We start from the raw sequence: 114,568 nt of genomic DNA, 5'->3' as shown, positions 1-114,568 counted from the left end.
ACCTTGCCTAAGAAAAATACGGAACAGTTAGCACTAGCCTACAAGGCCCTACATGATGCCCTACTTGCTCCATCTATGATTTCACCTCTTACCAGCTGCCCATGCTCTCACTCTGCTCCAGCTACCTTACCTTCTCCACAGTTCTATACTAGCCTATTCCAGCTTCAGGGCCTTGCACCTATTTGCCCTGACCGGAAATGCTCCATTTCCCAGTTATCCACATGGCTTGTTTCTTCCCTTCAGATCTTTGTTCACTATCACCTTCTCGGAGAGACCTTCTGTCTGGCCCCTCCCGCAACCCTGCAGTCCCATATCTGGCTTTTTCTCTGCAGCTTTTTATCACAGCCTGATTTCTATTCTTCGGGATCTCAACAGAACATAAACTCCATGAGGGCAGTGATTTGTCTATTTATTCGCTGCTCTATTCACGCCCAACAACGGGATTTCAGCAGCTGCTCGATAAATAGTTGCTGAATTAATAGCGCCATAAACGAGCATTTGGGTAGCGGCGGTCTCCAGAACAAGATACCGCGCCATCTTGAAGGTAGTTTTGGTTGGAGCCCGGTCACGTGACTGGCAGTCCCTGCCGGCCCGCCTTTGAGGCTGGGGAGGTCCACGTGGTCCCGGGTTCTAGGGGCGGGCCGGGCGACGGAGGAGGTCCTGCGCAGGCGCGGGCCCGCGCGCAGGCGCAGATGCGGCCCGGGCGCGCGGCCGGCGGCGGTTGGCGGCGCGTGGGGCCGGCGGGCGGTCGCCGTGGGCAGGACCCGAGTGCAGGCAACTAGAGCCGGCGCCATGGTGGAGAAGGAGGAGGCTGGCGGCGGCATCAGCGAGGAGGAGGCGGCGCAGTATGACCGGCAGATCCGCCTGTGGGGATTGGAGGCCCAGAAACGGTCAGGGCCAGGGCGCTTGTGGGGCTGAGGGTCTGGTGGGGGGCGTCTGCCCTGAGGCTTTCGCGGCCCTCACGGAGCCGGAGGGTCTCATTTGAGGCGAGGAGGCGGGAATTATGTGCCGGGGGATGGTGGCGTTCTTGAGAGTCCCCGAGGGGTTGGTTAGGGTGTTTCTGGAAGATGTGGGAAGCGGCGACCTCCGGGGGTGGTACGGAGGGTCGTTCCGAGGGAGGCCTCTGGAAAGGGACGGTGGGCGAGCCTTGAGGGATGAGGAGGACTCAAACTCCAGGCCGCGGCCGCCCGGAGGGAATGGTGGTGGGCGCTTAGGGGTAGGAGGGCGCAGGGGAAGGGTGAAGTGGGAGCGTAGTTCATTCATTCCTAGGTAGTGGGAACCCCTTCCCTGCTGGACGCTGAGGGGACTGGCGAACCCAACAGGGGCGAGCTTGCCTACCTGTGGCCCCTAAAGGGTGGACCAGTATGAAAGGAGGAGGGTTTGGGGGAGTTTGGGAGCAAGTTATTTCAAGTGAGACTCTAGAGAGTCCTGGAGAGCCTAGGGGCTGGAGCTACTCAAGAGGTTGCTTATGCCTAGATACGGGGGTGTGTCTAGAGAGAGGACTGCACACTGGGGTTGGGCATACCTGGGTAATGAATAGATATCGGAGGGGATGAGGACTTTGAAAGAGGTGATTGATTGATCAAATATATATATTTTAAATATGTTATTTATTTATTCATGAGAGACCGAGGCAGTGACATAGGCAGAGGAAGAAGCAGGCTCCCTGCGGGGAGCCCAATGTGGGACTCCATCCCAGGACCCCGGGATCACGCCCTGAGCCAAAGGCAGACGCTCAGCCACTGAGCCACCAGGCACCTGGATTTGATCAAACATTTATTGAGCACCTGCCACAAGCACTGTTTGAGGCACAGAGCATATGTTAATGAACTAGAAGGACTCCTTGCCCGCATGTAATGTACATTCTGGTGAGGGAAACAAAAAACATAAATAATGTATTAAGTAATGCAAGTGCCAGAGAGAGAAATATAGCAAGGTAAGAGGATCAATAAAGGATACTGAGGTGGGAGTGCTATTTTGATAGGGAGGCCAGGGAAGGCCTCTGAAGAGGTAACATTGAGCCTCAGACCTGTATAAAGGAAGAGAGTAATGTGGAAGAATCTTGCTAGCAGAGACAAAACAGTGTAAATAAAATCCTGGAGGCCAGGGCATGCTTGCCAAATGAGAGAAAGAAGGTGATTGGAACCAAATGAGGAGTTGCTTTTTTATTCCAAGTATTCTGGGAAACTCACTGGAGAGTTTTGAGCTTAGGGAATAACACAACCAGATTTGCATTTCAGAAGGTTCACTCTTGGCTGTGGGGAGAATAGGTTGAAGTGGACAGAAGTGAAGATGAGGATTCTGGTTAGGAGATCTGTAATAATCCCCTTGGGACCTAAGTAGTGGTAGCTTGAAACTCTAGAGAAGGGGACAAATGTACTGAATATATTTTCAAGGTGAGGAGGAGGCAGGATTTGTTGAAGGATACAGTTTGCGGGGTATGAGAGGCAGAACTCAAGGATAATTTTATTTATTTATTTTAAATATTTTATTTATTTGTTCATAGAGACAGAGAGAGAGAGAGGCAGAGGCAGAGGCAGGCTCCATGCAGGGAGCCCGACGTGGGACTCGATCCCAGGTCTCCAGGATCACGCCCTGGGCTGCAGGCGGCACTAAACCGCTGAGCCACCGGCGCTGCCCTCAAGGATGATTTTAAAGTTTTGGTTTGAGCAGCTGGAAAGATAGAATTGCTATTTATTGACTGAGATGGTGGAGTGAGTGAGGAATCAAGAGTTCCCTTTTGGACTTAGGTTTTAGATGTTTATTTACATCTAAAAAACATACGAGTGGTTGAGTTGAGGGGTGAGATTTGGTTGGGGGAGTTATGTGATGTGAATCTAGAGTACAGAAGGAATTGATTTTTTTTTTTTTTAGAGAGATTTTATTTATCTCTTTGAGAGAGAGAGAGAGAGAGAGACAGAGACACAGGTAGAGGGAGAAGCAGGCTCCATGCAGGGAGCCCGAAGTGGGACTCGATCCCAGGACGGGATCATGACCTGAGACAAAGGCAGACGCTCAACCACTGAGCCATCCAGGCATCCCAGAATTAATTTATTTAAGGGTTAAAGTGGCAGGCAGGCCAAGAGAATTTAGTTTGAAAGGTGGGAGTTTCTAGAATTTTTTGGTGAGAAAGTGTATGTGGTAAGGTGGGGTGAATCTGAGTTTTCAGTCTCCTTTCAGGTATGTAGGGTTTTATGAGGTTGAGGGAGGGGGCATTGTGTGAGGCAAGCATTGGTCTGAGGATTGAAGAAGCCATCTGAAGTGGAAAATTGGGAACTAAATGGTGAAAATAGGTCTGAGGACATAGGTGGAGCTGATTGATTTTAGGGACTGCTATTTGAAGGATTGAGTGTTAAAAGGTCCTAAAGGGTTGGGAAAGGGACCCTAAGCGGGGGAGCTCGAAGTTTTGTTTGTGGTAAGGCAAAGCTGGTGAAGGTTAAGCTGGAATGTAGTGGGAGAACTGTCAAAGGGGTAGTAATGATTCCTCTGAGGAGCAGTAAAGAATGGACGGGGGCTGCTGAGGAGGAAATGATGTAAGAGACCAAAGTCAGGGTATGGAATTCTTGGAAGAGATGAGAGTTATTCTCAGGCAGTGGAGAGCCACTGAACTTGGTAGAGAACCTGAAAAGGATTGAGGGTCCTGGGAGGTAAGAAAGGGGTTATATATATATACCTTTATAAATTGAATCTCTGGGATCCCTGGGTGGCGCAGTGGTTTAGCGCCTGCCTTTGGCCCGGGGCGCGATCCTGGAGACCCGGGATCGAATCCCACATCGGGCTCCTGGTGCATGGAGCCTGCTTCTCCCTCTGCCTGTGTCTCTAGAGCCTCTCTCCCTCTCTCTGTGACTATCATAAATAAATAAAAATTAAAAAAAAAGATTATAAATTGAATCTCTGTAGACAGTCTTGCAGAATTTGTTATAGTACCTTCATGTCCATTTTAATTTTTTTTTTATTTATTTATGATAGTCACATAGAATGAGAGAGAGGCAGAGACACAGGCAGAGGGAGAAGCAGGCTCCATGCAACGGGAGCCCGACGTGGGATTCGATCCCGGGTCTCCAGGATCGCGCCCTGGGCCAAAGGCAGGCGCAAAACCGCTGCGCCACCCAGGGATCCCTCCATTTTTCAACTGAGTCTCATAGCAGCTCTCTGAAGTAGGAAGGACAGTGATTTCCCCTGTACAGGCAGGAAGGAGGCTCCGCAAAGCAAATTGACTTGGCTCTAAGGAAACTCCAAGTGGAATAGGGTAATTCTGGAGCCTCGGGTTCTTTTGTGGAATGGAAAATGGCCTAGGAATTGGCAGGCTGCATTCTGGCAGAATTTTATTACTACTTCTATGTGATGTTGGACCAAGGTTATCTGAGAACTGGAAAGGAGAGTAATAATAAAAAAGTGCCTTAAAAAAAAAGTGCCTTCAAGGGAACTCACATCGTCTAGAAGTTAAAAACTGGGCTATATCTTTCATGTGGTGTTTTAAATTGTTTGAAATTAGTTGCCAGCATTAAAGAATTTAGAGAACTTAGGACACCTGGGTGCCTCAGTGGTTGAACATCAGCCTTTGGCCCAGGGCATAATCCTGGAGACCCGGGATCCGGTCGCATTGGGCTCCCTGCATGGAGCCTGCTTCTCCCTCCTCCTGTGTCTCTGCCTCTCTCTCTCTCTCTCTCTCTCTCTCTCTCTCTCTCTCTCTCATGAATAAATAAATAAAATCTTTAATAATAATAATAAAAAAGAATAGAAAGGTCAGACATTCCACATTGGTTGACGCTAGGTAGAGGCTGCCTCCGACATGGCACATGGGTTCCTAGTGGTCGTCTCCTATCAGTTCAGCTTCATTTGTTGATATAATTGTCTGGACCTTGTCAGCATGTGACTTTGCATTTCTTGCTATGGTACGTAGCCCATTTTATGGATGAGGTTCAAGGCATAGAGCAGATTCCCAAGGTCACACACCAAATAAATAGAAATAGAGGAGTTGATTCTAAGTCATTTGCTTCAGGTTCACCACCCCCCACCAAAGCTCATTTTCTGTGAGGCTTATTCCTACAGTCAAATTAACATAAAAGAGGGTGTTAGAAGCTAGCTTCTTGGGCAGCCCTGGTGGTGCAGTGGTTTAGCGCCACCTGCAGCCCAGGGTGTGATCCTGGAGACTCGGGAATCGAGTCCCGCGTCAGGCTCCCTGCATGGAGTCAGCTTCTCCCTCTGCCTGTGTCTCTGACTCTTTCTCTTTGTGTCTCTCGTGAATAAATAAATAAAATCTTAAAAAGAAAAAAAAGCTAGCTGCTTTGTTAGTTTTCAGAATGTATGCTTCAGTTTTTGCATTTCCTTTCACAACATAGGCCTGTCTGATTTTTCTTGCACTCAACAGTAGTTTATTCCATATCTAAATGTGAGGAAGGGAGAGAGGTGACTGGAAAGATGAAGTAGATGATGAGTTCCATGAGGACAAGTTTATTTATTTATTTATTTATTTATTTATTTACTTATTATTTATTTATTTATTTATGAGAGACACAGAGAGAGGCAGAGACACAGGCAGAGGGAGAAGCAGGCTCCATGCAGGGAGCCTGACGGACTTGATCCAGGGTCTCCAAGATCACGCCCTGGGCCGAAGGCGGCACTAAACCGCTGAGCCACCAGGGCTGCCCAGGACCAATTTATTGTAGTGTTGATAGTGGTTGATAGTTGAATTTGAATCTCAGCTGCAGAAATTCTTATTTAACCTTGGATACATTTCTTCTCTGTGCTTTAGTTTTCTCATTTGTCAAATGGAGATAATAGAATCTATATTACAAGATTGTTGAGAATTACTATTATTTTTAAAGATTTTATTTATTTATTCATGAGAGGCGCAGAGAGAGAAGCAGGCTCCATGCAGGGAGTCCCATATGGGACTCGATAGTAGGTCTCCAGGATCACGCACCCGGCTGAAGGCAGGTGCCAGACCGCTCAGCCACCCAGGCGTCCCAGATTGTTGAGAATTAAATGAGATAATGCACGGAGCCTGGCTCGCTCAGTCAGATGAGGATGTCACACTTGGTCTTGGGGTCGTGAGTTCAAGCCCCATGTTGGGTGGGGCTTAAACGAATAAAAGCTTTAAAAAATAAATGAGATAATGCATGAATACTGCCTATGCTCGGAATGCGTAGGTAAACTGTAGCTACAATTATTTGACAAGTATAAATCATGAGTAACAAGAAGCTACATAGGAGATTGAGGTAAATAAGGCAAATGTAAAGTAAAAGTAGGGACATCTGTGTGGCTTAGCCATTTGAGCGACTGCCTTCAGCTCAGGGCTCCATCTTGGGAGTTATGGGATCAGGATCCCAGGATCGAGTCCCACATCAGGCTTCCTGCAGAGAGTCTCCCTTTGCCTCTGTCTCTCTCTCTGTGTCTCTCATGAATAAATAAATAAAATCTTAAAAAAAAAAAAGTAAAAGTTAGTAGGATGAGTAGAGACTCTTTTTAAAACCTTTTCTTCTGGGGCACCCCGGGTGGCTCAGCAGTCCCAGGGCCTGATCCTGGAGACCCTGGATCGAGTCCCGCTTCAGGCTTGCTAGGGCATGGAGCCTGCTTCTCCCTCTGCCTGTGTCTGCCTCTCTCTCTCTCTGTCTCTCATGAATAAAATAATTGAAATCTTATTAAAAAACAAAACAAGACCTTTTCTTCTGTTATACTAGTCCAAGCCTTCATTCTCTCTCGCCTTAACTGTGACACTCTTCCTCCTCCAAGAATCTCCTCCCCACCTCCTACCAGCTTTCTGTTGCGCTTAGAATAAAATTCAGCCCTTACAGTGCCTCTAAGAGCCTTCATGATGTAGCCCCTTCTGTGACCCACCTCCTACTATTCTTCCCTTTGTTCACTGTTCTTCAGTCACTCTGTCCTTCCAGTCCCTGAAATGCCAAGCACTCCTCTGCTTCAGGGCTTTTGTATTTGCTGTTTCTGTACTTGTTCTTCTCCCAAATATCTGTATTTTTCTTTCTTTTCTTTTTCTTTCTTTCTTTCTTTCTTTCTTTCTTTCTTTCTTTCTTTCTTTCTTTCTTTCTTTCTTTCTTTCTTCTTTCTTTCTCTTTCAGATTTTATTTATTTGTTCATGAGAGACACAGGAAGAGAGGCAGAGACACAGGTGCAGGGAGGAGAGAACCAAGCTCCATGGATCCAGGATCATGCCTTGAGCCAAAGGCAGATGCCCAACCGTTGAGCCACCCAGGTGTCCGTCCCTCTTTTTCTTTCTTTCTTTCTTTCTTTCTTTCTTTCTTTCTTTCTTTTCTTTTCTTTTCTTTTCTTTTCTTTCTTTTCTTTTCTTTTCTTTTCTTTTCTTTTCTTTTCTTTCTGTGTTCCTCTTTCATTTCGTATTTTTTTCCTCTTTCATTTCATTTTGGTTTTTGCTCAGCACCTTATCAGAAAGGTCTAGATGTCCAGTCTGAGTAAAATAGCATCCTCCATCATTCTTGATCTATATCCTGCTTGACTTTTATCACTTATTTTTTTTAAAGTAGGTTTTACACCCAACGTGGATCTTAAACTCAGTGCCCTGAGATTGAGTCGCTCTACTGAGTAAGTCAGCCAGGTGTCCCTGATTTTCATCACTTTTTGACATATCCTATCTCTTCCATAAAATAAAAGCTCCAGGAGGGCAAGGATTATGTCTGTCTTGTTCACTCCTATATGTATATTTTAGAGGGGTGCTTGGCATAGTAGATGCTCAATAAATATTTGTTGAATGAATCATTCTTTGCAGGATGGATTACAGCCTGTTTCTTAGATTTGAGGCCATCATGTTTCCGTGCATTTAATGAAAACCAGAATTACTTCACTGTTATTTTGACTTGTTTTGGTTTTCAGTGATTTGGTGAAGTTTCCACTACTCTCTTATCTGCTTAACAGTGTCTGCTTTCTAGGCTGCGGGCCTCCCGGGTGCTGCTTGTTGGGATGAAAGGACTTGGGGCTGAAATTGCCAAGAATCTCATTCTGGCAGGAGTGAAAGGACTGACCATGTTGGATCCTGAACAGGTAAGATATTTGGCCACCTTATCACTCTTCCTTCATGGTCTCCCCTCTTTAGTATAAACACTTAGAGATTTTGTGAATTCCTATGTGCCCCCAGCAGGCCTCTGAAAGGAGGGCTGGCATTAGTGGAGCTGTGGCCTTTGGCCTTCATGGCATTGGCATGTCCTACATGGTGATTTGGTGAGACTCCTTGCTCTTCCTGGAGCTTGCCTGTCTGTAGTTGATCACTCCCTTGGAGGATGACAGTGAGGAGCAGAAGGGTGGTTTTTCACTTTGTACCTCTAAACCACCTGCACGACTAAAATTGCAGAATTGCCTTGGGACTTTGTTAAGGTATAGCTAGCCTTCACCCTTATCACCCGTGATTCTGCTTTAGAATGTCTGATGTGAGGCTCAAGAATATACACATTTGAAAAGTATCTCAGAGCTTCATGTAGACAGTTCACAGTTTGGAAAGCAGTGGATCAGAAAGAATAGATGCAGACTGCTTAGCATGGTGCTTGCACATAATGAACATCTGATAATAATTATATGACTTACCATTTAGTTGATAATAATCATTGCCAGCTCCTATCTAGCATTCTCTAACCAGTTTCTCCAAGGTGAAAATAACTTCTTTCTCTACATTCTCATGCTTCAACATTTTTTCTTTCATAGAAAATTTCAAATACATACAAAAGTAGAATGACAGTTGACACCCCATCTATGTGGCTTCTACAGAGACCAGTCTTTTTTTGGTCTGTATTTTTTGGGACAGTATTATTTTTTTAAGGTTTTATTTATTTATTCATGAGAGACAAAGACTGAAGGCAGAAACATAGGGAGAGGGAGAAGCAGGCTCCTCCCAGGGAGCCCAGTGTGGGACTTGATCCCAGAACTCGGGGATCAATGCCCTGAGCTGAAGGCAGACGCTCAACTGCTGAGCCACCCAAGCATCCCTAGGACAGTATTTTAAAGCAAATTCTAGAAATCGGATTTTTTTAAGGTAAAATAATTTAAAGATTGTGTTATCACATGATACTATTTGTGTCTTTATTTTTTGTTTTTAAAGATTTTACTTATCCATTTGAGAGAGGAGCAAGTGCATGTGCTCACACATGAATGAACATGAGCAGGGGGACAGGCAGAGGGAGAAGCAGACTCCACACTGAACAGGGAGCCCTATGTGCGTTTTTTTTTTTTTTTCCCTATGTGGGTCTTGATCCCAGGACCTAGGATCATGACCCAAGCTGAAGGCAAACACCTAACCAACTGAGCCACCCAGGCACCCCTGTGTCTTTCCTTGTAGGCTTTGAACATGCTAAGTAACTAGTACACACAGGTGAGGTATAAGCTTTGTGGAAGACAGTAAATGTTAATGAAATTTTTTAAAGCTCATCTTCTTTGGGTTTCAGGAAAAAAGTAATACAAGGATTTTTAAAACATTCTTCTGCAATGGAAAGAAATATGGGTTAGTTAATATCACAGTCACAAATTGATTTTTTTTTTTTAAGATTTTATTTATTTATGCATGAGAGACATAGAGAGGCAGAGACACAGGCAGAGGGAGAAGCAGGCTCCACTCTATGCAGGGAGCCTGACATGGGACTCGATCCCGGGTCTCCAGGATCCCACCCTGGGCTGAAGGCGGCGCTAAACCGCTGAGCCACCAGGGCTGCCCACAAATTGATTTTTGACTTGAATTCAAAACCTAAGGAAAGAAAATTCCTGCAAGCAAGCTGCCAGATAATTAACTGGCTGAGCACTTTCAGTTTTTGACATCTCCCCAACCACAGTGCCCCCTAGAGGCATTTGGAGGGAGAATTTGTTTGTACTGTAGAGGTTAGAGCAGAGATAGGGAAGGGTGGTTCCTCAACATCAAGGCTCTCAGTGTGGGAAAATGAAACCAGGTGGGGATGATGACTTCTTCGTCTGGTTGGGAGAGTCTGAGAATGGGAAACAATGATAGAATACTGAGGCGTGTGTGATGGGGGTTCTGTCCTTGCATCAGGACAGTGATGGGTGCCACCTAGTTGTGGAGTGCACAGGCGGACTGTTATTCCTTCCCTCTTCACTTTGAGGACTTACAGTATCTTACCTACTTTCCACTGCAAAGCCTAACTCCTCTGAGTGGTTCTCAATCCCCTCTGTCCTTTGAATATTTGAGAGAGTTGTTAAAAAGTTCTCCAGGTGAGTCTAAAAGTCAGAGAGGGGCACCTGGGTGGCTCAGTGGTTTGAGCGTCTGCCTTCGGCTCAGGTCGTGATCCTGGAGTCCTGGAAATGAGTCCCACATTGGGTTCCCTGCAGGGAGCCTGCTTCTCCCTCTGCCTATGTCTCTGCCTCTCTGTCTATGTCTCTCATGAATTAGTAAAAAAATCTTTAAAAAATAGAGTAAAAGTCAAGGAGGGTTGAGAACCACTGGCTTCATGTAACCTGGGCCCAGTCACCTTACTCAGCCTGACTCCCACCTCATAAATTCATGGACACTCTTTGGTTGGTCTACCTTTCACAGTTTGCTTGTGCTTTCTTTCCCTGACCAGGAACATCGTAGGGAGACTGTGCCACTTAGTGCAAAAGCTCTGGAATTTTGCATACTTGGACTCAAATCCTACCTCTTCAAGCTGGGCAAGAGACTTAACCTCTCAGGGATTCAGTTTTCTCATCTTTTTTTTTTTCCTTTATTATTATTATTTTTTAGTAACCTCTACACCCAGTGTGGGGCTCAAACTCAAAATGCTGGGATTAAGAGTTGCATGCTCTACCAATTGAATAGAACCAGCCAGGCAACCAACCCTCTTTGTTCATCTATAAATCAAGGATGTTAATTCTTGCTCTTCAGAGTGTTTTATTTTGTTTACATCAAATATCCTAGAGTACTTGCTGGCTGCCCCATCTAGATAACTCGTGATACAAAGATGCACAAGATTTGGTTCCCATTCTCAAGGTTTTTTCAGAAACCAGAGCAGGCTACCTAACTCAGGTTGTGGTAGGGGGACACGAAAGGCTTCCTGGAGCTGTGATCTTGGCTGAGACTTAAAGAAAAAGTAGAGATTTCTCAAGTTGAGGGGTTGTATTTTAGGCAGGAAACTTAGCAGTGTCATAGAACAGCATGGTAGAAATAGAATATAGCAAGCAGTGCTATTTGGTGTTTTTAGAATGGGAAGCCCAGAGTGGTGGGGGGTGGAAGCAGGTTGTAGGTAAGGTCAAAATCATGAAGCCCTGCCTTACAGTAAGCTTGTACTCAATCTTCTAGGTGGTCATAATTCATTAGAGTTTCAAATCTGGGGTGGGTTACCTGGTCCATTTCAGGCTTTCTGTAGCTCACTAGTTACTGTATATGATTGCCCAAGATACAGAGCAGAAGACCACTTAGATGGCTGCTTTAATAGTTTAGATGAGAGATGAAAAGGGTCTAAGTAATAGCACTGGTGGTAGAAGAGGCAGGAAGCACACAGAGCTGAAAAATACTAAGTGGTAGAATCAGTAGTATTAGATACAGGAGCATAGGGAAAGCAAGGAATCACTGTAGCAGCAGATAGTTCCTGAAGGTCCTGGACACTGTTCTAAGAGTTGTAGTTGCGTTTCATTTAGTCCTCACAACAACTCTGAGATGTAAGGATTGTCATCCCTATCTTACAGATAAGAAAACTGAGGAAAGGGAATTGACTTGCTGGCCCATCCAAGGTCGCAGTAGTTGGTATGACCAGGACCCAGGGAATCTGCTTCTTGGTAAAAGCCCATGAGCTTAGCCACCTCAGCAGGTGGCTGCTATCAAGGAAATAACAAGGATATAGACTGAGGTTTCTCACTCTGGTGATTGGATGGGTGGTTGGTAGGCTCATCAATAGATTAAAAAAAAAAAAAGTCGAATATGAAGACCCAGGAGAAAATAATCTGGTGGGCAGTTTAATATAAGACTCTGATAAATCAGGGCAGCCCTGGTGGCACAGCGGTTTAGCGCCACCTGCAGCCTGGGGTGTGATCCTGGGGACCCTGGATCGAATCCCACGTCAGGCTCCCTGCATGGAGCCTGCTTCTTCCTCTGCCTGTGCCTCTGCCCCTCTCTGTTTCTATGAATAAATAAATAAAATCTTTGAAAACAAAAGCAAAACAACAAAAAAAGCAAAACAATCTTAAAAAAAAAAAGACTCCGATAGATCAGGAAGCAATCTGTACAAATAGGAACAATTTGAGAAGTACCAGCAGAAACTAAAAGTAGTGAGTTTATGGGGCTATGCAGAGCAAAAAGAGAAGTGATTCTGAGAATCCTGGGGATACCACACCCAAGAGTCTACGTAGAGACTGGGTGTTCAGTGAGGGAAGAGCAGAGCAGCACTAATAGAGTGATTAGTAAGTATACTGTTTTTATTAACTTCCTCACTTTGCTTGTGATTCCTATATACTTGGTCAAGGTCGCACAGTTAAGTAAGTGGTTGAGCCAGGATTTGAATCAAAGATTTGAATCCAACCTAAATTATTCCAGAGCCTTACTCTTTTTTTAATTTTTAAAAAAAAATTTTTTTTTTAATTTATTTATGATAGTCACAGAGAGAGAAAGAGAGAGGGAGGCAGAGACACAGGCAGAGGGAGAAGCAGGCTCCATGCACCGGTAGCCCGACGTGGGATTCGATCCCGGGTCTCCAGGATCGCGCCCTGGGCCAAAGGCAGGCGCCAAACCGCTGCGCCACCCAGGGATCCCCCAGAGCCTTACTCTTAAGCACTATGAAGTATAGTCTCTCAGTATGTAATGAGATCCCTGAAGAAGCAGGACAGGATGGGTCAAGGATACTATTAGAGGGCTGGCCTTGAATAGGAGGAAGACAGGCTAATTTTCTTGGAGGAAAGGTAGTAAGGGAAAGAATGTGCTGTGGGTAGTTGCCTGGAGAAGAGGAGGGAGATTACTTGTGTTGAACTCAGTCTTGGTGAAGGTAGCAAGGTCATACTGAAGATTAATGGTTAAATTAGATGTTTGATGTGTGAAGAAGTGCTCTATGAACAGAATGGAATCTGTAAGCCTACTGGCAGCTGTCAGATGATTTTATTCTGTCTTAGAGGCTTTCCTCTGCTGACATCCAGCCTTGTATTTAGGTGAAATCCTCTCTTTGCTCCAGTCCCACTCATCTCTCCTTTGTGAATTTTAATTGAATTTAAGAGTTCATTTTAGGCATTTTTTTTTTAGATTTTATTTATTTATTTATTCATGAGAAACACAGAGAGAGAGAGAGAGAGAGAGAGGCAGAGACCTAGGCAGAGGATGAAGCAGGTGCCATGCAAGGAGCCTGATGTGGGACTCGATCCAGGATCCCAGGATCACACCCCGAGCCAAAGGCAGGTGTCCCAATTTCAGGTGTTCCCCCCCCCTTTTTTTAAGATTTTATTTATTTATTTGAGACAGAGAGAGAGAGGCACAGACACAGGCAGAGGGAGAAACAGGCTCCATGAAGGGAGCCCGATGTGGGACTCAATCCCAGGTCTCTGAAGGTGGCGCTAAACCACTAAGCCACCGGGGCTGCCCTTCACTTATCTTTAATTTTTTTTTTTTTTTTTTTTAGTAATCTCTATACACCCAACATGGGGCTTAAACTCACAACCCCAAGATCAAGGGGATCCCTGGGTGGCGCAGCGGTTTAGCGCCTGCCTTTGGCCCAGGGCACGATCCTGGAGACCTGGGATCGAATCCCACGTCGGGTTCCCGGTGCACGGAACCTGCTTCTCCCTCTGCCTATGTCTCTGCCTTTCTCTCTCTCTCTCTGTGTGTGTGATTATCATAAAACAAAACAAAACAAAAAAAAAAAACCCCAAGATCAAGAGCCATACACTCTAGACTGAGCCAGCCAGGTGTCCTTCACTGGTCTGATTTTAAACCAGTTGTAGGCAGGGACTATACCCTTTAAACTACTATTGTTTGTTTTCAGATGCTTAAAATTGGGAACATAGTAGATACTTAGTAAATTCTTACCACTGATAATTATGTTATTGGCAGTTAGAAATTTATTAGAAGAAGAAAGCGTGGACTTTTCTGTTTGTTTGTTTATTTATTTAAGATTTTATTTATTCATGAGAGATGTAGAGAGAGAACCAGGCTCCATGCAGGGAGCCTGATGTGGGACTGGATCCTGGGACTAGAGAATCACGCCCTGGGCTGAAGGCAGGCTCTAAAGGCAGGCTCTAAACGGCTGAGCCACCCAGGCTGCCTGACTTTTCTGTTTAGAGTGAAGTTTCCTTGTAAACACAAGGGGGTGCTCTTTAACTATCAATGCGAAGTTAAAAAAGTTAAATATCTGTAAAGCCTCTGAAGGAATGAGTCTAGGGAGTCTGCATTAGGCAAATTCTCGCAGGAATGATAATACAATTAGATGGTAGATATTTTAGTTGTTCTTTAAAATCAGAAGGTTTGTTGTGTTCAAGAATTTGTTTTCTCCCCAAAATTCAAGTATTAAAAAAAAATGTTACTCCTAGGTATCTCCAGAAGACCCCGGAGCTCAGTTCTTGGTCCGTACTGGATCTGTTGGCCGTAACAGGGCTGAAGCCTCTTTGGAGCGAGCCCAGAATCTCAACCCCATGGTGGATGTGAAGGTGGACATTGAGAATATAGAAAAGAAGCCAGAATCATTTTTCACTCAGTTTGATGCTGTAAGTTTCATTGAATGTAAAATCTTTAGGCTCAGTACACTGCCTTCATAGTTTCAAGTCTGACATTGCCTTAGCATATATGCCTTACTAGCACATTGCCTTGCCATGTTGAATGTGTTGGTAGTAGATCCAGTCTGTTGGATCTGCTGTAGCTGTTTGTGGCTTGCTGTCTGCTGGTTTCTTCTTTGGGCATATGTTCCCTTAGACCAGGTTTCATCATTGGTGTTTTGTATTCCTTCCAGAATCTTTCCACATAGCTTCGATACATTTTACTGCAAATGTTTTCTCCAGAAAACAAGTTGGTGGTTAATTTCTGTAGCAGAGGCTTTTTTTTTTTTTGTTAGAAATATCAAACTACAGCTTGTGTTTTGTCTTAAAAAAGAGCACACCTGATCTTGGTCTATGTCTGTCTCTTTCACACAGCCACTTTGACCATGTTGCCATGGATAACTAGACAAATTCATGTAGTCATAAGCCAAATGAGGCATATCCACCCTCATTTGGTTTCACTGCCAGATCTATGCAGAGGTGAAAGGATAAGTTAAATTCTGTTTCAGCATCTGTGACCTTTTCAGACATGGTTCCCTGTACCCCGGAAAAGCTAAACAAATGTTGGATAACCATGAAATAGTCACAGATGATCTACTTGTTTTTTAAATGAAAGGCCCATTACACGAGAGGTTAGAATTTGGGTTGGGTAGTTTGTTTTTCCACACTGTTATATTTCATATGTGCATCTGTTCAAATGTGTGCTTGGAATGATGGATCATCTGTGCATTTTGTCTTTTTTTTAATTTAATTCATTCTATTTTGTAACTCCCAAGTATTGGAACATTTTCTGTTTGGACATAAGTCTTCTTTTCATTTCTTTATCCATAGTAACCACATTTGGTTAATTCTAGGTGTCCCTTGCATTTCTAGCACTTACAGAGAGGGTTTGTTAGAATTGAAGCACTAGGCCAGTTGGTTGTATAAAGTATCCACATGGGGCGAGGATATATGCCTCATGGGCCATGTGTGTGACTGGGCCTTGTAGGTTTCACCCTCGCTCTTGACTCTGCAGGGTTCCATTTGGTCAGTTGATTGCATGTTCAGCTGTGGCTGTCTTGCCTTTTAGATTAGATTTTTTTTTTTTTCCTTGGGTAGCTGCATCCTTTGAGTGATACCAGAGACCCTTATTTCTCTGGGTTGTTTCGGTATTCAGGCTGCCAGACAGCAGCAAAGAGGTTCTGTCAAATGAAAATAGCTTTTTGCGATGACTTCTCCAACTTTCTATGTTCAAAAGAAATGTGCAATTTTTTAATTTATTTTTAAAAAAGATTTTATTTATTTATTCATGAGAGACAGAGAGAGAGGGAGAGAGACACAGAGACACAGGCAGAGGGAGAAGCAGGCCCCATGCAGCAAGCCTGAAGTGGGACTGGATCCTGGGACTCCAGGATCATGCCCCAGGCCAAAGGCAGGTGCTAAACCGCTGAGCCACCCAGGGATCCCCCAACATGTGCAGTTTAGAAGTTGTCTTCGTGACCCTTATCAAAAATGTTTTCCTAAAAAGATTATGTTTTTGGACACCTATAAAAATAAAAAAAAGATGGTGTTTTATGCAGTAAATCTTAGCTATTTCCAGTATCTCAACTTTTTGGAACACAATTTAGAGGCCTCAGAGCAACATTGATAATTCCATTGAGTGAATCACCGGTTCATTGTCTACGTCTGAATGGAAGGTCATTTGATGTGTAACCTCTTCTTTTGTCCTTAAATTCAGATAAAGTTTCACGTTGAAAACTGTGGAAAACTAATCTCAACAGGACTTGTTTATCGTCTTTATCTTAACATATCAATCGAAAGAAGAGGGGAAAAAATGCCCTTATAATTAAAAGTGACCCTTGGGTCACTTAAAACTGGTTTTGCTTCTCATGATAGCTTATTCAGATTTTAATAGCTTAAATAATTTAGAAATAATTTACAGTAAATTATTACTTCTTCCTTTTCATGAAAGCTATGATATATGGCTTGTATATGTTCATAGCATAGGGGAAAGAAATTCATGAAATGGCTTTTACTTTCTAGCTAAACCTGTTTTGGTTTGATTGCAGAAAGTGGAGGTCTTGCAATTTACATTTCTAGTGAAACCTGCAACTTTTCTTTTGTCTTCTAACCATAGGATCCAAAGAACCTGTTATACCAGTTCAAAACTGGCTTTAGACATGCCCAGAGAGAGACTGTTCATTAAGATTTATTTAGACATCAGGGCAGTGATTCACAGTTTGCAAAACTTAAACCCAGCTAATTCTTTCTTTCTGCAGGTTTGTCTGACTTGCTGCTCCAGGGATGTCATAGTCAAAGTTGACCAGATCTGTCACAAAAATAGCATCAAGTTTTTTACAGGAGATGTTTTTGGCTACCATGGATATACATTTGCCAATCTTGGAGAGCATGAATTCGTAGAGTAAGTTTTGGGAGAGAAGGGGAGAATGTAACATTTCCAGAAAAAAAGTAGTTTTATTCACCAGTTGGAAACAGCCTATCTAAGGAAAGTATACTTAGAACATTTGGAAACTGGTTCATTAACAGTTTACTGTTTGGGGAGCCTGGGTAGCTCAATTGGGTAAGCATCTGCCTTTGGCTTATTAGATCATGATCCTGGAATCGAGCCCCCTGTTGTCGGGCTCCCTGCTCAAGTGGGGAACCCATTTCTTCCTCTCCCTCTGCCCTTCTCCCCCACTCATAGGTTCTCTCTCTCCCTCTGCTCTCTTTCTTAAATAAATAAATCTTAAAAAAAAAAAAAACGCACAAAAACCAGCTTACTGATTATAAAGGTTGTGTGTTCAGAATTATAGATGTGCCCCTGTCTTCCAAAATAATGGTCTGATCTAAAGAGTAAAGAAAGTGAAAAAAAAAAAAAAAAGAATAAAGAAAGTGAAGAGTTAAGGCAATCAAATATACCAGGTGTGTGTTTCATCAATCAGCCTGGACTTTAGGGCATGAAACCACATATAGGAGGAGGATTCTATATAGGAGAGGCTTGCTTGGATTGTAAACATGTGTTCCTCAGTTTTGGCCTCTGTTTTCAGGTTGATAATAAAATGAGTATGAAACAGTTAGATGGGTAACTCTGGAGGCACAGTCAGCCAAAGTCTGTCTTGGAAAAGCTCCAAAGTCCAGAGATTGCTCTGGTGTAACAAATAGACCGTATCCTCTCACTTTGAATATCAAGGCTACAGACTGTGGTGATTCTCACATGATGGGATCTGCAGTGTTTTGAACTTGTAGCTTCTAGATGAAACATGGCAGATGATACCAGTATTGTAAAGCTATGTGCATTGGGTTTTGGCGGTTATTTCTGACTACCTCAGTTGCTAATAAGATGTAAGGAAAGACCCGTGTGGTAGGTGAAGCTTCCTACCAACAGTAATTACTTTCTTTTGTTTGGCTTCTTAGATCACTGAAATTTTTCTAGTCTGCACATTTCTTCTTTGTAAAATTGAGATGGGAGAAAGACACGTTCAAGATCTCTTAAAATTTTGGCCTTTTATGGCTTTCAGAAACACTAGTTTTGTGGGCACACTATAAATGGATAGAGAAGTCAATACTACAGAGAAGCAGGCCAGACTATTTTAATGTGATTTTCCTATGGCAGGGGGGAGAAATTAAATTTGGAAAGCTTGTTGAGCACCTTTTTTTTTTTTTTTTTTGCTTGTTGAGCACTTACTTTACACTAGGCAGTGTGTGCTAAACGATACATTATTTCTTTTTTTTAATTTTTTAATTTTTTTTATTTTATTTATTTTTTTATGATAGTCACACACACACAGAGAGAGAGAGAGAGAGGCAGAGACACAGGCAGAGGGAGAAGCAGGCTCCATGCACCGGGAGCCCGACGTGGGATTCGATCCCGGGTCTCCAGGATCGCGCCCTGGGCCAAAGGCAGGTGCCAAACCGCTGCGCCACCCAGGGATCCCGATTCATTATTTCTTAAGATAATTCTGTCGGGGGCGCTTCAGTGGCTTAGTGCTTAAGCGTCTGCCTTTGGCCCGGGGTGTGATCCCGTGATCTGGGATCCAGTCCCACGTCGGGCTTGGAGTTTGCTTCTCCCTCTGCCTGTCTCTCTGCCTCTCTCTCTCTCTTTGTCTCATGAATACAGTCTTTGAAAAAAAAAAAAAGTAACCATTTGCCACCCAGATCTGCCTAACTATAAAGCTTTTGCCTTTTTTTTTAAAGATTTATTTATTTTTGAAAAAGAGAGAGTGAAAAGAAAAAAAGAGAGAGAGTGCGCACTGAGTGGGGAGGGGCAGAGGGAGAGGGAGAGAATCTCAAACAGACTCCCTGCTGAGCATGGCCCTCAACTCAGGATTTGATCCCACAACCCTGAAATTAGGACCTGAGATTAGGACCTGAGCCAAAACCAAGAGTCAAACACTTAACCCACTGAACCATCCAAGCATCCCAAGATTTTGCTTTTCTCTCTTTTTTTTTTTTTTAAATTTATTTATGATAGTCACACACACAGAGAGAGAGAGGCAGAGACACCGGCAGAGGGAGAAGCAGGCTCCATGCACCAGGAGCCCGACGTGGGATTTGATCTCGGGTCTCCAGGATTGCACCCTGGGCCAAAGGCAGGCGCTAAACCGCTGCGCCACCCAGGGATCCCCCCAAGATTTTGCTTTTAACCACCATCCTATTCTGTGAGCTGGTGATGCTCTTTTTTTTTTTTTTTTTTTTTTTTTACGATTTTATTTATTTATGAGAGACACACAGAGGCAGAGACATAGGCAGAGGGAGAAGCAGGCTCCATGCAGGGAGCCCATGTGGGTCTTGATCCTGGGACCAGGGTCACGCCCTTAGCCAAAGGCAGACGCCCGACTGCTGAGCCATTCCAGCAGGTGATGCTCTTTTTGTTTTAATGGCATGATTCTGAGAGTAATGATCCAATTCCCTTCCCTTTTCACCCTATAGGGAGAAAACCAAAGTTGCCAAAGTTAGCCAAGGAGTAGAAGATGGACCTGATACCAAGAGAGCAAAACTTGATTCATCTGAAACAACTATGGTCAAAAAGGTATGTGTACTATGGGGAGGTCAGAGATCAGAAACCTTGGAGCCTTTTCAGGGACAAGCAGTCACAATTGCAGGCAGAGAAAGCAAGCATGTATTTTTGAAGGGAAGGGTCTAGACAAGTTTGGCCAGTGCTTGTCCCACTTAAGGAGGGTGGCCTCTGCTTAGTGCCAGCCAGCTGTTGCCGTGAAGGAATACGGACCCAGTGATGCCACGTGTGAATTTTAACAATCAGAAATAAAGTTTTTTTTTTTCCCCTAAAGGTTTTATTCCTCTATTCATGAGAGAGAGAGAGAGAGGCAGAGACACAAGCTGAGGGAGAAGCAGGCTCTGCAAGGAGCCCAATGTGGGATTCAATCCCGGGTCTCCAGGATCACACCCTGGGCTGAAGGTGGCGCTAAACCTCTGAGCCACCCAGGGATCCCCAGAAATACAGATTTTTTTTTATAGGCTCTGTCCTAAACTTTTTAATACCTACTCCCTTTGGTTTGAATGCTGTTCTTTTCACTCCATGGAGGCTAAAGAGAACATGCCTGCAGGACTTATTTGTTGTGTGTGCCTATCGGGGCCTCTAGTATCTGGACTAGCATCAGAACCGCTTACTTTAGAGCAAAGACTATCTCTCTTACAATAAAGACAGTTTTTTGGATTGGCAATTTAGAGAGGTCCTGCCTAAGTGGGCAGGAAGACAGTTTAAGCCTGAATTGCTTATGCTTTGCTTCCTTAAAATGAAGTGTTCGGGCAGCCCCGGTGGCCCAGTGGTTTAGCACCGCCTTCAGCCCAGGGTGTGATCTTGGAGACCCGGGATCGAGTCCCACGTCGGGCTCCCTGCATGGAGCCTGCTTCTCCCTCTGCCTGTGTCTCTGCCTCACACACACACACTCTCTCTCTCTCTCTCTCTCTCTCTCTCTCTCTCCCCCTCTTTCTCTCTCTCTGTGTCTCTCATGAATAAATAAATAAAAATCTTAAAAAGAAAATAAAATGAAGTGTTCGGGGATGTCTTTCCATCAGTTAACCTTTAAGAAGAAAGGGCTCAGTGATGAGAAATGTTATTATCCAGCGTGTATTTTTTTTAACATAGTTTATGTTATGGGCTTTGGCTCTACTGGAATGGCGCAGTGATTTAAATTCATTTTACAGAGAAGAAGAGGGGCAAGGACTTGGAAGGAGATGATCTCTGCAGCTAGTGTTGGAATCTGAGAAGGGAGTCATGCGATGGGGGAAAAAAGATGAAGGGGCCAGAATTGGTTTTATCCCACTGAGAAAAGACATGACTTAACCCATATTTACTCTTTGCTTTGTAGATTTAAATGTTAAGAAAGAAAAACAGCTGGTCAGAGCTTCGAGCTAAAATTGCTCTAAAGGGGGGATTCTAAGAGTGCAGAAACCACAAGAGAGACTGAAGAAACCACAAAAGTGGAACTCGTTGAGTTTCCAGCAAGGCTGTGCCGGAGATTGTCGTTTTCTTGCTCTTGATGTTTGTATTGGAAGAGTTTGATTGCTGTGAGTGTGATATAGGGGAATTATTAAGCCCTAATTTTAGTGTCTATTTACAGGACCATAATTACCCCGAGTGAACATTGGTGTTTTGGCCAAAACTTGGGTCCTTTTCTTTCTCCCTTCTTTTCTTTCTTTTAGAGGCCCAGTCAAGCTTTATCTGAATAGCTCCCTGAGTTTGGTGGGGGGAGATAAATTGTTAACTAACACAGGAGTACAAAAGCAGCTTTGTGGGTGCTGTCAATGTATAAATCACCCCCTCTTACAAGTGTGACACTTGGCCTTGGTGTGAAGGGTTTTATGGCTTAAGGGCCTTCTCTGATAGAGGCAGGTCTTTCACATTCAAATGGGGAGATTGCCTAGCTTTGTCAGCCCTTCACAGCTGGACATGTCCGGGAGTCCATACTGATGGTGCCCACAGGGGCGGATCTGGAAACCGCTCTGGGGAGCCACTTTCTCTAGCTATGAGGAGAATGTGGGCAGCCCTGGCAGGCACCCGGTGGCCTTCGCGTACCATTCCTCGGCTCTTTGAGCAGCCTCTTCCTCCAGGGGCCCAATTTGAAGGTATCAAAATATTCCCCAGCTGCCATTGTTAGTCAGCTGTTTCACTTGGACAATTCAGGCTTGGATTCCAACCCCAGAGCCCTTAAGGTTGTGAGGCATTCGGTGCATTCCTGAATGACAATCCCTGGGATTCCAAACCTTGTCTTTGTGTGGCCTCCGCCAGGGTGCTGTGGAAGGCCAGGCTTGAGCTGAGTTGGGGCTCTGGCTTTGCCACCTTAGAGTATAACAGGCATCATCCATTTTGGCAGAGACTGCTCCATGATTTCGAAGTTTTTCTTCCAACCCAAAAGTTCCTTGATTGAGATTATGCCCTTTCGCCTGAATTGTACAGAATAAATAGTTGGGTTATGCTCAAAGTGCAGGATGGGGGTGGGGAGGCAACCACTTCCTGTTTCCTGCGAAAGGTTTTTGGTTAGGGTTCCCTCCCCCCCTCCTTTTCCTTAGGTTCAACCAAATGTTGTATAGCCACTTTTGCTTCAAGGTACACATTGTGCTCCTAAATTAGAAACATTAAAAAACAAAGAGGAAAAATAGAGCTTGTGGTTTTCACACCACTTAGGAGGATACTGGGCCTTTCTAGCACATGTCATCATGATAAATAGAAGAGTGGGAAAATGTGTAGCCTAGAGGTAGGTGCTCGGTAGTTGGCTTCCTGCGGGCCCAGGAAAAGTTGAGACCGATTTCATCAGAATTGGGTCTTGGGCACAATCCTGAAAGAGATATCAGCACAAAGTAGATAAAGGAGAGGGCAGTCATTTCGTGATGAGGAACTGTCTAGAAAGGTTTTCTAGACGAAGAGTTGTTAGAGTTGGTGCACGAAGGAGAGTTTGCCAAGCACTGAAGCCAGGACTAGCATTTAGTCACAGGAAATGGGATCACCTGAAAGCACAGGCGTAGGAACAGAACGACTTTGGCTTCCCTCACCCCAAAATGGCCAGCTCTTTCTGTATCTGTGAATTTCAAAATGCCTATTGTGTGCAAGGCATTCTGTTGGGTGCAAGGAAGTGCATCTAGTCCTGTTGTCTCCATTTACAGCTGCCACCAAAGCTAAGGGAAGTTCTTTGACTTGCCTGAGATTACGCAGCTCTGTGAGAGGGAGTGGAGGAGAGAGGACATATACGGTGGCAAGGGCACAGCTTGCCTTTCCACCTAAAAGGTGAATCCCCTTGGAGTTTCTAGGATAATTTGAAATTTTATGGGGATGGTGGAATCAAATATGTGAAAATTTGGAGCTTTCTGGAAAAGCCTTTAGGGTAAAAGGCCAACTTCATGAGGGTAAAAGGCCAACTTCATGCTCTCATACCTGCTGCTCATGTTTCTTTATTGTGAGGGGCAGCCAGACAGGAGTAGATGCCTGGTGGTGGTTACTCTCCATCACAGCTCTTTAAAAATTAAATATAAGATTCGTTTGTGACATGCTAAGAAATACAGATTTAATTTTACTTCTGTTTCTGAAATAGTAAGGGACTAATTTGGGCACTGTTAATACTCTTGTCATGAATCAGTTGTGAAATTCCACAGTTGAGTAGTGATTCATTATTTCGATCCCTGTTTCTGAGCAGTTTATGGACAACTCATCTCTCACCCCCATCCTGAATGGAACATTCCAGGGACTGCCTGGTTTCATTCTTCCCCTTTGGGGTGGCACCTTGGTTTGTGGTGCTGAGCGAAGCTTGTCAGGGTTTCTCCTATTAGAGTTCAGGCTCTGTAAGGACTGGGTGCTCTTGTCCGCTACTGTGTTCCTGGTGTGTTCCCTGGCAGTTTGAGCCAGGAAGCGTCTGTTCAATGTGTTGTGGCTTCTCCTGCGATATAATAGGACACATTTGGAGGTCATTGTCATTTTATTTTTTTTTATTTTATTTTTTTAAAGAAGCATTGTACCTTTTATTTATTTTAATTTTTATTTATTTATGATAGTCACTCAGAATGAGAGAGAGAGAGGCAGAGACACAGGCAGAGGGAGAAGCAGGCTCCATGCACCGGGAGCCCGATGTGGGATTCGATCCCCGGTCTCCAGGATCGCGCCCTGGGCCAAAGGCAGGCGCTAAACCGCTGCGCCACCCAGGGATCCCGGTCATTGTCATTTTAAAAAAGAAGTACTGAAAGTATTTTCTTTGTGATCAACCAAATGGATTAACTTCATACCACAGGGCAGCCCAGGTGGCTCAGTGGTTTAGCGCTGCCTTCAGCCCAGGGCGTGACCCTGGAGACCCGGATCGAGTCCCATGTCGGGCTCCCTGCATGGAGCCTGTTTCTCTCTCTGCCTGTGTCTCTGCCTCTCTCTCTGTCTCTCATGAATTAAAAAAAAACAAAACAAAAAAATCTTCATACCACATTAGCTGTCGTGGTTTAGTTATTTGAGCTGGGCTGAGAGAACAAAATTCCAAAGACGACAAGGGACTCTTGGCCAGGAATATTTAGAAGTAAGTTATTGGGTTGCCTAGACCAGGACCTTTAGGCCAGAGGTGTTCAAAACCCTGCTAATTGTCAGAATCCCTTGATTTGAGGGGCAGGCAGCAGGAGATGCAGGGTGCATGTTGCAGAGTTGAATGTTGGCAGCAAGTATTCCAGGTAGGACAGGTGTGAGTGGGGAGTGAGTTGCAGGGGGGTTTGGCGCTCTGTGAGCGAGGGAAGGGGGGTGTCTTCCAGCATCACACACAATCCAATGTGTTTTTTATTGTGATATTTGTTACCCCCCAAAATAATGTGACATTAATACAAATTACAGAACATAACAAAACACTGTCCAACTTAAATACCTAAATATTTCCAGTTCTCTTGTACCAATCTGTGTGTTTCTTCTCTATCTTCTCCCCAGGTCAGGTACATTTGCATGGATTTTTATTTTATTTTATTTTATTTTATTTTATTTTATTTTATTTTATTTTATTTATTTTATTTTTTAATTTTAATTTTAATTTTAAGATTTTATGTATTTATTCATGAGAAACAGAGAAAGGCAGAGGCACAGGCAGAGGGAGAAGCAGGCTCCATGCAGGGAGCGATGTGGGACTTGATCCCGGCATTCCAGGATCACGCCCTGGGCCTAAGGCGGCGCTAAACTGCTGAGGCACCCTGGCTGCCCTGCGTGGATTTTAAAAAGAACCCGGGAGCTGGGGCCCCAAGGTAGCTCAGCGGGTTGAGCCTCCGACTCTTGATTTCCGTTCAGGTCACAATCTCAGTGTTGTGGGATTGAGCCTTGCATTGGAGTTTGCTTGTCCCTCACCCTCTGCTCCTCCATGTGCTTGTACACTGTCCTTCTCTCAGTATTTATCTCTCTCTAAAAATAAATAACAGGTACCCAGAAGGGGCGGTTTAGACCTGCTTGACATGGTGTTTTACCACGTCTGTGAGTCTAAACAATAGAATGTGATGAAGGTGTAAATTAAGAATGATAGAGGTAACTACCATGGACCCACCACCTAATTTAAAGCGTAAAATTTTACCAGCATGGTCAAGGTCCTCTATCCCTCCCCAACATAAGTAACCGCTGTCCTCAATTGTGATTCTCATTCCCACCCATTTCTTCTTACTACATATACATTTCCAAGCGATTTAGAATTGTTTATGCTTTTTAACTGCTTAAAAATCAGGTTTAATATTATATGCATGCTGCCACCTGCTTTTTAAAAGCAGCATTATATTTATGAGGCCATCTGTGTTTGTATGCAGTTCTAGGACTTTGCTGTCCATTGTGGTTAGCCACTAGCCACATATAGCTATTTAAATTAAAATTAACTGAAATTAAATAAAATGAAAAATTTACTTCTTCAGTCTCCCCAGCCCTGTTTCAAATGCTCACCAAACGTGTAGCTATTGGCATCTGTATTGCGAAGCACAGATACAGAACATTTCCATCATCATAGTAAGTTCTCTAGGATAGCACTGCAGGACATTTTTTTCTTGTGGGTCCCCCCTCCCCCCGAGTATTTGTTGTGTGAATGCCTTACTCTTTATTTTTCCAGTCTCCTATTGATGGGCTTGTGGGTGTGTAAGTGCCTTAGAGAGAGAGAGAGAGAGAAAGTGAGTGTGTGTGTGTGTATGTAGGTAATCTCCCTGGGTAAATGTGTGATAATCTGGGGTGTATACTTAGGAGGGAAATTTGGGTATATACAGTTTAAACTTCATGAGACCTGCTAAATTACTCTTGAGTAGTTTTATCAATTCACATTCCAGAATCAGCGGCATGTAGCAGTAACATTTGGTGACTTAAGGCTCTTTTGCCATTTTGCTGAATGGATGTCTGCTGCATGTGACAGCTTTGTCTCAGATTGTGGTTGTCATTTGTTAGAATGCTTTTGAAAACTATAGACTCCTGTGAGTAGGTGTGGAAATCCAACCTAGAAATCTGGAGTTATCAAAGTTGTTTCAATTCTGATTTACATTAAGATTTATTTATTAATTTATGATTTCATGTATTTATCTATGAGAGACACAGAGAGAGAGAGAGGCAGACACACAGGCAGAGGGAGAAGCAGGCTCCATGCAGGGACCCTGACATGGGACTAGATCCTGGGTCTCCAAGGTCACGCCCTGGGCGAAGGTGGTGCTAAACCTCTGAGCCACCGGGCTGCCCTACATTCAGCTTTATAGCCAGAGCTGTATTCCTTGTTATAGATGTTCAGGCTGCTCTTTAAAAGTAAAATGTGTGTATAGTCCCAAATGTGGAAAATACAGAACTAGTTGAAAACACGTGGACCCTGCTCCCCAATAATGACTGTCATGTTACTTTTAGTGTTCTTTCTTTCTTTTTTTTTTTTTTTTTTAAAGATTTTCTGTGTTTATTCATGATACACAGAGAGAGAGGCAGAGACACAGGCAGAGGGAGAAGTAGGCTCCATGCAGGGAGCCTGATGTGGGACTCGATCCTGGGACCGCAGGATCACGACCTGTTCCAAAGGCAGGCACTTAACCACTGAGCCACCCAGGGATCCCTTTCTTTTTTCTTTCTTTTCTTTTCTTTTCTTTTTTTTTTTTTTTTAATTTATTTATGATAGTCACACAGAGAGAGAGAGAGAGGCAGAGACACAGGCAGAGGGAGAAGCAGGCTCCATGCACCAGGAGCCCGACGTGGGACTCGATCCCGGGTCTCCAGGATCGCGCCCTGGGCCAAAGGCAGGCGCCAAACCGCTGCGCCACCCAGGGATCCCCTCTTTTCTTTTCTTTTCTTTTCTTTTCTTTTCTTTTCTTTTCTTTTCTTTTCTTTTCTTTTCTTTTCTTTCTTTTCTCTCTCTTTCTTTCTTTCTTTCTTTCTTTCTTTCTTTCTTTCTTTCTTTCTTTCTTTCTTTCTTTCTTTCTTTCTTTCTTTCTTTCTTTCTTTCGACTTATTTATTCATAGAGAGGCAGAGACACAGGCAGAGAGAGAAGCAGGCTTCTTGCAGGGAGCCCTATATGGGACTTGATCCACGGACCTGGTATCACACCATGAGCCAAAGGCAAGATGCTCAACTGCTGAGCCACCCAGATGTCCCATGTTCTTTCTACTCCTCTACATATGGTAAAATTGGAGTGTTAATGAACGTACATGAACACATATGATATATATATATAATTTACTTCATATGATATATACACATACTGTATTTTGCTTTCTTTGCTCAACATATTTTCCATAAGCATGGGAGCAGATAGTCTACTTTGGAGAGAGTGGTTTTAAGAGGCTGTGTTGGTTCTCTGCCTTGCCTCAATGCGTTGAACTAGGCTCCTGTTGCATTGATGATTTTGCACTTGCCCACTGTTCTGAGTGGCTCAGCATAGTCTTGCTATTTGATGGCTGTCAGACTGTGTGGGAGCATTCATCTTTTATATTTACTGTTGGGCTTTTTGGAAAATGAAAAGTAGGTTGGATTCTGTCAGCTCACAGATATTTATTGACAATCTCTTCTCTGTAGTGCTATGCCTTTCACTGTGGTCCCTGCCTCAGGAAGCTGATACCCATCTGGCGAGAGGTGTGAGAGGGCTTGTTATTAGTCTTAATGAGACTATCAGATTGAAGTCTTTAAAGCTCAGAATTGCTAGGAAAGGAAATGGATAGTGGAGAGAAGTCAGGCATTCTACCTGGAGGGATCCATGGGCTGAGGGCAGGGATACATGGGAGGGCCGAGTGAGGTGCGAAAGTTACCTGTTTTAGTGTTTGTTCTGGTGGTTGTGGCTCCCTGGCCGATAATCCTGGGGGCTTCATCTGAAAGACACTTAATTTTCTGCAGGTGCTGTTAAGCGTATTTTTCTCATTGTAAATCCAGTATCAGTGAGGTGGGTAAGACAGGTACCACTGTTTCTATTTGTTGCACTATAGATTTAGGTGACATGTTTTGTTTTGTTTTTTTATTCTTTTTTTTTTTTAAATAATCTCTACCCATCTATAATGGAGCTTGAATTCACAGCCCCAAGATCAAGAGTCGTGTGCCCTACCAACTGAGCGAGCAACCCTGACAATAATAGACCTTAGGTTGAACCCCAAAAATGAGGCATTAATTAGAGGCAGGCTTTTGTAGCACAAGAAGCACCGAGTAACTATTCTGACCTGAAAAGGGCAAAGACCAGGCCAGCTGGGAAGACTTGGAGGTAGTAGAAATTTAGCTATTCTCCAAAGAGCCCTTCTAGCAATTAATGTGTTTCTCTTTCTAACTTTTAAATTCTCAATTCCCAGGAGAAAGAATCTGATTAGTATGGCTTAGGCCATGTGTCCACCTCTGGCTCTGTCACCTGTGGCTGGAGGGGAGGTAACATGTTTCAGACGAGGCTACTGGGGTCTTCCTCCTCAAATATCAAAAACTTACCTAAAAGTTGTCTGCCATAGACAGGCCTAAGAGAGGTAAATTCATTTGTCTGAGTTCACAAGTTACTGGCAAAATTACCAGTAGTTCTGCCCTTAGACTTGGTGAGGTAAGAGGGCCTCTAGAGCCCTAGTGCTCTGCAAGGTCCCACTCTGGTTTCCTTTCAGCCATTCCCCTAGTAGGGTGAGGATTCCATGGGATTAAGGAGATATATTCACCTGGACCCATCTCCCTCACCACTCCCCCTTCAGGTTCTGGACCACATTGTGGATACATGGGACCCCTGGAATCTCTTACCCATACAACCCCACGCTGATTTCCTAGGCTTCTGTGGGCATCTTCCCTGATTTGCCTCTGGAGTGCAAACCATGCAACAATGTGTGCATGCCTAGGCCGGAAGGGTAGTTGTTTTAGTGGGGAAGGATGGCCTGAGTGGCCACACTCAAGTGCAAAAGCCTCTTGCATTGTGGGACAGAGCCAGAGGTGTGAAGAGAGGGGGAAAGTGAGGACCACCTTTCCCAGTGTATTTCATTCTGGCACAGAACTCCTGAGGAATGTGAGAATTCCAAATTTGAACCCAGCCTTCCAGGTGGTAATGAAGAAAGTATATTTGTTAAGGCAGGAGAAGACAATATACTTTATTTTTTTAATAGCTTGTTCATATGATTAATACCTTAAAATGTAGATGTGATATAAGAATTTCCATTTGTACTTCTGCCCCAGGCCCTGAAAGTTCAGAGGTAGGCCTATGTGAGACTGAGACTCTGAAACATGACTTTTTTCCTCATTTGTTATAGAGTGCCTACACATCAGTGGATTCTAAGCAAGGCAAACTACAAAAATCCTGAATTAAAATTTTGGTAGTTTGTGAAACCTTGTGAGTTTGTTTCATCATTGTGAGGCATTCCCAGATCATACTGCTGATGGCTTGATCAGTGTTGTAAGACTTCTTAAAAAGGGCCTGGCAGTCTGTATTAGGCAATAAATGTCATTCAGCTAGCTGTTTGACTTGACTTTTTAATTTTTAATTTTTTTAATTTTTTGACTTGACTTTTGAGGCCAAACAGACTCGGGGTGGGGGTGAATGGGTGACGGGCACTGAGGGGGGGCACTTGACGGGATGAGCACTGGGTGTTATTCTGTAAGTTGGCAAATTGAACACCAATAAAAAAATAAATTTATTATAAAAAACAAAACAAAACAAACTCATTGACCAAAAGGTTTGAACGTAGTACAAACATATTGTCTACTAACTTTTATAGTGGATTTGAAACCCAAAGGAGTGATTATGGGGAAGCAGAAAGCCACCTTAAAACCTATATGATTGTTTCATCTTCACTAGTTATTTGAACTTTCATCTGTCCATTCCATTTTGATCCTTACCAAGCAGTGTCAACTGCCTGAGAGCTGATAGATCTTGGTTCACTTAGTTTCCTAAATTATACTGTTATCGCTTCTTTTTTAAATATCTGGGGCATGTGTGGGGAGAGTAAGGTGGGTATGTGGTGTGTATATGTAGTGAGAGAAGGGAGGAGAAAAAGAGACCCTGTATCTCTGGAAGTTTGAAATTATTTATGCATACGCATATATATCTCAAACTTCATAAAAGTAGCTAGTACTGAGAACCATTTTTTTTCTGAGCCATTTGAGAGTAAGGTGTCAAAATGATGCTCCTATGTATCACACCCAAACATTTCAGTCTCTATTTTCTCAAACAAGGCATTCTCCATAATCACAAATCAAACTTCAAAATCAAAATTCAGTGGATGTGTCACTATGATCCAATCTGCAGGCTCCATTCAGATTTTATCAATTGTTCCAATCGTGTCCTTAATGATAAAAGGATTCAGTTTGGGATTATGCATGCATCTAGATTTTCATGATGCTTTTGAAGATTATAAGCCAGTTTTTTTTTTTTTTTAAAGATTTTATTTATATATTCATGAGAGACACACACAGAGAGAGGCAAAGATACAGGCAGAGGGAGAAGCAGGCTCCATACAGGGAGCCCAACGTGGGACTCGATCCCGGGTCTCCAGGATCACGCCCTGGGCTGAAGGCAGCACTAAACTGCTGAGCCACCAGGGCTGCCCAAGCCAGTCATTTGTAAAATGTTCCTTAGTCTGAGTTTGTCTGATGTTCCCTCATGATTAGATTCCAGCTTCACACCTTTGGCAGAAATGCCACAGCAAGAGTGCTGCTCATCCCATTCTGGTTTCCACATGCTCCTTTACTGGCAAAGCTAATTTTGATTGTTTGATTAGAATTATGTCTGCCAAATTTCTCCTTTGAAAACAATTCCTCTTTTCTCTATAATTCTCCAATTATTTTTGGAGAGATATTTTGAAAATATGTAAATACCTCATTATTCATCAGACTTTATTAATTAGTTGATTTTAGATCTGTGACTAATGGATTCTAGTTTATTTAAAGTGTTATAATCTGTTGCTATTTATTTTTTTCCCACAAATTGTTCCAACTTGACCAGTGGGAACTCCTTCATGTTGGCTCCTGTTTCCTCTGGACACAGCCCTGTGATTCTTTGCGCATTTCCTTGTTTCAGGCAAAGTAAGATGTTTTGGGCTCCTGTCATACTCTCTCTGCTCTATCGTCATAATCAGCCATTTCTCCAAATAGAAATTTGTCTCTCTGTGGAGTTTAGAAACCAAGATCTGAGTGTTAGGTGTGCTTGCTGCTACCAGGGCATTGTTGCTTTGATGATTTGTCTGTGGATGTAGCTCTTCAATATTTGTATGATCATACACATGTGGTGGAATCTACATTTATTTCCTTGTGTATGTATATTGAAAATGAGTTCACACTAATAACCCACCACAGGCTTTTTTTTTTTTTTTAAGATTTTATTTATTCATGAGAGACAGAGAGAGGCAGAGACATAGGCAGGAGAAGCAGGCTCCCTGCAAGGAGCCTGATGTGGAACTCGATCCTGGACCCCGGGATCATGCCCTAAGCAAAAGGTAGACGCCTGCAGCCCCACAGCCCAGAATTTTTGTCCCATAGCCCTTGCTTATGTTTCTTGCTGTTATTTATTGCTATTGTTATCAGCAGACTATGTTTCTAATCAGACACATTTATTTTTTTTGTTGACTGTTACGAAGAATGTTTTATTGAATATCATTAGATGTACACTTGTGCAAGAATTTCTGTGCCATTAAAGCCAGAGTGGAACTGGCTTTGCTATGACTCCTTCCAGTATAGGGAGTATGTGTCTTTCATCGTTGTGTCCTCAGCGCCCAGAGGGGCACACAGTAAGTGCTCAATAAACATTTATTGGATTTGTGTGGTCCTCAGCTTCTTTTAATGAACAGTAAGCCTTAAATAATGACATTTCTGCTAGATGGTGAGGAGCTACTGCCTCGCGATTTAAAGCCAACATTTTTTCTTGCTAAGCAGTTCTGCCTTTTTTTTTTTTTTTTTTTCAACAGAAGGTGGTCTTTTGCTCCATTAAGGAAGCTCTGGAAGTGGACTGGAGCAGTGATAAGGCAAAGGCAGCTCTGAAGCGAACAACTTCGGATTACTTTCTCCTTCAAGGTGAGGACTCAGCATAGCTTACCAGAGAGCGCTTTGTGCTGTGATTGTTGCAACTGTGGCTGCAGAGTGCAGGGGGTTTCTTGATGTTTGTCCTTAGTCGAGTTCCTACTGAACTGGTTCTCAGTGGCCATGAGCTGGTTCTCAGTGGCCACTTGAGAACATCCATACAGATGGTGATGAGGTCCCTCATTGAGTTCTGCATAACCCTCACCCTTCCACAGGGAGATTGAGTTAGAGATACTGTTTTTATTTGTCAAATTTGCAAAGCACTTTTGGTTGCATTTGGATAGTCTTCAGCCTTCCTTTCTCCAGGGCTGGGTCTGTGCAGACTCCTAGAACACCCCCTACCCCAAGTCAGGACAGATGGTGGCTATGTATAATAGCCACACAAAATTCCTCCCTCCCCAAGCACTATGTATATTGATTCAAAGGGAAATATGTAAAACTATATAAAATTTTTTAATAAATTGGAAACGAGACAAGGCTAATTAGCTAGGAATGAGGCTTTCTCCCTATTAGTGGTGTTAACTAGGCTGGGGTTGGGGAGAGTTGGGAAAAGCTAGAGTACTTAATACCCCATTGATAAAGAAATCATCCAGCGGGTGGGAAATCATCCAGTCGGTTAGGTAGGAAGGAATCTTAGGCATGTGACTCTGCTAGGACTCAGAAAATACCTCCTTCTCTGGACTGGGAAGGGCAGCAAGGCAGTGCCATCTCTAGTCCAGCCTGAGCATGGGGCCTGGGCCATTGGGAGAAGCTAATCCCTCAGTGTCTGGCATATTGAGAGCCCTCAGTAAACCATAAGCCATTAATTGGCAAAGGCTTGGGGTATAACCTGAGTGGTTCTTATTGCTGCTATAAAAGGAGAGTCAGCTGGTATTTGAGTTTACCAAAATCTGGTGATTTCTCAATGAGGGCAGTTTTGCTAACTGGGCGCATTAGTGATGTCAAAACATTTTTAGTTGTTCAGGCTGGGAGCAAGTAGGGTGCAGAGGGGTGGGCATGTTGCTAAATATCCATGGCACAGGCCCCATGCTCAGGCACATTGTCTTTTCTTTTTCTTTCTTTCTTTTTTTTTTTTTTTAAAGATTTTATTTATTCATGAGAGAGACACAAAGAGAGAGAGAATGGCAGAGGGAGAAGCAGGCTCCATGCAGGGAGCCTGATGTGGGACTCGATTCCGGGTCTCCAGGATCAGGCCCTGGGCTGAAGGCAGTGCTAAATCACTGAGCCACCCAGGCTGGCCCCGCCCCCCCTTGCAGTTTCTAAAATATTTTCTTCTTCCAGCTCATCAACATAGTAACCTTGTGAGGTAGTCAGGATAGGAATTCTCCCCAGTTTGGTTTCTTGAGGTGAGGAAACCCAGAGGAGACCCAGAGAGGTTCAGTGCTTTACCTAAGAGAACACAGACAAGCAACTGCAAATGAGCTAGGGCCCTGATCCACTCAGGTCTTTGAAGCCTAATGCCATGTGAGACACCTGGAAACAGCAGCCTTGCTCCATTCTAAGTGCTCTGTAGGTGTTAGCTTATGAGATCTTCACCACACTCATGTGAGGTAGCTGCTATTCCTCTATCATAGGTGTTTTAAAAGATACAGATCAATGAAGACTGAGGTCTGTGGCCATCCCTGACCTCAGGAGCCCATCAGTAAGATGGGGGGGGGGGGCAACAGTGTTGGAGGAGGTGTATATTTAATTCAGACACTGTGGGCCAGCACCAGCAGAAGTTACAAAGGGTTGGGGAAGTAGGTCCTGGGGAAGAAGTGGTAGCCTTAATTGTGACACATTTAGCAGGCAGTGGTGCACGGTTGTTCAGAACAGGAGCTTTGGAATCAAAACATCTGGTTTTTCAGTCCTGGTTCTGTTATTTTTTAAGGTGGGTGATGTTGAGCCACATAGTTAAATTCCCAGAGGCTCACTCAAATTCCCCTCTGACTGGGGGTGTTAATAGCACTTGGGTTTTTGTAAGGCTAGATCCTATACATACAAAGGGCTCAGCACAGAGCAAGGAAGTCCTAGAAACCTGTGTTATCTGTGAAGGAGGACTTTTGTATTTTGGGTTTTTGTTTTTTGGCATGAGTACTTGGCAACTGTGTGGAAATTTTGAGATTGACTTGATTTCCCTTAATTCCATGCTTGAGTAGGTATTATCATGGCAGCAATCCTAGAAGATTTTAATTTTCTGCCTGTGACACTTTGTTGGATAATACATCCCATATTTTTACTTCTCTTTTCTAAATGGTACTTGTTACCTTTTCAGTTTCAATTTCAGGGCTTTAGATTTGGTGATTAAAACGATGTTTATTAGTTAATAGTGATAGAAATTTTTTTATAGTAAGAAATACATACCATAAAGTTGACTATCTTAACCATTTTTACATGTACAGTTCTATAACTGTCGTTAGAGTTACAAAAGGAGGCAGGCCCACATATCCTCTAGGCCAGATATGGCAGGAATGGGCTTTCCACTCCTTCCTCTACCCCCATCACCTGTGGCATGTGTGGCTGAAGGACCCTAGTCACTGGCTGGCAAGTACAGATCCTCAGGCCACTTTGCCTAAGCCTTAGAACCCATTCAGGGGCACAGGAGAAGTGACTCGCCATTGTCTTAGAACAAATTAGTGGTCTCCTGATTCTTCCAGGGGCTTGTTCCTTCACCCCACACTCAGTGCTCTTCCTGTTTGTAGATAACCATCACAACCTTTCCTGGCCTCTCTCTTCTGCAGCAGATGACTAACCTTTCTTGTGTGGTGTCATACACACATTCTTCGTGATTTTTTTATTCTTTTAATCTATCCAAGCTCTGCTGTATCTTTCCAGAGGGGCTGCAACTAGAGCTGTGGGGAGTGCTCCAAATGCAGTGAGCACAAGGGCCTGCATTGGCTCTTGGGAGATTCTTTACGAAAGCATGCTTAATTAACGACCTCTGTTGCCTGCTGGACTAAAGTTCTGGAAGTAGAGGGAAATGCTTCTTGTGATCTCTTTCCTTGGTTACACCAGCAGCTTAGGAACCCTCTGCTTATAGATATGAAGGTGGCTCTCTATGGGTGTATCATCTCGATCTTATATCCAGAGAAATACTCCTTTCGATTTTCTGTTCAGCCACTTGTGGAGCTATCAGATTCTCCTGTAATTTGACCTCACTGGATTTATGCAGCAGAGCATAGCAGCTTCCACATGTGAAGTTGCCTTCTGCCATATATGCTTGCCATCAACTGTCTTTGTGACCTTGGGCAAATAACTTGCCTTTCTAGGATTTTGTTTCCTCACTTATTAAATAAGACTAAGCCAGCCTGTTTTGAAAATCTTTCACAGCCTGAACAATCAGTGAATATCCTTCTTGTATTTTTCTACCTTTCTACTTTTAATTAGCAACTTTATTGAACTATAACTTATACTAGGGAATTTACTTATTTTAAGTGTATTTCTTTCAAAAAACTCTAGGATTTTTTAATTTTTTTTATTTTTGGGGTTTTGTTTTGTGTTTCTATTAAGAAATAAACTAATTCAGGGATCCCTGGGTGCCTCAGTGGTTTGGCGCCTGCCTTTGGCCCTGGGCGTGATCTTGGAGTCCCGGGATCAACTCCCGCATCAGGCTTCCTGCATGGAGCCTGCTTCTCCCTCTGACTGTGTCTCTGCCTCTCTCTTTTCTCTCTCTCTGTCTCTCTCTCTCTCTGCCTTTCATGAATAAATAAATAAATCTTAAAAAAATTAATTCAAACAGAATATCCTCGATGTAGTCCTGAAGTTTGATTTTTTTTTCCTTTTAAAGACTTTATTCATGAGAGACACTGAAAGAGACAGACAGACAGACAGACACACATAGGCAGAGGGAGAAGCAGACTCCCCCACAGGACCTTGTGATCAAGCCCTGAGTCAAAGGCAGATGCTCAACAGCTGAACCACCCAGGTGTCCCTCCTGAAGTTTGATTTTTTTATTATTATTATTATTATTTTTTTGAAGTTTGATTTTTTTTAAAGATTTTATTTTATTCATGAGATACACACACACACAAAGAGAGGGGGGGGGCAGAGACATAGGCAGAGGGAGAAGCAGGCTCCATGCAAGGAGCCTGATGTGGGACTCGATCCTGGGTCTCCAGGATCACACCCTGAGCTGCAGGCGGCACTAAACCGCTGCACCACCTGGGCTGCCCTGAAGTTTGATTTTAACTAGAACCATTCTTGGGGCACCTGGGTGACTCAGTTGGTTAAGCATCTGACTTCAGTTTCATTTTCATTTTTTTCTTCTTTTTTCTTTTTGTTAAACTGGATGGCCTTACATGATATAGAACATCTTGGAGCACATACAGAGTGACCTAATATGTCTTGTTGGCTGCATGATGTATTTCTATGGGTATCTGTTGTTTGTGAACAGTTTCATTTTTTTTTTAAATTTATTTATTCATAGAGACACAGCTAGAGAGAGAGGCAGAGACACAGGCAGAGGGAGAATCAGGCACCATGCAGGGAGCCCGAAGTGGGACTTGATCCCTGGTCTCCAGGATCACGCCCTGGGCTGCAGGCGGCGTTAAACAGCTGCGCCACCTGGGCTGCCCTCAGTTTCATTTTGAAAGGCATATAAGGGACGCCTGGGTGGCTCAGCAGTTGAGCATCTGTGTTTGGCTCAGGGTGTGATCCTGGGGCCTGGGATCGAGACCCACATTGGGCTCCTTACAGGGAGCCTGCTTCTCTCTCTGCCTATCTCTCTGTGTCTCTCATGAATAAATAAATAAAATGTTTATTTAAAAAAATTTTTTTTGGTGTATTTTTTTATTGACGTTCAACCTGCCAACATATAGTATAACACTCAGTGCTTGGGTCCCTGACCATGGCTCAGCGGTTTAGTGCCTGCTTTTGGCCCGGGGCGTGATCCTGGAGTCCTGGGATTGAGTCCCACATCGGACTCCCTGCATGGAGCCTGCTTCTCTCTCTGCCTGTATCTCTGCCTCTCTCTGTATGTCTCTCATGAATACATAAAATCTTTAAACAAAACAGAACAAAAAAACACCCAGTGCTCATCCTGTCAAGTGAAAAATATGGAACATTTCACAAATTTGTGTGTCATCCTTGCGTAGGGGCCATGCTAATCTTCCCTGTATTGTTCCAATTTTAGTATATGTGCTGCCGAAGCGAGCACTAAATAAATAAAATCTTAAAAAAAAAAAGGCATGTAAGCGATTTTCGGTTTTTCCTGGTCCTTGGAATTTGTTCCCAAGAACCTTTCTAGGAAGGTGACTTAATATACCTCTAACAATACCTTATGAATTCCTAGTGAGGACAGAGCGCTTTTTTTAAAGCATTTATTTATTTATTTATTTATTTATTTATTTATTTATTTATTTATCCATCCATCCATCCATCCATCCATCCATCCATCCATCCGAGAGAGAGAGAGAGAGAGAGAGAGAGGAGAGAGAGAGAGAGACAGACAGAGACAGAGACACAGGCAGAGGGAGGAGCAGGCTCCATGCAGGGAGCCTAACATGGGACTCCCGGGTATCCAGGATCACGCCCTGGCCTGAAGGCGGCTCTAAACCACTGAGCCTCCAGGGCTGCCCCAGAGTGCTTGTTTGGTGGTGATGTATACCTGAGATGACCTCATAGGGTCTGTTTAATTATTGCCCAGTGGAGCACATAGTAGCTATTCCATAAGTAAATATTTTTTGCCTGAGTGACTGGCTTTTGCTTGTCTGGTCATTTGCCCCACTGTAGAGGGAGAGCAGCCTGTCCACTGGTGTCCCTGCAGGATTTTCTTGCTTGCCTGCTTCTCTAGGTACCTTTCAGGCTCTTGATTTCAACATCGCTCTCCCCTGCCCCTCACATGTGTTTCTTAGTGCCCCATTCACAATTCAGCCTCTGGTGGAGCAGCTGCCCTGTGGTGTGTGTGTGTATGTGTTTGCCTTGTTTGGGTGTTGAGTGTTTTTCCAGTTTACTTAATAAGATAGTGGCCAGACTGCATGCTTCCTGCTGCATTTTTCCACTATCTTGAGAGTTGGCCTCACCATCTGTGAGCAAAAGGTCTCATCTTTTTATTATTCTCCCATGGCATGTTGCAAAACATTAAGCGTGAGCTGGTTTCCTGTGGCAAAAAGTTGACTTTGATTTGTTCTTTTTGAGGTTACTGTGAGTTTATCATAACAGGAGTGCTAAAAATACCAAGTCTAGTATGGAAACAGCATTCACTTAACAAGCATGAACAATAACACGCAGGTTTAGCCCAGAGCAGGAAGAAATGGGCTTCATCACAAGATGAGAATTTCTTAGAGAATCCTTGGCAATCTGAACTTTCTCAGTCCCTGTTCTAATGAGTTGTGGAAAAGTACTTAGGCTGCTTTTGAGCCACAGAATTAAAGCTAAAAATAATCTTAACCAAACTTACTTGAACACCTGTATGTGCCAGATCCTGTGCCTGGGAATCCTCATCAGATTCTTGTCAGTGGAAAAGAGAAATGCAAATCATTCTCCTACTTGAGAGAATAGCTGTAATAGGGCTCTGGAGAAGGCTGTTATGTTACGCTGTTCTGTCTTTAGCGTGTGTGAATTACTTCATAATAAACTACTGTATTGCTCAGGGAACCGGGGGTCTGGCCATCTTTGGGGAGCCGAGAAGTCTTCACAGAGGACAAGACAACTGAGCTGGCTTTTTTTTTTTAATTTATTTTTTATTGGTGTTCAATTTACCAACATACAGAATAACCCCAGTGCCTGTCACCCATTCACTCCCATCCCCACCCTCCTCCCCTTCTACCACCCCTAGTTCGTTTCCCAGAGTTAGGAGTCTTTATGTTCTGTCTCCCTTTCTGATATTTCCCACACATTTCTTCTCCCTTCCCTTATATTCCCTTTCACTATTATTTATATTCCCCAAATGAATGAGAACATACACTGTTTGTCCTTCTCCGATTGACTTACTTCACTCAGCATAATACCCTCCAGTACCATCCACGTTGAAGCAAATGGTGGGTATTTGTCGTTTCTAATGGCTGAGTAATATTCCATTGTATACATAAACCACATCTTCTATATCCATTCATCTTTCGATGGACACCGAGGCTCCTTCCACAGTTTGGCTATTGTGGACATTGCTGCTAGAAACATCAGGGTGCAGGTGTCCCGGCATTTCATTGCATCTGTATCTTTGGGGTAAATCCCCAACAGTGTAATTGCTGGGTCGTAGGGCAGGTCTATTTTTAACTCTTTGAGGAACCTCCACACAGTTTTCCAGAGTGGCTGTACCAGTTCACATTCCCACCAACAGTGTAAGAGGGTTCCCTTTTCTCCGCATCCTGTCCAACATTTGTGGTTTCCTGCCTTGTTAATTTTCCCCATTCTCACTGGCATTTTTTTTTTTTAAGATTTTATTTATTAATGAGAGAGAGAGAGAGAGGCAGAGTCACAGGCAGAGGGAGAAGCAGGCTCCATGCAGGGACCCGATGTGGGACTCCATCCCAGGTCTTCAGGATCAGGCCCTGGGCTGATGGCGGTGCTAAACCGCTGAGCCACCCGTGCTGCTCCTGAGCTGGCTTTTAAAGAAGAGGGGTTTGCTAGGGGCTGAAGAGAAGTGAGAATATTGCAGATAGAAGAGCAAGCAATCCCTGCACAGGGCTAGAGGCGCCAAGACCATGGCACAGCGAGGCTGGAGCTCTCTGGTCACTGGCTGGAGAGAAGATCATTGGGGCCCTGCTTTTTTAGCCATTGATTGATTGATTGATTGATCAATTGATCGATCTTATTTTTAAGTGATCTCTACACCCAACGTGCGACAACTCTGAGATCAAGAGTTATGTGCTCTGGATCCCTGGGTGGCGCAGCGGTTTGGCGCCTGCCTTTGGCCCAGGGCGCGATCCTGGAGACCCGGGATCGAATCCCATATCGGGCTCCCGGTGCATGGAGCCTGCTTCTCCCTCTGCCTGTGTCTCTGCCTCTCTCTCTCTCTCTCTCTCTCTCTGTCTCTATCATAAATAAATAAATTAAAAAAAAAAAGAGTTATGTGCTCAACAACAACAACAAAAAGAGTTACATGCTCTTTTGAGCCAATCAGGCGCCCTGGACTTTTATTCTTTTTTAAAAGATTTTATTTATTTATTCATGAGAGACAGAGAGAGGGAGGCAGAGACATAGGCAGAGAGAGAGAGAGAAGCAGGCTCCATGCTGGGAGCCTGATGTGGGGCTCAATCTGGGGACTCCAGGATCACGCCCTGGGCTGACGGCAGGTGCTCAACCTCTGAGCCACCCAGGCATTCCTAGGCTTTTATTTTTATATAGCTAGTCATTCCCCAGCTGATAGGATATTAGAATCACTCAGGGAACATTTGAAAAATACAGATTCCCTGGTTCTAACTCAGATTTATTGGATCAAAATAACTAGGGGAGTCTGGTGTATCTGTATGTTCATAAAACTCCACAGTTTCTTAAGGCTGAGCCAATTAGAGGGAAACTGCCATGGGAGAGGGGTACCTGTGTTCTGTGTCACAGCTTTAAGTTACTTGTGGTCTTTGCAGCATATTATTTATTTCGAATGAGACCATTATTACACTGAGGCAGGAAAAAGGAACTAACCCATGTAGCTTTTGAATTTATACCCTCAGACTAAAGAAGAAAGAACTATAAACAAATACTGAACTCTAGTTAGTAGGTTTGTTTTTCACAGTGGTATATGGGTTAGCAATTCTGAAACTAGTTATTGTTTGCTCTAGAACTGAGCAAATAGATAAATATATTGTGGATAATGAGAATCAGATTTTTTTTTTATTGCCAGAAAACAGAGTTCCTATAAGTATGGAAAATAGGAAAGTCTACAAGGAACCCTGTGGGATCAGATGGGAATTGGAATCACCAGATGAACTCACAGGTTTTCAATGTAGGTACAGAAATACATGTATGTATGTTTGTTTTTAAAGATTTTACTTATTTATTTATTCATGAGAGACCCAGAGAGAGAGAGGCAGACATAGGCAGAGGGAGAAGCAGGCTCCCCACAGGGAGCCTGATCCGGGACTCAATCCTGGATCCTGGGATCACACCCTGAGGTGAAGGCAGACGTTCAGCCTCTGAGTCACCCAGGCATCCCCCTAAATAAATAAAATCTTTTTTTTTAAAATTTTTATTTATTTATGATAGTCACAGAGAGAGAGAGAGAGAGAGAGAGGCAGAGACACCGGCAGAGGGAGAAGCAGGCTCCATGCACTGGGAGCCCGATGTGGGACTTGATCCCAGGTCTCCAGGATCGCGCCTGGGCCAAAGGCAGGCACCAAACCGCTGTGCCACCCAGGGTTCCCCAATAAAATCTTAAAAAAAAAAAAAAAAAAAAAAAGCGAGGACCTCTCATTCCAGATTAAAGAGAATAAGACATTGATCACTAAGGGGAATGGAGAATTCTAGATTGGGTTCAAGAATAGGGGAAGATTTTTTTTTCTTTTGCTCTCAAGGACATTATTGGGACCGTTGATAAAATTTGAAAAAGGTCTGTAGGTTAGATAATACTCTTATCAATTTTAATTTCATGGTTTGCATAATTGTTTTGTGGTTATGTAAGAGAATGTTCTTGTTTTTAGGAAATACACTCTGAAGTATTTACGGGCAAATGTCAGATCATTCAGGAAAAAATGAATACATGTAGATATAACGATAAATGTGGCATAATTTTTTTTTTAAGATTTTATTTATTTATTCATGAGAGACACAGAGAGAGGGGCAAAGACATAGGCAGGAGGAGAAGCAGGCTCCCCACAAGGAGCCTGGTGTGGGACTCAATCCCGGACCCCGGGATCACGCCCTGAGCCGAAGGCAGACGCTCAACTGCTGAGCCACCCAGGCGTCCCAAATGTGGTAGAATGTTAACATTTGGGAAATCTTTTTTTTTTTTTTTTAAGATTTTATTTATTTATTCATGAGAGTCACAGAGAGGTAGAGACATAGGCAGGCAGAGGGAGAAGCAGGCCTCCTGTGGTGAGCCCAGTGCAGGACTTGATCCCGGACACCGGGATCACAACCTGAGCAAAAGGCAGGTGCTCACTGAGCCACCCAGGCGCCCAACATTTGGGAAATCTAGATGAAGTTATACAGGAATTCTGTATACGGTTTTCCTGTATGTCTAAAATTATACATACATAGCATCTGGTTGGCTCAGCTGGTTAAGCATCTGTTTTCGGATCAGGTCAGAATCCCAGGGTCCTGGGTTTGAGCCCTACATTGAGCTCCCTGCTCAGTGGGGAGTCTGCTTCTCCTCCCTTTCTTTCTCTTGCAATCCCCCTTGCTGCTTCTTCCTCCACACATGCTCTCTCTCTCTCAAAAATAAAATCTCTAAAAATTAAAATAAACAGAAACAATCTCCAAAAGAACCAATTCTCAGCACCTGGAAAATTCTGATATTTGATAGCTGATGAGTAATACTTGCAAAGGGCTTTTCGGTCTGTGCAGGGTCCATAGCATGGTGTATTTTAAGAGCACCTGCTCATCATCTCTTCAGATAGTGGGGAGATCTGAATCTCTTATTCTCTCTGTGCAGTTCCTCCAGAAGAGAGCCATATAGGTTTCCTAGCTTTTCAAGGCTGCCTAGAGACCCTTGCTGTTAAAGAAATACTATATGTCATCAGTGAGAACAGCAAAGCCTTGATGAATCAGGAGATGAAGAGCATGTCTCTGTTAGTGTGGTTCTGACCTATTTGCCATTTTTTCTTCTGTAGAGCATTCGTCCAGTTCAGACACTTGATTGGCATCTCCTTTCACCTAGAGCCCTAGCCTACCTAGCACTCTACATGGTGCTCTGTGGGACCAGAGTTCGGTCTGAGAGACCTCCTGATCTCCCCCTCTCTGTCACCCTCTCTCCTGTTCAGATGACCACGAGTTCTCTCCTAGGACTGCCTCTCACCCGCAGCCTTCATTAGTGCCATAGTCCCTTTACCAGCCTCTGAATTCAGAGTTCCTTCTAATGCATATTCAGTCACCAGACTGATCTATCTAGACACTGAAACCATTCCATGAATCTTTCTTGCCATTAGGATACAGTTTAAACTTAGTGGCTTGGGATCCCTGGGTGGCACAGCGGTTTGGCGCCTGCCTTTGGCCCAGGGCGCGATCCTGGACACCCGGGATCGAATCCCGTATCGGGCTCCTGGTGCATGGAGCCTGCTTCTCCCTCTGCCTGTGTCTCTGCCTCTCTCTCTCTGTGACTATCATAAAATAAAAATAAAATTTAAAAAAAAAATAAAAAAAATAAACTTAGTGGCTTGTATTTCTAGTCCTGGGACCTATTGACCTCTTTTCAAATCCTTTGCATTCCCTAGTGCCCTCCCTGGACCTCACTCTTTCTACTTGCTGTCACCCCCTTCATTTTTAGACAAATTTCCATTCCTTTGGAAGGGGCTTCAGTCCTTCCCACTTACCCTCATTGCTCAGCTCCTGTGCTACCTCTAGGAACCTAACGCCCCTTATCTGAGTTGGGTTTCTTTCCTCTGTAGTCCACATACCACCCCCCAGATAATAGAGCTGACTGGAGGGTTGTCTTGTGGGCTCCCTCATCCCTTGACTGTCCAGCAGAGGTCTGACTCAGAATAGGGGCTTGGTAAATGTGGGTTGATTGATTGCTTAGGCCATCAGTCCCATGTTTGGAGAACTTTGTTAAAAAATTTTTTTTAAGATTTTATTTATTTAAGAGAGAGAGCACACAAGTGGGGGAGGAGGACGGGAGGGGCAGAGGGAAAGGGAGAAACCGACTGCTTGCTGAGCAGGGAGCCTGATGCAAGGCTCAATCCCAGTACTCTGGGCAGACGCTTAACCAACTGAACCACTCAGGTTCCCCAGAATTTTGCTAATTCTTAGTCTGTGGATTCATTGATTTATTTTAGGCTTATGTAAAGCGCCTAGATGTGCTAATTTGCCTGCATTCTTTTCCCCACTGCTACAAGACTGGAAGTATGTAAGCCCCAGACTTGGGTACATGATATAAGCCATAAGCATCTAAAGGATTGAAGTGTTTCCACTCTGCTTTAACTCCCCATGTCCAGGGAGCAAGGACCTCTTAGTAACCAGCAACTCCTGTCTCTGCTAGGAGTTGGTGAGGTCAGGGCCCTCCACTCAGGGATTAGGCTCTTTTCTAGAGTGACTAATTGTTCTGGGTTCGTAAATCTAGCCAGACAAGTTTGGGGTTCACATCTCCTTTCTCCTGCCAGTAGCATCTTCTCAGTCACCTGAGAAGGCTGCCTTGAAGCCTGCAGAGTTAGATCTGGAAAGGAGTGTAGGCCCAGCTCTGCTATGTATTTCTTGGCCTTAAGCAAGTCCCTTTACTTCGTGGCCTTTTTGGCAATGGAGATTTTGAAGATTTTCTACTTGAGATGATTATGTACAGGAGAGCCTTTGAAGTAGTTCTGTTTTCTCCTTTATTAAATTATAAAAGTGAGGCATATTAGTAAAATATAAAGCTATCTCAGAGGAAACTGCTGCTTCTTGTGTATTCTTCTAGAACTAACTTTCTTGCTTGCTTTCTTGGTTTCTTTCTTTCTTTCTTGGTTTATTTATTTATTTGTAACAGATGCCCAACCTGGGGCTTGAACTTGCAACCTTGAGATCAGGAGTCACATGCTCTCCTGAATAAGCCAGCCAGGCACCTGTAGAGCTTTCTGGTATTTTATACTTCATTGTTCATCATTTCTGCATGGATTTTTTTTTTAAGATTTATTTATTTATTCATGAGAGATACAGAGAGAGGCAGAGTCACAGGCAGAGGGAGAAGCAGGCTCTTCACAAGGAACCGGACGCGGGACTCGGGACTTGATCTCATCACGCTCTAAACCGAAGGCAGACGCTCAACCATTGAGCCAACCAGGTGTCCCAGCCACCCAGGCGTCCCATCTGCATGGATTCTTTTGCAAGATGTCTTGATGATGAACACTTTATAATTATTATTATTTTTTTATTATTACCTTTTTTTTTTAATGTTGGAGACTTGAGAAAACTTTCTTTGATGCCTCCTCCTTCTACTTGCCCTGCCCCCACACATTCCTTACTTACCTCCCAGTTTTTATGATTTATAATTGTCTTTGTTTCTAGGCCTCAGCTTGATTTGGTGATGAGTTTTGTTCAGAAGGAACTTCTTATTTTAGAACTTATAACCTTTGTGGACCAGGTCAGGGGCAACCGTCACTGTTCGCCTGGCATTCCCCGTTGGGTGTTTTGGTTTCCAGCAATGACAAGGACCACTGAGGAGACGGCCACAGGGAAGTGGGTTCTGATAAGAGGGGTGGCAGTCAAGTACTTGTTGATTCATTGCCGTCATGACCACAGAGGTTTAAAAATAATTTGTAGGAAGGGTGAAAGAAAAGAAGCAGTGGTTTTTTGGTTGTTGTTCTGTTTGGGTTTTTTGGTGCCACTGCCTTATCAGTGGTAGAGAACCCAGACCGCAGTCATTCAGAAAGGAAGGCAGTGCCATGTGAGAAAATAGAGGTGAAGGGAAGGACAGAGGTGACCCATAAGTGCAGTCTAGTGCCTTATAGCCGTCAAGAAAACCCACCCTGGAAGAGTGGAGCATCTGCTCCACTCTTCAGTCTGACAAATGGGCATAATCCTAAGTGTCTCGTCAGCCCACAAGGATCAAATTAAGGCCCGGTACATGTTGTGCATTCATAATTGTTGATTAAGCTCTTTACATGCATCACAATCACATTAAATCTTCATAACACCCTCGTGAGAGCAGATCTTATTATGATCGTTCATTTCCATATCAGGATATTGAGTGTTGGACAGGCCAAGTCATTTGTCCAAACCTAGTTAAGTGTTTAAGCATTGCCCAACACAGTCAAAAAATTTCAAATTATTTATTTATTTAATTTATTTGAGACAGAACAAGTGGGAAGTAGGGGCAGAAGGAGAAGGAGAGGGAAAAGCAAACTGCCTGCTGAGCAGGGAGCCCAAAGTTGGGCTCCATCCCAGGATCCCAGGATCATGACCGGAGCTGAAGGCAGACTCTTAAATGATTGAGCTACCCAGATGCCCCCCCCCCCCAAGCTGTCACGTTTTAATTGCAGCTAACCCTTGAACAACACAGATTTGAAATGTGCAGGTCCACTTTGTCCACTTACACATAAATTTTTTAAATAAAAATATAGTGCAGTACTGTAAAGTGTATTTCCTTTTCTCTTTGATTTTTCATAACATTTCCTTTAGTGTAATATAGTATACAATAGATAATATATGAATATTTGTTAATCAACTGCTTTTGTTATCACTAAGGCTTCCTTCCAGTTAGCAGTAGGTTATTAGTAGGGAAGTTTTTGGAGAATCAAAGTTATATGTGGATTTTTGAGTTAATGGGGGATCAGTGCCCCTAAACTCCTGGGTTGTTGTTCAAGGGTTGGCTAATGGCATTATGTCCTTTTTAAAAATCTGAACTTCACAAAAGCCCTGTGACATTTCCTTCATCTACTTTGGCAGATGGGAACCTGAGGCCCCTGAGAGCAGATTGTAATAATGGGCAGCATTGTCAGCGAGACCTGCCTGGTTGTTTGCTTTGCAGCCCTACATCCCCCACCCCCGACATGAGCCTGTGTTTGAGCTGCTCCTGGGCCCCCAGCCCAGCTGCAGTTCTTGTTTAGCACCTCCCATCTTTTCTCTGACTGTCAGACAACAGTCACGGGAATGTCCTGTGCCATCTTCCCTCGGTGAGAGTGGTTGGCAGAGAGCAGCAGATGCCCAGAGTCAAGGTCATGTGCCACTCAAGTGCTGGGCTAGAGAAAAGCCCCTGTCTCCCTGCTGCTTGTGACCAGGCAGGGTGAGTGTGAATGCAGAGGGCTCTGTCAGAACTGCTCTGTGAGTAGAGGGTGCGCTTGGCAAAACTGATAGAGACTGGGCCGTGCAGCAGTGGGCCGTGGATCTCTCTGCCCTTTGCAAAATTGTCTCTGAATTTTAGAATTTCTTTGTCTTTTTCTTTTTAAGTTACAGTCTTTGCATACTAGTCAAAATGTTCTACTTCAAAGGTGGGAGTCAAGCTCAGGAATCACTTGGCATTTTTTAGAGGAGAAATAGTCTTTGGCTGGGCTGGAGTGTGACCCAGTGGCTTGCATCATTCTAAACTGGTAGGCTCTGGAGTGGGGAGCCAAATCCTTTCAAAGTGATGTTTAGGGCAGCCCCAGTGGCTCAGCGGTTTAGTGCCGCCTTCAGCCCAGGGCATGATCCTGTAGACCCGGGGTCAAGTCCCATGTCGTGCTCCCTGCGTGGAGCTTGCTTCTCCCTCTGCCTGTGTGTCTCTGCCTCTCTCTCTCTCTCTCTCTCTCTCTCTCTCTCTCTCTCTCTCTCTCTCTCTCATAAATAAATAAAATATTTATTTTTTTTTAATTTTTATTTATTTATGATAGTCACAGAGAGAGAGAGGCAGAGACATAGGCAGAGGGAGAACCAGGCTCCATGCACCGGGAGCCTGACGTGGGATTCGATCCCGGGTCTCCAGGATCACGCCCTGGGCCAAAGGCAGGCGCTAAACCGCTGCGCCACCCAGGGATCCCAAATAAAATCTTTAAAAGGAAAAAAGAAAGTGATTTTTATTTTTGGGGCAGCCCGGGTGGCCCAGTGGTTTAGTGCTGCCTTCACCCCAGGGTTTGACCCTGGAGACCTGGGATCGAGTCCCATGTTGGGCTCTTTGCATGGAGCCTGCTTCTTCCTCTGCCTGTGTCTCTGCCCCACCTCACCCCCATCTCTGTGTGTTTCTCATGAATAAGTAAATTTTTTTTAAAATAAATAAAATCTTAAAAAACAAACAAACAGTGATTTTTATTTTGTGAACTAGCATGTGTCCTATCTTGTCTCCGTTCCTAGGGAAGCAGTATAGGATTGAGGTTACAGGTGTGATGATCTCTGAGTCCACTGTGACCCAGAACCTCTCCTTTTTTTTTTTTAATTTTTATTTATTTATTTATGATAGTCACAGAGAGAGAGAGAGAGGCAGAGACACAGGCAGAGGGAGAAGCAGGCTCCATGCACCGGGAGCCCAATGTGGGATTCGATCCCGGGTGTCCAGGATCGCGCCCTGGGCCAAAGGCAGGCGCCAAACCGCTGCGCCACCCAGGGATCCCGCCAGAACCTCTCCTAAGTCTGTTTCCCACCTCTAGAGTGGGGTGCTAACAATTGTACCTTCTCTCATTCTATTTTATTTTTACATAGTGGAGTGCATTCTAAATATAGGATACTATAGGACTTCTTTTTTAAGGTTTTCTTTTTTAAGTATTTATTTATTTGAGAGAGAGTGAGTGAGCAAGCAAGAGAGAACATAAGCAGCAAGGAGAGGTAGAGGGAGAAGCAGACTCCTCACTGAGCAGGGAGCCCAACACAGGGCTTGACCCCGGGACTCCAGGATCATGACTCAAGCCAACTGACTGAGCCACCTAGGCACCCCTAAAGTTTTATTTTTAAGTAGTCTCCACACCCAACAACGTGGGGCTCAAACTCAACCCCAAGATCAAGAGTTGCATGCTCCACTGACTGAGCCAGCCAGGTGCCCCCGTAGGAGTTTTTCTGCTTTTTTTTTTTAACCTAAATTAGGATTTTTTTTTTTACCTAAATGTTGCAAAAAATATGACTAAAACCTGCCTTTAAAAAAAATATATTTATTTATCTTTAGAGAGAGAGAGCAGGGGGAAGGGCAGAGGGAAAGAATCTTTCAGGCAGACACTCCCTACCAAGCAAGGAGCATGAGGCAGGGCTCTATCCTCCAACCCATCAGATCATGACTTGAGCTGAAACTGAGTCAGATGCCTAACCAACTGAGCCACCCAGGTGCCCCTGACTAAAACCTGCTTAAACATAATTTTAATACTTGAATAATATTCCAACCTGTTCGTATATTTCATGTAACTATCCGATCGTCTAATGTGAGATTATTTCCTGATTTTCTGTGGTATAAACAGTATGACAGTGACTGTTTATACGTAATTCAGTCACTGGCCAAGGGGCATGACCCTTTGTAAAGATCTTCTGTACCCCATTTTCTCATGGTTTACAGAGTATTTACACTCCCGCCAGAGCTCTGAGTGACAGAGAGGTCCCTCTGCCTTCTTGCTTAGGTTGAGTAATCTTGGCCTTTAATTTGGTAGGCAAAAAATGGCATCTTGTTTTCAGGTCATTTCTGAGAAATAGTACTCCCTTGTCCCCCCCCAACAACAATTTCCATGCGGCTGCTTCAAATTCTTTTCAGAAGAGAGTGAGATGTTAATAACAAGACATAGCTCTCTTTCCGTTTTGAGTTGGTATGTGATGAGGTCCTGCGGCAGGTTTCACTACAGAGGTGAAAGGGTGGCAAGGACTTGGAGCTCAGAAAGGGCATTTGAAAGCAAGTCTTTAGGGAAGGCCGCTCCAGCGGTGAGACTCTCTGGAGAGCAAGATCAAAGTGCTGTGTGGCCATGGGGACATTTGTGACAGTCAGGACTTCATGAGTATGCCCTCTGTGCATTGCTGGACCTGGGGCTATCTAGATTGCTTCTGGGTACCCAGCACAGCACAGGTTGTGGGGGTGGTGTGCAGGTGCTCAGGAAATGTTTGTGGATGAAAAAAATGAATGAATGAATACATGCACACTCCTTGTAAGTTGCTGGGTTAAAGAGTGAGGTGAAAGCAAGAGGAAGTCCTCTGGTGGAACTGAGCTGAGCAGATTACTGGGCACCTCGAAGGGTAGGAAGCTGAGAGAACCAGACCTATGATGACTTCCCTGAAACGTCCCTGCCTTCTCCAATCCAAGTCTGTCCCTCTTCTGAGCTTCATGCCCATGGGCTGCCTTTTCTACATTGTTAGCCCTCGGATATGGCCTTGAAAGCCAGACTTCTTGTTTTCCTCTTGAGGGTACATGTGATGCACCGTGTATCTTTTTTTGTTTCTTGCTGGACTTTCCAGAGCTACCATGTTTGTAAATATACATGATAAGGAACAGATCCATACTGGGTATCCTGAAAACTGTATTTGAATCCATTAGTAGAGGAGCAGGCTTGGTAAAGATATGTGAGGACTTTGTGTCAGTTGTCATGAGACCTCCTCTTCCCTCACATGTGACTATTTTCCTTCCTTCACGAAACATCGAGGCTTCCCACAGAGCAGAGATTTTTCTCAGAAAAATGTCTACTATGGGGCATGCCCTGTGCTAGGCGTCAAGTAGAGAATAGTGAACAAAGCAGATATGGTTTGTGTGTCCCATGGGCACAAAAGTTCAGCAGAGGAGACAGATTGATTCTTGTACGAGTGAATTTACACAAATGACTAAAAATCACATACTAAAGATCTGAGCGTTGGAGGAAAAGAGTGGGGTGTGGAAAGGATCAGGATTATTCAGAGCCGAGTCACTAGTCTCCAGAGCTCACAGCTGAATTATTGATGGTAATAGAGTTAAGTGAGGAATTTCAGCATGAAGTATGTCAGTTTTTTTTATTTTTTTTTTTTAATTTTTTTAATTTTTATTTATTTATGATAGTCACATAGAATGAGAGAGAGAGAGGCAGAGACACAGGCAGAGGGAGAAGCAGGCTCCATGCACCGGGAGCCCGACGTGGGATTCGATCCCGGGTCTCCAGGATCACGCCCTGGGCCAAAGGCAGGCGCCAAACCGCTGCGCCACCCAGGAATCCCATGTCAGTTTTTTTTAAAAAACGTATTTATTTGAGAGAATGCGCATGTACGTGCATGCATGAGTCGGGAGAAGGCAGAGGGAGATGCAGACTCCTTGCTGAGCAGGGAGCTGGATGCAGGGCTCCATCCCAGGACCCTGGGATCATGACTTGAGCTGAAGGCAGATGCTAAACCCACTGAGCCATCCAGGGGCCCCTGTAAGTTTCTCTAAGGGTGTATAAGCTGGGTTTATGGACGTCGTAGAAGAGCAGCAGTTCTGGATACTGTCATTTACCTGGTACTTACTCTGTACACGGCACTGTCCTGGCTACTTTTCGGGTATTTGCTTAGTCCTTAAACCCTGTAAGGGAAGTGCTCTTATGATTCCCATTTTACAGAGAAGGCTCAGGGATGTTGTCACATGTCCAAGGTGACAGTAAGTGGAGAAATTGGTTTCCAGCCCAGGCAATCTGGCTCCAGCACTGTGGTCCTTATTGCCGTTGCCTGCCAATTCCAAAGCTCCCCGGCTCTGAAGAGCAACACATGGTTGTGCCAAAGGGGAGAGTGTGCCCAGGGTCAGTGTTCAGGCCTGGTGGCCAGTGGAGATGAGATGGTTCTGCCTGGTGATACCACCCCATTCCATTCAATAATGTTCTCTCAGTACCTTTTCTAGTTCCCACCATTTGTTATTTCATATGTAGTTTTCTTTTTCTTTCTTTTTTTTTAAATTTTTATTTATTTATGATAGTCACACACACACACACACACAGAGAGAGAGAGAGAGAGAGAGAGAGAGAGGCAGAGACATAGGCAGAGGGAGAAGCAGGCTCCATGCACCGGGAGCCCGATGTGGGACTCGATCCCGGGTCTCCAGGATCGCGCCCTGGGCCAAAGGCAGGCTCTAAACCGCTGATCCACCCAGGGATCCCCCTTTTTCTTTTCTTTTTTTTTTTTTAAAGATTTTATTTATTCATGAGAGAGAGGTGCAGAGACACAGGCAGAGAGAGAAGCAGGCTCCATGCAGGGAGCCCGATGTGGGGCTCAATCCCAGGTCTCCAGGATCACACCCTGGGCCAAAGGCAGTGCTAAACCGCTGAACCACCCGGGTTGCCCCATGTTTAGTTTTCTTTGTCACCCTCCCTAAGTGCTCTGAGGGGGCAGAGTAAGTGTTTTGCTTTCCTCTGTCCAACTGAGTGCCTGGCACAAAATGGTGCTCAGTATTTATTTATGTATTTGTTGTTTAAGATTTTATTTATTAATGAGAGAGAGGTAGAGACATAGGTAGAGGGAGAAGCAGGCTCTCTGTGAGAAGCATGATGCAGGAATTGATCCCAGGATCCAGGGATCACAACCTTGAGCCATGTCAGATGTTCAACCACTGAGCCACCCAGGTGTTTCTAAATATTTGCTTATTTATTTTAATTTGTTTTTATTAAGATGTACTTGACTTATAACACTATTTTAAGGTTATGACATAGTGATTTGACATTTGTATACACTGTGAAATCATCACAATTATTCTAGTTATTACCATCTTTGGTATGTATTTATTGAAAGAGCAATTGACCAAACATGAGACCTAGTGTTTTGCCTTAAAGCATAGTCTATGAGGGGTCGCCTGAGTGGTGTGGTCTGTTACGCAGGTGGCTGTTAATTTCGAATCACATCATGATCTCAGGATTGTGAGATTGAGCCCTGCACCAGGCCCCACTCTCAGCGTACTCTGCTTCATGCTTTCCTCCTCTGACCCTCTAACTTGAGCACACACACACTCCTCTTACTCTCTCTCAAATAAATAAATACAATCTTTTTTTTTTTTTAAGATTTTATTTATTCATGAGAGACAGAGAGAAGCAGAGACTCAGGCAGAGGGAGAAGTAGGCTCCATACAGGGAGCCCGATGTGGGACTCCAGGATCATGCCCTAAGCCGAAGGCAGCCGCTCAACCACTGAGCCACCCAGGCATCCCAATACAATCTTTTTAAAAAGGCTGTAAGGAAAAAATAATAAAATAAATAAATAAATAAAAAGGCTGTAAGGTAGGAGGATAAGTTCATTTTTTTGGAACTGTATGTGAGCCACAAGTTGAGCCAATTTCCAGGCCATATTCCAGGGATAATGAGTCTCCACTGAGTGAGCCAGCTTGGGGAGAATGGGTCTTTGGGAGGTTGAGGAGCACCAGAGAATTTGGAGCAAGGATGTCTGCTACAGAGAAGCTTTAGGTGTCAGGCATAGGAGACTTTTGTGTAGATTTGCCTCCCCCCTCCCACCCGCCCTCAGTTTGGCTGTTTTTGAGGACAGCAATTTTGTTGGGGCTAATTTGCAACATTGACTTCATTTTCTTCCTCCTATAAATGTGCTTTTTTTTGGAGGGGGGATGGCCTTACTTTTGCTAAATATAATCCCACAATTTATTTTTTATTTTTTTTAAAGATTTTTTTTTTTTTTTAAATTATTCATGATAGAGAAAGACGCAGAGACACAGGAGGGAGAAGCAGGCCACATGCCAGGAGCCCGATGTGGGACTCGATCCTGGGACTCCAGGATTGCACCCCGGGCCAAAGGCAGGCGCTAAACCACTGAGCCACCCAGGGATCGCCCTAATCCCACAATTTAAATGCAATAAGAAATTTGTAGGAAGAAATACAGTGATTAATAGTACTGCTTTCCAAATTTCTGTTAGAACATGAATTTAATACCCTGATTCAGTTTAAATTTGAATTTTAGTGTTAATTTCTTTTTGCAGAATAGTAGTGTATTCACATGTACATAGTTTTTCTTCTAATACATGAAAAGGTGCTTGGTTTCTCTTTTTCGAAGTTTACCTTTTTATATTACACGGGCAAGTCCTGAACTTGGGCAGAGACACTAGCCTATCATCTGTAGTGATGAATGTCATTCCCTCAGACTTTAACAACCTGAGTTAATTAAAAGGTTCAGATGAAGTTAATCAAGTTTGGAACTCTAATTTTGTGCAGTGTTTTGATACGATGCGATGAGTCATCTTTTGGCAGAGCAGCTCTCCATCCCTGACAATATTTGATCTTAATGGAACAGTTTTATAATCTGGAAACTGGTGAGGAGGTGCTCTTCAGAAGTGCAGAGTCAACAGTGGGGTGTGCGTGTGTGTGTGTGTGTGTGTGTGTGTGTGTGTGTGTGGCTGGCTGGCTATTTGGGAGGGGTGAAAAGCAGAACAAAGAGGAGAATTTAATAAGCAAGAGCTTGTTAGGGGATAGGGTCAGTTCTGGGGCTGCTGCCTCTCCAGGACATGGGCTTCTCCCTGGCCCCCTCCACCCCTGCTGACTGGAGTGCTGACATTTGAAAAAGAGTGAAAAATACTGCTTCTGTTTGCTTTGCTGCAAGTAAGTGGCCGGACTGACTGGCCCCCTTCCCAGAGGCCCTGAGAGGACTTCAGATGTGGTCAGAGAGGTATCTGGACGGTGCCAGCCTGCCGGCCCATGGCCAGGCAGCCTGCACCAGGACCAGGCAAGGGGCCCAGAGAAACAGCAGGACTAGCTGCTGACTGTCTTTGCTCTCCTCTTCTTCATCCCATCTTCTTTCTTTCTGAGGTGAAGCTGGTCTTCCACTCTGAAGATTGATGGGCAAGGTTTCATATGGCCTCTGCTTCCACATCTCACTTCTTGAACTAGCAACTTAAAATTAATGGATCCATTGGGAGAGGGCAGGGCCCATCTGGAAAATGCATCTCGCAAAAATGTGGTTGAATGGGAGTCCTCCTGAGGTCAAGGGCAAAGAGCCAGACCAGTTGGAATCCTTGGGGCTGCATTCTCGATTGTCTTGCCATTTCTCCTGGACTCCATTAGGGTTAAGAAACACAGATTCTGAAGCCAGATTTGGGTTGGCATTTCTGTTCCACTGCTTCTTATTGACAGTTACATTGAACAAGCCACTTAATCTCTTTGAACTTCAGTTTCTTCATCAATAAAGTGGGAGAGTAATAGGACCTACCTATTACCAGGTCATTGAGGATGAGTGGTAATACACATAAAATGTTTAGATTAGTGCCTGGCACATCGTAGGCGCTGTTTGTTTTGCAGTTATAATGGTTTGAGCTTTGTTCCAAGAGCTGTATTTTCTAACCAAAAGATGAAAAGCTTTGTGGTAGAGCTGAAAAAATTATCCTCTCCTCTCCATCCCTCATGACAGTTGGTGCTTCTGTTGCAGTGACACAGAAATGAGAAGATCGCATATGAAGCAGCCAGCCTAGGGCTCCTGCTGCCTACCACCACCCTGATGGCTGGAAATCAAGCAGCCTTACTCAGTTTCCATACAGTTGCCACTGGGCCTTGAATTGTGCAGTTTGAGTGGCCTGCATTGCCATTGCCTCTGTCATTGCTCAGGTGACACTGATAACTCATTCTGGGTCTGCCTTTGTGTCCTCTCCAAAGTGATTGACAAGAATAGTGATGACATTTGATACAGTCCGCTCAGAACATCCTCTCTTTTGGCCGGGTTAGCAGATTTCCACATTTCCTTTGTCTTCACAGGACATTGTTGAAAAAGAGTCTTGGTCAAAACAGGGATTAGTAGTCCCTTCTTTAGTCTTTTCTCCACTCTGCCTCCAAACGCTTATGATTTGATTACATTCATTTACTTCCAACTGGAATCCCAACAACACATGTGCCGAGTCAGAAGTGAAGTTTAGGTGATCGTAGACTGGTGTTAGCCAGCATCCAAACTGTCGTGGGCTCTGAGTTGGCTGCCCAGTGGTCAGGTAGCACTGAAGATTCTAGGAGCTGTGTTTTCTTTTCTTAAGATTTTATTTATTCAAGAGAGAAAGAGAGAAGGGGCACGTCAGTGTAGAGGGACAGGGACAAGCAGACTCCACACTGAGTGTGGAGCCTGATGTGGAGCTCAATCCCACGACCCCGAGACCATGACTCTAGTTGAAATCAGGAGTTGGATTGGATGCCCAACCAGTTGTGCCACCCAGGTGTCCCAAAGCTATGTTCTTGAAAAGGAGGAATGTAATGTCCCCAGACAACATATGAAAATTATTCTAGAGTCCTTTTTTTTCAAAGCCTCTGATATGCAGAGTCCTGTCCTGGGCCTGTGAGGGTTGTCAGAGAAATACAGACCAAGGGCCTATCTTTGAGAAAAGCCCAATCCGGGGCAGGTTGTGTCTTCCTAAATGGGCCTCCATGGTTTGAGATCTTCCTGGAGCACTTTACAGCCCATTTATGAGCTACTCTTGGGCTTGAGGAGGCCACTGGTTCCGGTTCCTGAATCCTTCGTCTCTTGCCACTACCTGCATGCAGCCTCTGAGCCTGCCAAGACTGCAGTGAGTGCGTGGCCACTGTGCTGGTGAGTGAATTAATTTGTGCTACTTGGCTGGTAGTTGTCAACCCTGGCGGCTTATTTCCGAAACATTTTGTGAGTCTTAAGAAAACAAGTAGAAAGACTGATTCCTTAGTCTGAGGTGGCATCCAAATACTTGGATTTTTAAAGAGTCTCACAGCAGTTGTGTCACTTCTTAGTCCACCTTAATTTTTAGGAAAGAGCCTCTTGTACTAATAGTATAATTTGCAGAATAAGTTCACTTTTCTAGTAGGAGATCTCGGTGAAAATTAAAGGGAAGTACTTTAAAAAAAAAAAAAGATTTTATTTATTTATTCGTGACAGACAGAGAGAGGCAGAGGGAGAAGCAGGCTCCATGCAGGGAGCCCGACGTGGGACTCGATCCCAGGTCTCCAGGATCACACCCTGGGCTGAACGCAGGGCTAAACCGCTGAGCCACCCAGGCTGCCCAGGAAGTACTTTTTTAACTGGGAAGCATCCTCCAGGCCTGAGCTGCTGTCCCAGCACACCAGGCCCATCATGCATCTATCCGCAGGTGTGTTGTGGGAAGGGCATGCCCTAGAGATTGGGCTTCAGGCCGGCTGTGCGCCTGCCTTGAGGAGCCTGTAGGGAATAAGGATACCATCTACCCAGCATGCACTGGACAAAGTGTAGTGGAAGTAGAAGATGCTGGTATTTTGATAAGTCTTATGCTCCTACATGTGCCTTTTTGTTGGGGTTGAAAATTCAGGGAAGCCTGAGTGGCTCAGCGGTGAGTGCCTGCCTTTGGCTCAGGTTGTGATCCTGGGGTCCCGGGATTGAGTCCCACATCGGGGCTCCCTGCATGGAACCTGCTTCCCTCTGCCTATGTCTTTGCCTGTCTTCTCTGTCTCTCTCATGAATAAATACATAAAATAAAAGGAAAAAAGGAAATTCAAACCTTGTTAGCGTCTCAATACGCAGTAGCTCTGATTTGCTGCCATCATCTGAACCTTTCCTCTGGTTCACAGGCAAAATTAAACATTTGTTTCTGGAGGTTGCCATAATTGTTATACTGAGGGAGGTTTTGTTTGTAATGACCTGTCTGTCTGATGAGTCTGAGCATTTGGCTGGCCTTTCTGGCTAAAACAGCCCTTTGAACTGATGTCTAGAATGCATGCCTCCCACCCCTGATCTGTCTTCTGGACCATAATTGGGCCTCTTCCCTCTGCTTGAAGCTTCTCCCCTGCCTTCCCTTCCCCCAAATTCACAGATACTTGACTCAGTTACTACTTCCTTGGGGAATCCTTAACTGACACCATCCCACTGAGGATGTCATATCCTCTGTTAGACTATTGTGGCACTCATCACAGTAATTTTAGTAATTTTTGTAATTGTCAATTGCCTCTCTCTGTTTGTGAATAAATGAAAAGTAGATTATCTTTTACTTGGTCCGCATTTTAATTAATATACCACTTTCTGTGTTTATGTTCTCAATATCTAGAAGCATTTGTTATGAAAAGACTTGGTTTTGTGGGTGCCTGGGTGGTTCAATCAGTTGAGGGTCCCACTCTTTTTTTTTTTCTTGTAAGATTTTTTTTTATTCATGAGAAACACACAGAGGGAGGCAGAGACACAGGCAAGGGGAGAAGCAGGCTCGCTACAGGGATCCTGATGTGGGATTTGATCCCAGGATCTCAGGATCACGACCTGAGCCAAAGGCAGACCCTCAATCACAGAGCCACCCAGGCGCCCCTAGCATCCCAGTCTTGATTTTGAGTTGGGTCATGAAGTTAGGGTTGGGGAATTGAGCTCCACATTGGGCTCCACACTCAATGTGGAGTCTGCTTGTCCCTCTCTCTTTGCCTCTCCCCCTGCTTGCTCTTCTCTCTCTCTCTCTCTCTCTCTCTCTCTCTCTCTCTCTCTCTCTCTCCCTCTCCCTCTCCCTCCTTCCCTCCCTCCCTCCCTCTCTCCCTCTCAAATAAGATAGATAGATAGATGGCATCTTAAAAAAAGAGGGGGGATGCTCTTTTTTTGGTGGCTCAGTTGTTGAGTGTCTGCCTTTCACTCAGGGTGTGATCCTGGAGTCCTGGGATCAAGTCCCACATCAGGGTCCCTGCCTGGAGCCTGCTTCTCTCTCTGCCTGTGTCTCTGTCTTTCTCTCTCTGGGTCTCCCATGAATAAATAAATTAAAAAAAAAAAAAGACTTTTTTTTTTTTTTTTAAAGACTTGTTTTTTAACCTACCTTCTTTGCCTTTCCTAGTGCTCCTGAAGTTCCGCACAGATAAAGGAAGAGATCCTAGTTCTGATACCTTCGGGGAAGATTCTGAATTGTTGCTCCAGATTCGAAATGACGTGCTTGACTCCCTGGGTGTTAATCCTGACCTGCTTCCTGAAGATTTTGTCAGGTTAGTCTCAGTGCTTATCCCAGGTTAGCCTGGATTGATAAATGTCTTTCAGTATTTGCCTTAATTTGGACAGATCCCTTATTAAGAACGAAAGCCCTGAGGAGAGCCTCCGTTGCCACACTCTGCCTATTCCTGTCGACCTCTGGTGTAGTAGCATGGAATGAAAAAAAAAGTGCAATTTATCATTTGTCATAGATCATTTGTGTTCACATGGCTGAAAATCCAAAGCAACGTAAAATCTATACATACTACTCTATACCTATCTCTTTCCAGTTTACATTATCTTTTGGAGATATTTCCAGATCAGAACATTGATTCCTCCCTTGTTTTTTTTTGTTTTGTTTTGTTTTTTAATGATTTTATTTATTTATTCACAAGAGACACAGAGAGAGGCAGAGACAGGGAGAGGGAGAAGCAGGCTCCATGCAGGGAGCCCGACGTGGGACTTGATCCTGGGACTTCAGGATCAGGCCCTGGCTGAAGGTGGCGCTAAACCTCTGAGCCAGCAGGGCTGCCCAATTTCTCCCTTGTTTATACAGCTCTATGGCATTTCAGCATGGAGCACTATAGTTTATTTTATTTATTTTATTATTTTTTTTAATTTTTGTTTTTATTTATTTACGATAGTCACACACACACACAGAGAGAGAGAGAGAGGCAGAGACATAGGCAGAGGGAGAAGCAGGCTCCATGCACCGGGAGCCCGATGTGGGATTCGATCCCGGGTCTCCAGGATCGCGCCCTGAGCCAAAGGCAGGCGTTAAACCACTGCGCCACCCAGGGATCCCAGCACTATAGTTTATTGAGCCTGTCCTACTGATTCAGGTTGTGGCCAGGCTTTTGTTATCGTGTAGCATGTGGCCTTCTAAGTATCATTTTATATGTGTGCACGTTCCATCACTAGAAAGGGAATGGCTGGATCAGAAGATTACGATTTATCATTTGGTAGATATTATCCTAGTGCCTTCCACTGATAGCTTATCAGTTTATACCCTCGGCAGCAAAGGCATCCATGTTCCCAGCATCCTCACCCTTGGGTCCTGGGATGTCTTTTTGCTCTCACACTCAGCAGGTTTAGGATTTGTTTGGAGAGGTCCAGATGGTGACTGGGTGAGGAACCCCTTTCTAGGCAGTTCTGGGATCATCATCTTCTTCTTCTTCTTCTTCTTCTTTTTTTTAGTTCTGGGATCTTCTTAGTCTCCTTCTTTCAGTGTCTTTGGCAGGTACCCACAATGCCTGCAGCTTGTAGCACTAACGATGATGGCTATATTGAGTTTATTGAGCAGCTGTTATATCCCAGGCATCGTGATGGTTGTCTTATATACATGGTCTCTCTTCACAACAGGAAAAGTTCAGTCAACACTCAGAGAAGTTAAGGGACTCATCCAAGGTTATACAGCTAATAACAATAGTACCATGTATGAGGATTTTCTGTGCTTTATCTATACAGCCACTGTTTTTTTTGGGGGGGGGGAGTGCACCAGCAGGGGGAGGGGCAAAGGTAGAGGGAGAACTAGAGTTCCCTCTGAGCAGGAAGTCTGAGCAGGGCTCAATCCCAGGACCCCGAGATCATGACCTGAACTGAAGTCAGACACTTAGCTGACTGAGCCACCCAGGTGCCCCCTGTGCCAACACATTTAACTGTCAAAATAATTCCTTGAAGGGATCCCTGGGTGGCGCAGCGGTTTGGCGCCTGCCTTTGGCCCAGGGCGCGATCCTGGAGACCCGGAATCGAATCCCACGTCGGGCTCCCGGTGCATGGAGCCTGCTTCTCCCTCTGCCTATGTCTCTGCCTCTCTCTCTCTCTGTATGACTATCATAAATAAATTAAAAAAAAAAAAAAGAGTTAGCTACTTAACTAAATAACTAAGCCACCCCAGGCAGCCCTTAACCCAATATTTAAAAATAATAATAATAATAATTCCTTGAAGTGTCTATATCATTTTTATTATTATTTTAATTGTTATTTTTCCATTAGTTAAATGAAGACACTAATTCTCAGAAAGATATAATCACTTGCCCAAAGTTTTAGTATATAGCCAACCAAGATCTCACTCAGATCTTACCACACTGCTACATTGTTTTCTTTTCACCAGTAAATCAGAGTCCCTTCCTTTCCTACTCCTTACTTCCTTTACTTGTGTCTGGCAACCTTATTTAGACCCTACCGAAGCCCAGCTAGGTTCGGCCCAGTGGGGGGCCTTGAACCACCTGCCAAGCTGCCAGCCAAAGAGAGACAGCAGTTAGCAAGTTTGCGTTGTGTGGGCAGGGGTCCCTATCTCCTGCTAACAGCCAGTCACGTGTCTCTTGGTGGAGGAAGAAGATTGTGTGAGAAGCAAGTATTGTCTGCTCTGTGCTTCATGGCAGGAGGAGGGAGGTGGGCCATGAGGGGCCACCAAGCATACTTGGTGCTGGGTGCCAGTCTGTGAGTGTGTAGCTTGGTCAACTCATTTGGGCATCTTGAGTGGAGAATGGCTTGCCTGTGCATTGCAGGCCTCACTTCCCGAGAAGGAAAAAGCTGTAGCCTAACTAGCTGCTGGCTGGTTTTCTCTCCACAGTGTTTTCTTTCCCTGCCCACCCTATACAGAAACTGCTTTCCCTTGTCCAGGACCTCCTGTGCTCAGGCACTTCCGCTCTATTGCCCTTTAAGTAAGAGGTGTTTGGTGGTCTCGTGGAGTGTCTGTGGATAGATAGGGGGAGATAAGGCTTGAGATAGAATTGAGATGCTGGCAGGGAAATGAGCTGCCGTCTAGCAGCTGAGCTACCCTCACAAATTGCCCACTGCCAGCTCTGAGCAGGGTGTGCCCACTTCAGTTGAGAAAGCTGTGCACAAGTGTTCATTCCCCTTATCTGTCAGTGATATCGGACACTGTCCATTATGTTAGATTATTTATTCTCTTTCAGAGAGCTTTATTGCTTTTCTCATTATGAAAGAACAGATGCCTGTTTCCAGAAAGTGTTAAAAAGAAGAAAAAAGGATAACCCATAGTCACACCATGGAAAAGTGGCCACTGCTAATGTTTTCAGGATTTCACTTCACAAACTTCTCTACTTATTATTTATTCATATTTTTTCTCTTTTTAAATATCAACAAAATCATACTTAATATATGATAGCCTTATTTTTTCATCATATCATGGGCCTGTTTGCAACAAAAATACAAATCCATAGTCTCACTTGTGCTTCATGTTTCATTGTTTGATAGGCAGTAATTTATTTAACCATTACCTTGGTGGGTATATAAGTTTTTTTTTTTAATATTTTTTTTATTTATGATAGAGAGAGAGAGAGAGAGAGAGAGAGGTAGAGACACACAGGCAGAGGGAGAAGCAGGCTTCATGCACCGGGAGCCTGACGTGGGATTCGATCCCGGGTCTCCAGGATTGCGCCCTGGGCCAAAGGCAGGCGCCAAACCGCTGCGCCACCCAGGGATCCCCCCCCCCCTTTTTTTTTTAATTTTTGGGTATATAAGTTGTTGATACTTTGTCACTGTTATAAACATTTATGACGAACATTCATAATTTGTGTATGTAATATAACCTACTGGTTTTTTTTTTAAGATTTTATTTATTTATTTATGAGAGACACAGGCAGAGACATAGGCAGAGGGAGAAGCAGGGTCCCTGTGGGGAGCCTGATGCTGGACTCCATCCCAGGACCCCAGGATCATGACCTGAGCCAAAGGCAGATGCTCAACCACCGAGCCACCCAGGCATCCCATAATTTACTGTTTAAAAGGTTTTATTTATTTTTTTATTTTTTAAAGATTTATTTATTTATTTACTTACTTACTTACTTATGGGGGGGGGGGCAGAGACACAGGCAGAGGGAGAAGCAGGCTCCATGCCGGAAGCCTGACGCGGGACTCGATCCCTGGACTCCAAGATCACGCCCTGGGCCAAAGGCAGGCGCCACACCACTAAGCCACCCAGGGATCCCCAGGTTTTATTTTTTTAATTTGATAAAATATACACAATATAAACCTTTTTTTAAAAAATTTTTTGAGTAATCTCTACATCCAGTGTGGAGCTCGAATTTACAGCCTTGAAATTAAAAGTCTCATGCTTTACCCACTGAAGCAGCCAGGTCCTTTCCATTTTAACCATTGTTTATTTTCTTTTATAATTTATTTATTTTAGAGAGAGACCAAGCATGGGGGGAGGGACAGAGAGAGAAAGTCCTGAAGCAGACTTTCTGCTGAGTGTGGGGCCCAGCATGGGGCTTAGTGTCCCCACGGGCAGACCTTTCTGCAGACCTGTGAAACCAAGTGGTGGCTGCTTAACTCACTGAACTACCTAGGTGCCCCTAAACTGTTCTTAAATGTACACTTTAGGGCAATTGGCTGGCTCAGTTGGTGGAGTGTGCAACTCTTGATTTTGGGATTCTGAGTTCAAGTCCTACCTTGAATGTAGAGATTACTTTTTTTTTTTTTTTTTACGATTTTATTTATATATTCATGAGAGAGAGAGAGGCAGAGGGAGAAGCAGGCTCCTTGAAGGGAGCCCCACGTGGGACTTGATCCTGGGACCCCAGGACCATGCCCTGAGCTGAAGGCAGACTCTCAACCACTGAGCCACCCAGGCATCCAAAGATTATTTAAAAATAAAATCTTTAGGGATCCCTGGGTGGCGCAGCAGTTTGGCGCCTGCCTTTGGCCCAGGGCGCGATCCTGGAGACCCGGGATCGAATCCCACGTCAGGCTCCCGGTGCATGGAGCCTGCTTCTCCCTCTGCCTGTGTCTCTGCCTGCCTCTCTCTCTCTCTCTCTCTCTCTCTCTCTCTCTCTCTCTCTCTCTCTCTGTATGACTATCGTAAAAAATAAATAAATAAAGTAAAATAAAATATAAATGAAATATATAAAATAAAATAAAATCTTTAGGGACACCTGGGTGGCTTAGTGATTGAGTGTCTGCCTTTGGCTCAGGTTGTGATCCCAAGGTCCTAGAATCTAGTCCCGCATCAGGCTCTCCCTGCAGGGAGCCTGCTTCTCCCTCTCCCTGTGTCTCTTCCTATGTGTTTCTCATGAATAAATAAATGAAATCTTTTTTTTTTTTTTTTAATGTACAAGGATACCTGGGTGGCCGAGTGGTTGAGCATCTGCCTTTGTCTCAGGGTGTGATCCTGGGGTCCGGGCTCCTTGCAAGAAGCCTGCTTCTCCCTCTGTGTGTGTCTCTGCCTCTCTCTCTGTTTCTCATGAATGGGTAAAATCTTAAAAAAAAAAAAAGTGCAATTCATCGACATTAAGTTTATTCACATTGTTGTGCAGCCATTACTACTGTATATTTCCAGAAGTTTTTCAGCATCCTAAACTGAGAAAATCTTTGCCCATTGAACACTAACTATTCTGCCTTCCCCCAGACTCTAGTAACCTCTATTCTGCTTTCTGTGTCTGTGAATTTAGTTATTCTAGCTATTTCATGTAAGCAGAGTCCTACCATATTTGTCCTTTTGTGAAGTTGCTGGTTTTTAAATTACAGAAGTAGTATGCATGTTATGGAAAAATCTGATAGTACAGAATAAATTCAAAGATGGAAATGAAAAACACTCATAATTCCATTACCCAGAGAAAACCACTGACCCTTTGGTATTTTATCTTACACATGTTCTGTCTTAGCAAATGTGAAATCAACAAAGTCCTTTGTAGATTTTTTTAAAAGACCCGTATAATCGTTCACAAGGGTGGTGGGAAAAGGCGCAGTCTTTTTAGGAAGCAATTTGGAAATATGTATCAGGAGTCATTACAATCAGTGTTCTTTCTTTGGCCCAGTCATTCTCCTTAATAATGAGAATATGCCCTGAAGAAATAATGTGAGAAGTATTTATTACAAAATATATTCATGGGGCACCCGGGTGGCTCAGTCAGTTAAGCATCTCAACTCAGGCCTTGATCCCAGGGTCATGACTTTGAGCCCTGCAATGGGCTCCATACTAGCGTGGAGCTAAATAAATATCATTATCATACTTAAAGAGAAATTGGAAACACATTAAAGAGTTTATTTATTTATTTATTTTTTAAATTTATGATAGTCACACACAGAGAGAGAGAGGCAGAGACACAGGCAGAGGGAGAAGCAGGCTCCATGCACCGGGAGCCCGACGTGGGATTCGATCCCGGGTCTCCAGGATCGCGCCCTGGGCCAAAGGCAGACGCTAAACCGCTGCGCCACCCAGGGATCCCAACATTAAAGAGTTAATGACAAAGGACAATGCAGTGTTATAGCAAAGGTTAAAAATAACGTTTACTATGAAAAGTGTCAAGCATACAGAAAAATAAAAACATAAAGTAGTAAATATATACCACTCAGATTCAATTGTTAATATATATATATTTTTAATTTTTATTTACTTATGATAGTCACAGAGAGAGAGAGGCAAGGCAGAGACATAGGCAGAGGGAGAAGCAGGCTCCATGCACTGGGAGCCCGACGTGGGATTCGATCCGGGGTCTCCAGGATCGCGCCCTAACCGCTGCGCCACCCAGGGATCCCAGATTCAATTGTTAATATTTTGCTTTTTGTTTTCGGGGGAGGGGCATACTGAAGACATGATGCTTACAGATGCATCCAGGTTTATCAGTTGGATTTGATTCTGTGTCTCTTTTAATGTAGGGGTTGGCAAACTATGGCTTGCCACCTGTTTTTGTAAATAAGGTTTTATTCCACACCTACTCATTTACGTATTATCTATGTCAGCTTTTGTAGTTTTTTCTGTAGAGTAAAAGCAGTACTACAAAAGCTGTAGAGTCTACTCTATAACAGCAGACTTAAAGAGTTTAATCAGGGACCATATGGTGCATAAAGGCCAAAAAAATTTACTGTCAATTACTGTATAGAGAATGCTTTCCAACTCCTGATCTAGAATAGTTTATCACTTTCTCCCTCCCTCCCTCCCTCCCTCCCTCCCTCCCTCCCTCCCTCCCTCCCTCCCTCCCTCCCTCCCTCCTTCCTTCCTTCCTTCCTTCCTTCCTTCCTTCCTTCCTTCCTTCCTTCCTTTTTGGAAGAATCCAGGCCAGTTAAATTGTAGAATGTCCCATATTCTAGATTCATCTGATTGTTTCTTAAGTTGGTGCTTGTTTGTCTTGTATAATTTTTATAATTTAGACTTGTTTCTTCAGTGGTATTTATTTAATTTTTTTTGATCAGTGGTATTTAAAAAAGTTTCATGTGTATAGTAGGGGTACCTGACTGGCTCAGTTGGAGGAGCATGTGACTGTTGACTCTTCATCTTGGGGTTGTAAGTTTGAGTCCCACGTTGGATGTAGAGATGATATACATACATACATACATACATACAGACATACATATGAGATGAAATAGACTTATTAAAAATAATAATAAAATATTTTTAAAAATTTATATACAGGGATCCCTGGGTGGCGCAGCGGTTTGGCGCCTGCCTTTGGCCCGGGCACGATCCTGGAGACCCGGGATCGAGTCCCACATCGGGCTTCCGGTGCATGGAGCCTGCTTCTCCCTCTGCCTGTGTCTCTGCCTCTCTCTCTCTCTGTGACTATCATAAATAAAAAAAAAAAAATTTATATACAGTAAAATTCTTTTTTGTTCTGTGAGTTGTATGTATTTTTTTTTTAATTGGGTTATTTCTCTTATTGAATTTTAAGAATTCTTTTTAAAATTTTATTTAAATTTTGTTAACATATAGTTCAATATTAGTTTCTGGAGTAGAATTCAGTGATTCATCATTTAGATACAACACGCAGCGCTCATCACAAGTGCCCTCTTTAATCCCCATCACCCATCTAGCCCCCCCCCCACCTCCTTGCATCAACTCTGTTTATTCTGTCATTAGGAGTCACTTATGGCTTATCTCCCTTTCTGCTTTTTTTCTTTTCTTCCTTTCCATATGTCCATCTGTTTTCTTTCTTAAATTCCACATGTGAGTTAGATCATGTTTGTCTTTCTCTGGCTGACTTCACTTAGAATACACTCTGGCTCCATCCATGTCATTGCAAATGGCAAAATTTCATTCTTTTTGATGGGTGAATAATATTCGTGTGTATGTGTGTGTGTGTGTGTGTGCATAAACACTCCACGTCTTCTTTATCATCAGTTGATGGACGTTTGGGCTCTCTCTTTAGTTTGGCTATTGTTGATAATACTGCTATAACACCGGGGTGCAGGTGCCCCTTCACATCTGCGTTTTTGTATCCTTTGGGTAAATACCTAGTAGTGCAATTGTTGTATCCTAGGGTAGTTCTATGTTTATCTTTTTTGAGGAACCTCCAAAATGTTCTCCAGAGCAGTTTTACCAGTTTACATTCCCACCAACAGGACAAGAGGGTTCCCTTTTCTTCACAACCTCACCAAGACCTATTGTTTCTTCTATTATTAATTTTAGCCATTCTTAGAACGTCTGGCGGCTCAGCGGTTGAGTATCCGCCTTCAGCTCAGGGTGTGATCCCGAAGTCCTGGGATTGAGTCCCACATCGGGCTCCCTGCATGGAGCCTGCTTTTCCCTCTGCCTATGTCTCTGCCTCCCTCCCTCTCTCTCTCTCTCTCTCTCTCTCTCTCTGTGTGTGTGTGTGTCTCTCATGAATAAAAAATAAATTCTTTTTTTTTTTTGAGTGATAAATAAAATCTTTAAAAAAAAAACTTTTTTAGCCATTCTGAGATGTGTGAGGTGGTACCTCATCATGGTTTTTTTTTTTTTTTTTCATCATGGTTTTGATTTGTATTTCCCTGATGATAAATGATGTTGACCATCTTTTCATGTGTCTGTTAGCCATCTGGATGTCTTTTCTGGAAAAGTGTCTATTCATGTCTGCTGCCCATTTTGTAACTGGATTCTTTGTTTTTGGGGTATTGAGTTTGGTAAGTTCTTTATAGGTTTTGGGTACTAACCCTTTATCACATGATGTCGTTTGCAAATATCTTATCCTATTCCATAAGCTGCCTTTTGGTTTTGTTGATTCCTTCACTCTACAGAAGCTTTTATCTTTTTTTTTTTTTTAAAGATTTTATTTATTTATTCATGAGAGAGGTTTCTGCCTGTGTTCTCCTCTAGGATCTTGATGGTTTCCTGTCTCACATTTAGGTCTTTCATCCATTTTGAATTTAGTTTTGAATATGGTATAAGAAAGTGGTCCAGAGGCATCTGGGTAGCTCTGTGTCCATTAAGTGTCTAACTTTGCGTCGGGGGATCCCTGGGTGGCGCAGCGGTTTGGCGCCTGCCTTTGGCCCAGGGTGCGATCCTGGAGACCCGGGATCGAATCCCACGTCGGGCTCCCGGTGCATGGAGCCTGCTTCTCCCTCTGCCTGTGTCTCTGCCTCTCTCTCTCTCTCTCTCTCTCTCTCTCTCTCTCTCTCTCTCGCTGACTATCATAAAAAAAAAATTAAAAAAAAAAAAGTTCCATGAACTTGGAGTGCCTGTCTGGCTCCATCAGTAGAACATGCAATTCTTGATCTCAGTTGTTAGTTCAAGCCCTGCATTAGGCATAGAGATTACAGAAAAGAAAGAGAGGGATAGAGAGAGAGAGATAGGAAGGAAAGGTAGGTAGGTAGGTAGGTAGGTAGTAGGTAGGTAGGTAGATAGATAGATAGATAGATAGATAGATAGATAGATAGATAGTCATTTATTCATTCTTGGGGTACCCCAGTAGCTCAGTTAAGCATTCGACTCTTGATTTTTGACTCATGTCATGATCTCAGGATTGTGAGATCAAACTGCCTTGGGATCCACACTGGATTTGGAGCCTTAAGATTCTCTTTTTCCCTCTCCCTTTCCAAAAACAAAAGAAAGAAAAGTTTCATTGCCCTAAAAATTCCCTTGTAGTGCTTAATAACAAGGCAGCTCTTTTTTCTCTGTAGCCACTGATCTGTTCTCTATTCCTATAATTCTGTCTTTCCAATGATGTTATACATTCAGCATGTGTAGCCTTTTGAGTCTGGCTTCTTTCACTTAGTTTAATTCACTTGAAATTCATCCATGTTATATGAATGGATAGCTCATTTCTTCTTATTGCTGAGCAGTAGTGTACTGTATGGATACACCAGTTTGTTCACCAGATGAAGGACATTTGGGTTGTTCCCGGTTTTGGGCAATTAAAGACTAAAGCCACTATAAACATTCACGTGTTTTTGTGTGAGCATAAGTTTTTATTTCTCTTGGGTGTGTATACCTAAGAGTGGAATTGATGAATCATATGGTAATTTTATGTTTAACATTTTGAGGAACTGCCAGACTGTCTTCCATAGCAGCCACACCACCTTGCCACTCCACCAACACTTTTGTGTGGATTCCAGTTTCTCCACATCCTTACCAACAAGTGTTATTGTCTGTTAATTTAGCCTTAGTGGGTAATAAGTTGTATTTCACTGTAACTTTGATTTGCATTCTTTTTTTTTTTTTTTTTTAATTTTTATTTTTATTTTATTTATTTATGATAGGCACACAGTGAGAGAGAGAGAGGCAGAGACATAAGCAGAGGGAGAAGCAGGCTCCATGCACCGGGAGCCCGATGTGGGATTTGATCCCGGGTCTCCAGGATCGCGCCCTGGGCCAAAGGCAGGAGCCAAACCGCTGCGCCACCCAGGGATCCCTTGATTTGCATTCTTAATGACTAATGATGTAGAACATCTCTTCATGTGCTTGGTGGCCATTTGTATATGTTTTAAGCAAAATGCTATTCAAATCATTTGTGCATTTTTAAATTTTTTTTCTTTTTTAGAGATTTTATTTATTTTTTCATACCACAGGGAGAGAGAGAGGCAGAGACACACGCAGAGGGAGAAGCAGGCTCCATGCAGGGAGCCCAATGTGGGACTCGATCCCGGATCCCTAGGATCAGGCCCTGGGCTGAAGGCGGTACTAAACTGCTGAGCCACCCGGACTGCCCTGTTTTTCTTTTTTATTGTTAGTCATAAAGAGTTCTCTATAGAGAGGCATCTAGATGGCTTAGTCGGTTAGGCATCTGCCTTCACCTTGGGTCATGATCTTGGGGTCCTGAGATTGAGTCCCACATGAGATTTCCTGCTCATGTGCACGTGCACGCTCTCTCACTCTCTCTCTCTCTCAAATAATCTTTAAAAAAAAGGTTTTTTTTTTTTTAAGATTTTATTTATTTATTCATGAGAGAGACACAGAGAGAGAGGCAGAGATACAGGCAAGGGAGAAGCAGGGTCCATGCAGGGATCCTAACTCAGGACTTGATCCTGGGACTCCAGGACCACGCCCCCGGGCCGAAGGCAGGTGCCAAACCGCTGAGCCATCCAGGGATCCCCCCAGAAAAGAGTTCTTTACAGAATCTGGATATACAGGTTGTTCATCAGATACATGATTCACAAAATTTTTAATCTATTCTGTGGATTGTCTTTTCACTCTCTGAAATGAAAAGTATTCTTTGAAGTACAACTTTTTAATTTTTATGAAATAACAATTTATCTTTTTTTTTTCTTTTTTCATGTTGCTTTTCCTAGGATAACGTTTAAGAAACCATTGCCTAATCCAAGGTAATGAAGATTTATTGCTGTTTTGTAGTTTTAGCTATTATATTTAGATCTGTGAGCCTTTTTTTTTCCTTTTAAGATTTTATTTATTCATGAGAGACACAGAGAGAGAGGCAGAGACACAGGCAGAGGGAGAAGCAGGCTCCATGCAGGGAGCCCCATGTAGGACTCAATCCTGGGTCTCCAGGATCAGGCCCTGGGCTGAAGGTGGCGCTAAACCGCTGAGGGCCCCTCCCTCCCCTGGCTGCCCTGTGAACCATCTTTTTTAAAAATTTTTTATTTTATTCTATTTTATTTTATTTTTTTATTTATTTTATTTTATTTTTTTTTACTTATTTATGATAGTCACAGAGAGAGAGAGGCAGAGACACAGGCAGAGGGAGAAGCAGGCTCCATGCACCAGAAGCCCGACGTGGGATTCGATCCCGGGTCTCCAGGATCACGCCCTGGGCCAAAGGCAGGCGCCAAACCTCTGTGCCACCCAGGGATCCCTGTGAACCATTTTTGAATCAGCTTTTGTGCATGGTGTGAGGTAGGGGTTCAGCTTCATTCTTTTGCACGTGGAGACCCACTTGTCCAGTATTGTTACAGAGATTTTTTTCAGGGACATCTGGGTGGTTCAGTTGATTAAGCATCTGCCTTCAGCTCAGGTAGTGATCCCAGGGTTCTGGGGTTGGGTTCCTTGCTAGAGGAGTCTGCTTCTCCCTCTCCCTTTATCCCTCTCCCTGCTGGTGCTCTCTCTCAAATAAATAAATAAAATCATTAAGAAAAATAAAAAGGGGATCCCTGGGTTGCGCAGCGGTTTGGCGCCTGCCTTTGGCCCAAGGCGCGATCCTGGAGACCCGGGATCGAATCCCACGTTGGGCTCCCGGTGCATGGAGCCTGCTTCTCTCTCTGCCTATGTCTGTGCCTCTCTGCCCCCCTCTCTCTCTTTCTGTCTCTCATGAATAAATAAATAAAATCTTCAGAAAAAAAAAACTTTCTTCATCGAATGGTCTTGTCACCCTTGTCAAAGATCAGTTGACCAGGGGCAGCCCAGTGGCTCAGCGGCTTAGCGCCGCCTTCAGCCCAGAGCGTGATCCTGGAGACCCAGGATCGAGTCCCACATCGGGCTCCCTGCATGGAGCCTGCTTCTCCCTCTGCCTGTGTCTCTGCCTCTCTCTCTCTGTGTCTCTCATGAATAAATAAACAAAATCTTTAAACACACACACACACAAATCAGTTGATCATATAGGTATTTATTTCTGGATTCTTCTATTTCACTGATCTATATGTCTGTCAATATAGATACCAGTACCACAGTATTTTGAGTACTGTTGTTTTGTAGTAGTAGTAGTAAGTTGTGAAATTGAGACATGTGAGTTCTTCAACTTTGTTCTTTCTCACAATTCTTTTGACTAGTCTGGGTCTCTTGCATTCCCATACAAATTTTTAGGTTGGATTTTCCCATTTCTACAAAAAAGGCAGCTAGTAATTTGATGGGGATTATGCCAAAAATATAGAATAAATTTGGGGGGTATTGCCATCTTAACAGTGTTCAGTGTTCTGATCATGAGTGTGGGATGTTTTTCCATTTATTTACTTCTTTTATTTTGTTCAAAAATGTTTTGTCTACAGAATGTAAGTTTTACACTATTGTTAAGCTATTCCTAAATATTTTATACTTTTGGGTGGTAATATAAATGGAGGTCTTAATTTCATTTTCAAAATGTTCATTGCTAATTTATAGAAATACAATTCATTTTTGTCTATTAATCTTATATCCTACAGCCTTGCTGATTAATAGTTTGAGTAATTTTTCTGTAGATTCCATAGTATTTTCTGTATACTCGATCATGTTATCTACTTCTTCCTTTCTAATCTGTCAGTCTCATTCATTTTTCTTTCCTTAATTGTGGTGGCTAGAACCCCTAGTATAATGTCATATAGAAGTGGTGAGAGCAGACGTCCTGGTCTTATCCCCGATCTTAGGAGGAAAGCTTTCAGTCTTTCACCATTAAGTATGCTATCAGCTGTAGACTTTTCATAGATGCCCTTCATCAGGTTGATGAAATTTCCCTCTGTTCTCAGTTTGTTAAGTGTTATTATCATCAAGAGGTGCTGGATTTTGTCACATTTTTTTCCCCTCTGTCTGTTGAGATGATCATGTGTTTATGGTTCCTGTATTCATTTAATACGGCAATACTACATTGACTGATTTTTCAGATACTAAACCAACCTTGCATTTCTGGCTGTAAATCAATCCCACTTAGTCATGGTGTATAATCTTTTATGTATGTTGCTGGTTAGGTTTGTTAGCATTTTGTTGAGATAATATACTTTTTATTATTATTTTTTTTTATTTAGTTATGATAGTCACAGAGAGAGAGAGAGAGAGAGGCAGAGACACAGGCAGAGGGAGAAGCAGGCTCCATGCACCAGGAGCCCGATGTGGGATTCGATCCCGGGTCTCCAGGATCGCGCCCTGGGCCAAAGGCAGGCGCCAAACCGCTGCGCCACCCAGGGATCCCGATAATATACTTTTTAAAAGAGAAAAAAAGAATATTAAATTGTATAGTATAATTGCACAGAATACAGGTGTATTTTTTTTTAAAGGAAAAATATTTCCACGTTTGATTATCTTTGAGTAGTGGGATAATGAGTGACTAGTTTTTCTTTTTCTTGTGTGTGTGTGTGTGTGTGTGTGTGTGTGTGACTAGTTTTTCTTTGTTATCGTTCTCTGTTTGATAGTCTATAAAGGACCTTGATAATCCAGAGGAAAAGTTAACCTCTGTGATTGTACAGATGGAAATGTTGGTCCCACCAGAGTGTGGGGGGATGGGCACCTTCACACAAGGTTGATGGGAGTTGAAATGGTGAAGCTTTTCTTGAGGGCATTTTGGCACAATGTGTCAGGATCCAGAAATTCTGTATTTAGAAATTTGCCATAAAGAATTATTGGACACCTATGCCAAGATACTTGTTTGCAATGTTGAACAACTTAAATATCCATCCGTAGATTACAGAGCAGAGTTAATGACTTTTATATATATATAATATACGTAAATATTTATATAATATATAATTTATTCGTAGTATTTTATTTATTATACTTTATATAATATATTTAAATATATTTATATTAAACATGATTTAATTATATGTGTTTAGATAGTGCACTTTTAAAAATCATGAAGTTTTTTTTTTTTTTAAGTTTTTACTTATTTATTCATGAGATACACACAGAGAGAGGGAGGCAGAAACACAGGCAGAGGGAGAAGCAGGCTCCATGCAGGGAGCCCAATGTGAGACTCGATCCCGGGTCTCCAGGATCATGCCCTGGGCTGAAAGCGGCGCTAAACTGCTAAGCCACCCGGGCTTCCCCAAATCAGGAAGCATGTGTATCACACTGGAAAGATTGGTGGTAGTCTCCTGGTGGTAGGGTTCCTTAGGGAAACTTTCCCTTTAACTTCTCTTTGTTCCACTTTGCTCATTTAGAAAATACCTTTGTTTCAGGGCTGGGAACTGACAGAACACACTTCCTCTGGGGAGATGGTGGGAGAGTGTTATACTGCCCAGGAGTGGTTGTGATTTGGAGGGACAGGTGACAGTATTAGCTAATATTTGTCCTCTGGTTGCCTCATCCTGGCCCACAAGGGTTGGTATCTATGTGAGTAGCAAAGACTTCCTGCCCCCATGCTTCAGTTTCAGGCCCCAGATTTCCCATGCCTCCTACATGTTAACACAGGCCTTCTCCCTGACATCTGTCTGGGAACAGCAGATAGAACCCACTGCCCATTGTGGGTAAGAAGAGAATTGCGAGAATGTGACCGGGGCACTGAAACATCTGATATTTGTTGGACCTTATTTTTAGGAAGCACAGATATAGTCTTTCCTTTAACTTAAACAAAAAATGTTGTGAAACAGTTCCTGCCTGCCTTGCAAGGTTCAGAGGTCTTTCCCAACTAACCTCCTGGAGCAGATTTCATTTTCACACCTAGGTGCCAGCATTAGCATTGCTGTCTGAGCTGACTCCTCCTGGTAGATGTTTTCATTCAGGCGAGCCCACTACTGACCTTTGCCAAATATCTACCAGCCTTCCTGTTCCTCAGGGCTCCATTTCATTTGTCTTCTCTTCTAGGTACTGCTTCTCTGAGATGGCCCCAGTGTGTGCAGTGGTTGGAGGGATCCTGGCCCAGGAAATTGTGAAGGTAAAGAATCCCTTTGAAGCAGATCGTTGATCCACCATGGCCTTGTCGGTGTGCCAACCAGAGAGAACCCCTGGCTAACCTTAGAGAGCTGCCTGGTTTCTTGGACTCTATTCATCTTCGTTTTGTGACTTGCCCTTTTCCTTTCTTCACCCTCCCACCTCATCCTATTCTCTCCAGCCTGTTCAGATGAGCATACAGCAAATGATCTTTGAGTGTCTACTCTGTGCTAAGCCTAGAACTGGGCATAGTGTCCTTCAGGTACTGTCTGCAGACTGTCCCCTAACTACACTGCTGAGTTATGTGGTGCTTATGATATTTGCCATGTATCTTGCTTCTCACAGCTCTATGAAATGATACTCTGATGGTCTCCATTTAAAGGGAGGACACTGAAGCCCAGATATGGGGCTCCCAAACCTGTGCTCTTCTGTTTCATGTGGTTTTTCTCTGTCCATGACATGGCATTAGACCTTCCTCTTGTTAATGCACACACCATGGGTATTTATTCAGAAGGGGGCATTCATTCCGTACCAGTGGAGCATGTGTACTATCCCAGGAGCCTCACAAGGCTCTATAGAGGGTGACCTGTGATCCCATTAGGTTTGGTGTCATTGTCCCTCTCAGAAGCGAAATATTTCACCTGGGGTTACGTAACCAATAACTAGCACAGCCCGCCTTTTGATTCTCTTCTGGAACATTCTGGTTGTCAAAACTACAGCATATCCCAGAATACTTTCTTTGGGGCTTTGACATTTGCCCCATAACAATCTTCCTTTTGTAGGTTCTTGACTGCTTCAGTAACTTTGTAGTGATGCTTTGTCCTTTTCTTTCATGGAGCAGAGTCATGCCTAGTTAAATTATTTTCTGTGCTCATTTACATGTTGTGTTTGAGCTTAGGAGGACCATTTGGAGATTTAGTTCTTACTACTTTGTCTTGAAGTCCGTAAATTTGCTCTGGAGACATTTGACTCAATTTGACAGTCCTACCATCTTTAAGGCTTTTTTTTTTTTTTTTCCCTCTCTTCTTTCCTGGCGAGCCCCAGGGAGATAAGGAGAAGAAGAGAGGGATGTGATGGCCACATCTGTTTTGGTGTTTATGCCTTCTGCTTAATTCAGACTGCTATGAAAATTGTAGCTTTTTCTTTTTTTTTAAGATTTTATTTATTCAGAGAGAGAGAGAGACAGGCAGGCAGAGACACAGGCAGAGGGAGAAGCCGGCTCCATGGCAGGGAGCCCGATGCGGGACTCGATCCCGGGCCTCCAGGATCACACCCCAGGCTGCAGGTGGCGCTAAACCGCTGGGCCAGAGGGGCTGCCCGAAAATTGTAGTTTATATGCCCAATCTGAGTAGTAGTCAATTGTGGCTGCCCAGAAGACTGTTGAGAAGTATTCTGAAGCCACCTTTGGACAAACTCAGGAGGAAGGAGCACAATAATCGGAGAATCCTAAGGGAACACACTCATTTTTGTAGCCTACAGTGACAACAACAGTAACAATATTTATTGAAATGCCCGCCCTGTACCATGCAGAGACCATACTCTTCACATGGATGCACTCATCCTATCCTCAAAACAGCCCTATGAAGTAGGACTATTGTGACCACCCCTGATACATAGAATAGGAGCTGAGGTGCAAAGAAGTGGTAGAGCCAGGATTAGAACCCAGGACTGGTCTCTGACCCTGTGCCCTTCACCACACAGCCCTCATGCTTCACGTGCTATCTGCATGGAACCGGGGGCACTGTCTTTGTGGTTTCAGCCTCACTTTGTACATCTCACCAAGAAGCTGCTCGCTAGGTTTTTCATGTGGGGTGGAGATTAGGGGTCAGGGTGGCTGTCCTTGACCCCATTGTTTGCAGTGGCTTCCCCACATCCCAGTCCTAACCTCTAATGCAGCCCCCTCCTTCCTGCCTGCTGGGGACAGCTGTTGCTCGCATCTTGTTTCTGTTTATCCCAGACAGCCAGAGTACTCTGCATTCTTGGTTGCTGGGTGTGTTTGGAATCTCCCCCTACCCCCATCTTGCTTGGAAAACACTTTACCTTTCGCCCTGTGTTCACCCCATGGCCTGCCTGGTGTCTTGTCCCCACCACCCGCCCCCCTTACTTAATACCATTCAGCCTTCAGCCAGCTGGCATCAGGGTCCCACAATCTGAAGGCTGCAGGACCCCCCCTTCTCTCCTGAGGACCATCTAACCATCCATAACAAGTAAACATTAGGAGCTGGAGGGCAAATGTAAGTCTGTTCCCTGGAATCCTCATTGTTCTTCCTTCCTTCCATCATTTCAAATACCACATATTCTATTTCCCCTCTTCTGTCATGCTTCCTTAGGTGTCAGTCCTCTGTCTTTTGCCTCCCACTGTCCCCTCTAGGCCTGTCTGCAGTACTACTGGTGATGGTGTTAGTGGCAGCCATACTGGATTCTATTGTGTCATCTCCTGTAATTGAGTTCTGGGGTGTAGGAGTTCTAATGTAGGGTTGTGGGCCCTTCCTCCTGGCTGAGTGCTTGGGGTCCTCAGAGGGATCCTAGGGATCTCTGGCTCCGTTACTCATGGCAGCTCCCACTTTTTGATAATTTGGTATGTGCCAGATGTATTACAAGCTTGATTGCATCTCATGTTCACTGAAAACTGTAGCAGGCACGTGCTATTGATTTGCCATTTTGTATGTAAGCCCAGAGGAGCATGCCTCTGTCTTAACCATTCCTCAAAATCCTTAGTACCTAGCATGACCTGGCACAGAGTAGATGGTCTATAAGTTTTCCATGGACAGATGGCTGAATAACCACTTGAAGTAGGTATAATCATCCGCATTTTACAGATGAAGAAACAGGTTGAGATTGGCGCTTAATTCAAAAAGTAGTTCAGGCCTCGTGAAATGCCCTATGAATGACAGGAGTGGTGCTCCTGGAAACCTTTAAAACCCTGCCCAATGGCTTGCTTGGACAGTGTCCTCATATTTAAATGGTAACCCTTTTTGAGGTAAGAACCTCTTAGAAAACTCACTGACACCTATGAATCCTTTCTCCAGTGCACATGTGTACACATGATTCAGCATGTAATTTCAGGAGGTCTAGTCTTCCCTTTAAAAGTGCTTCTGTTGGGATCCCTGGGTGGCGCAGCGGTTTGGCGCCTGCCTTTGGCCCAGGGCGCGATCCTGGAGACCCGGGATCGAATCCCACGTCGGGCTCCTGGTGCATGGAGCCTGCTTCTCCCTCTGCCTGTGTCTCTGCCTCTCTCTCTCTCACTGTGTGACTATCATAAATAAATAAAAATTTAAAAAAAAAAAAATAAAAAAAAATAAAAGTGCTTCTGTTAACCCCACAAGATAATCACCATTTCCATGGCTAAATAGCACTCCATGGCTCTCTGGATCCCAGCCCTACCCTGTCATGCAGAAGAAGGCAGGCAGCATGTCTCCTCATAGAAGAGCCACTTCTGCGTCAGTGTATGTCCCGCAGGTGATGAGGGCCGCCACCTTTCTCCGTCCAGTACTAAATAATTATTACTGCTGTTTGCCAGCAGTGCTTCTTCGTGTGGAGCGTTTCACATGGTTGAAGAACATCCTCGCCTCACTCTCTTTTTTTTTTTTTTTAATTTTATTTATTTATTCATGAGACACACACACACAGAGACAGAGAGACAGAGATACAGACAGAGGGAGAAGCAGGCTCCATACAGGGAGCTCGACATGGGACTTGATCCCGGGTCTCCAGGATCACGCCCTGGGCCGAAGGTGGTGCTAAACCGCTGAGCCACCCCGGGCTACCCATATCACCTCTTTTAAAGCCTAGGATAGCACATGTGCTACTTTCATTTATGTGGGGAAGTGGAGTTCAGAGAGGCTGAGTGACCTGTCCAGAGACACAAAGGTGATCAGGGACAGCTCAGAGAGACATGGCAGTCACAGTTGTGTCTCAAACTAGCCACTTAACTCCTGAGGAGCAAATTTAACCTCTTTTGAGAAGCGCTGCTAAGTTTCAGAAGATCTGGGTTTTTTCTTTTTTTTTTTCTTCTCCATATTAGCCCTTTGAAAGCATCTGAGCTGAACCCTCATCTTGTTTTTCTTCCCAGGCCCTGTCTCAAAGGGACCCTCCTCACAACAACTTCTTCTTTTTTGATGGCATGAAGGGGAATGGGATTGTGGAATGCCTCGGCCCCAAGTGAACCTAAGACTTGGCAGCCCTGGAGATGCTGACCTGCAGCCTGCCCACATGTGTGCTCTGTCCCCTTCCCCCACGAAGGCAACTCCAGACAGGGGAAAAGTGAAGCCATTGGACCAAGTACAAACCATTTTCTGTGAGCACTGAGCTTGTACAGATGTTTGACTTCCATGCACCAACAGCTGCTCAGCAAAGGGTGTAGGGACTGGCTGTTGCAGCACTGTGGAGGGCTGTTTGCCAGCCATCACCTGAATGCCCCCACTGATGCATCCCTCTGTCCTGGTGCTGCCACGGCATCACCAGCCATCTGGGGCCCTGCAGAAGACACCTGCCAGGAACCAGCACGCCTCGTTATGTAGGATCCTCTTGCCACCTTCTTGGAGTTACTCCCTGTCTGCTGTCATACAGAGAAAATCAGGACTCCAGGTGGAGAATAAGGCTGGGTCTGGTGAAACACTAGTGGAGCAACAGTTCCAAATGCAGACAGGTGCCCTAGAGAGGAAAAGACGTGGCAGGCGGGATGTGTTTCCTCCAGAGTTTGAGACCCTGAAAAACAACAGGTGGCATCTGGTGTGCTGTTCTTGAGTTTTAGTTCAGGATTAGTTGGGTTTCAGCCTGGATTTTGGAAGAGAGGAAATGTTACCAAAGTTCCCTTGGGCTTTAGGGCGAGACCTTGCTACGTGAACGTGAGTGGGAAAACTTGTTTTAAAAAGGCAGATTCCAGGGTCCCACCCTCTGAGGATTCTGATGTATTGGGGCCCAAGCTGGGACATAGGAGCCTGTCTTCTCAGGGCCCCCCCACACCTGATGCGGCTCAGGCCCGTCCTGGAAGTTGCTTTAAAGGGCTGTGCCATTCCTTCTTTACCTGCCTTCCCCGGCCCCAAAATTAAATTGCAGCTGTTTGTGTTGTTTTATATTTTCTATATTTCCTTGGTTCTTGAAAAAGGAATGATAGAAATAAAGTTATTTGCTTTAGGATTTACCTGTTGTTTTTCCACATTACAAACCCCGTCCTCTGACAGCTAGTGATCCTCCCAATGGCCTTTTTTAACCTAAAGAAATATCACTGGATGCTTCAGTATGACTCAGAGATTGTTCCCCTCTTTCACCATTTCTGCCATTGTTTTTCTGGGTAATGCAACAAGAGTTAGAGTGCTCAAATTCTAGAGCACATAAAAGCTTCTGGTTCCAAATGTTCGTTGACCAATTCAATAGTGGCTATTCTCAGTGACAAGAACTATATATATATGTATATATATATATATTTTTTTAATTTATTCATGAGAGACACAGAGAGAGAGGCAGAGACACAGGCAGAGAGAGAAGCAGGCTCCATGCAAGGAGCCTGATGTGGGACTCCATCCTGGGACCCCACAATCATGTCCTGGGTGAAAGGCAGATACTCCACTGCTGAGCCACCCAGGTGTCCCAACAAAAACTATATTAATGAGAAGTAAAAGACGGGATGCTGATGCAACCTTAAAGTTAAGTGACACTTAAGTAATATGCCTCAAGTCCCACAGCCGGTAGGAACAAAGCTTTCGTAGTTCGGGATACCAGGTTTATCTTGACTCGATAGTCTGAGCTTGCTCCAGATTTCATCACCCTCCTTGGATTTTGCCTTGTTGTAAAAGTGTGAGGTGTGAGTCTGGCCAGTTTGAACAAATTCACCCCTTTCCCATTTCAGCCCTGCTGTGTTGAGAAAAGAAAACAATTGGTCTCCCCTGGGAGGAGGTACTCCATTCCCTGACCCTCCTGATCAGCTCTCCTCCCTAGCTAGGACTGCATTTCTGGAGGGGCCCCTTTCTGGGCCCCTTTCTGGACCCCATCAGTGTCAAGTCAGGGGCACCAAGGTCAGTGTTTTTTATCAATGGATGAATCTCACCCTTTCTTTGAAATTTTAGGCCAATTTTAGGCCTTTTGCTTTGCAGTGTGGGGCCTTCGTCACAAGGGGGAGCAGGTGGGTCTGGATGGATAAAAACAAGATTGTCATCCTAGAATCTTCCCTGAAGCTCTTCAAACTTTTCCACCCCTATACCACTAAATGGCAGAAATTAAGTCATCCAGAAAGGACCCTTCGGGAATCTGGGGGTGGTGCTGGAAGCTGCCAGCCCCAGGCAAGCAATGTTTCTATTCTCATTTCTTCAAATTTCATGTTCTCCCACATTACATGTTAGCATTATCATAAAACTGGTTTCCTCAAGTCTCCAGAGGAGCACAGTGATCATCCTGTGGTTTCTAATACCTCCAGGAGATAATGTAGCTACTTGGGAAAGAGATCTAATCTGTGAAGGTAACAAATACTTTTGGGATGCTAGAGTTACTAAATGAAAGGAAGTGGGCTGTCTTTGGGGCTGCCAGGTTTCTTCCACTCCATACCCCACTTCTTTTGTCTGTGGTATGTGTAGTAGCCAAACTGTTATGAAGCCTCAGAACATTCTAGTGGAACAGGTGCTACAAAAAAAAAAAAAAAAAAAGGCAAAGGTAAAAAATGACAATAAAAAGCTCTCAGTCCCATCGGAAACCTTTATTCTGTGGTTTCCCTTTGCAGCAGAGACCCTTTTTTATCAGTTTCTTGCATATTTTTTGGTAAATACAAATGTTTATTGAGGTATGTCCTATTTGCCCTTTGCAGATGAGAAAATGGAGGCTTAGGTTGGAGTTGGCAAGTCAAAAGCATTTAATAGCCAACATGCTCACACTACCTGCGTAGTACCTTGAAAAATACTTGCACATTAACTAAATTGTTTGAATCCTCACAGCTCCCCCATGGGGATTGATGCTGTTGTCATGTTCATACTGTAAATGAAGGTAGTCTGACCTAACAAGTATGGGCAAAATGGGGGCTGATGAGAAGGCTTTTACACAAGGTGCTTAGTGGACATTTATTTAGTGGTACCACTACTTGTTAGTGACTGGGGCTTTGCCTCCACAAGGTCCTGAGACCCAGTCGCCACTGAAAACAACCTGGCAGCCCCAGGTGTTCAGGGAGGGCCTTCAGCTGGATCCAGAAGGGCAGGTAGATTTTGATTTTAAGCTTGTAGTAACATAATTGAAGCAATATACATATACATGGGTGAAAAGATTCCTCCCTACTGGCTCATAGGCCTGGCAGCTCAAGGTTGGCCATATAGCAGGAGCAGCTGACTTCACAGATAAATTCAGGATTTTGGAGAGAAATGTGAGATGCGTTTTGGATATATTAGCAGTATCCACTTTCATATATACCTCCCAGAGGTCACTCTTGGCAGCCTTTGACAGTGAATCTTTCCAGACTGTCAGATTTAAGCCCAGACTCTACTCCCTAGCTCTGTGACCTTGGGCAAGTGACCTTTTGTGCCTCTGTTGCCCCATGTGTAAAATGGGGTAATAGTACATTCCTCTGATCATGTGGGAATTGAATGAATGAATACATTCTTTTGAGTAGAAGTTGCTCCCTGTTAGCTGCTATTATGTGTAACTTTTTCTGCAACATGCTTTTTTTCCCACAATGTCTTAGAGATCCTTGTCAGTGCATTGTGCATTGAATTCCAAAACCACAGATGAACCATAAGCTATTTAATCAGTCTGCTGTTGAGTGACATGGAGCTGGTTTCCTTTCACATGCTTGAGAAAGACTCCCCAAAGCCCGATGCCACGGTTATAGAGTATATAAATGTATTTGAGATGTTGATTCCTTCCAAAAGACTAGCGTGGTAGCATTTTTACAATGTCATTTGTTGTTTGGATAGATAATAGGTGTGTGTAGTGCAGAACTGAAAGGTTTACAAAGACACACAGTCATAGTTTTTAAGGAAGGAAAAAACAACATAAACAATGAAAAATAAATCTCTTGCTTCAGGAAGCAACCATTGCAGGGTGGGTGAGGAGTGCTGGTTCAAGTTGGGGATTAGCTTGCTAGAGGGGGGCACAGTGTGCCAGTGGCAGAGATTCAGCTCTGGACCTCATTTGCCAAGTGCTCTGAGCCTCTGCCAAGTCGTGGGACCACCCAGCACCTTGGTTCTAAGAGAGAAGGCCACAGGGATAACTTTAGAGGTTTCCTTTCCTCCTGGAACTACTGATCCTTCTCATGTTTTATTAGGAGCCCTTTGGACTTTGCTAATAAGATACGGCCATTCTGACTTTGTACCTGGGTCTCTGACATTTTCCATATGACCTGGATAGTGGGGTGTAGGATTCCCCAGTTTGAATCCTAAAAAATAATAGGTTTAGGTCTATTAAAAAGAAAATACAGAAGTTCCGTTTCTGGTGTGGTGGAGTAAATTTCTACCAGACAACCGCCCCACCCCCACAAGTAAACTATATATTCTAGATAAAATACTGAAAATAAAAGCTACTGGGAGGCTTTGGAGAGTTGATCAAAAGCAGGTGGATTTGGGATAGGGGGTGAGTTGAAAGTTGCAGGAAAAGCCCACCTCAGTATGAGCTTTCTGGTATGTGTTCGTTTTTCTGCAGTATTAGCTGGAGAGCAGGCTGCTGCCCCTGGCACTGCACCAGGCAGCTAAACCCAGCTGTCTTACTGGCCTGAAGAATAGTTTAGTATAAAATAAATATTAAATATATTAAATTAATAATACATTAATAATAATAATAATTAATAATATTAAATATTTATAGGGAGAGTAACCACAACAATCTGAAAGGAGAGTGCTAGGGAAGTTCCTTCCCCCAAGTTACATGTATAAATTCAGCCCAAGTCTCTTGCTGACCAGGGTGCTATGGATGTGTGGGGCCAACTCAAAGCAGGACTGAAGAGATCTGGATTTACAGTTACCCACTGCAGCTGGTCGGGTCTAGCAAATACAAATATCCCCACAATAATACCTTTTCACATCCTTTGGAGGAATATAACAGAATCCAGAATGTTCTACAATGTTAACAGAATATCCAGACACAGTTCAAAATTACCTAATTAATATACATAGAATTAGGGAAATGTGACTCATTCTCAAGGGAAAAGATAAGATGACCAAGAGAACCCAAATGTTAGGGGGTGCCTCGTTGGCTCAGTGGGTAGAGCATGCAACTCTTGCGAGGTCGTGAATTCAAACCCCATGTTGGGTGTGGAGCCTACATTAAAAAAAAAAAAAGTGTTGGAATTAGACATGATTTTAAGCAACTATTTATTACAACTATGTTCACTGAGGTAAAAGGAAATTACCTGTGTAATGCTGAAAAATGAGAAATCTTGGCAGAGAAATAGAAAATATTAAAGAACAAAATGGATATTCTAACCCGGAAAACACAGTACCCGCAATTTTAGTGGTAAACCTAATAGAATGGTGATGAGAGACTTCATGCACTGGAAATACATTGGTAGGAATTATCCAGTCTAAAAAGAGGCACAGATTTAAAAAAAAAAAAAAAGTCTTGAAAGCAGCCTGATAAAAACAACACATTACAAGCAGGGGGACTGTGATTCAGGTGTTCCTGGAGTTCTCCAGAAAAGATGGCGATCAGAGACGGAGAAACATCAAGAGGCTGAAGAGAAACTGTCAACCCCAGAATTCTATAACCAGTGAAAACAAGTATTTTCGGATAAAAGAAGCCTCAGAGATCTTGTCACTGGCAGAAATACACTATACAAAATGCTAATGGAAGTTCTTCAACCTCGGGGGATGTTATCCCAGGAGAAACTTGGAACTTCAGGCTGCATCGAAGAGCACTTTCTAGAAATGGTAACCCGGTGGTGAAAGATTGCTAAGGACTCTCTAGCCTCTTAAATTTATTTGCAATCTATATGATTTTGAAAGCAAAAGTTATGCCACTACCTTGTGGGATTTGTGATGTGTGGAGATGTAAGCCGTGTCACCACGATGGCGCCAAATGGTGGGAGGGGTCTGAAGGACCTGTGGCCTATGCGGTGGCCGATTCTACAATGTAAGTGAAGTGGTACAATACGGACCCCATATAGACCGAGGAGAGGCAGGTACTACTAAATGCTGAACTGCTGAGAGCGAAATCTCGGAGGAAGTATTCAAATAATCCACGAGAAGACAGGAAAGAGGGAACCAGAACACAGAGAAAACAAAATTGATAGGCCTCATTCAGCCATGTCAATAGTTCCACTAACTGTTACAAGGGAAAGCAGTTGGTTGTGGCAGTACGAAGCATCCTCTGCAGGGGAGCCAGGCTGCCAGAGAGCTGGGTGTGAACCCCCACCCCCCACCCCATCCCGCCAGGGGCCTTGGGCTCTGCACAAGCATTTAAGCATGATGGAAAATATGGAGAATAATAGAACAAACACCCAGGTACCCACCATCATTTTGCCACCTGCTTTTTTTTTATTTTTGCTCACCATTATTTGTTGCTTGTTCATAGAGTTCTAATTCATTCCAGCTACGTGCTGTTATTCTGTTGCATGCCTAAAGCAGACTTGGACATTTGTGCACATGCACTTCTAAGGGAGGACACCCAGGAAGGCAATTGCTGATATAGATAATTGCATCCTTTGCTTGACAAGCTTTTGCCAAATTCCTTTCCAAAGTGATTGTTCCCATTTACCTTACCCTGATCTTTTAGAAGGGCCGTTTCCCCACTACCAGTGAGGACTACCAGAAGGGACAGACCTGGGATCTGAACCTGTGTCTGTGCCAGTCACGTAGGAGAGGGCATAAGGAAAGCATTTGGCCGGTTGCCTTGTTTTCAGGAGGATAACGGTAGGAGCTCCCCCCCCCCTTTTTTTTTAAAGATTTTATTTATTCATGAGAGACACAGAGAGAGACACAGGCAGAGGGAGAAGCAGGCTCCATGCAAGGAGCCTGATGTGGGACTTGATCCTGGGTCTCCAGGATCACACCCTGGGCTGCAGGCGGCGCTAAACCGCTGTGCCACCGGGGCTGCCCCAGGAGCTCCCCTTATATTAATTAATCACAGGCTTCTTATGCCAGGCAGCGTATTAGGCCTTAGGGCAGCTGCACAGGTGAAGCTTCACCTTGATCTTAACTTGAGGTCTTCTCCCAGATATCACCTGCCTCCATGAGGGCAGGCACAAGATCAGTCTCATTACTGACCTGTTCCCCAGGACTCCTTATGGCGGTGCTTCTGAATAAGTTATAGGCCATTCATTCGTCCAGTAAATATTGAGCTTCCAGGACACACTTTATCCAGTGAAGATAAAGCACCGAGAAAAAGCCCTCTGCCCTTGGGGCTCTTGGATGACTCAGCTTAAGAATCTTGGGCTTGTGAGTTGGAGCCCCACACTGGGTGTGTAGATTACTTAAAACCCGGCCCTCATGGGCCTTTGCTTTTGGTGAGAGTGGTGTAGGGATGCCCGAAGGCAGAGTGCATACAGCGGCACCCACTCTCCTTAGCCACCCTTTGGGTACAACTAGACAGCCAGATGTGCTCCGTGGACTGCCTCTCTCACCTCCTCCCAGGTAGGAGTCACAGAGGCTTGGACCAGACCATGTGAGGAAAGAAAGCAGAAAGAGTATCCACTGTTCCAATCTGATTTTATTGAAAAGGAAACATACAAAAATCATGTACAAAAAAAATTAACCAAACATGTACAGAAAATTCATTCCGGTATCTACAGCAGCGCATATACAGTATTTTACAGGCTGGGCCATCCCTCCCCGCTCCCAGACTCCTCCCTCTTCTGCGATTCCCCCCCTCCCTGACTCCCCATCTTTCCCCCCAGCGCTTCGCCCTGGGGACTAAGGCTGGGGCGGTTTCCGCCAAATATCCCACCCCCCAAATGAATGCCAGTGGTCACACGTGCTCTCTCTAAACCTATGCAATGGGATTGATGGGGGCGGGGGGTGGTCACGGGCAGAGCACAGGATTCACAGTCTGGGCCCCTCCTGGCCACCCCCAGATGAAGGTGAGACAGGCATGCCCACCACCCGCCGGCTGGCTCAGGGAAGATGGCTGGGCGCTGGGCTGGGGCAGCCATCAGACCCACCCCATTCTCTGGCTCCAGGAGGCTAGTGGTCACGTTTGGCTCATTTGCTCTTCACGGGCCCCCTCCCCAGGAGGAGGGGGGGAAGCACCAGGGGCCTGAGGCCAGGCCCAAAGTGAAGGAGCACTGGGATGGAGACTCCCCATCCCAGTGTCACCCCTGCAGCTGGAACGGGCAGCCAGCACCAGCAGCCTTTCCTGAGATGGTGGTGGGCGGCAGAAGCGGGCGGCTCTGTCCCCACCCTCTCCGTCACCGCCGCCTTCAGACGCTGAGTCCGTCAGCCCTCTCTCCCCTGGCTTCTCAGCCAGGGACCCAGGAGTCCACATCTCCATCAGTGCACCCAGGTTAGGCTGGGGCTGGGGCTGGAGTGGCTGCCCTGGTCTGCCCCTGGGACAGGCAGGGCTGGTAGTCCAGTATGCTACATGGTGCAGAAAAAGTCCCCCACACTGGCCAGGGCATCAGGAGGTGGGAGGGTCCTGCCCCCCAAGTCCCTGATGTCCACCGGGCGGGTGCAGGCACCTAATTGGGCTCCATCTCCGGGGCTCCACGGCCCCTGGGTAAGGGCAGGAGTCCCATGATGAGATTGTACAGGACCCTCCAGGGTGAGGGGCGGTGTCGCTGCTGCTCCTCTTGTCTCTAGGGGGAGAGAGAGAAGAGGAAGTTAGAGTGGGCTGTGACAGGGACACATTGGTGGTTAGGCCCAAGGGCAGCAAGGAGGAAGACACAGTCCTCCTAAGAGTGAGCTAGCTACACTCTCAACCAACCCTCAGTGGTAGGTACTATTATTGTTAATTGGGTCTAAATCCCAGCTACTCCCACCACCGGGGGCCCCTGTCGTCATCTCAGGGGAAGACAGCATCCTCATCTAGAACAGAATAGGATGGAGAGGATGCAGACGGAACGCCCTCAGTACAGTGCATGCATCAACCAGCTGCTCCCCTAGGCTCCAGTTTCCAGATGAGAAAGTCACCCAGCCAAAGTCAGCCAGACCTGAGGGTGGGGGAAGCTGGATGGCAGCATGGCCTGGCCTGCCCTCAATAGTGGGAAGGGGGAGAAAAGGGAGCATGTGATTCCCTGTCTCAGTCTAGTCAGATTCCCTAGTCTCAGTGATTCTAGAACAATCTGTGGAAGGACAATAACTGGGAACAATAGTTTACCTTCTGTGCTGAGGCAGGCACAGAAGTATACCCAGGCAAAGCTAACCCCTGCCCTTTTTCCAGTGACAGGATGAAGGCTTGGGGTGGCCTCTAGGACCCTCTCAGTTCCAAATTGCTAGGAAAGTGAAAATGAAGGAAGCTACATAGAAGAAAAGACTCCCCGTGAGTAAAATTAAAGGTAAGCTAGCACTGTCCCACCCCCTATCCTGAGTGCATGGCCAGATGCTAATAAGCAGGACCCACCTAGTATCAGCTCCACAAAAGGAGGAGAAATTCATCTTACAGATGAGAAAATTCATCTTACAGATGAGAACAAGGTCAAATAAACCTTCCTGATGATCCTAGTAGGTGCCAGGGTGTGGGATGCCTTGTACCACTCCCTGCCCCCTCATCACTCCCCACCAGCTCTTGCAGCCAGGAGGTAGCAAAGGGGCCACTTCATAATGGCATCAGTTGAAAAGCCTGCCAGTGTCACACTGCGGTGGGATGCCACCTAGCACAGCCATCTATCTGTGTGAGCAAGCTAGCAATCATCTAGTAAAGCTGAGGAGGACAGAGCACCCAGGTCTCTACTCTGGAGGTACACACAAGTGCACCGGAGATATCCATCATTTGGAAGAGGCAAAAAAGCAAAAAACAAAAAACCCAAGCCAATAAAAATTTGAAAAATTTTTAAAAATCCTAAATATCCGTCAATGAGAAAATGAACAAGGATACTGTATGTCGATCCCACAGAATGCTACAAAGCAGTTAAAGTGTATGAACTAAAAGCTTCCTTGCCCACATGATCAATCTCCAAGCCTAATACAGGGGGGGAAAGTTTGGAGAGGAGCACACCATATCATGTATATTAAGCCAAAAACATCCCGCAAACGTAAGCATTGTTTGTGGCCTGATAAACACGTAGTGAAAGAATCAACACCTGCGGAGTCATGGAACAAGCCAACTTGAGAGGTTTCCTTTGGAAAGGAGGAGAAGAGGGTCAGGGAGGGGAACGAGGGGCTTCACCGCATCCGGGTTTTGTTTCTCTTTCAATAAGCAAGCAGTGCGGGTGCAGTGTTCGGATTGGACAGAGCCGGGCGGTCGGCACCCTGATATTTGTTGTTCTCTGCTGTACGCCACAGGCTTCCAAGGTCTCCTTTTAACGAGAGGCCGCGGCGCGGGCTCGGGGGCGGGGCCTCCCGCGGGGCGGGGCTCCAGGACCCGCCCCCGGCCGCCCGGGAAGCCGTGTGGCGCGCTGCCGGCCGCGCGCGCCGGCGGGTGGGAGGGGCGGGCGCGGCCGCGCCGCCGCTGCTGACTCACCGGCTATAAATAGCCCGGGATATATGAGCTGCTCCGCCGAGCGCCGCCCTCAGTCCCCGCGGCCGCGGGCCGCGGACGCGCCGCGGCGCTCGAGGCGGGCCCGGCCTTTGCCCGGGTCGTGCCAGCCGCGGCGCGGGCCCTTCGGCAGGTCCGCGGGCCCGTCGCCCCTCCCACCTGCCTGTCCCCAGCGCGACCCCGCCGCGCCGGGCAGCAGCTGCCGCACATCTGGCGGGGCCGCCCGCAGCCCCCTCCCGGGCGGGAAGTCCCACCTGCCGTCTGCCCCTCCCCCAACACTCACCCGCCGCTGGTACAGCGCGTTGAGGTCGTCCGCCATCCGCCGCAGCTGGGCCCCGATCTCCCGGGCCCACTGCTCCTCCTCCCCCCGGACTCCCGGGGCTGCTTGGGTGGGACCGCCCGCCAGGGCCCCCGGGGCGCTGGGCACCGGCGATTCCAGGTGCTGTTCCGCCGGCGACAGTGAGGGCTGAGGACCTGGGAAAAGCCGGGGGAGCGCGGTCAGCACCCGCCACCCCTGCTGGCCCTGCGGCGTCCCGGTGGGACCGATTATCCAGGGCCCGCTTCTCCCTTGTCCAGCCTCCCGATTTCCTTTCTGCTCCCCGCCTCATTTCTAGCGGTTCCGTTTTCCCCTCCTGAGGCCCGGTTTCTCAGCTTCTCTCCAGGCACCAGAAAGGAAGGAGAGGTCCTGGGGAGGCCGCTCTGGGGGTTACCTGTCTGGCCAACTACCACCCCACTACCCGTGTGCGTTCTGGAGGTCCTTCCTAACTATTCCAACCTAACTATTCCAAAACGGGGCCAATTTTGCCGACTCCATTTAACGGATGGGGAAACTGAGGCCCACCCTAAGAAGCGGCCCAAGGTCACATAGGGATACGGCGACTGACTACACCCAGTCACAAGCCTCAGGTCTCCTGCCCTCTGGTGTCCAACCACAGTGAAGCCACACCCCCGGATGTGGCAGGGGCACGGAGACCAGGAGGCCAGACTGGCTGCCTCCGAGCGCGGGCCTGGGGGGCTGGGATTCGGGAGATGCCTTCCTGCCCCACCCCCTTCCGAGCTGCCCCGCAGTCTCTTCCTCCAGTCACTGCGAGGGGCCTCAGTTTCCACACCTGTGACTGCAGTCCTGAAATCGCGGCCCCTCTTGCCCCCGCCGCCTGGGAACCCAGCCGGGGAAGTTTGTTCTCCCCTGACCTCCCTGGGCTCCGGGGACAGGGGTGAGGCCTTGGGGGGGAGAGGCAAAGCAGGACAATCTTCCCTGCCCCCGAGCGTGCTCGCTGGGATGGGGCTAGCAGGGCACCACAGGGTTAACAGCCCATCCGGCAGGGGACCTTTAACCCTTCCCTCCCCAAGACTCACTTTCCCACTCTCGCCTCCCCCACCCCCACTTTGCCCACACAATGGCCCCTCCCCCTCCCCTTCCTCCGCCCGGACTGCGGAGAGGGCGGCCCGACCAGAGATGCGGAGAAAGGCAAAAGGCCACCCCCATCCCCCCAAGTCCTGAAGTGACAGTCCTCTCGCTCTGCCCACACTCTCCAACCACAGTCCTCGGGGAGGTTAGAGGAGACCCAGACTAGGGGAGGGGGGCTGCGAAACAGCTGTTGCCCCAGGCCCGGAAAAGGCCGTGGGCCGCAACTCGCGGACTGCAGTCAGATTCCAGGAGGGACTTCCCACTCGGCCTCCCCCCGCCCCCAGCCTCCCACTCCGTCTTCCTGCTTCTTGCAACACAAAGACCACACTGGCCACACCCTCCCTGTGGCCCGGCCGGCTCGCCACCTCCCCCCACTCGCTCCCACTTCTTCAGGGGCTCAGGGGCTCTTTCCCGGCTCCCAGCATCCCGGGGTGCCCGGGTGGGGCGGCACTCACCGTCGGGGCGCGGGCCTCGGGGCCGGCTGCGGGGACCCCCAGGCCAGCGGGGGCCCCCCAGGGCGGCAGTGACGGCGGGCGGGGCGGTGGGGGCGCAGAGGTAGGCAGCGGGCAGCAGGGCAGGGGCAGCAGGGGCGGCGGGCAGGCCGGGCTCGCAGAGGCCGCAGGACACGGCCGAGGGCACCAGGCGGCTGAGGGGAAACGGGCGCGGACCGTCGCGGGCCAGGCCCTCTACGGGCTCCGGGGAGCTGCCTTCCTGGCGTGCTCGGGCCATGGCGCTCCCTGGGGCCTGCAGGACAGGGGGAGAGGGCTGCAGTCAGCAGGGAGGTGCAGGGGGGACACCAGGGCCCCGCAACAACCCCCCCAACCTGGGGTACGCAGGACAACCCCCCCCCCCAGCTCCTGAACACAGCAATCAGCACACTCCAGGCGCAGGGAAACCCATGGAAGGCTCCCACCACACACAGGGCCCAGATGGGGGACTGTGGGCCTGTGTGACGGGGCCCACAAGACACACACCCACCGAGGGTGAGACGCAGGGCACTGGCTGCTGAGGACAGCCTCCCATGCACATGGTGATGGGCACACGACAGGGGCAAGGAGGGTGGCTCTCACAGCAAGTCCAAGGGCTCACACAGGACCCAGATGGAGGAGTGTGTCAGGTGTGTGGGTGCATGAGGGGTGACAGCTCCAAACACAAACTCACCCAGCCTGGGAGTCACACAGGGCATGGGCCGGTGGGGCTAACTTCTGGCTACACACAGGGACTCATGCAGGACCCGAATGGCAGGGACTACTGGAGGGTAGGGGTGTGAAGGGTACACGCCACTTATGTAAGGTCTCGCTCGGGACTTGCCAGGCTGACCTCCCACCTCACCTCCCATTTGCACAGAAATGGTCCCACTCTCTGATACTGGGACCCAACACAGGGCACACACACACAGACCAAAACGTGGACATACACATACACACAGACCATCAGAAGAGTGTACACACAATGCAGATGGGCTGGTACAACCCCCTCCATCCCCACACATATACCAACTGTCAGAATCTTACAAACTGACCACTGTTGATATGCCCACGGACACACACACACAGTGCAGCCATCACAGACACAGAAGCACACTAAATAGGCACTGTCACACTTCAACACACATGCCCCTCCCCCCATACATACCCAAGAGGTAAGACCTGCACACCTCAGGACCCACACAAATATCAACACCACCCAGACATCCATGGACACACACAGACCGACACGACCAAAACACGCCCTCTGGTCCCCATCTGTCAGACCCCAGGACACATGCAAATTAGGCACACACAGACACATGTCATCAGACCCAGACGCCTCTCCACACACGCCGGCAACGACACACAGACGCAGAAGAGCAGACATCAACTCACCCTCCTCCACCAACCTCGAAACACCATCACCAACTGTCAGCCCCGGACACACACACGCACACGCACACACCACAGCTAACTCTAATCCCACACAGCCCTGGCGGCGCGCACACCTAAAGCACCCACAGAAAACACTGGTCTCACGTGACTGACATAAACACTACACACACGCAGCCCACATGACACACATGAGCCAGCCGATCACAGAGACAAGCCCCTCAGACCCAACACACACACACACACACAAGACACACACAGAGGCTCAGACACAGCCCCATACTCTAAGAGGCTGCCAGCAACACCCACTGACTACACTGCACAGACCCCACAGAGCTGAGATCCTCAATTCCCAGACACGGATGCCAGACACACAAGCCAAACACAGACCGAGACAACCCCCACACCACACACACACACACACACACACACACACACACCACAGAATTCACACACACACCTGGAAGGAAAACAGACGTTGCTTTCAGCAGCCACACCATCACAAATGCTTAGCGGAGACACATGCCCTGGAGATATACACAGACAGTCACAGACAGTACACACAGTCAAGACACACAAGCACACACAAACACAGCACATCGGGCAAGACACACACATATAAGCCCTCAAACACAGCCCACTCAAGCAACACACAAACACTCCAACCACCCACTGGAGCGCACACGCAGGCAACACAGACCCATAGAATCACCCCCAAACAGCACACACAGATAACTCTCACCCATAACACAGCGCACACACACACACACACACACACACACAGGTACACCACACATAAACAGCACCCACCCCTTGGGCACGGCATACATAGGAAGAACCTCAGGAATACACACGGGGACTCAAACGCACACCCCGACGGGCCACAGCCCCAACATTCCCCTGGACTGACACCACCACTCCCTGCAGACCCCAGCACAAACTCGGAGCCAGACACACGCACACACCCAAGCGAGACACCTGCAGATCCACAACCCCGCACACGCGCGCTCCCACGGCGGGCCCAGGCTCCCCCCTCTGCTGTCACTGCACCCCCCCACCCCGCCGCCGCCACGTGCGCCCGCCCCGCCCGCCAGGCGAGCGAGAGGCCAATAACCGGCTGTTGCTGGGGCGCAGCCCCCGCCCGCAGGAGCTGCAGACTCCACGGCCCGCGAGCCGCCCCCTGTCGCCGCCCCCAGCGGGCGCGCGCCTGGGGTGTGGCCGCCCCTACCAGCCGCCCCCCCACCGCGCCCCTCCCGGACTGCGGGGGCCGGGGCAGTCGGGGTCGACTCATTTCCCCGGGCCCGCACTGGCCGCCAGGGGGCGCTGCCGAGCCCGCACCCCATTGTTTGTAAACAAACCCGCCAGACCGCTGAGGCACCTGCGCTCCCGGACCCTCAGTGCCTCCCGCCCAGCTACCCCAACCCAGGGTCGTTCGTGGGACGCAGGGTGGGGAGGGAGCGAGGCGCTGTGTGGGGAAGCAGCGCGCCCCCGCGGCTCTCCCAGCGCACTCCTGCCACCTCCTCCAGGGAGCCCACCCGGCCTGGCCCATCGCGGCCGACGGGGATTCGGGGTGCGCACACTCACCCCGGGGGCATGAACACGCCGGAGGGGGCGGTGATGGGGGGCGGGCGGCTTCCTTCAAGAGGGCGCGCCCGCCGAGCGCCGCTCCTTGCGGCGGCTGTTGCTGCTGCGGCGGCGGCGGCTACTGCCGCTCTAACTGCAGTGGCGGCTGCTGCTGCTGTGGCCGCTGCTGCTCCCGCTCGGGCTGGAGGCGCGTCCGCGTCGTGGCCGCCGCCGCCGATCCTGCTGCTGCTGCTGCTGCTGCCGTCGCCGCCGCCGCCGCCGCCGCCAGGCGCCCGCTCGCATGTGGCTCGCGCCGCGTCTCAGGCCGCCCGGCGGATCCCCGGCCCGCTCGGCGGCCGCCCCGCCCCGCCCCGCCCCCGCCCGGCGGGTCCCACGCCCCGCCCCCGCGTGACGCCACGGCCCCGCCCGCCCGCCGCGGACAAGTCGGGACTTGCAGGCGCGCGCCGCGCCCCCCCTACCTTCACGCGGGGGTTTCCCTGCGGCCGGGGGCGGGGCGGGCCCGGCCGGCGGCGAGGAGCCCCGAGCTGTGCGGACCGGGGCCGCCCCGACGGCCTGACACACTGACACACTGACTGGGACCCACAGACACGCGCTCCGGGGAACACAGAGTCACGTGCTGGCAGGCATACGGCCACACGCGCACAAACGCACACCTGGGGCCCGGACGTGGATGTGCAAACCCTCACGCTGACTGGGGCGCACACTCACACGCCCAGGCACAAACACGGAGACCCAATCGCCGAGAAGGCCATGGGGGCCACCCCGACCGACATGGTGAACGGGGCTGTGTTGCAAAACACCCGCACCCACAAACTGTGTTCACAAACATTGCCACGGAGCAGGCGTCCCCAGCACACCCGCCGTCGTCAGAGGCTGAGAGCTTCTCAGGAAAGGCGCGCTTCCTGATCCGTGCAGGTGGGCACACACACACACATACCTGTACAGGGACACCTGGACGCACAGCCTGATCGAGGTGACACTTCTACAGGAACACACACAAACCCACCCACGCCAGTTCACAGCTGACACATCAGAACTGTCAGAAACTGCCCCTCACAGACATAGATCAAATCAGACATAAATAAAAACTGACCCCCAGAACAGTCGCAAGGCACACCTGTAACAGGTTCCTGGTAACTGGCCCACTGATGGGGACACACTCTGGAGCAGGCACATCTAGCCGCGCTTGGCACAGATCTGACGGGGGACCCACAGGGCCAGAAGGAAACCCCCGAGCACCTGACAGGGACATGCCCGGGCAGCCCCTGCATTGATTTGCAGCCTGCCTCCTGGCTTTCAGTTCCCTTTCTCAGTTTCTCCTTGTTACTCTTTCCCTGGCTTGGACTTGGGGATTCCGTATCCTTCCCTCCCTGGAGCTTTGTGTTCCTCTGCACCTTCCATTTCCTCTGTGTCACACCCCTAAGCAAACCACGGGGCAAGTCATCTCTGAGCACCCAGCACTGCAGAAGGGATGCCAAACCTGGGCAAAAGTGGGCTTCTCCTGGGTTCTCGGATTTGGTTCCCTCTGAGTCCAGATTCCTCTATTTCCCAAGGGAAGCAGGAAGCATATATATCCTGTGAAATCTCCCTACTATAAATATTGGGGAGCTGGGGGGCGCCTGGCTGGCTCAGTCCATAGAGTGGGCAACTCTTGATCTCCGAGTCTTGAGTTCAAGCTCCACATTGGGTACAGAGTTTACCTACTTACATAATAAATAAATGGCTCATGCAGCCTCCCTCCCTCATTCCCTTCCTTCCTTCATTCATCTCCCTTCCTCCCAGTGATTTTCAAACTGTGGGTCACGAGCAAACCATGCATTGTGAAATCACTTTTGTGGATCTTACTGTTTTTTTTTTTTTAACTTTATTGAGGTATATTTACACGTAATTCAGTTCATTCTTTTTAGGTGTGCAGTCTGATGAGTTGAGATGAATGTACACTATATGTGTAAATGCGTGTACACCACCACAATCAAAGATTTGGAACATTTCAGTCACCCCAAATACTTCCCTGGTGTCCTTCTACCTGCGACTCAAGTGGCTCTTGACTAGGCTATAAAAAACATCTAAAAAAAACCAAAATAAAACCTCATTAAAAAAAATCTGAAGTCAAAGGAAAATACTTTACTGTGGAAACATTGCTTGTACATAGGGAATACACAGCAGGTCATGGAGAAAGTGTGTTTCTGACTGAAGACCAAGTTTAAAGGTGTGTGAGAAATGCTACTTTGGACATTTATGAAATGAGATCATGCATGGAAGTCACTGAGTGCATTGTCTGACAGAGTGAGCACCTAATAAGCGGTAGCTATTATCGCCCATGTAACTAATGACTGTGGGTGTTTGTTCTGTGCCTGGCACTGATGAAGCTGGGGGACAGGCCTCAGCCCTCGGCTAGCTCACAGTCTATCCTGTGCCCGTTACTCATGGGCCTGTGCCTTCCAGCTGCTCCAATCGAAGACTGGACACCAGGAGACGAGATGCTGGGGTGTCCTGACCGGGGTGGGAGACTGGAGGGGAATGAATGTGAAGAACCGTAAGAATCTGGCTTGGTGGGTAGAGGTGTGGGCCAAGAGTTTTCCCAGGCCATAGTATTGTCACCAGTCAAGATCCTTTCCACTGTCTAGTCCAGATCCTGTTCCAAATTCTGGCATCCTATTACCCCGGACCAGAGGGCTCAACCTCAAGGGCCATGATTAAATAAATGAGAGAAATGAGTCCCGTGTAAGACCATAGGGAGTGGTGGGGACTGTAGCTAATTGGAACAAGTGTTTTCCTTCTAGAGATGTACAAACTCCAGACTAAACACTGTGTGGGGGGGATCCCTGGATGGCGCAGCGGTTTGGCGCCTGCCTTTGGCCCAGGGCGCGATCCTGGAGACCCAGGATCGAATCCCACATCGGGCTCCCGGTGCATGGAGCCTGCTTCTCCCTCTGCCTGTGTCTCTGCCTCTCTCTCTCTGTGACTATCATAAATAAATAAAAATTTAAAAAATTAAAAAAATTAAAAAAAAAAACACTGTGTGTGGGATGCCTGCGTGGTTAAGCGGTTGAGCGTCTGCCTTCGGTCCAGGGCATGATCCTGGAGTCCCGGGATCGAGTCCTGCATTGGGCTCCCTGCATGGAGCTTGCTTCTCTCTCTGCCTGTGTCTCTGCCTCTCTCTCTCTCTCTCTCTCTCTCCCTCTCTCTCTCTGTGTGTGTGTCTCTCATGAATGAATAAATAAAATCTTAAAAAAAAAAAAACAACACTGTGTGGGCAAAGAAAAAGAAAGTTTGTGACTAGCTTAAGGACTGCCCTTTTGAGACCTCTACCCTAGGGGTACAGAAAAGGAGATGGCCCAACCTGCGTCTTCCAGCCTGCATTTCCCCACCTCCACCTTTACTTGGTCTCATGAGTGACCAAGGGACTCCCTCTGAATTCCCAGAAGAGCATCCTGGGCCTCCTTTCCACCTTGCCTCTTTGGTTCCTGCTCCACTGGATAGGGGACAAGAGTCTCTTTTTTTAGAGGGGGGTGAGGACACAAGGTATCTCTTAAGATTGGAGGGTCACCCACACCTCTGATGGAGGGTGAGAAACCGAGGTACAAAGAGATACAGAGAGGGAACCCTGCGTGGCGCAGCGGTTTGGCGCCTGCCTTTGGCCCAGGGCGCGATCCTGGAGACCCGGGATCGAATCCCACATCGGGCTCCCGGTGCATGGAGCCTGCTTCTCCCTCTGCCTGTGTCTCTGCCTCTCTCTCTCTGTGTGTGACTATCATAAATAAATAAAAATTAAAAAAAAGAGAGAGATACAGAAAGAGACAGGAAGACTCAGTTCAGGGAAGTGGAGAAAGTCAGAGAGTGAGGAAGAGACCGGCTGGAGAGAAAATGAGAAGGGCCTGTGGTGGGGTGGTTGTCGGGGACGAGGGTGGTAGTGGCTGGTGGTGGTGGTGGTGTCAGACTTGGTGTAGACCAGGGTTTCTCAACCGCCTCTCTATTAGGGGCCAGATGTTTCCTTGTTTTGGAGACTGTCTTGTGCCTTGTAGGATGCTCAGCAGCATCCCTGACCTCTATCCACTAGATGCCAGTAGCACCCCCGCTCCCACTTTGTGACCATCAGAAATGTCTCCAAACATTGCCATATATCCCCTGGGTGGCACAATCACCCCTGGATGAGGACCCTCAGGCAAGAGAAATCAGTCAGGATCCCCATAGCTGTGGCCCATCCCTCCAAAGCCGGCTGGGAGAGCTCACCAGAGAATGAACTGTGTGGCTCAATGACCGGAGTTAGGATTGTCCCCGAGCTCTGCCACCAACTTGTTGTGTGGCTTTGGGCCACTGGTCATGTCTTTGAGCCTCAATTTCCTCTGCTTGGAGTTGGGACAGCACAGGTCCCTTCCTCAAAGGATTTTGCAGAAGGTCGATAAAAAGAAAGCAGTAGGGCCTAGTGGATAATTAGTGCATGTAACCCATCATGAATGCTACCAGTGTGGGGGTCTACTGACTCTCTGAGACTCCAAACAAGGATTTCAAGCTAAGACCCAAGATGGGCGAGGGTCGCAAGCCAGGAGCCCCACAGGCCAGCCACTAGTGTGCTTTGCTGGACCTGCACAGTTTCTCTCTCTTTTTTTTTTTTAAGATTTTATTTATTTATTCATGAAAGACACACACACAGAGGCAGAGACATAGGCAGAGAGAGAAGCAGGCTCCATGCAGGGAGCCCGATGCGGGACTCGATTCCAGGTGTCCGGGATCACATCCTGTCCAAAGGCAGGTGCCCAACCACTGAGCAGCCCAGGCGTCCCAAGTTTCTCATTTTGAATATGAATGCCTCAGGGGCCCCTGGCTGGCTCAGTCAGTAGAGCCCTGGTCTCTTGATCTCGGGGTTGTGAGTTTGAGCCCCACGTGGGGCACAGAGATACTTAAAAAATAAAAACGATAAAAAAATAATTTGCAAGAAAGCTGTGAGTATGAATGCCTCTCAAAGGGACATTCGGCACAGTGAAGCGATAAAAGCCCCAGACTCCGGATCCAGGCTGCCTGGGTTCAAATGATGACCTTGACCAAGCAGCTTTCCCTCCCTGTCTCCGTTTCCTTGTCTGTAGAAAGAGGGGCAGCACGGGACCCCAAATGAACTGTGAGGATTACGTGGGTCGATGTTCGCAACGCACTTACAACAGTGCCCTGCAGTAGTGGCCTCCGTGTGAAGCGCTGGTTCTAGAAAATAAATGTCCCAGCTGTCTTACTGCAGACCCACACCACCTTCCCCAGGATCTCGTAAGCCATTCCGGGTGAGATTTCGCAGATCGGGGAGAGGGAGTTGGGAAGGACTTAACTTTTCACTGCAGGGCCTGAGTCCTGGCTTCGCGCGGTGGGGAGGGGGGCCTCCTGGGTTCCCGGGTGCAGCCGGCCTCCCAGGCCCCGGGGCTGGACCGGAGCCGGGTGGGGGCTGGGCGGGGGCGCGGGTGTCCGCAGGGTCCGAGCGGCCGGCGCGTGTGAAGGTTACCGCTCCCCGGCGGGGCGGGGGCCGCGCGCTGTTGCTGGGGTCTGCGGGGCCTGCCTGCGCCCGCGCCCCCCCTCCTTCCCGGCCAGCCAGTGAGCGGTACCCGCCGCCGTTGCCAGGGGAAACTCGCCGCCCCGTTACCCAGCAACAAGCCTGGCCCAACCAGGCGCGAGGACCCCCAGGCCCCGCCCGCCGCTGCCCACCGCGTGCCCAATGCCAGGCGGGCAGAGCCGGCCCGGCTCCCGGAGACGGCGAGCGCGCTCATTGGCCGCCGCCGCGCCCGCCCGCCCGGATCTGGGGGAGCCCTCGGCGCGGGGGGCGGGGAGCCGGGCCCCGGGGAGCTGCCGGGCGCACGGCCTGCAAGCCTGCGGCCGGCTGGGGTGAGGCCCGGGCTGGGCACCGTCCCATCCCCCTCCCCCCGCACACCCCACCCCGCGCTCCCGGGCGAGGATGGGCACTTGGGATGGGCTGGAAACAGGCGCTGCGCAGCCCGTGTCTCCACCCGCCCGGAAGGTACGCTGGAGTTGGCCTTGTGAAAACGGGGACCGAGAGCCCCCCCTCCCAGAGGAGCCCTGGGCGTCCTGACCCCCACCCCAAAACAAGATTCGGGCATCTTGAAAAAGAAGCTGAGGATTCTCCGTTCCTCAGAAAAGGACCCAGAGTCCTGACCCCATAAGGAGTGCCCCCGCCCTCCCCAAAGGACCCAGGCATGCCCTCCTCCTGTGACATCAGGGTATGAGTTCCAGCACCCCAGGGAATTAGTTTCCCAGTCCCGGGAAACAAGGGCTGAGGGTGCCCCCAAAAGGGGACTCCAGGCCTGTCTGATGCTGTAAAAGTTAGGATGCAGCATCCCCACTCCCCCCACCTCCCCAAACAGGGACTTGGGCTTTTGGGCCTCAGGCTCTGAGATGCCCAGATGGGCATCCTGGCCCTCACCATTATTGGTACTGGAAGCCCCTTTGCCCCCAACAGTCCCCAGACTCTCAGGTGTCCAACTCATCCAGATGAACACCTGCCCAGACCCAGGGTGCAGATCTGCTAGCTTCCACCCCCTGTCCCCAACCCTTTCCCCCAGGGTCAAGCTTGTTGATCTCCCAGGACTCGGGCATCTGACCCCACAGTCACCCTTTGACTCCATGGCACCCACCGCTCCCCCCCCCCAGGGTACCACGGACCTGGGAGTCTAAACCCCCAGTCTCTCAGACACCCCTCCCTCCAGACACCTGCCGAGGTGACCCAGCCCCTCACAGTGGTGCATGGGGACTCTTCCCAGTCTTGGGACCCTAGAATGCTCTGGACCCCAGGTCTGGAAGTTCCAGCCTTCCAGTGCCTTTAGTTGGCCACCAGGGATCCAGGACTGGGAGCCTCCAGCCTCCAGGGACCCTGACATGAGTCCCCAGGCCACTCCAGAGAGCCTCAGAGTCCTTAGTCCCCACCCCAGAGAGACCCAGGGAGCAGAGCCCCTAGCTCCAGACCCTGGTGAGCCCAGGTGCGGCCCGCCCCTACCCCGGTACCTGGGGGGGGGCGGAGTCGAGGATTACTCAGCCTCCAGAATGAGGCGATGACATCATCCTGGGGGGGGTTGACTAATGGCCGCGCTGGGGGGGCGGGGAAGTTTACCCGGTAACAGCGGCTGCCGCATGGCCCCGCCCCCCCAGGAAGGGCCGGGAGGGGGAGGCATAAGCACACGCACACACACACAAGCCCACTCAGCACACCCACCCCCTCCAGCATCCCACATTGCACACATCTTACTGGGGCAAGGGCAAGGATGGGGGTGGTGTTTGTGTGACTGTGTGTTTGTGTACTGGAGAGTTCTCTGGAGGTCTGTTGGGTCAGTGTGCTGTGTGTCAAAGGGTTGACATGTGAGGGTGGTGGTTGTGCCAAGGTGCAGTGTGTGGGTGTGTGTGACTGTCAGTGTGCCACTGTGTAGCAGTTAATTGTGTGTGTCAGGAAGATGGTGCTGTGTGTCAGCCGGCTACGTTTGTCCCATTGGGTGTCTGTGACTGTGACTGCGTGTCAGTGTGCTATCCTGTGAAGTTCTGGTGTGCTGTGTGTGAGTGTGATGGTGTGTCTGTGTGTTGTTTGTGTCAATGTGTTGTTTTGTGCAGTGCACTGGTGTGCATGGGTGAGGTGGTGTGTGTCCATGTGATTGTGGTTGTGTGATTTTGGGATTGTACATGAGATGGTGTGTGTCCATGGTTGTGTGTTTGTGTGATGTTGGGATTACATTATGTGTTGGAATGATGTGTGTTAGTAGAAATGTTAGTGAAAGTGCTGTGTCATTGTACTCTTGTGTTAGTGTGATTGGGTGGGTGCATTGGTGTATCCTCTGTGGTGTAGTGTGCTGGGTATGTTGTATCACTGTGATAGTGTGTGTCATTGTGCCTTGCTGTGTGTCAAGGGGAAGATGTGAATGCACGTCACTATTATTATGTGTGCCTGTGTATAGTGGGATTGTGTGTGTAACACTATCATTGTATCTAAAATGCTGTGTGTCTGTGGGACTATGTTACTGAGAGTATGTGCATCTGTGTGACACTGTGGCTGTGTGTCATTGTGATTATGTGTGTCATTGTGTGTGACAACTGTGTTGTCAGAGTGATGTTTTGTGTCCATGGGACTCTATATGTGTTAATGAGACGGTGAGTCTCTGCAATATTGTGTGCCACCGTGACTGTGTCATTGTGATTGTGTCATTGGGATACATGGGCTATGGGATTATGAGGGTGTCACTGTGATCGCGTGTGTCACTGATACTACGGTGTGTTGTAGGGACTAAGTCACGGAGACTGCGTGTGTCGGGGCGATGAGGCCGCGTGTGGGGGTAAAGTGTGTGGTTGCGATCGTGGCGATCGCGGGTCTGGGCAGCGCTGGACGTCCCGAGCCTGCGCCTGCCGACGCGGATCTGGTGTGTGTCGGCGTGTTCCTGGCGAGGGTGCGTCCGCGCGCGGGTCCCGGCGACGGTGCGGGTGTGCGGGGGCGATGCTGCGCGTCCCTGTCCCTGGGACGGTGCGTGTGCGCGATCGTGTGTCGGCGTGCTCCGCTGGGGGTCGGGGGAAGGTGCGCGCGTCTCCGGGCCTCCTGCCCGAGAACAGCGGCGCTGCTCGCTGATTGGCTGCGGCCTCGCCAGTGAGCAGCTCGCGAATCCTGCGGTAACTTGGTAACTCGGTAACTCGGCCGCCGCCGCCGCCGCCGCCGCCGCCCCGGGGGTGGGGGGAGGGCCCGCCCCGCCCCCTCGCGCCGGGGCCGCCCCCGCCGCGACCCCCGCCCCGTGACCCCGCTGGCTCCCCGCGGCCTGGCCTCATCCCTCTCCCTCACCTCCGTCTCTGTCCCGCTCCGTCGTCCCCACCTTGCTCTCTCGCTCTCTCCGCGTCCCTGCCGCCCCTTTCTCTGCCTCTGTCTCTCCACTGTCTCCCCATCGCTGCCTCTCCCTGTCCCTCTCTGTCTCCCCCATCTCTTCTCTCTCTCTCTCTGTCCCTCCGTCGGACTTCGCCGAGCTGTCTCGCCTCTCCGTCTCTGTCTCCCCTCCCTCTGCCTCAGTCTCCCCATCTCTGTCTCCCCTTCCCTTGTCTCTCCCACCTCTTGTCTCTGTCTCTCCCTCCCCCCACCCGCTTTCTCTCTCACTCCCGCAGCCATGCCCAGAATGCACTTTTCGTTCTGCCGAGGCAGTCAAGGGGGACTATGCACGGCTGCATCCTCGCCCCTCCCCGCAGGCCTCGGCTTCTGGCAGCAGGCCCCACGCAGGGCAGACTTCAGGAAGGACTTCCCGCCCTGGCTCAGCACCGGAGCTTTATCGCTCGGGCCAGGCGGAGGCCAGGCGGCCCCGTGGCTTCCGGAGGCGCCCGGGCGGGATGAGCTCACTGCTAGTTGGCTTGGATTTCATCAGCTTCCTCTGCTGGAGTTGCCCCCGCTCCTTTTCCCGCGCGGGCCGCGCTGACGAATCCTTCGGGCGCCTGCTGCCCCCCAGCGGCGGAATGCGGAAGCGCAGGCGCCGCGCAAACCGTCCCCTTTAGCCGCTGACCACCTCGTGGGTCATGAATGCTGCAGATATGAACCCCTTTAATCCTCACAACGACCCCACGGGGTAGAGACTATCTTAAGTTCCATTTACAACTGAGGCCAGAGAACTGAGGTCGGTCGCCTAAGGTCACAGGGCCGGTGAATGGAGCCCTCTGGGGACTGACACGGGGAAAGAAGGGAATGCGTTCCACCACCAAGGTGTCTGTGCTCATTTCCTCTTACATTCATTCTTTCAGCAGGGCTTTGCTGAGGACCTCCTCTGTGCCAGGCCTTGCGGTAGGCACCGGGCATCCAACATGGAACAGACCAGACAAAACTCCCTGTCCTCATGAGGCTGACACTGGTCTGGGAGAGACAGACAGTAGAGAAAGAACATAAGTAACAACGCAAAGTGAGTCTCGAAGTTGAAAAAGGAACCAGGGAAGAGGGCTCAAGGGTGTTGAGAATGTTCTTATTCACGAGGGAGATCAAGGGAGCGATAGTTCAGTAAAGGTCCAAAGGAGGTGAGAAAGCAAGGAGTGCCCAGACAGAAGGAAGGGCAGGTGCAAAGGTCCTGAGGCCAGAGTGGGCATGTCCAGGATGGTGAGGAGCTCCCATGAAGCTGGAAGCGCTGGGAGCTAGTGAAGAAGGGGAGAGGGGTGGGAGGTGAGGTCTGTGAGGGAGTTAAATGAAGACTTCTGCTTTTACCCTGACAAGGTGGGAGCCACTGGGGGGCCCTTGGCAGAGGGAGACGAGCTTATTTAGTTCTGACAGGTGCCCTCTGGCGGTCAAGTGGGAAACAGACTGTGAGCAGAGAGCCGGGAGCTCTGCGAGGAGGCCACTGTCTTAATTCAGGCTGGGGTGGTGATTGTGGGGTCAGATGGAAGGGGGAGCCAATGGCATTGGCGGAGGCATTGGGTGCAGATGAGAGGGAAAGAGAGAAGTTTGGGCAACTCCAGGTTTTGTCCTGAGTAGCTGGAAGGAGAAAGGGGCTGAGAGAAATAATAATCGTAAATAATGGCAGTAATGCTATGCACCTGCTGTGTGCCCCACCTTGTTAAATCCTCTAACTATCCTGAAACGCAGGAGGTGGGGTGGGAGATTTGGGAGGATTCTGGATTTATTCAGATTTATATATTTGGAAAGTGGGATCTCCATAATTTGTTCAGTAGCTATTGGTGAATTCAATGGATAATTGCAATAATAGCAAAAAATACATTGTGTGTGGCACTGTTCTTGGCACTTATTTAATCCTTACAACATGTTATCATGAGTTCCATTTTCCACCTAGAGAAACTAAGTCACAGAAAGAGTAGGTATTTTGCCTAGCACGATACTACTAATAATTATAATCGATTCATTATAGAAATGGTATAGTGAGCTCTGGGAGTTAGAAAGATCCCTACAGGTTCAAATCCCAGCTGGACGTGTGACCTTGGGCAGCTCACAGTGTCTCTGGGCTTTGGTGTCCTGCTTCGTAAAATGGAAGTTAGAGGAGTACTGTTGGCACAGGGATTTAGGATGAGCTCCGGAGGTAATTCATGTAACAAAAGGGAGGCTGCCACACAGAAAATGCTCTTTAAACACTATATTAACTAACTGGAATTAAAATAAAGACTAAATGTATAGGGCAGCCCTGGTGGCTCAGCGGTTTAGCGCCGCCTTCAGCCCAGGATGTGATCCTGGAGACCCGGGATCGAGGCCCACGTCAGGTTCCCTGCATGGAGCCTGCTTCTCCCTCTGCCTGTGTCTCTGCCTCTCTCTCTGTGTGTGTCTTCCATGAATAAATAAATAAAATCTTAAAAAAAACACAAAGACTTAAAAAAAGTAAATGTATATATATATATATTTATATAGTTTATAATGTATATATGTATACATACATATATATACTTATATAGTATATATGTGTGTATACATACTATACTCCATGCAGGGAGCCTGACGTGGGACTCGATCCTGGGACTCCAGGATCATGCCCTGGGCCGAAGGCAGGTGCTAAACGGCTGAGCCAGCCAGGGATCTCCATATATATAGTTTAAATGTTAGTACAGACCCTCAGGGTTGGGGATACAACAGTAGGTAAGCCTGTTGGGACTTTAAAGCAGTCGTGTTAGGGACGCCTGGGTGACTCAGTAGTTGAGCGTCTGCCTTCTGCTCAGGTCGGGAGCCCAGGGTCCTGGGATCAAGTCCTGTATTGGGCTCCCTGCATGGAGCCTGCTTCTCCCTCTGCCTGTGTCTCTGCCTCTCTCTCTGTGTGTGTCTCTCCTGAATAAATAAATAAAATTAAAAAAAAATAAAGCACCCGGGTGGCTCAGCGGTTTAGCGCAATCTTCAGCCCAGGGTGCGATCCTGGAGACCCGGGATCAAGTCCCACATCGGACTCCGTGGAACCTGCTTCTCCGTCTGCCTGTATCTCAGCCTCTCTCTCTCTCTCTCTCTCTCTCTCTCTCTGTGTGTGTGTGTGTGTGTGTCTCATGAATAAATAAATAAAATCTTAAAAAAAAAGCAATCTTGATAAAACAGATAGTCAGTCATCCCAAGGGCCTCCAAGCTTTGTGCCACCTCCTCCAGGCAGGACCCATTGATTGCCTCCTTGCCTCTCCTCAGCCTCATAGGAGATTGTCTTGTCTGCACCTCAGCCTTTGGTGTTTGTATCAGAGAATGTACAGCTCTTTGCCCCCTATTGCCTCTAGCTGGGTCCAGCTGAGTCTCCCTTTCTGTCTTGTGGCTGGTGATCAGAGCCACTGTATTTCTTCCTTCACCTGGGGCACCCCCCTATTTATCTGGCTTGCTCCTACGTTTCACTCTGGTCTCTGCTCAAACATCACCTCCTCGGAGAAGCCTTCCGGAACCATCTCTGTCCCTTCACCCAGCTTTATTTTGCTCCACAGCGCTCCTATTAACATATTCATTTGTTTAGCTATGTATGGTCTGTCTCCCCTTGGAGAAAGTGAGGTCCACGGCGACAGGGACATGCCTCCAGCCCAGCTGTACGTCCTAATCTCCATTTCACAGATCGGAAAACTAGAACAAGGCCCGGCACAGAGAGGCTCTTCATGGTGCAGGGGCTGCATGTGGAACGAATACTTGTCCCGCGTGTAAAGCGGCAGGGAGTGCGCCACACCGCCTCCTGGTGGCGAGTGGGAAACTCGCACCGCGAAAGTCCGCCCACAGATCTTCACGTTGTCTGAGACTGACGTGCCTGATGCTAGACCTTAACTCCATTCCGCATACAAACACTAAATAAGCATTTTTATAATGTCTTTTTGGACTTCTGAATCTTATTTTTTTTCCTAAATAGTTTATTTATTTATTCATGAGAGACACAGAGAGGCAGAGACACACAGGCAGAGGGAGAAGCAGGCTCCATGCAGGGAGCCCATGTGGGGCTTGATCCCTGGTCTCCAGGATCACGCCCTGGGCCAAAGGCAGACACTCAACCGCTGAGCCACCCAGGTGCCCCTCGAATCTTATTTTCAAAGTCCATTAAAACGTTGAGGGGGTGCCTGGGTGGCCCAGTGGGTAGAGCATCTGGCTTCAACTCAGGTCCTGATCCCAGGGTCCTGGGTTCGAGCCCCAGGTTAGGCTCCCCGCTCAGGGGGAAGTTGGCTTCTCCTTCTGCCTCCTCCCCCAGCTGGTGCACGCCCACTTGCGCTCTCTCTGTCTCCAGTAAATAAAATCTTTAAAACTGAATAAATAGGGGCAGCCCCGGTGGCTCAGCAGTTTAGCGCCGCCTTCAGCCCAGGGCCTGATCCTGGAGACCTGGGATTGAGTCCCACGTCCGGCTCCCTGCAGGGAGCCTGCTTCTCCCTCTGCCTGTGTCTCTGTCTCTCTCTCTCTCTGTATCTCTCATAAATAAATAAAATCTTAAAAAAAAAAACTAAATAAATAGTATTTTGAAAAAAATTAAAACGTTGTTGAGACACAGGCATAACTTACCTACTTCTGTCAAACCCACAAATCCCAAGTGTAAAACTCCATGTAATCAGAGCCCCAGGGGAAGAAACAAAACATAACAACCCCCCCAACTCCCCCGACAATCACTATCCTCAATTCTAACAGCAGAGGTTAGGTTTATTTGTTCTAGAACTTCCTATCAATAGAATCACACAGCATGTGTTTTCTGTCTCTCTGGCGTTTGGCACTCTGCATTGTGTTTGTGAGATTCATCCACACTGTCGGGCGTAGGTAGAGACTGTCATTGTCACCACTGTCTGGTGTTCCCCTGTGTAAAGGCACCACCACGAGCCTATCTGCTGCACCACCGAAGGGCATCCTGGTTGCTTTGGATTTGGAGCTGGATCCGTTTGCTTAGGGCCGCCACCACAAAATAGCCCAGACCTGGATGGCACTAAGCAACAAAAACTTTATTTTTTCATATGCCTCAGGGCAAGAGGTCCTACCTCAGGGTGTCAGCACAGTTTCTTCTGTGGCCTCGCCCGTTGGCTTACAGATGGCTGTTCTCTCCCCATGTCCTCACATGGGCTTTCCTCCGTGTGTGTCTGCTAATCTCCTCTTCTGACAAGGACACCAGTCACACGGGATTAGGGCCCACTCTAATGACCTCATTTTCACTGAATTACCTCTGTACAAGGCCTGCGTCCAAATTAGGTCACATTTCTGAGGCTCTGGTAGGGGGTTGGGACTTGGGCACATGAGTCACGGAGGGGACAGGAATCAGCTCATAAGAGGGGCAATTATGGGACGTCTGGGTGGCTCAGTGGTTGAGCGTCTGCCTTCTACCGGGTCCCATGTCGGGCTCCATGCAGGGAGCCTGCTTCTCCCTCTGCCTATGTCTCTGCCTCTCTCTGTGTGTCTCTCATGAATAAATAAAACCTTAAGCAAAAAGAGGGGCAATTATATTAAAGCTGCTATGAACATTCTTTTTTTTAATTAAAATTTTTTAAATTATTATTTTAAAATATTTTATTTATTTATTCATGATAGACACAGAGAGAGAGAGAGGCAGAGACACAGGTAGAGGGAGAAGCAGGCCCCACGCAGGGAGCCAGACGTGGGACTCGATCCTGGGACTCAATCCTGAGACTCCAGGATCACACCCTGGGCCAAAGGCAGGTGCCAAACCGCTGAGCCACCCAGGGATCCCCCTGCTATGAACATTCTTGTATGTGACATGTCATTTGGCGAATATTTGTATGCATTCCCGTTGGGTAGATCCCTCGGAGTGCATCTGCAGGCTCATGGGGGCACGGGTACGCATCCAGTGGTAGTAGAAGTCGCCAACTGGTTACTCCACAGTGCTCGGGGCATGTTGTGTCCCTTCCAGCGGTGGGCGAGAGTCCCGCTGCTGCACCTCCTCACCAGCACTTGACTTTGTCAGGCCTTTGCATTTGAGAGATTCTTTTGTTGGTAAACACAAAGTGTTCTTTGCATGGTTTCAATATATTCTGAATTTTCCAGGGATTCCACTACTTCCTTCAAGGAAAATCCTACGACGTGGCGTTCGGAAATCAACCAAGGGTGATGCAGCATTTTGGACATTTTGGATGATCGCATCACCCTGCAACCCCAGTCCCGCTACCAAAGTCACATCTGAGGGTCTCACCACAGCATCCAGCTGCTGACATGTGTAGACAAGCACGGAAGGTGGGTAGACACACGCGCATGCGCACGCTCTCAGCCCTCTCAAAATAACTACAACAAAAGGGTGTTGTTCCATTAACAAGTGCTCCAACTCTCTTACACTCAAATACAATTATTATTTTTATTTTTTTATGTTTTTTAAATATTTATTTATTTTTTTTTCCTTTTTCAATTTATTTATTTATGATAGTCACAGAGAGAGAGAGAGAGAGGCAGATACACAGGCAGAGGGAGAAGCAGGCTCCATGCACCGGGAGCCCGATGTGGGATTCAATCCCGGGTCTCCAGGATCGCGCCCTGGGCCAAAGGCAGGCGCCAAACCGCTGCGCCACTCAGGGATCCCTAAATATTTATTTATTCATGAGAGACACAGAGACATAGGCAGAGGGAGAAGCAGGCTCCACACAGGGAGCCGGATGCATAACTGGATCATGCCCTGAGCAGAAGGCAGACGCTCAACTGCTCAGCCACCCAGGTGTTCGTCAAACATGATCATTGTATAAGTTGAAAGCATTGGACTACTTCTTGACGATTTCCAACATAGTTGTGCAAATGCATTTTCACATATGTTGCTTTTTTAAAGAAAGATTATTTATTTGAGAGAGAGCGAGCAAGAGAGAGCACATGAGTAGAGGCAGGGGAAGGGGCCGAGGGATAAGCAGGCTTCCTGCTGAGCCGGGAGCCTGGTGCAGGGCTTGATCCCAGGACCCCAGGACCATGACTTGAATTGAAGGCAGACGCTTAACCCCTGAGCCACGCAGGTGCACCAGCCCATGTTGCTTTATTATAAATGTCTTCCCTTCAACTTCTATCATTTTTCCTTTATGGGAAATTTTTAAAAAGATTTTATTTATTTATTTATTTATCACACACACACAGAGAGAGAGAGAGAGAGAGAGAGAGAGAGGCAGAGACACAGCCAGAGAGAGGAAGAAGCAGGCTTCATGCAGGAAGCAGGACATGGGACTTGATCCCAGGTCTCCAGGATCACGACCTGGACTGAAGGTGGAACTAAAGCACTGAACCACCTGGGCTGCCCCCTTATGGGAAATTTAGATTATTGTATTAAAAATGGTGTTGGGGGACGTCTGGGTGGCTTAGCGGTTGAGTGTCTGCTTTCGGTTTGGGTGGTGATCCCTAGGGTCCTGGGATTGAGTCCCGTAATGGGCTCCCTGCATGGAGCCTGCTTCTCCCTCTGCCTGTGTCTCTGCCTCTCTCTGTGTGTCTTTCATGAATAAATAAATAAAATTTTTTTAAAAAGTAAAAAAAAAAAATAAAAGTGATGTATGCAGGCGTGGTTGGTTAGCTCAGTCGGAAAAGCATGTGACTCTTGGTCTTGGGGCCATGGGTTCAAGCGCCATGTTGAGGGTAGAGTTTACTTAAATTAAAAAAAAAAAGTATGTAGGTATAATCATTTGAAGATGGCAAAAGGGGTATTTTGTGAAGAGTTTATGCCATAAAGGACTTTTGGGATACGATGGGGTTGGGTCCTGCTGGTCTAATGGGTTGGGGACACTGAAGCTTTGGGAGAACCAGGTTGTTTTAGTCATTCTGCATGTATTGAGAACTATGTGGCCTCATGCAAGACAGTGCTGGGGACTCAGTGGTGACAGAGACAACCCCAGCCCTGCCCCTACAGGTCCCAGAGTCAAATGAGGGACACAGACCTGACCCTGGACAGTGAGAACTGGAATGTGAATATCCAGGGGGTTGGGGAAAGCCCAGGGTGGCACCTGACCTAGCCTGGGGTCAAGGAGGGTTTCCTAGAGGAAGTGACATCTGCACTGAGCATGGAAAAAGGTGTTCCAAGTGGGACGAATAGCCTATGCCACGGCCCAGACACGAGGGAGAGCATGTTGGCCTCAAGGAATCAAAAATATTGTTTGGTGGGGCTAGAGCAACATTTCTTCAAATTGGCTCCATTGCGTCCTGAGCAGCCTCTTTTTGTATGAAGGACCCAAGGGGGTGCTGGGACATGTGAAGGTTCGAAAGACCGTAGGACTGGGTTCAGATCCTGACCCTGCTACCACTATGGTGGGTTGAATTGTGACTCCCAAGATACCTTTGCCCAGAACCTGAGAATGTGGCCTTCCCTGGAACAAGGATATTTGCAGATATGGGCGCCTGGGTGGCTCAGTCGGTTAAGTGTCTGGCTTCAACTCAGGTCATGATCTCAGGGTCCTGGGGTCAAGTCCCACATTGGTTGAGCTCCCAGCTCAGCAGGGAGCCTGCTTCTCCCACTTCCCTCTGCTCAATCTCTCTCTCTCTCTCATAAGGAAAAATAATAAGTCTTTAAGGGTCTTTGCAGATGTACTTATATTAAGGATCTTGAGATGTGATCATCCTGGGTCAGGCAGGGTAGGCCCTAAACCCAATGACAGGTGTCTTTTTAGGAGACAGAAAAGGAGGGATCCTGGGTGGCTCAGTGGTTTAGCACCTGCCTTCGGCCCAGGGCGTGATCCTGAAGTCCCCGGATCGAGTCCCACATCGAGCTCCCTGCATGGAGCCTGCTTCTCCTTCTGCCTGTGTCTCTGTCTCTCTCTCTCTGTCTCTCATGAATAAATAAAAAAAATCTTAAGAGAGAGAGAGAGAGAGAGAGAGACAGAAAAGGAGAAGATGCAGAGACCTAGAGGCTGGCCACATGCAGACCCAAGCAGAGATCAGAGTGATGTGTGTACAAGCCAAGGAATGTGAAGAACTGCCAAGAGCAACCAGAGCTAGAAGCCAAGCCTGGAATAGATCCTCTCTCCGAGCCTCCAGAAGGGGCAGCGCTGCCCACAGGTTCATTTCAGACTTGTGGCCTCCAGAACTGTGACAGAATACTCTGCTGATGTTTTTGCTTTGTTTGCTTTTTAAAGATTTTATTTATTTATTTATTTATTTATTTATTTATTTATTTATTTATTACTTACTATTACTTACTTACTTGACACAGAGAGAGAGCAGGCACAAGCAGGGAAAGCCATAGGTAGAGGCAGAGGGAGAAGCACACTCTCCGCTGAGCAGGGAGCCTGAAGTGGAGCTCAATCCCAGGACCTGGGGATCACGACCCGAGCTGAAAGCAGACACTTAACCTACTAAGCCACCCAGGGGCCCCAGCGTGTGGTCACTGGAAACCCTGCAGAAGCTGTGACATATTGTGCAGGGGAGCCTCACCAAGCCTGTTTTCCTTTCTGTAAAATGGGCATAAACAAGACCTTGCAGGCCTGTGATGCAAATGAAAAGAGAGCACCCCCCTTTTTTTTTTTATGATAGTCACACACAGAGAGAGAGAGGCAGAGACACAGGCAGAGGGAGAAGCAGGCTCCATGCACCGGGAGCCCAACGTGGGATTCGATCCCAGGCCTCCAGGATCGCGCCCTGGGCCAAAGGCAGGCGCCAAACCGCTGCGCCACCCAGGGATCCCGAGAGCACCCCTTTGACCAATAAGTTAGCAAACGTCTGTGACTGTGGCCTCTCTCCAGAGCCCATGGGCTGTTGTTATTTGGCCAGGGGTGTCTCAGGTAATAATTTTTTTTTAAGATTTTATTTATTTATTCATGAGAGGCACACAGAGAGTGAGAGGCAGAGACACAGGCTGAGGGAGAAGCAGGCTCCCTGTGGGGAGCCCAGCCTGATGCAGGACTCCATCCTGGGACTGCAGGATCACGCCCTGAGCTGAAGGCAGATGCTCAGCCACTGGGCCACCCAGGCATCCCTGTCTCAGGTAATAATAAGAGTAACAGTGAAGGGGCTCCTGGGTGGCTCAGTTTAAGCATCTGACTCTTGGCTTCAGCTCAGGTCGTGATCTCAGGGTTGTGAGATGGAGCCCCAAGTTGGGCCCTGGGCTCAGCAGGAAATATGCTTGGAGTTTCTCTCTCCCTCTGCTCTTTCCCCGTGCTCTCTCTCTCTCTCTCTCTCTCTCTCAAATAAATAAATAAATCTATTAAAAAACCCAGAGTAACAGTTAAGTGCACCTGTGGCGAGGCAGACACTGTTCTACGAACCTATTGCTGCCATCAGACAACACACATTTATTCTCCTACAGCTCTAAGCGCGGGTGAGGTGGGGTGGGGGGAGTGGGGGGTGCGGAGATTCAGAATCAATTTCCCTGTGCCCAAATTGAGGTGTCAGGAGGCCACACTCCCTGGGGAGGCTCTAGGGGAGAATCCGTTTTCTGATCTTCTGAGGCTTTTGCCAGGTGTGTTCTTTGCACTCCTCAGCTTGTGGGTCCTTCCTTTATCTTTGCTGCCAGCCACAAGCATGGCGCTTCAGTGTCACCCTGTCGTCTGTGTCAAATCTCCCTCTGCTTCCCTCATATAAGGACTCTTGGGATTACAGTGGGCCCCTCCAAATGGTCCAGGATCATGGCCCATCTCAAGATTCTTTTTCTTCTTTTAAAGTAGGCTCCATGCCCACTGTAGAGCTCAATGTGGAACTCAAACTCAGGATCCTGAGATCAAGACCTGAGCTGAGGGGCGCCTGTGTGGCTCATTTGGTTAGGTGTCTGACTTGATTTCGGCTCAGGTCATGATCTCAGGGTAATGAGATCAAGCCCCAAGATGGGCTCTGCACTGAGTGTGGAGCCTGCTTGGGATTCTTTTTCTGCTTCTCCCTCTGCTCCCACCCCCTGCTTGTGCTCTCAATCTCTCTAAGAAATAGAAAAATAAAGTAAAATAAAACTTCTTAAAAAAATAAAGACCTGAGCTGAGATCAAGAGTCAGAGACTCTTAAAAAAAAAAAAAAAGGTCAGATACCCAATCGACTGTGTCATGCAGATGCCTCCCATCTCAAGATTATTTATTTATTTATAAATTTTATTTATTTATTAGAGAAACAGAAAGAGAGAGGCAGAGACACAGGCAGAGGGAGAAGCAAGCTCCATGCAGGAAGCCTGATATGGGACTTGATCCTGGGTCTCCAGGTTCATGCCCTGGGCTGAAGGCGGCGCTAAACCACTGAGCCACCTGGGCTGCCCCTCAAGATTCTTTTTTTTAAGATTTTATTTATTTATTCATGAGAGACACAGAGAGGGAGGCAGAGACACAGGCAGAGGGAGAAGCAGGCTCCCTATGGGGAGCCCGATGTGGGACTCCATCTCACCCCAGATCACGACTTGAGCCGAAGGCATATGCTCAACCACTAAGCCACCCGGGCTGCCCGGGATTTTATTTATTTATTCATGAGACACACACACACAGAGGCAGAGACACAGGCAAAGGGAGAAGCAGGCTCCATGCAGGGAGCCTGATGCGGGACTCCATCCTGGGATCCAGGATCACGCCCTGGGCTGAAAGTAGGCACTAAACTGCTGAGCCACCCAGGGATCCCCTCACTTTTTTTTTTTTTTAACATTACAACACAGATGCAAGTAGAGACAGAATCTTATTGTACTTTTCAGCATCCCTCTTTCTCTCCACGCCCACAAGCAACGGATATATGCATAGATGAATGTGTATGAAAATGTCACTTTTCGCCAGGGGAGAAGTGACTCAGTCTACGCCACCCTTGGGCCATCAGATTGGCAAAGATCAAAAGTGACAAAGCACCGTGTCAGTGAGGCTGTGGGGAAACATGCATTCAGGCCTTGCTTGGGGGAGTGAAAGTGGGCACAACTTTCTTGCTGATATGACACCATCAGAGGTGGCTTTGCCACCAGGCAGATGAAGTGGGAGCCTCCAGATGCTGCGTCCAACAGAGCCAGGGCTCTGTCCAACCCCCTGGGAGGTGCTCCTGTCTTATAACTTTGTTTTTTTTTTTTTTTTTTTTACATTTTTTATTCTCTTTTTCAAGAGGGCTTCCAGCTTTGTATGAACTACAGGCCCTAAACTACCTGTGTCCACCATGCTTTATTTTTACTGAAAAGTTGTAATGTGAATTAACTTTTTTTTAAATACCCTTCCCCTCCCAAAGGTCTTATTTATTTCAGACAGAGAGAAAAAGAGTGAGCGAGTGAGCATGAGCGAGGTAAGGGACAGAGGCAGAGGGAGCAGAGTCCCTGCTGAGCAGGGAGCCCAATGTGGGTCTCCGACCCAGGACTCTGAGATCATGACCTGAGCTGAAGGCAGATGTTTAACCAACTGAACCACCCAGGTGCCCCTCACACAGCAGTTTTAAAGGTTGTCAGCC

General features: G+C 46.8%; 3 protein-coding genes and 1 non-coding gene across 7 annotated transcripts; 2 read left to right on the top strand and 2 right to left on the bottom strand.

Annotated features, from left to right (window-relative positions):
- Positions 1-704: 704 nt before the first annotated feature.
- On the top strand, positions 705-79,120 carry SAE1 (SUMO1 activating enzyme subunit 1). 2 transcript variants are annotated; one of them, XM_055311223.1, is made up of 9 exons: positions 705-890; positions 7,905-8,016; positions 14,452-14,625; positions 16,932-17,074; positions 19,582-19,681; positions 31,961-32,066; positions 58,186-58,330; positions 73,912-73,981; positions 78,050-79,120. In XM_055311223.1, the coding sequence occupies exons 1-9, from the start codon at positions 793-795 to the stop codon at positions 78,140-78,142; spliced, it is 1,041 nt and encodes a 346-aa protein (XP_055167198.1). In that variant the 5' UTR covers positions 705-792; the 3' UTR covers positions 78,143-79,120. The 2 variants fall into 2 exon arrangements, with proteins under 2 accessions (XP_055167198.1, XP_055167199.1); XM_055311224.1 differs by having other exon boundaries at positions 830-890; positions 7,891-8,016.
- LOC129501139 (U6 spliceosomal RNA) lies at positions 37,100-37,206 on the bottom strand. Its single transcript, XR_008662680.1, has one exon. It is a non-coding gene; the product is annotated as a U6 spliceosomal RNA (small nuclear RNA).
- Positions 79,121-86,455: 7,335 nt separating the features above from the next.
- On the bottom strand, positions 86,456-93,644 carry BBC3 (BCL2 binding component 3). 3 transcript variants are annotated; one of them, XM_055309467.1, is made up of 4 exons: positions 93,370-93,644; positions 90,379-90,667; positions 88,799-88,989; positions 86,456-86,677 (listed from the first exon to the last, which is right to left on the bottom strand). In XM_055309467.1, the coding sequence occupies exons 2-4, from the start codon at positions 90,650-90,652 to the stop codon at positions 86,561-86,563; spliced, it is 582 nt and encodes a 193-aa protein (XP_055165442.1). In that variant the 5' UTR covers positions 90,653-90,667; positions 93,370-93,644; the 3' UTR covers positions 86,456-86,560. The 3 variants fall into 3 exon arrangements, with proteins under 3 accessions (XP_055165442.1, XP_055165443.1, XP_055165444.1); XM_055309468.1 differs by lacking the exon at positions 93,370-93,644 and adding an exon at positions 91,085-92,786; XM_055309469.1 differs by lacking the exon at positions 93,370-93,644 and adding an exon at positions 92,751-92,784.
- LOC129500111 (collagen alpha-1(I) chain-like) lies at positions 90,651-99,964 on the top strand. Its single transcript, XM_055310239.1, has 5 exons — positions 90,651-90,751; positions 92,920-93,133; positions 93,312-93,608; positions 98,941-99,364; positions 99,927-99,964. The coding sequence occupies exons 1-5, from the start codon at positions 90,651-90,653 to the stop codon at positions 99,962-99,964; spliced, it is 1,074 nt and encodes a 357-aa protein (XP_055166214.1).
- The last annotated feature ends 14,604 nt before the right edge of the window (positions 99,965-114,568 follow it).

The sequence above is a fragment of the Nyctereutes procyonoides genome, unplaced genomic scaffold (assembly GCF_905146905.1).
Source record: "Nyctereutes procyonoides isolate TBG_1078 unplaced genomic scaffold, NYPRO_anot_genome, whole genome shotgun sequence".
Lineage (NCBI taxonomy): Eukaryota > Metazoa > Chordata > Mammalia > Carnivora > Canidae > Nyctereutes > Nyctereutes procyonoides.
Note: the sequence above shows the minus strand (reverse complement) of the source record. Positions and strands in the feature narration are given on the sequence as shown.

Excerpts from the sequence above, each read along its gene's own strand:
- BBC3 (XM_055309467.1), bottom strand. The coding sequence starts at position 90,652 with ATGGCCCGAGCACGCCAGGAAGGCAGCTCCCCGGAGCCCGTAGAGGGC. Across the intron at positions 88,990-90,378 it reads CCGAGGCCCGCGCCCCGACG|GTCCTCAGCCCTCACTGTCG; the intron begins GTGAGTGCCGCC and ends GGCTTTTCCCAG. Across the intron at positions 86,678-88,798 it reads ACGCGCTGTACCAGCGGCGG|AGACAAGAGGAGCAGCAGCG; the intron begins GTGAGTGTTGGG and ends CTCTCCCCCTAG.
- SAE1 (XM_055311223.1), top strand. The coding sequence starts at position 793 with ATGGTGGAGAAGGAGGAGGCTGGCGGCGGCATCAGCGAGGAGGAGGCG. Across the intron at positions 17,075-19,581 it reads GGAGAGCATGAATTCGTAGA|GGAGAAAACCAAAGTTGCCA; the intron begins GTAAGTTTTGGG and ends TTCACCCTATAG. Across the intron at positions 58,331-73,911 it reads CTTCCTGAAGATTTTGTCAG|GTACTGCTTCTCTGAGATGG; the intron begins GTTAGTCTCAGT and ends CTTCTCTTCTAG.
- LOC129500111 (XM_055310239.1), top strand. The coding sequence starts at position 90,651 with ATGGCGCTCCCTGGGGCCTGCAGGACAGGGGGAGAGGGCTGCAGTCAG. Across the intron at positions 93,134-93,311 it reads GAGCCCGCACCCCATTGTTT|GGAGCCCACCCGGCCTGGCC; the intron begins GTAAACAAACCC and ends CACCTCCTCCAG. Across the intron at positions 93,609-98,940 it reads CTGCTGCTGCTGCTGCTGCT|CCAGTGAGCGGTACCCGCCG; the intron begins GCCGTCGCCGCC and ends CTTCCCGGCCAG.